The sequence below is a fragment of the Prionailurus viverrinus genome, chromosome B4, assembly GCF_022837055.1.
Source record: "Prionailurus viverrinus isolate Anna chromosome B4, UM_Priviv_1.0, whole genome shotgun sequence".
Lineage (NCBI taxonomy): Eukaryota > Metazoa > Chordata > Mammalia > Carnivora > Felidae > Prionailurus > Prionailurus viverrinus.
In genome coordinates, this window is record NC_062567.1 from 18,864,229 (window position 1) to 19,008,407 (window position 144,179).

The 144,179-nt window shown below is 41.1% G+C and overlaps 1 long non-coding RNA gene across 4 annotated transcripts; it reads left to right on the forward strand.

Annotated features, from left to right (window-relative positions):
- Positions 1-13,971: 13,971 nt before the first annotated feature.
- On the forward strand, positions 13,972-89,853 carry LOC125170779 (uncharacterized). 4 transcript variants are annotated; one of them, XR_007154087.1, is made up of 4 exons: positions 13,972-14,569; positions 16,804-16,915; positions 18,570-18,658; positions 89,499-89,853. It is a non-coding gene; the product is annotated as an uncharacterized LOC125170779 (long non-coding RNA). The 4 variants fall into 4 exon arrangements; XR_007154089.1 differs by having other exon boundaries at positions 13,972-14,139; XR_007154088.1 differs by lacking the exon at positions 89,499-89,853 and adding an exon at positions 66,018-66,497.
- Positions 89,854-144,179: the final 54,326 nt, after the last annotated feature.

The following is a 144,179-nucleotide window of genomic DNA, read 5'->3' on the forward strand; positions in this document are numbered from 1 at the left end:
TTTTTAGAAGCAAAAGCATCTCACCATGTGAATAGCTTAGATGTTGTAGGTCATAATGTACACCTAGTAAGTGCTTGCTCCGTCATCCACTCCTGGACTGGGCCTGACTTGCCAGGAAGAGATGCCATGGGGGGGTTATGAGAAATAAGCCCACTGACCCAATCAAAGAAAGGATGCAGAGACTTGGAGCACAGTGAGGCCAGGCTTTAATCAATGTTCTTGCAAGAGTGGGTGTCTGATGGACAGGCACACTGGGGGCAGTTACAGCAGACAATTTATCTCCTAGTGTGCAAGTCCGTCCCCTGGTCCCTCATTGGCTGGTACAGAGGTAAGTCCCTCCCCTGGTCCCTCATTGGCTGAACGCTACAGAGGTTACATACAGCCTTACCTGGATGTCGCCTGCGCCCATGTAAGGCAAAAAGTAGTCTGATTGGAACAAGTGTACATTTCCGGAGGTGAGGCAGAGACTTTCAGTGTTCTGTGTTCTTTGGTGCCTGCTTATTGCAAAGCCTGCAAAAATAAGGCCACAAATCAGAGAGGGGAAGAAGAAATAGGAAGTGAAGTGTCTAAGGGTTTGGGACTTCATTGTGGTGGTGGGGGGGGGGGAAGGGGGTTCTCACATATTTCCAATAGGTTGTAAACCTGTTAATTAGATAGCACAGCCTTTATTTGGTATTTCTGAAAAAGAATCATCTCCCTTACTTCTCACAGGGTGACAATGGACACTTCCTGTGCTCAGGAAGCACATCAGCTGGGAGACTCGGAGTGGCCATAGCCCTGAATTTCAGCGTGGATTCAGCATGAAACCAAATGTACATTACAGCTGCGGTGATGAGAGCGAAGCTTTTACCATTTGTTTTGGACTCCCGCGCTGGTAAGTAGTAGACGGCCGACAGTCGATTGACAGGAAGGAGGGTAGCTTTAGGATGAAGACGTGGAAAATGGTGGCAAACTCTCAGAGATTCCCAGGACAAAGCGTTCTCCCTCCCCATTCCAACGAACTGACAATTTCCTATAAAAAATTTAGGAAAATTTTAAAATGTTTATTGATTTTTTATTTATTTGGAGAGAAAGAGAGAGTGTGCACGCACAGATGAGCAGGGGAGGGGCAGAGAGGGAGGGAGAGAGAATCCCAAGCAGGCTCCGCGCTCTCATCACAGAGCCCCACACGGAGCTCAATCCCACCAATGGTGAGATCACGACCTGAGCTGAAATCAGGAATCGGACGCTTTACTGACCGGGCCGTCCAGGTGCCCCGGAAATTCTTTATTATTGAAAGGAAATAATGTAATTCAACACAAATTCATTGAGTGCTAGCTTTTGGACAGCTACTGTAATGAGTGGTGGGTTTACAATGGTGGAAAAAGACTTGTTTCTACCTCAAGTTGCTCACAATGTAGACAGACTCTTAGGTGACCATGATGCGATGATAGCATGGATTTGGCTAACTTATGAGAAGATTATATGCCCATGATCTTATTCCCACTGATTCCCCGACCAGACTGATCAAGTGCAGGCCCTGATTTTCTATCTCAGATCTACCCGGAACTGCCTGTCATGCCATGATTTTGCTTGCATTTCCTACCTCCAGATCCCAGTCGTAATTAATATTTTATCGATTTACCTTGCCACGTTCGTGGAATTGCTCAGGTACATGCAACCCCGGTTCTTTAATTTATAGAATCAGGTTCAGTCTCTAAACTACCTCTGTCCCTGAACCCCCACTCCTGCTCAGTATCTCTCCCCCTCCCCATGTTAACCTTGGCCCCTATTTATCCTCAGTCTTTGGTCTTGTCCTCATCTCCTACCACACCCTGCCCATCCAAAATCTCATTTACTCAAATGACTTACATATATCCTGCCATTTTTGAACCCCTGTAGACTTCAGCAAAATGGAACTAAAATTTTAAAAAATGGAAAATCACTCATAAGAGTTGCATCCTGGGGGTTGTAACCCATTGCCTTTTTTTTTTTTTTGATGTTTATTTATTTTTGAGAGAGACAGAGACAGAATGCGAGTGGGTTAGGGGCAGAGAGAGGGGGAGGCACAGAATCCAAAGCAGGCTCCAGGCTCCGAGCTGTGAGCACAGAGCCCGACGCGGGGCTGGAACTCACAAGCTGTGAGATCATGACCTGAGCCAAAGTCGGATGCTCAACCCACTGAGCCACCCAGGCGCCCCACGGTGTAACCCATTAGTGGCCAATTGCAAAAAATCAAGCGAGGACCCTGAAAGAACTGAAGGGGGCAGTAGAGGAACAAGCATCCTTTCTGGTTCTGGTGCTGGAAGAAAAACCAATACAGGAATCCCAGCTTCATCCAATTTTCTCTCACCTTTGTGCTATTTTTCTTCATGTTTTCATTTCTCCCCCTTTTATCCCAAATTCATCTGTTTCTCTCTCCTTCTCATTTCCTTTTTGAGTCTTCCCAATTGCTTCTGAAGGCTTTGTGCAAGCAGAGAGATAATTTCTAGTTGGTTTTTTTTTTTTCCCTATCCATCCCGAAATATTAAATTTGCCATCCTTTGCCTCTTTTTTTTTATCCATTTTAAATCTTACGAAATAAATGGGCTCTAGGGAGTGTTAAAAAGCAAAAACAAAGGGTCCCAAATGGCATCACTCAGGTTAAGGCTTAAGTCAGTAACCCAGGGCTTAAGGCTTAACCTAATTGCAGTTAAAACCCATCCCAGAAATGTAAGTCTTAACGGGTCAGTCAGGAATTTTCTGATACTCACCAGAGAGGTTTCTGTCTGTAGGCCTTCTCTGTCCCCCAGAGGAAGAGGAGATTATTTGCATACTAAGACCCTCTGCCCTTCCTCCTAAGGGAAGTGGTCTTGCCGTAAACAATTCTTTCTTGTCTTTAGCTAATAACTCTCTTGCCTGACCCTCCTTCCTATAGAAACCTTCCATTTTTTTTTAAAGTTTATTTATTTATTTTTGAGAGAGAGCGAGAGAGAGCACAAGCACGTGTGTTTAAGGGGAAGAGAGAGAGGGAGAGAGAGAGAATCCCAAGCAGGCTCTGCACTGTCAGCATGGAACCCAATATGGGGCTTGAACTCACGAACTGTGAGATCATGACCTGAGCTGAAATCAAGAGTCGGTCACTTAACTGATGGAGCCACCCAAACCTTCCATGTTGTACAGCTTCTCAGGGCTCCCCTCTGATTTGATATAAGGGATGCTGCCCTATTCATGAATTATTTAGTAGAACCAATTAGGTCTTCAGACTTACACAGTTGAATTTTGTTTTTCAACAGAACTATTGCAATAAAGTATGTTCTGTATCGTCTTTAATACAAAACTTACAAAAATAATACTGGCTGTGTAAAAGTAACAAATGTGATTTTAAGCAATTGCCTATAGAACTTCTAGCCATTGGTTAAATTACTTAAAGCGCTTTCTCAGGAGTATCCATCCACCTGTCCCTGAGGGTCAAACCTATTCTGCTACTTGTTTTTGTAAAGAAAGTTTTATTGGAACATTGCCATGCTCATTTGTTTACCTAGAATCTATGAACCCTTTTGCATGGCAACGGCAGAGTTTAATGGCCCTGACGGACTGTAGGTCCTGCAGAACCTAAAATATTTACTTTCTGGTTTTTACAGTTTGTAGACCCTACTCTAGGTGTCTGTATTAATTCACTGAGGCTAAATTATGCAGCAGTGGCAGATGGTTGGAAACCTCTATGGCTTACAGGGGCACCTGGGTGGTTCAGCTGGTTAAGCCTCCGATTTCGGTCAGGTCACGATCTCGCAGTCTGTGAGTTCGAGTCCCACATCCGGCTCTGTGCTGACAGCTCAAAGCCTGGAGCCTGCTTCAGATTCTGTGTCTCCCTCTCTGCCTCTCCCTCATTCTCTTTCTCTCTCTCTCTCTCTCTCAAGTAAAATAAACATTTAAAAAAAAACTTAAAAAAAAACAAATTTCAGTGGTTTACAACAAAGGGCTAATTTTTACTCACATGATGCAATCTTTGAAGGTGAGCTTTGATGTTTCGCTCCAGGATTTGGGCTGAAGGAGCAGCTCCCATATGGAATAGTGTTGACTTAGGAGAAAGGGAACAGAAAGAAGGTGTGGAATCATGATAGCTCCTAAAACTGATGCCGTAGCCTGGGTCTGAGGACCCAGAGAGGATCCTATGGGACCAACCAAGAAGGTCCTTGGCTCTACACAGGATAGAGATCAAATGTGAGCCAGCGGGAGGTGAGAGCAGAGCTTATTGAGGATGTATAGAGAGTACAGATACAGATGCACCATCCAGGAGACTCAGAAAGGAAAAGGAGCATGAATCTCATCTTTGCTTGGGGTCTTGGGTTTTTATTGGTGACTGTGGTCTGGTGCACCTGTCCACTCAGGCATCCAAGAACTGATCCGAACATGGACAGGGGCCAGGTGTCGTTCAGAGCTCACTCAACACCCGAAGCCGGGGAGAGGTTTTGATGTCAAGGTGTTTGCCATCAGTGGTCTTGGAGAACATTTATGGAGACCTTGCATAATCACTACCTAGATGTTATCTATCCTGCTGGAAGACTCCAAAGAAATCATTAACTCCTTGGCCTTTTTTTTTTTACAAGGAGGACATACATTAAGGCCCACATGCACAAGCAGGGAAGGGACAGAGAGAGAGGGAGAGAGAGAATCCCAAACAGGCTCCATGCTGTCTGCACAGAGCCAGACTCGGGGCTGGAACTCATGAACTCATGAGATCGTGACCTGAGCTGAAATCAAGAGTTGGAGGCTTAACCGACTGAGCCACCCAGGCCCTCCTACCTCAAGCACCCTCAAAAGGGACATGACTCAGAGTGCCCAGGCTTTCCTCGACGCCTGGGTTCTCTTCTCCATTCAGTTCTGAACATGCCCTCTTTTGTCCCAGCTCTAACGGAACTAAACATGAGTTCACTCCCTGGTGAGTTACAGACAGAGACTGCACCAGGTGGGGTTGTCACACAAAGGAAACTTTATCTGTAGGAGATAAGGAGGTCACGGGGAATAACTTCCAAAGCCATGACTCCTAGAGTGGGTGTGACTGGGTTTCTTTCATTTTGGGTTAGGAGGAATATTCAGAAAGGGGAGTTTTGACATCACATATGAAGGCAGGCATAAGGTTGCACAGGTGTACCTAAAAACATGCCTCTACTCATATCATATGTTATGTCAGAGAAGCTTGTGCTCCTGCGTGGGCGGAGATTGTAACACTATAATGAGGTAGAGGTCGCTGTCCGACAACCTGTGGTCCATCTGGCAGGTATGAGTCAGTGGTTGAGCTCAACCTGGTGTAGCAACTCCAGAGCTCTTCTTGTTTGCATCTAAAAGATAAGGTTCAGGGTACCTGGGTGGCTCAGTCGGTTAAGCGTCCAACTTGGGCTCAGGTCACGATCTTGTAGGTTGTGAGTTCAAGCCCCGCATGGGGCTCTCTACTGTCCTTGCAGGCCTGCTTGGAATTCTCCATCTCCCTTGCTCTCTGCCCCTCCCCCACTCGCTCGCTCACTCTCCCTCAAAAATAAGTAAACATAAAAATTTTTTTTTTTAAAGTTAAGGTTAACATTCCCGTGAAGAAGGCAGGTCAGTGATGGTCTTGCTGGTGGACAGCTTTAACCTCATCAACCCTGTGGGGCACGATTTCACAATCACCTACCTCTCTCCAATCCCTGACACTCCAACTGTGCTCTTCGAAATTCACTCTGTTCACTTCTCTATCTCCGCAAATTCTTCTCTAAACCATCCCCTTCATCTTCTTGCTCTGAATGAAACCTAGCTCTTCCCTGAAGCCACTGCTGCCTCAGCAGATCTTTCAAAGGACGTGCTTTTCTTGCCTACACCCTGGCTCCCCATGGACACAACGGGTGGAAGGATATCCTCCTTTTCCCCACACTGCCACTTCTAGGCCTTTCTCCTCCCTTCCGCCTTAATACTTTCAGCCCCGAATCTCCTATCAAGAGACATTGCCAGGGGGCTTGGGTGGCTCAGTCGGTTAACCATCTGACTTTGGCTCGGGTCATGATCTCGCGGTTGTTGAGTTTGAGCCCCACATAGGGCTCTGTACTGTCAGCACAGAGCCGGCTTCAGATCCTCTATCCCCCTCTCTCTCTCTCTCTCTCAAAAATAAACAAACTTAAAAAAAATTATCCAAAAAAAAAAAAAAAAAACAGACAGACATTGCCACCCACTGCCGCTCCTTGTTGCAGACCGTGGGTCATTCCTGCTCATTCCTTGAGGACATTAGCTCCTGACACACTAACTCCTTTAAGGACAGTCCTGTCATCATTCTTGTGACATAAATGTCTGTGCTTTTAACTCCTTGATCTCCCAGTATGTTACCTCCCCTCGTGGAATGGCCTTGGGTCCTACCCTTCCTCATCACGTTCCCCTTGTTCATTGTCTTGATCTTCTTGTTACCAGTGATAACATTCCAAAGTTCCCATTGTAAGCAGCCCCACTCTCTAACCATCATCTTGTATCTGTCTAACTCATTTCCTCTGGGATTCTTTTTTTTTTTTAATGTTTATTTTTGAGAGACAGAACGTGAGCAGGGGAGGGGCAGAGAGAGAGAATCCAAAGTAGGGCTCCAGTCCTGAGCTGTCAGTCCAGAGCCTGACGTGGGACTTTTGAACCCACAGACCGCAAGGTGATGACCTGAGCTGAAGTCAGACGCTTAACTGAATGAGCCACCCAGGCGCCCCAAGGTTTTGGGATTCTAACTCCAATAATGGTTGGACCCCATTGGGACCTCCAATACCACTTTTGCTCTGTCCCACTCTGCCTGGCTGAGGATCCGTGGTCCATCATGCACACAACATCCATTGCATTGTTCCCCCTGGTGAAAAGTTCAACTCTTCACCCATTGCAGCTGGACAGGGCTTGAGAAAAACATGCTTGTTAAATTCATGGACTGTTTTAGTCCATTCTAGCTGCTAAAACAAAATACCACAGACAGGGTGGCATATAAACAACAGAAATTTATTTTTTACAGTTCCAGAGGCTGGAGGGTCTGAGATCAAGGCACCAACATGGCCATTCTGATGAGAGCCCTCTCCCTGGCTCATACCTGGTGCCTTCTGGCTGTATCCTCACATGGTAGAAGGAGACAAGGAGCTCTCTGGGGTCTCTTTTATAAGACTGCTAAGCCCGTGAGGGCTCCACCCCCATTACCTAAGCACTTCTCCAAAGCCCCACATCCTAATACTATCACATCAGACACTGGGATTTCAACCTATGAATTTTGGGGACATTTATACACGGCATGAATCTTAAGTGAGGTCCTAGAGCTATAGGTCATGACTACCATAATTATGTAGTCTGTTTCCTTTCCAGCTGTTCTAGATAAATCTTCCACACTTCCTCCTTTCCCTTCAAACTCTTAACATCTTCTCCCTCTCAGCTGGATGACATAGTATTTTACTGAGGAAATGGGAGCAAAGAGAAGATTCTTTCCACACGTTCCCCCTTCCATCTGATCCCTTGTAGTCCTCTTGGTCCTGTGGAAGAACTGACTTTGTTTCTATCTCAAGTCATATCTCACCACCCCCTCTGGTGTAGTAGATCCTTTCCTTCCTACCTAATCAAGGACTCTGTTCCAATATCTGTCTGGATTCTTGTTGAATATATTAATACTATCAGCAAACAAACACGTTGTCGTTTTTTCCATCTTAAAGTGCCTCTCTTGACCCCACGTATCCTTCCGGGTACTGCCACATTCCTCTGCACCTCTCAGAAGAGTTGTCTCTAGTCATTCCCTCCTTTTCCTGTCCTTCACCCCTCTGCAATTCGGCTTCCATTCCTCTCCTCCACCAACTCACTAACAAGGCTTTCACATTGTATTCCAATGGCCTGTTGTGTGTCTTCATCTGAATTTACTTCCCAGCAGCATTTGATAAGCCGATCTCTTTCTCCTTAAAGTATATTATTTCACCTTCCAAGACACTGTAGGTTCCTTGTTTTCTTTCTACCTTGCTGGCTGGTGCTTCTCAGTCTCCTTCGCTTGTACCTCCCCTTCCTCCGGGTTGCTATTACAGTACTTCCGCGATTCTCCATCATTCATTTTCTCTTCTCTAACTAACTATGCTTCTTCCTGAGGGAGACTATTCAGTCCCATGAGTTTAAATGCCCCAATTATGTCCACACCCTGGACCTCTGCCTTGTTTTCCAGACTTATAATCCAGTTGTCCACTTGAGGTTTCCATTTGGATGTCTCACAGGCAGCTCAAACTTAGTACGTCCGACATCAGACTCTTGATAATAGCTGGCATGTGGCTGTTTTGAAAATCAAGTGAAACAATACATATACTGCATTTGGGTTTTTACCTATTATTATAATTGCATGGAATAGGTATTCAATAAATATTTGTTAAATAAATAAATATTACAGTAAATCACCAGGGTAATAATATGCTGTCTTAAGGAGTCAGCAATAATAAGTATATGTTGATGATAAAGAGAATGAGTTATACGGTTTATTTTAGTGTCTACTATGTACCAGGCACAGTTATAGGCACTGAGACTATAACAGGGAAAAATACAGACAAAATTATTTTTCTTTCAAAGTTTACAATCTAGAGGGTGAAAGGGGAAGGAGACAAATAGACGAACAAACATACATACTATGTCAGATGGTGATAAATGCAATGGAAAAAAATAAGGTAGAGGAGAGAGATTAAGAGTGCTCAAGTTTGGTAGGGGAGGCTCTTTCAGACAGCACTGTGTATTAGTAAATTATTGCTATTGCCATGCAACAAACCTCTCCTAGACTTGAAACAGTAATATACTCTTCGCTCACACGGTTTCTGTGGGTAAGGAATTTCAGAGCACCTTAGCCTGGTGGTTCTGGCTCAGAGCCTCTTATAAGTGGGCAGTCAAGATGTCGGCTGAGGCTTCAGCCATCTGAAAGTGTGAGTAGGTCCGGAGTTGGTTCCATCACAGGCTGGTAAGCTGATTCTGGCCTTTGGCAGGAGGCCTCAGTTCCTTGCCGTGCAGACCTTTCCATCGGGGTGCTTCATGGCCTCAGCGCATGGCAGTTTGCTTCCCTTGGAGATGATCCCAAACACATCAAAGTATCAGCTCAATGTTTTTTATAAGCTGGTGTCCAAATCATGCATGTAGTTTCCACAATATTCTGTTGGTCACACAGGTCAGTCAGGTTCAGTGTGGGAGGGGACCACACAAGGGTATTAGTACTAGGAGGTGAGGCTCATGGGCAGCCATCTCAGAGGCTGGCTACCACAGGGCTGCATGGTCTCTCACTCTCCTTCATGCTCATTTCATCTCCAGAATTATAAGGGATGATAGTAATGTGTGTAAATCACCAATTTGGGGACAGTTCCCACAGCAGATGATGGGAAGTCAGGGACAGATACTCTGAAAAGATAACATTCCACCAGGGGGTTGGCCATGTGAGGGAAGGGGTGTCCAGGCAACAGAAAAGAAATAATTGAGAGGCCCCGAAATAGGAGCATGCTTGGCGAATTGGAAGAATAGCAAGGTGGGTGGTGATGAATCGAAGGAAGAGAGCCAGGGCAATGTCGGTGATGAAGGCAGAGAGGTGGGGCCGGATAATGTTGGGGTTTAGAAATAATCATAACAACTTCCAATTTGGGGCACCTGGGTGGCTTAGTCGGTCAAGCATCTGACTCTTGATCTCAACTCAGGTCTTGCTCTCAAGGTTGTGAGTTCAAGCCCCACGTTGGGCTCCATGCTGGGCATGAGGCCTACTTCAAACAAACAAACAAACCAACCAACCCAAGAAAGTTTCCACTTTGAGACTTACTTTGAGAAGTCATTGAAAGGACTTATCTAACCATTGGAATGACATAATTTATTAGACTTATATTTGAAATGTCTCAGTCTGGTTGTTCTGTGGAGAAAAAAAAAAAAACTGTAGGGAGGCAAGAGTGGAAGAAAAAGACCAGTGAAGAGATTGCTTTTATATAGTCCAGGGGATACACTGGGGGTGATAGGGACTGATAGAATTCTAGAAATGGATTGAAACTACAGTCACCAAGATCTACTTATAGATTGGATGTGAGCTGCAATGACGGAAAAAAATACACTGAGAACGATTTGTAAGGCTTGGCCCAAACAACGAAATGAGCCAACTTGGTATTTACTAAGATGGGGAGGAGAATGAGGAGGATTCGTGGCTTGTTTTGGGGGGAGGGCTAATGTTCTGTTTGGAAAGCTTAAGTTAATTTCCAAGGGGAAATATAGGTTAGATCGGTATGTCTGGGGTTCAGAGTTTGACTAGATGTATAAATCGATGAGCCATGAACATTTAGATGGTATTTAGAGCCAGCAGGCTGAGATCATCGCAGGAGTGATAGGTAGAGGGGTATCTGGGTGGGTCAGTCAGCTAAACGTGCGACTCTTAATTTCAGCTCAGGTCATGATCTCACCATTTGTGAGACGGAGCCCTGTGTTGGGCTCTGTGCTGACAGCATGAAGCCTGCTTGGGATTTTCTCTCTCCCTCTCTCTCTGCCCCTCCCCTGCCCATGCTCTCTTTCTCTCAAAATAAATAAATACACATTAAAAAAAGAAAAAGGGGTGGGACACCTGGGTGGCTCAGTCATTTGGGCATCCAACTTCGGCTCAGGTCATGATCTCACGGCTCATGGGTTCGAGTCCCGCATCAGGCTCTGTGCTGATGGCTCAGAGCCTGAACCCTGCTTCAGATTATGTGTCTCCTCTCTCTGCCCTTCCCTTGCTCTCTCTTTCTCTCTCTCTCTCCCTCTCTCAAGAATAAATAAACATTAAAAAAAAGCGGTAGGTAGAGAAGAGGTTCAAGAAGAAAGCCCTAGGACATTGTAGCATTTGTAAATTGGCAAGAAGAGGATCCATCAAAGAGGCTGAGACTAAGGGGCCAAGGATGAAGAAGGAGAGCAAGAGTGTGTTGTCCAGAAACCGAGAGAAGAAATATTTCAAGGAGGAAATGAGGTTATATGTGTCAAATCCTGCTGATAATGAAGAGAAAGAATAAAAACTGATGACTGGATTTGATCATTTAGAGGTCATGGGTGACTTTGAGGAAAGCAGAGACGTGGTATAGTACCTAGACAGAAATGTGGGGACCACAGAGACATTTTAAGATGGAAGCATGTGTAAATGCTGATGGAGAAGATTCTGTAGAGAAAGGAAAGTTGATGACACAGGAGAAAGGAGATATTTGCAGGACTGAAATTGTTGAGTAGGAAAGAGGGGGTGAGATCTAATGCACAAGGACCAAGTTCATTGTTTCAAAAGCGAAGACAAGGAATATGGCTACAGCTACAAGAAGTTAGTAGACTTGTGGACAAGGATCGTATTTTGTCTCATTGAAATAAGAAGCACTCAGCTGATCTTGCAGAGGGTAAGGGGTTTGGGAGGTTTGAGAAGACAGAAGGTGTGGAATATTTGTTTAGGAGAGCACACTTGCTAAAAGTGCACAACTGGCAGGCAGTGTTGAGGGTCAACCTGTCGCTTGTGGTTGTGATTTTGCAGAAAGAGCAGTCGGCTTGACTGTGTCTTCCTTAGTTGCACAGGTGCAGGTGAGGAGTGGAGAGAGAGAGAGTCAGATGTGGTCAAGGATGGAGTTTTTCAGGTAGTTATGAGTGAAGGAGTAATGAATATGGTGTTGGGGGTGTTTGGCAAGGGGCGCTTACCATGTCGATAACGGAATTTGAGCCGAGTGTGAAGAAAAGTGAGGCTGTGAGAGGGGGAACGAACAATGGAAATGATGTGCCAATAGAGTCAAACACTGCTGGAGTTGGGGTGTGGGAGAGCGAGCCGGTGGGAGGTAGGTGGGGTGTCTGAAAGTGGGGTTTTACGTTTTTTTTTTTTTTTTTTTTTTTTGGGACAGAGAGAGGCAGAGCATGAACGGGGGAGGGGCAGAGAGAGAGGGAGACACAGAATCGGAAACAGGCTCCAGGCTCCGAGCCATCAGCCCAGAGCCTGACGCGGGGCTCGAACTCCCGGACCGCGAGATCGTGACCTGGCTGAAGTCGGACGCTTAACCGACTGCGCCACCCAGGCGCCCCAGAAAGTGGGGTTTTAGATGAGATGCCCTTGTTGGTAGTGATTGGAACTAGGCGCCGAGCACAGAGAGGGGTGTGGCCGAGGTGAGCTGGAACCAGATCCTTGCTGGTGACGAGTCAAAGCTTGGTAGGCTGACGAGTTAAATGTAACTTCCATATGGAGTATCCCCAAGAATCCCCAAGAATGCTCTTGTTGACGGCTCTAAAACCTTGAGTAACTGGAAGGCAGTGACTGTGAGTTCTGTGACAACAATAATGAAAGGTTGCCAGGTACCTTCTAATGCTAATTTTATGAGCTTGGCTATTTCATTCAATCAGTATAGGTCTCAGTATACTTGTGCAAAAATAGGAAAGTCGGTCTATGTCATCTCCAAATGCCCCCTGTTCTAGGATTCAACAACAGATTTTAAAAACGTATGTAACCATCTTGGAAGACTCTTCTGTTAACTGGAGAACAGCTGACCTGTATTTCCAGCTTTCCGACCATATAAGGAAATCTATTTACTTCAGGTTGTAATGTATGATCTTGCTAATTTGCAAGGGCATTTTCTTATAGCTAGCAAGTTAAACAAGGGTCTTGTTAGGTTGAAAGAGGTAGAAGGTCAGGGAGGGAGGGAGAGACAAAATTCAATTCTACAAGTGTTTATTAAGTACCAACCCGGTGAATTTGGAATTAACGTTATTGGAGGTTTTACCATTAGAGAGAAAATTGCATGACTGTTAGTTTATGAAATGAGTCAACAGGGAGTCCTTGGCCCCAGAAATCTAATTGAGTGAACATCCCCACGTATTATCAGAGAGGATTCCCTCACTCCTCTGTTCTCCCTTGACCTTGCCATCATCCTGCTGTTAAAGCACTTTCTCATCGCAAAGTCGTAATTTGGTTTCTTCTCTATCACCCTGTCTGGAATTGGAAGTCCGGGAGGGAAGGATTGTTTGTTATCTTAAAAGCTTAGAATCGCAGTGCCTGATACACTGATCACTTGATAAATGGCTCATCAATTCAGGATTGAATGATAGATTGAGTGTATGAATGGAAGCAGGAGCCATGCATTTATTTGCTTCAGTGTCTGTTAAAAAATGACCATCTTGACAGGTTGTTGTTCACCGTACAGCTTAGGAGTTTGTTGCGGATATTTAAAGTATGCATCGGGGGGCACCTGGGTGGCTCAGTCGGTTGAGTGTCCAACTCTGGATTGTGGCTCAGGTCATGGTCTCAGAGTTTGTGAGTTCAAGCCCCACGTCACGCTCTGTGCTGACAGCATGGAGCCTGCTTGGGATTCTCTCTCTCTCTCTGCCCCTCCCCTGCTCCTATTCTCTCTCTCTCAGTCAATAAATAAATAAATAAATAAACATTTACAAAAAAGTATACGCTGGAACGAGAATGTGAGGAATCACATGATGAGGCTGACAGGGTGGTTGGCTTTTGCTAAATGGCATCCGTTTTTCACTCTGGGATTTTGATGAATCTCATACACGTGTCTGGCAATATCTTCTTTGCGCGTTCACACGCCTTCTGATTTCAACTTGCGTTACCCCATCAAAGCATTTCTAATAATCTAGGTCTTTTAGAAACTCTGGAGCCCAGAATCCTCAAAAGACCTAAAGGAAGAGTTTTGAGAAACTAGGCTCTCTCTTGGCCTTTTCTTTCTCTGTAGGGGGCTCTGGCCATGATCTCCTGCAATGGACTTTGGTGAGTCAGGGCACAAGGGGAATGGGGGGAGACTCACTGTTTCCTTATTTCTAACGGATAAAGTGTTATTTTTTTTTATTGTATCGTATTTTTTTTTAATGTTTATTTTTGAGAGAGAGAGAGGGAGATTGAGAGTGCATGAGTGGGGGAAATGGAGAGACAGAGTGGGACAGAGGATCCAAATCGGGCTGCATGCTGACAGCAGTGAGCCCGATTCGGGGCTCGAGCGCACGAACCCTGAGATCACACCCTGAGCTGAATGCAGTTGGACGGTCAACCGACGGAGCCACCCAGGGGCCCCAATTTTATTGCATTTCTAACTGGATGCTGAGCCATTTGCCCTAGCCCCGGAAATGATGAGTGAAACTCCGACGTGAACTCTGAGCTGGCGCTTGGTTTTTCAAGAAGCCTCTCTGCTGACAAGCCAGGCCTATCTTCCATGCCCGGGATGGGTGAGGTGGCCTCTGTTACATGGAGTTGGGATTCACCCCGGGATGAAATCATTCATGGTCTCGCCTTTGCCTGTAGTCAGCTAAGAGACTCTGGCAAATGGCTTCCCTCTGGGGACCTCGTTCTCTCTTCTCACCTGTAAGATCAAGGGTTGACTCAAGAGGACCGGGCTGGTCTTTTGCAATTCTCACTTCCCGAATGCTGTGGACTTTTTCTTTTCCCCCCACACCGGTCGTGGTTGTTGGCTCTGAGGGACCTCTGCCTAGACACTCCCTTCTTGAGATAACGTTCCAGTTGTAAATCTTCTCCAGGCTCCACTTCAGTCCTCCCATTTGTATCCCTCACGTCATTGTTTTCTCAGTCACATCTACTCTGGGTTGGTTTGCAAGCCTTCTGGCAAAATTGAACTCCACTCGGCATACGCTTATTGAGGTATTAATCCGAGCCACTCACCGGGGACCCAGAACAGGAAAAGCTCTTCCCCCCCGGGCTCTCACAGCTTGGCAGAAATAATGCCAGTTAGCTTCTGTGCTGTGGGTTCCATTCTAAAGATCTTAGGTGCGCACGAACATTACCTGTCTCCCCTGCCCTGCAAATTTTATTCATGAATTGCCAAAAGGCTATCAAGAAGTTACCCGGAGTATCAGTGAATGCAAATGGCGGTGAACATTTTTCTCTGCTCTTCTGGAGCAAAGGCAATTTGCACCTTCCACCTGGTGTTATTTAGCTGGACTATTCCGCTCCGCAGGACTGTTACCTTACTATGACTCTAGTTTTTAACAAAGCGAAAACATTCAGTAAAGAGTGTTTACAATTCTGAGGACTTGGGGTTGAAAGGAAAGCAGTGGCTGTGAGCTGTGTGAAGTCCTGGGGCCCGCCTGGCCTTGAGGGAGGGAGGTCACCCCCGCGAGCGAGAGGCGCAGTAGCTCCCCCTAAGGGTCATGCTACTGAGTTGCTTTGCTGACGTACTGTTTGCCCATTAAGGGTGTTGAAAAAGCAAACTCTTAGCTCCCAATTTTGCTCCAAGAGAATAAACTCTTAGGACCAAGGGAATCTGTCCATTCCCACCCTCGGCAAGAGCTGGGCCAGACTCGAGGCCCGGAAATGGCAACTTCCTAAGTTTCCACGGCGAGGGTCGTTTTGTGACGTCACAGTCAGAGTCTCCAATTGTCACATAACTTCCTGTAAGCACGATTATACTTCCAAGGAAAGAGTCCAGTGAGTTTTGAACGGTCCTCACCTCTGCTCCTCTCCATTTTCTTTAATATTAGGGAATGGAGAACATTATATTTTATACACTTTATAGCTGAAATTTGGTTACTCCTTGTTGATTTTTGGTAGGTTTATTGTCTGATTATTAATTATTGTTGACATTTCTCATTAATGAATGGCTATCCAGAAAAAAATTATATCAGTTTCGTATAAGATTTGTAAAACACTAAAAAACATGCTTGTACTTAAAGACTATTTAATTAGAAAAAACAGTGCATTATGGGGTGCCTGGGTGGCTCAGTTGGTTAAGCCTCCTCTTGATTTCGGCTCAGGTCACGATCTTAGGGATTTGTGGGTTCAAGCCCCGAATCTGGCTCTGTGCTGACAGTATGGAGCCTGCTTAGGATTCTCTCTCTCTCTCTCTCTCTCTCTGTTCCTCTCCTGCTTGTGCTCTCTCTCTCTCAAAGCAAATAAATAAACTTTAAAAAAATTAAAAAAGAAGAGAAGAATGCATTTTAGGAAACACATCTTTTTAATGTAATTTATTTCTTCTTTTACTACCATTTCTAACCTCTTATTTCCTCTCCTGAGTTGTTAGCTCTTTGGAGTAGAACCTCATTTGGTTCACTTTTGTGTTCTTTCTAATTCTAAATGCCTATCACAAAGGAAGAATATGATGAATCTTGGTGAAATGTCGTAGATTTTATTATTTATTTACTCCTTTTAAAGAGAGAGAGAGAGGGCACAAGTGAGTGAGGGGCAGAGAGAGAGAAGGAGGGAGGGAGAGAGGGAGAGAGAAAGAGAGAGAGAGAAGCAGGGCTCACCCGGGGTTCGTGTTTTTACCCGAAGCTGGGCTGGTGCTCACCCGATGTGGGACTTGAACTCACCACTGTGAGATCATAACTTGAGCCGAAGTCAGATGCTTATCGACTGAGCCACCCGGGCTCCCTAATGTCGTGGATTTTAGAAAAACGCCGATATGAGCAATGAAGCACATCACTGACCCATTTGTTACCTGACAAGAGAAGACAAGTGACTTGCCCACGGTCATGCAGCTAACAAGCAGGAGGGCCTGGATTCAAACTTAAGCAATTTGGTTCCAGAGGTCCCCGTATACAGTCAGGTATACGAAACAGTGTATATCCCTTCCGCCCTCCTGCTGCAGCTGATACTGTCTTCCTTTCCTTCAAGAGCCCTGGGTTTTACACGGGTGTCCGTACCTCCTGCATGCAGCTCATTTACTAGGGGGCAGTTGATTTCACTTCCGGTTACTGAGATGGGGCATGTAGCTTGGGTCTAAAGTGACAATTGGGGTCCCCTTCTGTGGCCTGACTTACTGCATCAGGGGTGGGCAGTAAGCCTGCAGACCATGTCTGCTGAGGCATTTCTGGGAGGGAAGTGTCCTCTGTCTTCTGGAAGAATTTTGGATGACCATTTTCTTTCTCTTTCCTTAGGTATGAGTGGGAGCGGGCAGCTGTGGATGGCCAAAGCAGGGCCACTGGAAGTAAAGCTGGCATTGACAAGGGGAAACAGGTGCAGAAGGAAACCTGGTTTTGGGTGACATTGGTGAGTAACTGAGTCAAACCACCCTTGAAGCCAACCCTACCTCTAAGCAGTCAGTCATGTTAGCCATTCATCTCTTACTGTTTCAGCTACTTTGAGTTTTTTGTTTGTTTGTTCTATTTTTTGTTTGCTTGTTTTTGGGTTTTTTTGACAGAGAGAGAAAGAGAGAGAGAGAGAGAGCGAGCATGGGGGGTGGCAGAGAGAGAGGGAGAGAGAAAGAATCCCAAGCTGACAGCATGGAGCCAGATGTGGGGCTCGAACCCATGAACCGTGAGATCATGACCTGAGCCGAAGTCAAGGGTCTGATGCTCCACTGACTGAGCCACCCAGGCATCCAAACACAATTTTTTTTTTTTTAATCACTCAGTGGAAACTATTCATGGCCATAATTTGGGAAGGTAAGATTTCGTGCCTTTGTCAAGAAGCTAACTGGTCAGAACCTTGACCAAGTAGAGTTGTTAAACTTGGAAAGAAGTAATTAGATCTCAGTATTTAAGAGCTGTGTGATAACTAGTTCATGTTATATTTACAACTCTATATTCGAATACGACCTAAATGTCAGGTGCCTGAGTACGAATATAAAAATATCAGAACCTGCTGTTACTGCAGCTGAACCTAAATTATCTCCTTTAGGGAAAATCAATACTTCTCTTTTAAGCCAAGCTCAGATTCCCACATGTACTTCCAAATGACAAGTAATAAATGGCCAAGGAAAATATTTTTTAAAAATACCTCTACAGAGGTTAAAAATTATGAAAAAATGCGACTTGCCTCTTATGAGAATTAGGAAAATCCTCCCTTCACTCCTCTCATACAGAGGATTTTACTTCTCCCCTAAAGTAGAGTCCACTAAATAACTTCTGGAATGGAAGTTTTGATTGTTGGTGAATATAAGGACGAGTAATTCAAGGAAAAAGACAAATAATCTAAAGATAAAACCAGTATCTTGAAAGAACGTTTCTTTAAGATTTCAGTGGTGCTAAATTTTAAAATATTTTTTTAATGTTTGTTTATTTGTCTGTGTGTGTGTGTGTGTGTGTGTGAGAGAGAGAGAGAGAGAGAGAGAGAGAGAGAGAGGCAGACCATGAGTGGGGTAAGGGCAGAGAGAGAGGGAGACACAGAATCCGAAGCAGGCTCCAGGCTCTGAGCTGTCAGCACGGAGCCTGATGTGGGGCTTGACCTCACGAACCGCGAGATCATGACCTGAGCTGAAGTCAGACACTTAACGGACTGAGCCACCCAGGCACCTCTCAGTGGTTCTAAATTTTAAACTAGAAGGGAAGGGCTTCTGTTGGTACTAAGCTAGCCTAGAGAACTATCTTTAAGAATAAATACCTGTTCTTCTTGGTTAAGAAATTTATAAGGGCCTCCTATTCTAAGGTCCCTGTTCTGTTTTCCCTTCTTTGGCAGAATCTACAGGCTTAATACTTTCCTTTCCAGCTTGGTAGACCACCTCCTCTTTCTTGACCTCCTGGCACTGTATCTTGAACAAACAGAATTATAAGATGTTTATTAAAGTTGGGGAAAAAGTAACCGTTTTCTGCTCTTTTTTGTGTATCAGAAAGAGCAGGGGGTCCCAAGGTATCTGATATAATGGATGCAGTATTTGGAGCCCTGTATTTTAATAACTATTAAGGAAAAATGGTTTGATTTCAAGGTCCCTGGACTGTAGAGAGCTCAAGCCCTGGCTGCAAATCGTTTGCCTTGAAGAGACATAAATGAGAACCACAACTGCCAGAAAATAAGGTAATCTCTAGAAATGCCTTGATAAATTAAAATGAAAGATAGCCCAAGACGTCAGCCCTTCATACCCATTGAATGCTGTGCTCTCAGTCCGCTGATAAGATTTTAATTTATTTTATTATTACATTTTTTGTGACAAAATGTAACACAACTCATTCATTTTGTCCGCGAATCCTCTCTCTCCTTCATATAAATGGCATACATGATGATGACCTATGTTAAAGTTATTGCCCACTGCGTGCAGCGTTACAGAGATAATCTACAAATAGTATAAAAATTGGTAGAAAATTAAACTATAAAGCATATAACTGCAGAAAGAGATATAAATCTTTAAATATTTGGGTTTCTTTCCCCTGCACATCTGTTATTTTAGCCACTTGAGCCACCTAGTGGTAATATCTGTGAAATATGATTTCTTACACTGAAAAGGAATATAAAAGCTTTTAACTTGTTGGGATGAGCACTGGGTGTTATATAACTTACATATGTATACTATATACCTAATATATATACCATATATGCATATATGTATATACATATATACATAATATATACATACTATTATATATACATATATAATATATACATACTATATATGCATATATGTATATATGTATATACGTGTATACATAATATATACACACTATTATGTATACTATATACATAATATATAATATTACATATTATATAACTTACATATAACTGGGTGTTATATGTAAGTAATGAATCACCGGATTCTACTCCTTTAACCAATACTACACTGTATGTTAACTAACTTGAATTTTAAAAAATTAATTAAAAAAAGAAATAAAAGTGGTAGTATGGACTGAAAAAAAAAACTTTTAGCTGTTTCCAACTTAACAGGACTGAAGTAAGGAAAATGAATTGTAACCATTGTATACATTCAGATTTCCAAATTAGTGTTTATTAATAAATAAATTACAATTAACAAAGTAAGCAAAGCATTATGTTTTTATAATTTGTTTTATAATATTCAATCGTCTACCAATTTAACATTAATATTTATTAATGAACTCATTTATTATTAATTTATAAATAAAAAATAAAGTATAAAAATGTAACTCTTTGCTTATCTTGTTTCCTCTAGTAAAGTCCACATAGCCAAGAAAATAAAAATTATAGGAAATAGTAATTGATGGAAGGGAAATTTTCAATATGTATAACAAAGAAATAGCTATCAAATATTTAGTGAACTAAAAATGACTAATACATTTTAGAACTTGTTGTATTCACATGGAACCTTTAATAAATGGTCCTGGGTAGAGCCATATTTTCCAAATCTGTCTTCGACACATCATCAGTCTCATTTCTTCTTACATTCAAAGAACAAAAATTAATTACCAATCTGCTTAGTGGTCCATTAGAAATACTCCACACCCAGATTACAAGGTGACTAATCTGAGATTTCTTTCACTGGGAATTGTAGCTCAAACTAAGTTTCCATGTTGGCTCTGTTCCGGTGTAATAACCTCCAGCAGAGCCAAATCACAAAATACTTACTAACTTCACGTGTTAGAATCCACATTCGTCTTTGCCTTGTTAACTTTTAAGGAGCTTTTTATTTGTTGTTCCAAGAATGTCAGGTTCTTTGGTTTCCTGCTGTCTTAAATTGCCATATGTCTCTAAAGACATTTGTGTGTGTTTATGTGTTTTTAAAAATCAGAATTAGCACAAAGGAGTGATAAATTTGTTTTCTTCGAATTCACCAAGCTTCCTGCTTGGTAGGATTGCAAAGCCATAGTGTGAAACCAGCAGGGCAAATGTTCTCTCTTTTGGCTGATCCAGTGTTACGTAAACTCTGACCTCCCCCCATCTCATCTGGTTTGCATTAGGTGAGCAGAAGACAGGTTGATTTCACGAGGGGTCCTGGAAGCAAAGGTGTCTATGGAAGGGTGGAGGAGTGAAGAGTGTCAGCCTGAGAGCTGATAAGATCTTTAAGGGATGATTGAGCAGAATGAACATGAAATAGGCTCTAAAAGAGGAGAAGCTTCCCTGATGTATAAGGCATCCAGGCAGATCTGGTGGGGGGAACGAGGTAACAAAGGGAGGATTGTGCTCTAAGCGAGGGGGTGAAGGCCTATTCTTTTGCCTTCCCTTCAGGGGATACCATCTTTCTGGGCAGAATGTGTGCTTGGGGAGTAGACGTGTTGCCTAGGCTGGGCCAGCCAGAGAATTTCCTCAGGCACTTTGAACTTGGGACCAGTGAGAATGAGTCTGACTTGTTCTCTGGGGTGAGTCTCGGGAGTTGTGTGGTACTGCTTGCTGCCCTGTGGAGAAAATCAGCCTCAGAGAGCAGAGATAGAAGCCAAGATGCAGACATACAGGACAGGGAGAGAGTCTGAACCAAGCTTCTTGGAATGTACTTCTCCTTTTGCATCAATTAATTTGACCCCCACTCTTACTTAGCTCCTTAGACCCATTCAGATTGGAAGATGTAGTGTTCGTGAAATAACACAAGTCCCAAAATGAACTTTAGAACAGTAAATAAAGCCATCCAGAGAATATGGAGGAAGAAGACTTTCCTTTGTTCTGCATTTTTCATGTAGAAGGGTGGACATTAGCTAAAGCTACGGTCTGCTGGTGTTCAGTCTGGTCTCGATTCCCCGCCCTGTTCTCATTCTTCATAGGCTCCTCGAATGAACTTCTTTTCTCTCATGATTTTAGCTCTCACCAATGTGCTTGCTAATGGCTCCTGAGTTTTTTTTTTTATATTAAATATAATTTATTGTCAAATTGGTTTCCATACAACATCCAGTGCTCATCCCAACAGGCGCCCTCCTCAATGAATGGCTCCTGAATTTGTAACTCTATGAACTCAAGAGCTGTCTATCTAATTGTGTATTGGGCATTTCCTCTTAGTTCTATGGAAACCTCCAAGTCAGTGCATCTAACAAATAAACTCTTCCTGAATTCTTCGTATTCCTTGGGGCAGAGAGTGGTATCACTATCTACCTGGGTGCTTAAGCTGGAAACATATGAATGAATCATTGGTGACTCCTTCATTTTTGACCCCTACATCTTATCGGTCAGTATGATTTTTCCACAAATCTCATTATTATTCCTCAAATGCATCTCTTTCTCCCCACCTTCACCATTAGGTCCTTAGTCAAGAGCCTTAGTATTTCTTGTGTGGCTTATTTTAATAGCCTCTTCCCTTTTGTCCCAGCCTTGAGTTATTTACCACTTGATATCATTCTTCTTTCTGGAGTTAACTTTCTCAACTGAAGATCTCGTAGTGTCATTAAAAAAAAATCTTTCATGACATCCCTCCCCCCACCGCTCCCCCCCACCCCATGCCAGCCAAAGATCTGTAAGTTCTTCCATATGGTTTTTCCTCTTCCTCCAACATGATCTTTAGCCAGTCCCTTCCTGCGATTCTACTTCCCAGCCATGTGCGTTTCTCCCCGAATGGGCTGTGCCCCTGCTTGTCTCAGTGAGTAGACTGCTCCTTCTGTAGAGACTGATTGCACAGCTTCTGTCTGCATGGCTTCCCAGTTCAGCCCAGGCACTCCCCTCTTCAGAAAGGCTTTCTTAACCTTTCTACTCTGTGGAGAGTTCTGCTACACCACTTATCACAGCCTCTTGCTATCATCTGCTTACTCCCTTGTCTTCCCAAATGTGCTGTGAAACTCCTTGAAGCTAAGACAAGCACCTGGATGTCTAATGAGGAAACAAATAGAGTCTTTTATCCAACCGATGAATTCAAAGATGAACACAGCCATGAACCATTTACCAATTACTCTGCTTGGAGTTTACACTCTGGGCAGCATCACTTCTGAAGCAATAAATAAGAAAAATGAAGGTGGCAGTGGTATGTTAGTATTGTTAAAAGGCTGCAAAGGAGGAGCCTCCTGCCATTATCTGCCCACTTCTAGCAGAACAGATTGGTGGGTGAGAATATGAAATATGGTAACTTGAACTGCCATAAGCGAGGGTGGGAGGAAGCCGGTCATTTCATTCTGATAGAGGAAAACCTGCATAGAGACTCTGCTCCACTGTTAACTTTAAAAAAAATTTTTTTTTATGTTTATTTGTTTTTGAGAGAGACAGAGACAGAGGGTAAGTGGGGGAGGGGTAGAGAGAGAGAGAGAAGAATCTAAAGCAGGCTCCGGGCTCCATGCTGTCAGCACAGAGCCTGACACGGGGCTCAAACCCATGAACCATGAGATCATGACCTGGGCCACCCAGGTGCCCCTCCACTGTTAGCTTTTTAAACGGCTCTAATGAACATTGGCAGGTATCTGAATGAACAACCTTGAAAGCTTTTGATTGCCCAACAAGAGCCTGGAAAAGGCCTTTCTAGAAGCAAGAGAGAAGAGGAGCTATGTGGGATCCTATGAAGGCTCAAACAGAAGCGTAGATACCAGCGTCCAACTCAAAGGAGTTAGCCAAGTAGTTGTTTCCAGTCTGTTTCCTGTTGTTGGCTCTGTTTAGGATTTTTCTGTCTCGGTAACATTTCGCAAAAGAGCATTTGCCTTTCTTTGTAGGTCAACTGAAGTGGTTGTGGGAATTTTGCTCCTTTTCTCCTGGGACCCCAAGCCAGCTGCACTACCTGTCGGAGAGCCCATGGTCTTTACCCTCCACAAAGGGGAGCTAGAGTCACACTTGAGGGACATAAACCAAGGGATCTATCAAACCATCAGACAGAAAATTCCAGGAACATTTGTTTAATACCAACTCAGAAGTTGCTTCAGAATCTCCATAAGAAAGGGGATTGGGGGCACAATTTATTAGTAAATGGGAGTGGAAAGGGGTTGAAGGAGACATGGAGATTATGGATTGGTAGGGTCAAGCTAAATCCCTCCAGAGCCCCCTGTTTGTGTTACTATGGTAATGGTTCTCTCACTAAATCGTGCTGGACATTGTGGGAAATTAGAACAACAAACAAAGCAAACGACTTGATTAAAATGAACCCTGCCCTGAAGGAAATTGGAGTCCAGCCGGGAGAGACAGAAAAACTAACAGGTTTAAGAGACTATTAAATCAGGGGTGCCTGGCTGGCTCAATCCAGAGAGCATGTGACTCTGATCTCCGAGTTGTGAGTTCAAGCTCCATGTTGGGTATGGAGCCTACTTAAAAAAAAATAACTAAGAAAAAAAATTAAAAATAAAAAGACACTATTAATCAACCCAAAACAGTTTTCTGGAGACCAGTCTGTGCAACTGATTGACCAGGAGTTCTAGTCTTGCCGACACCATTAATCCTTCCTGGTCCCAGGGGCCATTTGATATCACTTGGTGGTCATTGTGTCTGCTCTGTGGTTAAACATCAGTAGGGATGATTCTGGGTTGTGGGCATGGCTGGGCTTTCAGGGCAGCAGTGGGGATTCCAGAAATCTCTGGGTCACTGAATGCCCCTTTCTTCAGCCCAGTGTGGGGAAACTGGGCTGAGAGATTACTGGGGATATGGACACCCTCCCTTCACATCCCTATTTCCTGAAACAGGGTTGTACAGTCTCTCCAACCAGTCTTACCTCCTCATCTCATGAGTTTTCCTCTCAGAAAATGAGAGCTTTTCTTGTTTTGCTCTGTTTGAGACCTGAGATTGGGCACAGATGAAGATACTTGCCAATTTTCAATTGCATTATATCTGAATTGACATTATCCTGGGGCATGATTATCAAGGGAATTTTCTATAATAATGTTCTCTTTGAGTTGAAAGAAATCAGAGTACTGCCCTGAGGAGAAAGAATTAATATATAATTATTGTCTAAGGTGGGTGTATGAGGATAATAATAACCAAGGATCATTGATTCTTTACTATATGCCAGGCGTCGTTTTCAATTATTTATTTGTGTTATCTCATTTATTCCTCACAGTGGCCCAGGGAAGACTGCCCTGTTATTATCTCCACTTTAGGATGTGGAGATTTGGGTATAGAAAGGTAAAGTAATTTGCCCAAGAGCACGTAGCTACTCAGTGGCAAAGTTGGAGGCGGAAACTCAGCCAGTCTTACTCTGGATACCATGTTTTTAACCACAATGTTATTTTGAAGTGGAGCAGTACAGGTTGTCTTTTGTTTGGTGACGGGGAGGGGGTTGCTGTAAAACTAGCTCAGTTTCACAGCTTAACCCAACTTCAAAGCTGGACGGTAATAACTAAAATCTGAGTAGCTAGCTTTGTTATAAATGAGAAGAGTGCCATTGGGGTAGGAAAACCCTGCAGACACTTGGAATTTTGATTTCTCAATCCCAAAAAAATTCCAATTTGATTTTTAAATATTTATTTTATTTTTGAGACAGAGAGAAACAGAGCATGAGCGGGGGAGGGGCAGAGAGCGAGAGCGAGAGCGAGAGCGAGAAAGAGAGAGAGAGAGAGAGAGAGAGACACACACACACACAGAATCCGAACCAGGCTCCAGGCTCCGAGCCATCAGCACAGAGCCCAATGCGGGGCTAGAACTCGTCAACCGCAAGATCATGATCTGAGGACTGAGCCACCCAGGTGTCCCCCGATTTGATTTTTCAACCTAGCCTCTTCTGTCTTCACAGAAGCATTTTGCAACTTTCCTTGTTTTTTCTTTCCTTAAAAGTTTCAGTTTTTCTCTCTTAATTTTTTCTTCTTTCCAAAATTTGGGTATGCCCATGACTACTGCATCATGGGGGAAAACCAGAGTGAACTACCTTTGGCTGCACCTGCTTCCTCAAGGTTTTTATTTTATTTAAAAAAAATTTTTTTTATTTTTTATTTCCGAGAGAGAGAGAGGGGGGGGGGTGGAGAGCATGTGAGTGGGGGAGAAGAGTAGAAGATGGGAGAGAGAGAATCCCAAGCAGGCTCCATGCTCAGCATGGAGCAGACTAGGGTCTTGACCCCATAACCTTGGGATCATGACCTGAGCCCAAATCAAGAGTTGGTGGCTCAACCGACTGAACCACCAAGCCCCCCTCCAATAGCTTTTTAGAAAGACTTATTTCTTCCTTCAAATTCCACTGCCTCAAGATCTGTCTCCCCAAGCTCCAGGTAATCTCTTTTCGAAGTTCAAAGGCATCTGTCATTTTCATTGCTTCTGGCTCTTTTAGCTTCTGTGTTACCGCGAGATCCCGCTCTTCTGCTTCTCTTTTTCCTTTTTTCGCCTCTCTTCTTCCTCCTACCCACTCACCGTGGGCTTGTCCAGGATGTATTTCTGAGAACATTGCTACTCTTTTGATGCATCCTTCCCTTTGAAAAGGTCATCCATTTTCAAAGTTTCCCCTTTCCCTTTCACACAGGTTACTCTGTATCTATCTTTGCCTTAGTAATTTCCTCTTGCCCAAATGTGCTTACTTCCAAGCACTTCTGGGAAATTTCCACCTAAGGATTCTACCGCCACCATTTGGCTCAAAGTGAACAAGATTTGGTTCATAATCAATATTTCCCACGTGAGTTCTCCTGAGAACAGTAAATAGAACACACTTATGCAGCATGTACAGTAAGTCTGGAACCATTCCAGTTATCCTTTTTATCTCGCGAGATGAAGGAGCTCAGGCCTAGGGATGCAAAGCATTGTGCCCCCAGTTGACATGACGCAGCTACCAAGTGGAGAAGCCAAGGTTCACCCTAGGCAGTTCTGAGAATCTTTACTCCCAGCCAGCCCTTGATATTTCTAGGCCATGTTTTCTGATTTCCCACAGTCAAAATTGTATTCATCAATGTTCCTTTTCTTCCAGTCCAATTCACAGCTCTTTACTTTTCTTTCAAGATGTTTTTGTGGTCTGTATAAGTCAGGCTCTGCAAGGCACAAATGGCCCATTCAAAACCAAACAGACAAAACCCAGTGGTACAGTTAAGGAAACCAGCAAGGGCTGGGAGACCTCCCTGGGGCTAACACATTGGTAAACAATGCTATGGGAGTCCAGAGAAAGCTGGGTTTATGGAAGTAAGACCACCTACCAGTAAGGTATGGGGAGGTGGCAGGGAGGGGAGTGGAGAGAACAAATACCCCAACTCTCTCTCCTCATGGCTTCTACTTGTGCTTCATTACCTCACGCCTGGATCATTGTTGCTCCCTCCTCAGTGATCTAACTTCGTTTCTCTCCACTTTATTGTGCTGCCCTATCGCTAGACCAGTCTCTCTAAGGTGCCACATTCACTGTGTGATTTTTCTTCTCACAACCTTCAAAGGCTTGTCATTGCTTGCCAGTCTATTATGGACAGTGCTCCAAATCCTGAGTCTAATCCCTCTTTCAAATGTTGTGTTCTGTTACTCTCCTAGCACTTTGCTCCAGTTGGCTTCCTCATTGCTGCCCCCCTTTCTATAAACATACCCCTCTTATACCTGCATCCCGTGCTGTGGCTCATATCCTTCCTTAGGCCCGAAATGCCTTCTTCGGTCTTCTATCCAAATGCTATATATCCTTCAAGACTCATCTCTCTGTAAACATTTCTCAGACTGCTCCTATATACATGGGTCCTTCTATCTTTCCAAGTTTCCGCTGAATTGTGGAAAACACCTTACCAATGAAGTCTTTTCTAGATGTTTTGTAAACATGTGCCTTGTCTCTCCTAACTGGTGGATAAAGATCCCCAAATCAAGAATATGGTCAATGGTTCATCAGTGTGACTCTTATTTTCTACGCTATAATAGTTTGAAGGGGTACAGTTAAAACAGCGTGGGGATGGTTAACATGCCAACAAAAAGTGATTTATGCTCTAAGCCCCTTGCTGTACAATCAGGGTGACCCTGGCTTTTAAGTCCCTCCCTCTCCTGGCAGGGTCCCCAGTGATCCCCTTTGCTGCTAGAAGCACTTGAGATTAAGTGCCCGGGGGTATCTCTGCTGTGTCTACTCTTTGCTTTTGGAGGCTGCAGGCCTACAGACCAATAAAATCGATCTGTGCTCTGTATGCATCCTTCAGCTTTCCTTCTGGGGACCGTTCGTTTCACACGGTTGTCATTCTTCTTTATCCTTTTTGGTATAAACCATCCTGTTTGCCAGCAGTTGCCTGTTGGGATAGGATTATTTGGTTCATACACCGAGAGAACTCCAATGTACTGACCCCTAGCTAGTATTTCTGACCAAAATTGGTCCATATCAACCTTTCCATCATGTAGGTCAATGCCTGGAAGATGATCTTCACTTCTGTTCTTTGCTCAGGAAATCTCAGTGCTGGAGTTTTCTGTGAGCTCTTCTCAGACAAGACCCTCCTTGGAACACTGTGACATGCTAGGACATGAGTTCCCTTAATGACCGTTAACAATTTATTCTCAAAGGACCTTAACATCCATCTGTCATCTACTGTGATATCTGTAATATTGATTTTTTTCTCTTTGCTTTTCCAATCTCATACTGTAAGGCTCTAGGATTTCCTTTACCGCTTCTAGGAAAGCTTAAAACTCCACCTTTTAATAGTTAAGTAGAAACAGCGTAAGTTAGTGAATATAAATGGACTTCTTCCATTGGTCATTTGGATGGATTCTCTGACCTTATCTCTAGAAGGCTTTCTTATCTTAAAATTTTTTTCTATCCTGTCTCTTTCAATGAATGTTCCCCAAGATGATAGGTTCTTTGATAGCTTAATCAGAACTAGAGTAATTTAAAAAACCAATCCTAAGAAAGGCCAAAGTATTTCAGAGGGAGGAAGAATTTGTGTAGTGAAATATTTTCACAAGGGATATATTGGGTTCTTCCGAGTGACATACGTACAGTTAAAAAAAAAATTCTTTGTGCCCATTACTTTTGGAGCAAAGAAATGCAACTTTTCTAATCTACTGTGGTTTGTAATTAGGTGATGAAAAGCAGTCTTCTCCAGATTCAGCAGCTGTTAGCTATCTAGATGTTTCTTTCTATCAAGTAAAAGCTATATTGCTTTTTTAGAGATGATCACAGAAATGAAAAACATCACCAGACTAGCTAAATCAAGACAGAGGGAAGGGGTGGGGTGGAGAATCATTTAAAAAGCAATTGTATCCATACAGGACATTCCTTCTGAAGATTTTGACATCCTGAGGAACTTCTCTGTCTACCTCACCTCTTATAAAATCATGCGATGTGAAAGGGAAGCCAGAGCTAGATGGGAACAGAGGAGGAGGTCTGGGCCATTTCCTTTGGTAAACACAAAGACCTCCTTTTGCTAGAAAAAACCCAGAAGCTGAACTTGGTGGGTTTGAGGGCTCGCAAATGCAACCAGCTGAAACTTTGTAAACATTTAGCATAAAACTCATTTTTAATCTCATAAACTTAATTTTTTCCCCTAGCATATGGGATGCATAAAAAGGAAATAAAACTTTAGTAAATTGAGCCTTACTTGTGCTTTATAAAAAAGAAATTGAATTGCTCTAATGGCAGCTGCAGCTGGCATTCAGCTTCCAAAAACCAGTGTAAATCTAGTTTTTAGTGCTTGATTTAGTAAACACTCAGCTGCAAACAGGCTTCAAAAACAACTCTGAATGCAGGGTTTTCCGTAAAGGCAGTTATGTAACCTCTGTGTGTTATGCCTTTAAAATATGTGAAGTCTAGCAGAAACCCTGATTGAGACGTCTTACAATTATCCTTTGCTCTATATTTAAATCTGCATAGAGTTTGCTATCCGTTGCACACAGAGCTCGCACAAATGGATTCTAATAGGCTGCAAATCTAAATGGATGTGTTGCGGTCATTCATGCTATAAAAAAAGTAGAGTCGGCCTCGGATGCCAGAGTTGAGTTTGACCCATTGTTTGGTTATCTTATCTCCAAGTGATAGTCGCAGCCTGTGTTTGATTCTGCCCTGCTCTGGGCCTTGTCAGACTCCCGCACACTGAGGACCCAGAAGAAACCCCGTTTCGCATTCTGTTCAGCAAAGGCTGCACGTGCCCAGCTTGCAATGTTTGCTAAAAATAGAGAGAAAATCTTGTCCCTGACAAACAAGATGAAACGTCCAACTGCTTTAGAATCGACGCACAAATAACTGTTAGGTTTCTAAATGCCAGTTTAGCTTAAATCTTTCTTAGTGAACTGGGTTTAGTGGAGATTTTTGTGTTTCGGTTGTTGGCTTTCCAATCACTATATATTCACCGGTAGACAAAAGGAAGGTGGGCACCTCATGGCGTTTCTGCTCAAGGAATCTTTTCTAATAATTCTGGCTCGGATGGGCAAGGTTAGTCCTGGGAACAATTTGGAATTAGGATAAATTGGTGTCTCTTTCTTCCTCCCTTAACTGCCTTACAGTATCTCAGGCTTATTTTTAGCTGGTTGCCAACCACCCCTGTCTGAGGATTTCTCTACTTCTCCGGGGCATTTCCAATTTTAAAAGAGACCCTCGAATGTGGAAGAATCCCAAGACCCCAAATTTGTGTTGTTTGCAAGCCAGGATCTGGGGTTAATCTTCTGGGCAGAGGGCAGATTGTTCTAAGGCTGGCTCTCGGCAGAGTGGCTGGGCTTTAGAGAAGGAAATTCACATACACCCTCTTTCTTTTTCCTACCATCTGGTCTTTTGGCTGCCAGCGACTGGAGCTATTAAACAAATGGAGACTTTATGAAATTTGAAAACAAGACTACTGCACAGCGTGGTAGGTGGAGAGAGTCACGAGTTGATGGTTCTACTCATGGCTCTGCTGTTACCAGCTGAGTGACCTTAGGGAAGTCACTCAAACTCTCTGAGCTTCTGTCCTTCCTACCTTTCAGGACTGTGGCAGGGCTGAATACAGACATGAGAAAGTAGTTTGAAAAGTCCAGAGTACCACACAATTCTGAGGGACTTTGATTATTCAAGGCAGTGAGGCTTACGTACACAGCGAGGAGTATCTTCTTCTTCCCCAAGGAAGGGTAACCATTGCCTGTACCATCGTGTTTTAGAGAAATTATGTGAGCATGTAGTAGATCCTGTTATGCCTGTGGATGACCTTTCTGGAGAAGATCTGATCCCTGACTACTGAAACAATTAAAAAGGATAAAAGCGCTTCAGAAGTCACATGAAAATATTAAGGTGAAAACAGATGAGCTATCCTGGATGTAATCTATATCATACCTCTCCCCAGCTAGGAGAGATATTCAAATAATATTATAATATATAATATAATATAATATAATATAATATAATATAATATAATATAATATATTTCTTTCTTTCTTTTTCTTTCTTTCTTTTTTTACATACATCTTTTAATGTTTTATTTATTTTTGAGGTGGGGAGAGGGACAGAGAAAAAGGGAGACAGAGGGTCCGAAGTGGGCTCTGTGCTGACAGCAGAGAGACCTGACATGGGGCTGGAACTCACGAACCGCTAGATCATGACCTGAGCTGAAGTCGGACACTCAACCGACTGAGCCACCCAGGCACCCCTTAGTTTCTTTTTAATATTCAAAATTAGTCGCCTGAAAGGCTACCTGTTTATGTTAGAAATCCAGAATTTATTTTTATTTTTGAATTAAAAATCAATAATTTATAGGCATATAGTTTAAACGGTTGAATAGTTTTATGGTTTGCTTCCCTCCCTCTCTGTTTGTAACTTTTTTTTTTTTTTGAGACTCTTAAATACACAGAACAAACTGAGGGTTCATGAGGGGGCGGGGGAGAGGGGAAAATAGGTGATGGATGTTGAGGAAGGCACTTGTTAAGATGAGCACTGGGTGTTGCATGTAAACGATGAGTCACGGGAATCTACCCCCCAAACCAAGAGCACACTGTATACACTGTATGTTAGCCAAATTGACAACAAATTACATTAAAAATAAAATTAAGATTAAAATAAAGTAAAATAAAATAAAAAAGCAAAAAAAAAAAAAAAAACCAAAGTTGAATAGTAATAAAAGAGCCATTACGAAATTTAGTTTCCTGACTTGCCCCTTCTCACTTCCCTTGTCCCCTTCCTCAAAGGCAACAGCTTTCAACCTTTTTAAAAGCTCCTCCTGACCTTTACAACTTTCCCAAGTTCTAAGAATGATGCATATATTGCTATCTCTTTAATTGTCAATTTTAGCATGGAAAATGGAGCTAACTCTTTATTTGGATGTCATTTTGCTTCCTTTCGCATCTTCGCGGTATAATCCTATTACAGTTTGGGTTAAATTAGTATTAGGATTATCCTAATATTCTTTATAACTGAGCATTGTCACATACCATGATTATTCTTCCTTCCTTTGTTTATATTTTTCATAGAGTTAAAAATGCTGGGCTTTTCATTCACTGGGTTTTCTTTGTATGTTTTAAATTATTTCCATTTCTTCTAATGGCCTTTTAGTAAAGCTCTCCACTAAGGTCAATCACGACAGCTAACCTCTCAGTTCCTGTACGTATTTTCTGAGACACTGCTCCTTTGCTCCTGCAATCTGGCTGGACTGTGGTCACCTTTGGATTACTTTTGCTCCCATTCCAGGCCTGGGTGGCCTTTCTGATCTCATATCTTGCTCTTCCTCCTCCCCCTTTTCTTTTTTATTAAAGAACATTCTCCAGGAGTTTCATCTAGTAGATGTTATAGTAGCAAAGGGAATCAGGATAGCAGTCTTGGCCATGCCAGTCTCTGCCTCTCTCTGCTTCATTCATACTTTACACTTGTGCCCAGTTATCATTAGAAATCTCTGTACCATCGGGGCACCTGGGTGGCTTATTTGGTTAAGCATCTGATTCTTGGTTTCGGCTCAGGTCATGATCTCATGGTTCAGGAGTTCGAGCCCTGTGTCGAGCTCCATGCTGACGTTGAGGAGCCTGCTTGGGATTCTGTCTCCCTCTCTCTATGGCCTTCTCAAAAGTAAAGAAACATTAAAAAAGAAAAGAAAAGAAAAAAGAAAAGAAAAGAAAAAAGAAAAGAAAAAAGAGAAAAGAGAAAAGAAATCTCTCTACCATCATCTTGAAATTTGTCCTTTTTCTTTCTCCTGTTTTGTTTTTGTTTTTGAGAGAGAGGGCATAAGTGAGTGAGAGGCAGAGAGGCAGAGAGAGAGAGAGAGAGAGAGAGAGAGAGAGAGAGAAGCAAGGCTCACCTGAAACAGGGCTAGAGCTCACCTGATTTGGGACTTGGACTCATGAACTGTGAGATCATGACCTGAGCCAAAGTTAGATGCTTCCCCGACTGAGCCACCCAGATGTCCTCTCCTGTTTTGAATTGACTCTTTCTCCTATCATATATATTTTTCCTCTGTGTAGTCCTTCACACGGGTGAGGGCATCTTCAATTGTTTCCTGAGCAAGTGTGTATTTCAAATTTTTTGAAATCTTAGATTTCTAAAACTGTTCTCATTTTACCTCATCTATAATTTATGTCTGAGTATGGAATTCTAAGTTGGAAGTTATTTTCCTTCAGAAGTTTGAAGGCCTTGCTCCATGGTCTTCTGGAATTCGATGTTGGTATTGGGAAGAACAGAGTCATGCAGTGGCTTTTCTTAGTCCACTGTGTTCTGAACTGATATGCCTTGCAGTCAGTCTGTTTCTGCCCCTATGCTGGGTACTTAGTGGGCCCCTCAGTCTGGAAACTGATGTCTTTAGTTCTAGGAAATTTTGCTTCTAATTTCCTCTCCTCTGTTTTCTCTGTTCTTTTTGTTCATCTGATCGTTCTGATGTTGGAGTTCCTGGAATTGTTTTCTAATTGTCTTGTGTCTCTAGGTGTCCTCCTCTTTATCTTTCCCCCTGTTTTCTAACTCGTTTAGCTTTTTTTCTTTCTGTTTTTATGTTTTTAGTTCTCAAGAATGCTTGTTGTTCTCCCAATGCCCCTTTCCACAGGATTCTGTTCTTGCTTCAGGAACTCATTATCTTTTCTTGTGTTTCTGAGGATACGAGTTGCACTTTTGGTTCTTGGATGGTTTCAGTTGCTCTTTTCTGTTTGCTCTGATCTTTATCTTCCACATTCAAGGGTTTTCTCATGTGTCTGCCCTTGTTTATGTGCTTGTGATCAAGATGCGGGAACTAAAACTCTGATTGGAATCTCTGCAAATGTGTTTGGGGCTTGTCATCTTTGAGCACCACTGTGGGATCATCTTCCCTTGGGTCATTTGTAGGGGAGCTCTCATTTTAAAGTTTTCTCCTTTTCTTATGTACTATGTTGCTAGTCATAATGATTTTTCTGCTGAAATTTCTAGCTCTACATAGCAGCTTGCACTGCAGTATCTTATTATAATGCTGTGCCTTTGAATAACTTTTGTTCTTAACTAAGACACTGTGAATCTTGGGGCACCTGGGTAGCTCAGTTGGTTAAGTGTTTGACTTCAGGTCAGGTCATGATCTCACAGTTCGTGGGTTCAAGCCCCATGTCAGGTACTATGCTGACAGCTAGGGGCTATGAGGCTGCTTCAGATTCTGTATCTCCCTTTCTCTCTGTCCCCCCCAAGCCTCACGAACTGTGAGATCATGACCTGAGCCAAAATTGAGAGTTGGACTCTTAATTGACTGAGCCACCCAGGTGCCCCGTGTCCATTTTTTTTAAATAAAAATTCTGGAATGGATATCCTTAGGAGGGTGCCATATATATATATATATATATATATATATATATGTATATATATATATGTGTGTATATATATATATATATATATTCATTTTTCTATACAAGGTAAAATGAAAAAGTGAGATGACCAGGATCCTTAAAACACTCTTATTTTAATTAAATCGGTCCACTTTGAAAAAGTTGGTCATCTATACTTGAGACCAATACAAATTGTAGTTTTGACAATTTTCTCAAAATATTTCTCCCTAACATATCAACATTCTTGTTTTCATTTATTTTTAATTATATAAGTAATACATAGTTTTTTTGTAAAAATCTATGCAGATACAGCAAAACTACTGACCACACCAGTCCCCTTAAAAACAAACAAGTACCATTGGTTTTTACAACAGTAAATGAAACTGCTGGATATAGACCTACCACAATTTAACCATCTTTCAAATTATGGACATACAAAACACTTCAAAATTTTTCACTTTGCAAGTAAGATGCTAGTTAAAATCCTTATACATGTTTGTTATGTACATGTATGACTATGTCTCTAAAACAGGTAACAAGAGTGGAGTTTCAGGGCCAAATCGTACGCACAAGTAAAGCTATAATAAAATGCTGCACAGTAACCTTCCAAGGAGTTTTACAAGTCCCTACTCCTACAATAATATACGAAAATAGTCATCTCCTCACACCTTTGCTAATATTGGTATCCGTCTAAAATAATTTTGGCAAATTTGATGGGTGAAAAATGCCATTTTAAATCATATAGATTTAAAACATTTTTTTAAGTTTATTTATTTTTGAGAGAGAAAGCATGAGTCAGGGAGGAGCAGAGAGAGAGAGGGAGACAGAGAATCCCAAGCAGGCTTTGCACAGCACAGAGCCCAACGCAGAGCTCAAACCCATGAACTGTGAGATCATGACCTGAGCTAAAGTCAGATGCTTAACAGACTGAGCCACCCAAGTGCTCCTAAATCATATTTTAAATTAATAATGAAATTGAATGGTTTTCTTTTTTTTTAAATTTTTTTTTCAACGTTTATTTATTTTTTTGGGGACAGAGAGAGACAGAGCATGAACGGGGGAGGGGCAGAGAGAGAGGGAGACACAGAATCGGAAACAGGCTCCAGGCTCTGAGCCATCAGCCCAGAGCCTGACGCGGGGCTCGAGCTCCTGGACCGCGAGATGGTGACCTGGGCTGAAGTCGGACTCTTAACCGACTGCGCCACCCAGGCGCCCCATGATTTTCTAACTTCAACATCCCATCCATAGCTATTACTAATTTTCTATTGGGGTCCTTATAGGCTGTAGCTTATTTTACACGTATTTTTGTATGGGTATGAAGATGCGTTCATCCATATAAGCAATTCCTGTTCTTTTATATCTGTTGCAATTTTTTTTTCTAGTTTATTGTGTGATTTTTAACTTTGTTTATGTGGTCTTCTCTTGCGTGGTTTCAAAAGTTTTATGTAGTACAATTTATTTAAAAATGTGTGAGTGAGTGTGTGTGTGTGTGTGTGTGTGTATGAATGCATTATCTAGTGCAAGATAATAAGCACATTTTCCTTGAATTTTTTAGCTTGATGTATTTTTAATAGCTTTATTGAGATGTAAATCGCATATCGTGCAATTCTCCTATATACAGTATACCATTCACTGGTTCTCAGTATACTCACAGAATGGTGTATCCATTACCATAACCAGTTTTAGAACATTTTCATCAGCCCAAAAAGAAACACTGTAGCCATTTGTAGTCACTCTTCATTTTCCTTCAACACACCATTTCCCCCCCACCCTAGGCAAGCCCTAGTTTGTTTTTTGTTTCTGTAGCGTTACCTATTCTGAGCATATATAAATGCAGTCACGTCATATGTGGTCTTTCGTGACTTGCTTCTTTCATTTAACATAATGTTCTCGAAATCTCTCCACGTTGTAACTTTATGTTTTTAGAAGTAGATCTTAAATCCATCTGGAATGTATTGATTTGTATAAATTGGGTAAATAATCATATATAAGTTATTAATCTTTTTAAAAATCATAACCAGTTGTAATAATATTATTTAAGATTTGGTCCATCTTTTTCTTCTTCTTTTTAAAAAACTTTTTAAAATATTCATTTATTATTTTTGAGAGACAGAAAGAGACAGAGGGCAAGCAGGGGAGGAGCAGGGAAAGAGGGAAACACAGAGCACCTGAAGCAGGCTCCAGGCTGTGGGGTGTCAGCAGAGAGCCCGATGCAGGGCTCGAACCCACGAACCGTGAGATCACGACCTGAGCTCAAGTCGGATGTTTAGTAGAGTGTCTTACTAATTAAAATGCCTTGGGATGCCTGGGTGGCTCAGCTGGTCAAGTGTCTGACCCTTGATTTTGGCTCAGGTCATGATCCCAGGGTCATTGGATCAAGCCTTGTGTGGGGCTCTGTGCTGAGCACAGAACTGGCTTAAGATTCTCTTTCTCTCTCTGCTCCTCCCCCACTCACACTTTCTCAAATAAAATAAAATAAAATAAAATAAGTCTCCCCATCCATAAGTTTGGACCGATTTCTGAACTCTGTTTTAAGGACTTTAAGGCGTTAAGGACTGTAGCTTTACAGTATAGTTTTGCTACCTTGTAAGACAAGTCTTCCCTCATTTTCCTTTTCCTAAAATTTTCTTGGCTATTCTTCCGCACTTTCCCTTCCCTTGAAATTTTGGCATCAGTCTGTTGCATTTCATCAGTCTGCTGAAATTGTGATTAGAATTTCATTGAAATAGTAGACCAAGTTTTGAAGAAAGTTCATCTTTATAAGACTGGGTTTTCCTATATTTTTATCCAGTTCACAGCCATATTTTTTTATTCGCTAGATGGACTGTAGACGTTCCACCTGGAATCAGCATTTTAAATTGATGTATAGGAAGGTCACTTGCTGTGGTAGGAGCTGCAGAGGGAGGCATAGGGTTTGATGAAAAGGTAATGAGATCTGCTTCGATGCATTCTGCCTGGAAACGTTGGTGAGAAATGACGCACATGCCGAATGTTGCGCCGTTCGTTTTGGTGACTTTCTAAGAAAGGCAATAGGAAGGCAGGTGATACATGATGTCTTCTGAAGGAGAATATGGTGTTTGGACCAAAAATGTCTGAAACGATTAGACGTGAAAAGGGCAGAGCTTCTAACCTATAGTGGCGATTTTTTTTCAAATGTTTTTATTTATTTTTGAGACAGAGAGAGACAGAGCATGAGCAGGGGAGGGGCAGAGAGAGAGGGAGACACAGAATCTGAAGCAGGCTCCAGGCTCCCAGCTGTCGCACAGAGCCCGACGTGGGGCTCGAACTCATGGACCGTGAGATCGTGACCTGAGCTGAAGTCGGACGCTTAACCAACTGAGCCACCCAGGCGCCCCACAAATTTTGTTTTTAATAAAGGGGAAACAAAGCACAATTAACTGTTTCATTTGGCTTCGCTCGTGTTGAGAGGCTCCCGGGATAAATAATTCTTGAAGTCATGGCTGGCCATGCTCTCTAGAGCCTTCCTTTCTCCAAAGTCTGATTGCAATTGTATCCTTCCATTATCTCAGGTTTCAGCACGGCCCGTGGTAACCTGAATTTCCTAGGCAGCCTAAGTGGTTAAAATGAAGGGAGGATAACAGGGGCCACTCTCTCTGTATACACAAACTCTTATAAAACACCTACGTTCTCAGTATGAGGTCCCCCAATACTTCAGGAAACCCCCAGGGGCATCGTGGTGTACTTCCAAGGTCGGCATTGCAGAGCCTGACATCTCTCCCTCTCCTGCTGAGTCTCTCCCATGCTGATCTGATGCAGTGTTCTCTGATGCCCACTGGAGATCTTTGACTGGTAACTCATGGCCACTTCCCATTTTGTGACCAGGACAGGGTCACGCTGCCTTTCAGTTGAGCCACACTGACTTTCAACGTGCTGAGTCAAAGATGCTGCAGCATGGGGCGCCTGGGTGGCTCAATCGGTTGAGCGTCGACTGCACCTCAGGTCATGATCTCACGGGTTCATGGGTTCGAGCCCTGCGTGGGGTTCCGTGCTGACAGCTCAGAGCCTGGAGCCTGCTTCAGATTCTGTGTCTCCCTCTCTCTCTCTGCCCTTCCCCTGCTGGCCCCGTCTATCTCTTTCTCTCAAAAATAAACACTGAAAAAATTAAAAAAAAAAAAAAAGATACTGCAGCAGGAGCACAAATGCCCTGCTGGATTCTCTACCAAAGTGGGGAGACTCTTCCTCTTTCTCTACCATCATGTAACGTTGATACCTGGTCAGAGGAGGGCCGTCCGGGGCTCTCAGCAAACACCCGTCTGCGTGGGATTGGGTAGCTGGATGTCCCAAGTGACCGCACTGTGTCCAACATCTCCTTCCTCTCCAGTTGTCCAACTGTGCGTGGGGCCTTGACCTTGAGCCAAGCTTGCTATCAGTGTCTTCAGTCTTGGTCCCGTGCATACACAGAACTCTGGTGTCCCACCACCGGGGCCTTCCAAATACCACCAGAAGGTCTGAATCCTAGGATGACTATGGTTTAGGTTCAAGCTGGAAGCCCTTCTGCTCAACTAAGGAAATGATTCAGAATCATGCATTAAGTTTGAATCATCCCAGTAGGCCTGTGGCCATCTGCTCATACTTGCAAGGAAAGAGACAAATTGTGGTTTTGGCATATGGCTTTTGCTACTAAGCCTTATTGTCTTCTCTTAATGGTGAAAATGACACATTGTTTAAAACTAAGGAATCATTATTGCATGTGACTAAATGTACAATGAAACGTTATAGAAGGTATATTGATAATTTGATGTTCAAACTAATGGAATAAGTTTGAAGGCATGGGGGAAAATTGTGGCCATGGACCAGATTATTTCTTGGCTTTTTGTTGTTGTTGTTGTTGTTTCAGGAGTGGCAGGAAGTTGTTGGAGAGGATGCTTGGATGGTCATTCCTCCTCTCAGCCAGTAGTGAGCCTTTTGGTAACTACCTCCCCTGTATTTTTTAAAAAAAATTATTTATTTATTTTGGGGGAGGAAGGAGCAGAGAGAGAGAGAGAGAGAGAGAGAGAGAGAGAGAGAATCCCAAGCAGGCTCTGTGCTGTCAGTGCAGAGCTCAGCATGGGGCTTGATCTCACGATCCACAAGATCATGACCTGAGCCAAAACCAAGAGTCAGACGCTTAATCAACTGAGCCACCCAAGCATCCCAACCTCCCCTGTATTTGCCTTTCTCTTGACTTCAAAAAGATGAAGAGGTTTGTTGCCTTCAGTTGCCCAACCCCTTAGGACCTATGGTAGATGACACTCATTATGACTTCTCTGGTTTGGATTGATCTGAGCCACTGAGAACGTAAGATGTAATTTTAGAGAGTACCACCTTAATGATTGGGAGTCGCACAGTATCGACTTCCGCTCGGGTCATGATCTCACGGTTTGTGGGTTCAAGCCCCACATCGGGCTCTGGCTGACAGCTCAGAGCCTGGAGCCTGCTTTGGTTTCTGTGTCTCCCTCTTTCTCTGCCCCTCCCCCATTCTCTCTGTGTGTCTCTCTCTCAAAAATGAATAAACATTAACAAAAATTTTTTTTTATTTTATTTTTTTTAAAAATTTTTTTTTCAACGTTTATTTATTTTTGGGACAGAGAGAGACAGAGCATGAACGGGGGGGGGGGGTGGGCAGAGAGAGAGGGAGACACAGAATCGGAAACAGGCTCCAGGCTCTGAGCCATCAGCCCAGAGCCTGATGCGGGGCTCGAACTCCTGGACCCCGAGATCGTGACCTGGCTGAAGTCGGACGCTTAACCGACTGCGCCACCCAGGCGCCCCAACATTAACAAAAATTTTAAAGTCACGCAACAGTAGAAGGAGCTAGAAAGATGAGTCTCAGACATAAGCTTGAGAAGCATGCTGCTCTAATTCAACCCCTGCTTTTTAGCTAGGTCTTCCAGTTGGCCGTTCATTCCAATCTCATGCATGTCTCAAAGAGGTCCTGTGGTCACATATCCCCATGCCTCACAGGCATCTTGTGTAGAAGTTTTCCAACGTTTTAAACCTAAGTCATTTATTCCTGTTCCGTCTGTAGTAAAAATGACAAACAGTCGTTGAGTCCTCCCAGTCCCAAACTGCATGTGGAATGATATGTAAAGGAAAGGGTATAAGCTCTGATGTCAGATAGACCTGAGTTTGAATCCTGGCTTCACCACTTACCAGCTGTGTGACCTAGGGCAAGTCATTTAACCTCTCTGGATCCGGCTCTTCGTAGCTCGAAGTGGAGATCGAATGCCGATCGCAGCGGGTAGTTATATGAGTTAGATGAAATGACAGATGTGACCGTGACTGGCATGCGTTATGCGTTCAACAAATGCCCTCGACCTGTGTGTTATTTTCAGATATGCCCTATGTCCAAGTAATTAATTTGCATTGATTCTGTTGCTTGTGTAGCAGGTGACGTCAGCAAGGAAAGAGTTCATTACAATTAAGGAAGTCTTTGGAAATCGAGTTACAGCCTGAAGATTGGACTCCAGGAGATGGAATTATTTTGCAACCTAAGATTAGTTCAGTGAAAAAGATTAATGAGTCACATTATAGAATCAGCTCAAGCTAATGACAAATGAAAATGTTCTGGTTTTTAGCTAGAGTTGATTTAATAATATTTGTGCAATAACAGCATTATATTCAAAGCCTGTTCTAGCAAATTGGCCTTTACCCAGAGCTTTCCTCTCAGAGGTGAGGTCATTCTTATCATCTGACTGGCCACTTTGGGGACAGAGCCCTCGAGGGTGCAGTTTCAGGGCTGGCGAGAAGCCCTCCAATTCTCAAACACCCTGCTCTGTTTCTTTCCTCTTGGGATGCGACGAGGTGATTGAAGCTTTCACCTACCTATTTGCCATGATTTAAGTCATCTGCGAGAATCACAGATGAAGCCAGACTCAGGCATTAATACCTTAATCGGCAGTGATTCATCTGATTAACCCTGGCAGAAAGTACAGTCCTGGGGTAAGTAGTTTGGGGGAAGAACAAGTCAGAGTAGGAGAGGCAGAACCCTTGGGGAAAGGTGGGTGGGGTACAGGGGCTCAGCAAGTGCTGGTGAGGGGTTATTTATTACCCCAAGCTGCCAGAACACTGTTTGAGTTTCAGCTGGTATTTGGGTCAATTATGCCTCGTTCTGACATTACTGTTTTCATATTTCTGTCATCCCCACTAGGCTATAAAATCTTCAAGGGAAAGGAGCTTCCCTTTCATATCTCTCACTTTCCCTCCGAGTGCCGTCCTTGTGTCTAGGAGGCATTCAATAAATGCCTGTTGAATGAATAAGTAAGTCAGTGGAGGTAAAGGGGATATTCAAAGTGAAATGAGGAGGCATTGAACAGTATCTGGTGTTTTGTTGTTGTGGTTGTTGTTTTAACCTAGGTCTGGATTTCGTAATTCTGTGTTCATTTGTTGCTTCAGGTAAACTACCCTCCTGTGAAGTCTTTTCTGTTTTCTGCCCAGATTTGGGTCTCCCTACCCCTTCCTTTACCATCTTCCTGCACATCACCTCCAGTATGTCTGAGCAGGCTCACCTCCCATGTGAACTCTACGGCTGTCTCTGCTTCTCTGTTTTTATTGAAATCCTGGCATCCACTCTGATGGTGTTCAGAGTGACCAAGAAATCCGCCATCTGACTAGTATCACCTGAGCAAGAAAGAATCGGGGATCATCATGCTTACGGAGCGCTCTAGTCTTAAGTTGAAGTTACAGCGGGAAAATCAAGTCGCTAATAGAGGCAAACAAATGTTGAACACGCCCACTATATGGCAAGACTGGAGATGGAGTTACCCAAGACATGTGCTGCAGGGGACCACTGAAAGCTTTTGGGCGCATGAAAATTTTGTTGCCCTGAACAATCTCTAAAATTTGTTCCGGAATACTGGAATGGTTTTCTATTGCAGAAAAATTCATTTCAGTGTTTCTTTTGTTGAAATGCATTGTGTTGGTTCTTTCCCCCTTGTTTTCCTATGGAGGACACTGTATTCAGATATTTTTTTGTAATCGAAACTTTTGTCTTGAGGTAATGGTATATTCGCATGCAGTTTTTAACAAATGATACAGAGAGATCCACGTACTCTTTATGCAGTTTCCCCCGATGGTAACATTTTTTAAAACCACAATGCAGGGGCACCTGGGTGGCTCAGTCCATTGAGCATCTGACTTTGGCTCAGGTCATGATCTCACTGTTCATGGTTTGAGCCCCGTGTCAGGCTCTGGGCTGACAGCTCAGAGCCTGAAGCCTGCTTCAGAGTCTGTCTGTCTCTCTCTCTCTCTCTCTCTGCCCCTTCCCCATTCTTAAAAAAATAAAAACATTAAAAAAATTAAAACTACACTACAGTATCACAACAGGGTATTGACGTTGATACAGTCAAGATGCAGAACATTTCCATCCCCAACAAGGTCCTTCATATTGCTATAAAAATAGCCACCCCCAGTTTCTCCCCAGTTCACCCTCTTAAAAAAAATTTTTTTTAATGTTTATTTATTTTTGAGAGACAGAGACAGAGCATGAGCAGTGGAGGGGCAGAGAGAGAGAGGGAGACACAGAATCGGAAGCAGGCTCCAAGCTCTGAGCTGTCAGGCAGAGCCCGAACGAAGGACTAGAAAGGCTAGAACTCAGAAGCTGTGAGATCACGACCTGAGCCGAAGTGGGTCGCTAAACTGACTGAGCCACCCAGGCGCCCCACCCCCTTTTTAATCCCTGGCAACAACTAATCTGCTCTCCGGTTCTGTAATTTTGTCCATTTCAAGATGGTTATATACATGGAATCATATAGTCTGTCACCTTTGGGGATTGGCTTTTTTCACTCAACATAAGTCTCCAGAGATTCATCCAGGTTGCTGTGTAGCTCATTCCTTTTTAGTGCTCTGGTATGGACGTATTGCGATTTGTTTCACCATCCATCCATTTCTAATTTCGGGCTACTGGACATAAATCAACTGTAAATATTTCTGTGTAGGCTTTGCTGTGAACCTACGTCTTTATTTCTCTGGGATAAATAACCAGGAATATTGATTGCTGGCCGGTATGGTAGTTACACGTTTAGGATTGTTTTGTTTTGTTTTGTTTTAAAGAAAGTACCAAACCATTGTCCAAAATGGCTGGGCCATATTACGTTCCCACTAACAATGTGTGAATGATCCAGTTTCTTAGCTTTTGTGGCAGCATTGGTGTTGTCATTATTTTTTATTTTGGCCATTTTGATATGTGTGTAGGGCTATCTCATTATGGTTTTAATTTGCGTTTCCCTAATGGCTAATGATGTTGAACATCTTTTTATATGCTTATTTGCCATTTTTATATCTTCTTTGGTGAAGTGTCTCTTTATGTCTTTCGCTCATGATTTAATTGGATTTTTAATTTTTTTTTTAACTGTTGAGTTTTGAGAGTACTTAATATAGTCTAGATATTAGTCCCTTGTCACATGTTATTCGCAAATATTTTTTTTTCCTGGTCTGTAGCTTGCTTTTTATTTTCTTAGCAGAGTCTTTCATTGAGCAGAAGTTTTTAAATTTTATGAAGGCTCATTTATCAATTTTTACCTTGTGGGTTATGCTTTTGGTGTCACATCTAAGAAATCTTTGTCTAGATCCTGAAGATTTTTTCCTACTTTCTTTTCTAAAAATTTTACGGTACTACATTTTACTTTTAATTTTGTGGTACACTTTTAGTTAATTTTTCGGTAAAGTGTGAGACAGATTGAAGTTTATTTTTTTGCCTGTGGATGTCCAATTGCCCCAGCGCCATTGGTTTAAAAGGCTATCTTTTCTCCATTGAATCGCTTTTGCACCTTTGTCAGAAATCAGTTGGGCATGTTTGTGTGGGTCTATTTCTGGGTTCGCTACTCCGTTACATTGATCTCTGTATATATTCCTTCACCAGCAGCATCCTGTTTTGAATACAGTATCTGTACAGTATGTCCTGAAATCAGGTAGATGGATCCCTCTTACTTTCTTCTTTTTCAAAATGATGTTAGCTATTCTAGTTCCTTTGCCTTTACAGATAGCTTTTTGTATAATCTTGTGTAATGTTTGCAAAAAAATCTTGCTGGGATTCGGGTAGAAATTATATTACATCAATTTGGGGAGAATTGGCACCTTTACTCTGTTGAGCCTTTCAATTCATGAACACGGAAGCTCTCTGGTTTCTTTCATCAGTGTTATGTAGTTGCTATCGTACAAGTCCCACACGTGTTTCGTTCGATTTACACTCAATGTTGAATTTTTTGAGAGGTTGTAAACGATATCGCGTTTTTGTATTGGGTATCTATGTGTTCATTGCTGGTATGTACAAATACACCTGATGTTTTCCCACCTCTATTGAGAAATAATTGAGATACATCACTGTTTTAAGGTTAAGGTGTGTGGCATGGTGGTTCAATTTACATATGTTGTGAAATGACTACATAATAGGTTCTGCTAAGGTCCATCTTCTCCTATAGATGCAATTAAAAAAAAGAAAGAAAGAAAAAAGGAAAACATTTCTTCTTGGGATGAGAACTCGTATGATATACCTTCTTAATAACTTTCTTATATATCCTACGGCAGTGTTTGCTGTAGTCTTCATGTTGTAATTACATACTTACTGCTTACTCATCTTATAACTGGCCGTTTGTACTTTTTCATCACCTTCCTCTGATTTCCCCTCTTGCCACTTGCTGCCTCTGCTAAACCGTAAGTCTGATCTCTTTTTCTATAAATTAGATTTGTTGGTTTTTTAAAATGAATTTCTATGTGTTTATCTTGTATCCTGATTAGCTCTGAGAGTCTCTTGTAGATTTTTTTGGACATTTATATGTAAAAATCATGTCATCTGCAAATATGGACAGTTTTATTTCTTCCTTTCTTGTCTGTAATCTCTTTTTTTTTTTCTTCATTTTTCTTGTCTGAATACCCTGGTTAGAACTTCTAGCACTATGTTGAGTAAGACTCGTGAGACTGAATATCCTTCCCTTTTTCCCAATTTTAGGAAAACAGTCTTTTATCATTAAGTACAGGCTGGCTCTGGATTATTTTTAGGTGTATTTTATCAAGTAGAAGAAGTTTCCCTCTATTCCTAGTTTTCTGAGGGCTTTTACTATGAACGTGTCTTAAATTTTATCAATGTCTTTTTCACCAGTTGATATAATCATGTAACTTTTTCTTTAGCCTGCTAATAGACTTATTTTAAAATGTTGAACCAGCCCTACCTTTCTAGAATAAGCCCCACTTGTTTCTGGTGTCTAATTCTTTTTATATATTACTATTTACTAATATTTTGCATCTATATTAATGTACTGTATTCTGTATCTTTATTCGTACTGTCTTTGATTATGGCAGTAAGGTACTACTACCTTCATAAATCAATTGGGAAGTGTTCTCCCCTTTTCTGTTATCTGAAAGAGATTGTGTACAATTGGTGTTAATTCTTCTTTAAAAGTTTGGTAGAATACTTCAGTGAGGTGCCTAGGCCTGGGAATTTCCTTTTTGGAGATTTAAAATTGCGAATTCAATTTCTTTCATTGTTAGAGGGCTGTCCAAATGATCTATATCTTGTTGGATGAGTTCTGATAGTTTGTGTTTTTCAAGGAAGGGATGCAGGTCATCTAAGCTGTCAGATGTATGTGTGTAGAGTTGATGGCATCCACCTGCTGCTACTTTGCTGTCCGCAGGCTCTGTAGTGATGTTCCATGTTCCATTCCTACATATATTGGTATTTTTTGTCTTTTTTTCAGTTTTGCTACAAGTTTGTCGATATTTTTCAATGGGTTTTTGTTTTACTCCCCTCTCTCTTTCTCTCTCTGTTTTCAATTCATTGATTTCTGCTATCCTTATATTCTTTTCCTTCTGCTTGTTTTGGATTTATTTTGCTTTTTATTTTATAAAATATATATAAATATATTTATTTTATAAATCTATTTTATTTATTTTGCTTTTCTTTGTCTACGTTTTTGAGTTGGAAGCTTAGATCATTAATTTGAGACTTCTTTTTTTCTGATCTCTGTGTTTAGTACTATAGATTTCTTCCTTCACATTTTTAGTTTATTTATATTTTCAGAGAGAGAAAGAGAGAGAGAGAGAACAAGGGAGGGGCAGAGAGAGAATCCCAAGCAGGCTCTGCACTGTCAGTGCATAGCCCAACCTGGGGCTCGAACACACAAACCATGAGATGTTGACCTGAGCCGAAAACAAGAGCCGTCCACTTAACTGACTGAGCCACCCAGGCACCCCTAAGTTTTCCCCTTCCCATTGCTTTAGCTATGTCCTACAAATTTTGATACATTGCATTTTCATTTTTATTTAGTGCAATGTATTTTTAAATGTACCTTGAAACTTTCTTTTTGACCCATAGATTACTTAGAAATGCATTGCTCAGTTTTGAAGTGTTAGAGATTTTCCTATTATCTTTCTGCTATTGATTTTTAGTTTCACTTCATTGTGGTTGGAGAAAACACTACAAAACTTCAATTCTTTTAAGTTTTTTTGAGGCTTGTTTTATGACCCAGAATTTGGTCTATTTTCATATCTTTCATAGGCGCTTGAAAAGAATGTACATTTGGCTGTGTTGAATGGAATGTTCTATAAATGCCTATTAGATCCTGTTGATTGATGGTGTTGTTAAGTTCTCCAATATCCTTGCTGATTTTCTGTGTAGTTGTTCTAATGATTGTTGAGAGTGAGGTGTTGACATTTCTGACTATAAATTGAATTTATCTTTCTCCTTTCAGATTTGTCCATTTTTGCTTCACATTTTGCAGCTTTGTTGTTTGATGCATGCATATTTAGGATCACTGTGTCCTTTTGGTGGAATGACCCTTTTATCATTATATAATGTTCCTCTCTGTCTTTGGTAATTTTTTTTGTTGTTAAATCTACTTTGATACTAATGTGTATGTGACATATTTTTTCCATCCTTTTACTTTCAACTTACCTATACTGTTATATTTGAAGTGAGTTTCATATAGCCAGCAAATGTTAATTCACTCTGCTAATCTCTGTCTTTTAATTGCTTTTAAAAGATCATTTACATTTAATATAACGATTTCTATGTTGGGGATTATTACCACTATTTTATTTTTTTGCTTTTCATTTGCTCTCTGTTTTTGATTTCTCAATTTTTCCCTATGTGGGTTACTTGAAAATTTTTTCATTTTGATTTTTCTGTTTAGTGTTTTTGAGTATATCCTCTTAGGTCATTTGTTTGCTTGTTTCTTTAAGTATTGCATTTAATAATGAGGTGTCATTGTCTCACCAGTCCAAGTGAAGTACAGAAACTTCACCTTTCTTTACATTCCTTCCCCTTCCCTTGCTTAAAATGTACAGTTCATTTTCATTAATCACGGTAGTTACATTCTATAAGGTCTCTGTGAACACTGAATTAGCAAATACTAAATTACTGCTCCCAAGGGAAATACAGAATTAAATTCCTTTGAGCCTCAGGTTTCATTTTCATCAATACATAACCTGTTTTATGCATGTTTCTGTTTAAAGATACCTTATTTAATATACATTGTTGATTCAGCAACATTGAACTCATGGCCGACAGCACTATAATTTATGCCTAAATGAAGCTTATCCAACACATGTATTTTCTCCATAAAGCACATCACAACCTTCTCGCACTTTAGAACATGAGACAAAACTTCAGCATTACACTTGGAGGCCATTTTAAACAGCAAATTGATAAATAAAAAGCACAAAAAAATATGTCACACTAGGTAGACAAAGAGCATTTGTTTACAGTATGAGAATTAAGAGGACAGAATGTCACCTTATTTGGCTTCATCATAGAACATGTATGTCAGTGACTCAAATTTTTTGCCAGTCTGCACTTGTAAAAATGGCACGAGTATTAATTTGAGAGTTACAAATACATTTAATGAGCTGATGAATTGGCAAATATAGAATCTGTAAACAATGAGCATAGACTATAAATGCCTTAAATGTTTTTCTACAAACATTTAGAACCATATCAGACAGTGTTATGATTTTTGCTAAAATCATAAAACAATTTGGAAACTCAAGGAGATGAGAAAAACATTGCATTACGTTATGTGTTTGCTTACTTTGTTCCTTTTTTCTTTACTGATGTTCCAGATTTCCTTCTTTTATCATTTCTTTCTTATTTAGAGAATTTTTTTCTCTCCATCCTTCGAGGGTAGTTCAGCTAGTGACAAATTCTTTTTGTTTTCTTTAATCTGAGAATGTCTTGATTTCCTCTTCATGCTTCAGGGATATTTCTGCTGGGTGTTAGATTTGAGGTTGTCAATCTCTTCTCCCACTACCTGAAAATTGTGTCACTTCCTTCAGAGTTCCATGGGGTCTGATAAGAAACTTGCTGTCGTTCAAATAGGTTTCTTTCTTTATAGGCAAAGAATATGCTATTTTTCTTTGGCTCTTTGCAAGATTTTTCTTTGCCTTAGTTTTTGGAAGTGTAATTATGAAATGTCTTGGCACGAATTTCTTTAAGTTTATCTCTTTTGAGGTTGACTCAGCTTCTTGAATTTGTAGCTTTATGTTTCCTGGCAGATTTGGGAAGTTTTCAGCCATTATTTCTGCAAGGACATTTTTAGCCCAAACTTTCTCATTTCCTTCTGAGATTCAATGATATGAATCTTGGATATTTCTTTAAATTTTTTTAAACGTTTATTTAGTTTTGAGACAGAGAGAGACAGAGCATGAATGGGGGAGGGTCAGAGAGAGAGGGAAACACAGAATCCGAAGCAGGCTTCAGGCTCTGAGCCGTCAATACAGAGCCCGATGTGGGGCTTGAACTCATGGACCGTGAGATCATGACCTGAGCCGAAGTCAGTCGCTTAACCGACTGAGCCACCCAGGCGCCCCAAATCTTGGATATTTCTTATAGCCCTACAGGTCTGAGTCTCTCTTCATTTTTTTTCTCTGTTGTTCAGATTGGATAATTTCTACTGTTCCATCTTTCAGTTCACTAATTCTTTCCTCGGTCCTCTCTGTTCTGTTGTGGAGTCCATCCACTGGGCTTACTATTTAATTATTGTATAAATTTCAGTTCTAAAATTTCCATTTGGCTCTTCTTTATTATCTTCTAATTCTTTTCTGAGACTTTCTATTTTTCTCGTTAGAGTTTTCTGTTTTTTCATTTCGGTGTTTTCATTGTTGCTTTTTGAAGCATTTTTATCATGGTTGGTTCAAAATATTTGTTAAATAATTCCAACGTCTCTGTCACTTGGTGGTGGCTATCTTTGATTGTCTCTTTGCACTTGGTTTGCGATCTTGTTTCTTGGTATGATGGGTAATTTTTTTTTTTTATTGAAATGTGGACACTTTCATATAGCGTAAAGAAGTCTCCGGATCTTACTTAAGTCTGGTTTTAATTGGCAGTTCTGACCGTTCTCTGGAAGGAGAAAGGGAGCACTACCATATTACTACTAAGCTGGAGGTAACAGCTCGGATTCCTGTTGGGCCTCTCCAGAACAGGGAGGCTCCTTGTTACACCTGAACAGGGATGGGAGCTCTGGCTCCCCCGTGTGGACTGCAGGGATACTGCAGTGGGGCTGGCTTCAGTACCCTTGGGCCACGGTGATATTTCTGACTGCCCATGAGGCCTCTGATGCCCACCCCAGTGGGGTATATTCGTATGTTTAAAAATATATATTCGTTATCTCTAGAAAAAAGATAAAAGTAAGCTTCCTTAATGAACTTCTGAGCTTTCCATTTCTGTCATCTCCCTGCTGATTAATTTTTTTTTTTCTTTTTCAGTAAGTCTCTTTACCTGTTCGGGTCTGGCAGCTGTCCAGATGCTTTCTTCACTCATGGTGAATTTTCATATATAGCTACTGTTTTCTCCTATCTTTATTCCAGCGTTTTCTGCTTCTCTTGCTCCTCCTTTGTGCCTTGCTTCTCAGTGTTTACTCCTTTTGAATGTCTGTATCATAGGTGCTCTTTTCAGAGCGTTTCACTTTTAAAATAAACAACCACCAAAGAGGCGGTTAAGTTCAAGTGCCGAGAAGTGCAAGTCAGTGCATCCTGCCTGGAGACACCTCCCTCTGGGGGCAGGGGGGCATCTCAAGTTGACTGTGGAAGGGTCAATAGGAAAGACTAGCCGAGGAGCTGATTTTGAAGACTGAAACCCATTTCCTCCGAGGAAAGGAAATAGTGCAAAACTATTTGAGGTCATATTTCCCTGCCTTAGCCACTTGAATGGGGGTAGTGGCAATCAGAAGCTATAAATAGGTAAACTTTGCTAGAAACACCTTGAAGAACGATCAGGAAGTGGCTGGCCTTGTTCATGGTGTTTTAGAAACTAACATGCTAGCGGCCGATGGCATTATCTCTAATTTCACTTTTGCAGGTATCCATGGACGTTGTCATCCTTCTGTCACTCTTTGGCATGCTCAGAAGCATCCTTTTGTTTCATGTCCCATCCCCCACCCCCGCCTCTTCACACTCTTGGGTTTCTGGATGGCCAAATAGGATTTGAGTGATTGATTAGCAAGTTTTACTAATGATTTCGATGAGCTTTATTTGTTTGGTGAGTCATTAGCTTTTCCTGGTAATTAGAATTTAGTCGCAGTATTCATACTTGATGTAATTCTGGATAAAGAGTATCCTCGTTAAGCTCAACTAGATTTATAATTTCCAGGTCATTATAGAACAATGTATCCGAACCTGTAGTACTTCTCTCTTCTGATGGAAGAACTGTTTTCTTTTGTTTTAAAATATCAAGTATTTTTTTGCTTATGAAATGACCTACAACCCTGGCTGTGGTTTTAAAAGTAATGTTGGGGCGCCTGGGTGGCTCCGTGGGTTGAGGGTCTGATGCTTGATTTGGGCTCAGGTCACGATCTCATGCTTCATGAAATCAGGCCGCTTCGTAGGCCCTGCACTGGCAGTGAGGAGCCTGCTTAGAATTCTCTCTCTCCTCTCTCTGCCCCTCCCCCGCTCATGCTCTCTCTTTCTCATTTAAAAGAAACAGACATTTTTTTAAAGATCAAAAGTAATGTTTTCCAACAAAGTGTTTGCTGGATAAAACTGGTATCAGTCTAGGCTCTAGTAACCCTTTCTTTGGGGAGGCATGCGAGTGAGTCGGCCTTTGGGATCCATTTATTAGATTAATCTTTTTTTAGAATCCTAATTATGCCATATCTGGCGTCTGGAGGAAAAAAAAAGAGGATAGTGTCCCTGTCCACCTGTGTTGCAGACCCCAATAAAAGATGCGGCCTTCAGCTGGTACTGAGCAGCCCCCCTTTATCCCCTTAGGGATGGCAGGGAAGATGAAACGGTTATCTGGCTTTATCCAGGTCAACAGAAGAGCGGGGCTGAGCAGGGCTTTAGCTGATCCTTCTTTGCGTGCGTGGGCAGCTGTGTGGCTCCCGGAGCCCTGGCTGAGAGGTGCAGAAGCATCGGGGCGTCTTGCTGGGGTGTGGTGAAGTCGGTTCCTTCCCTCGCCTTCCCGCAAGGCCGAAGGGAGGAAGAGAAGTCGCTGCCTTTCTGCCAGCCGGGTTCTTTTGCAAGTTCGCTCTTGGAGGCACTAATGATGAGTGGGAACCGCTTTCTCTGACTACTTTAAGGTCACCCTAATTGGCTCCTTTGTGTTATAAGGCCTTTCAAAGAGACTAACGACGCATTCTTTGGCTCCCAGCTGCATGTTAATAACACCGTCTTTGGAGTCTGACTTTAAAGCAGCGTCACCTCTGATACTTGAATGATTTGATAGTGGCAACAGAATGATCTAAACTGAAGGTCCTAAGCAGGACACAACTCCTCCAGCCACCCCCGGGGCGGGGGGGGGGGGGGGGGGGGGGACGTGGGCACAGAGTAACTCCCAGGCATGGGCTTTATCGGCCACCTGGCTGTCGTGAATGGCAGCTCCTCAGCAGGTGAAGGAGCCATGCCCGGGGAACTGTCACCGTCAGCATAATGCCGCTGCCTAAACAGTTTCCCTCCCTTCGGCTTGGTTTTCCCACAGACGCTGCTGACTGCGACTGCTGATAAGCTGCATAAGGCAGGAGGTCAACAGTCCGGAGACTGCTCTTAATTATTAAAGGATCAACACGTCTTAATGCACGCATCCACCGGGGAGGCCAGAGAACTGGGGCTCGGGGAGAGAAGTCTTCTCCTTCTCTTTACATTGGCAAAAACAAACACACGAAGCAGTTGTGGGGCGGGGGGAGCTAAAGGGTTGCCCCTCTCTCCTAACTCTAAATTTGGAACCGAGAATATTGGCACCTCTTCCTCTCCAGACTCAAGCTGCCCTGTCATCGAGGAGTGGGTTTGCAGACGTGATCTCCACTTAACGAACTGAACCTTGACTCGGCCCCACGGCAAGGAGCGCTGGGACCCAACAGCCCAGGGCCCCAGGGGAGCTTTGCGCGACTACTCTGCGTTAGTGCCTTCTCTTGTCCTAAATTAAGCTCCTTGACATATAATTATCCATCCCACACACTGAACCTATCTCCAAGGTAAATGTTTCTGCTCGGCGAACAGTGGTTCACAGGATAAAAACAATCCTCCTCTGTCTCCTCCCTGTCACCACCGCCAGCCCCATGGATGAATCCTTGCTGGGTGCCCTGGGCTCAGGGCTGGGCTGCCTGCTGTGGCGATCACACGAAGCTACAGGTGAGCCCGAGGAAGTGGTGGTTGTGCCTTTTCTCCCTCCTTTTTTCTTTCTTTCCACAATTGGAGGGAAAGGTGTCAGGACCGGTCAAGAGCGATGCAGTACAAAAAGAATCAGGACACCATTCCGTTGCAATACTTGACAACGTTGCAGAGGAAAAGGGCTTCATAAAAGCAGCGGCCGGGTGGGTTATCTCCAAATGCGTGTGGCTCCCGAGATGAGGACACCATCCCGAAAATTTGACCGCAATGCCTATAAGCTGAAGTACCTGTTCCAGATCTGTGCCAGATGAGGTTTCGGGGGGGGGGGGTCTGCATGAGTACCAGGGAGTTCATGGCAGCTCCCGGGCTTAATTATCATGGTGTTGCTCTCAGTAGTAGAGCAAGTGAGGAACAGAGACAATTCACTTGGGAAGAACACGGCAATGTTAAGCAAATGGCTAAGAAACATGGAAAAATGGGCTCAAACGAATTCATCAGCCTGAAATTCAAATGACAGCCCTCTATGTTTATCTATCAGGTTTGCAAAGAGAAAAGAAACAACCATACCCTGTGTTGGCAAAGGGTACCGGGGAGTTACTAGAATCAGACTGGTTTATGCTTCTAGGCCCTTCCTCTTACTAGCAAAGGGAACCTGGGCATGTCATTTATGTTCTCTAAGACTATTCTCCTCATCTGTAAGATGCAGATAATATTAGTAACCACCTCCAAGGGGGTTTGGGAGATTTATGTAAAATCATGCTTATAAAGTGCTTAGTGCGTCATCTGACACATAGTAAATGCCCAGTTAATATTCAAATTATAATCATTATTGGAAGCTAGAAACCCAACACACTGATAGGGGAGTATAAACTGGTAAAACCCTATGTAATAAAAACTTGACATGTATGTTAAAGCCTTAACGGTGTGTATACACCTGACTTAAGCACTTCACTTCTAGAAATCTATTTTGAGGAAACAGGACACAATCATATGTTTACGAGGATATCCTTCATGGTATTTATGATAAAAATGGAAGCAATTTAAATACCCAACGGTAGTTAAAAATGAGTAGTAGTTAGAAAGTAGTAATTAAGAAGTAGTTAAAAATTAAGTTTCAGTCGCTATCTCCAAGAGATGCAGAGCATATTTTTGAGAAATACTTGATGGTGGAGAGAAATGATACGCTGTGAAAATAATGGTTTTCAATTAATGGATTCCCTATTATTTGTATTTTTTATTAATACTTGCTTGTCATTTTAAATTTGTCTGTAATCAGTCAACAAATACTTTTTGGGCATCTGCTGCATATTGGGCACTACGGTGGGCACCATGGATTCGGTAGTGAATAAAGCAGACAGGGTGTGCCCTCACGGAACTTCTGGTCCACTGAATATGTGTCACTTTTATAACAAAGAGGACTAACAATAAGACAAAAGGGGAAACTATATTTGTTTGTTAGGGTTGCCATAGCTTAGGTGGCTTAGACACAGAAATTAATTAAAAAAATTTTTTTAATGTTTATTTATTTTTGAGAGAAATAGAATGAGCATGAGTGGGGGAGGGGCAGAGAGGGAGACGGAGACACGGAATCCGAAGTAGGCTCCAGACTCTGAGTTGTCAGCACAGAGCCCAACGTGGGGCTTGAACCCGTGAACCCTGAGATCATGACCTGAGCTGAAGTCAGACGCTCAACTGACGAAGCCACCCAGGTGCCCCAGAAGTTACTTTTTTTGCAGTCCTGCAGTCTTAAAGTCTGAGATCAAGGTGTTAGCAGGGTGGGTTTTAACCTGAGATCTCTTTCCTGGACTTGCAGGTGGCCATCTTCTCCCTGTGTCTTCACCTGGTCTTTCCCTCTGTAATTGGATCCAAACTTCCTCTTCTTATAAGGACACCGCCAGTCAGATTGGATTAGGATCTGCTCTAGTGACCTCATTTAACTTAATTACCTCTTTAAAGATCTTATCTCCAAAGACGGTCATATTCTGTGGTACTTGTGGTTAGCATTTCAACATATGAACCTGGTTGGGGGAGACAATTCAGCTCATAATAGAAACCATTTGATAATATTTCTTGTTTGACAATTACTCTTTTGAGCTATATGATAAAGACACCATGTGTCTCTTCCTTTTCCTTCCAATGGGGCATTTTTTAAAAAGTTTTTCCCAGATCTTTAATTCTTTTTTTTTAAATTTTATTGTTTTAAATTTACATCCAAATTAGTTAGCATATAGTGCAACAATGATTTCAGGAGTAGATTCCTTAATGCCCCTTACCCATTTAGCCCATCCCCCCTCCCACACCCCCTCCAGTAACCCTCTGTTTGTTCTCCATATTTAGGAGTCTCTTATGCTTTGTCCCCTCCCTGTTTTTATATTATTTTTGTTTCCCTTCCTTTTTGTTCGTCTGTTTTGTCTCTTAAAGTCCTCAGGTGTGGTATATATATTACTCGGCAATCAAGAAGAATGAAATCTTGCCATTTGCAACTATGTGGATGGAACTGGAGGGTATTATGCTAAATGAAATTAGTCAGAGAAGACAAAAATCATATGACTTCAATGGGGCATTTTTAGTCCCTTTGGAGACCCCATTCAGGAAGACTCTTTGAAAAAAATTTTTAATGTTTATTTATTTTTGAGAGATAGAGCATGATTTGGGGAAAGGGCAGAGAGAGAGAGACATGGAATACGAAGCAGGCTCCAAGCTCTGAGCTGTCAGCACGGAGCGCGACGTGGGCCTCAAACCCATGAACTGTGAGATCATGACCTGAGCTGAAGTCGGATGCTTAACTGACTGAGCCACCCAGGCGGCCCCATGTACCTTTCTTTGAAAGCTTGTTCACTGGCCACAGCACAGGCATGTGTGGAGATTTCAGTTTAGGGAAAGGTGACCTTAGATAAGAAGTCCTAAATCACCTGTAGAGAATGGTGACATTCAAGGGTTTCCCTGGCATTTCAAGTCTAAGTGAACTTCAAGTATGAACTTGAGGCTTGAGTCCAGGGTCCCTACCTCAGCCCAGAACTAAGCATTCCAAGTAGACCTCCTAGAGAGGACTTCCCGAGGGTGGTGTCCCAAGGTCTAATCAGATTCAGATGCATAGTCTGAAAATGAAATCTTCTTCAAGGTGTGGCAAGGGCCATCCAAAGAGAATGAGTCATTGATGAAGAACAATAAAACCATTAGCTTCTTTTATTATACATATCCAATTTTACTTTCATTAAAAGAGAGATAAACAAAAGAGGGAATAGATGATTGTTTTCAGCTGGAAAATTACTACAGGGTAAGATTAATATAGACGTGGAAGTGAACCTAGAGACCTCACGTTCATCCCGTTTTAAAGGTTTGGAAATTGGCCCACCAAAGCCACCTAGATTTGCCTCAAATCACACATGTGGTGAACAGCAAAGGCCGATCTAAAACCCAGGGATCTTGACCTTGACCCAGTATCATTTCTGTGATCCATCATGAGGAATGGAGGAAACACTGGATCTGAAATTTCACCCCAGCTGGAGGCCAATGGGCACCCTCTGAGTGCTCTCTCTGGTCTCCTATTTTTTTTATAATACAGCCCCTTCTAACATTGACATCCTCCAAGTCTTCCATGGGGGTCACTCATTCTACATTCAGGCCAACAAAGTTGGCAGGTGGATGCAGATGTATTTGTCAGAGAACGGTTCCAGCCCGCTAACAAAAGGAGCTGTGGTCTCGGGTTTCACCTAAGGAAGCCCGAGAATCAGGAGGTTAAAAAACACGACAACAACTTAATAAATGTGGAACACGAACGGTAAGAGTTGGCAATCTTGTGTTTTCCACCTCTTACATTAAAGAATGAGCTTCTATGTCACCTAATGATTAACTGCTGATACATTTTATTTGCCTTTTCAGATTCTTGTAATGCAGGAATCTGTTTTCATTAGCAAGTGAAATATCTTCATCCCATTTTCTCCTCCTCTTGAAATGCTAAGCTATAATTTTCAGGGTGCCAAATGTCAAGGGATTGATGAAAGTTAGTTTAGCTTTTCTTTTTGATTAGTTTTAATTTTTTTTCTTCTTTTTTTCTTTCTTCTCTCTCTCTTTCCTGTGTTCTCTTCGGTGTGTGATTAGGTTTGTTTTCAAAAGGTGTTGGAACCTTAGCAAAATTTTCATTAGCATTCCCTGTGCGCGCTTTAATTAAAGGAAACTCATGTTTTTGCTCAAGTCATTGGAGAAATTAAAAGTATAGTCTGATGCTAAACATGTTTGTACTTTGCATTAATTTAACTGGACCCCCTTCTCTGATATAAGAACAGAAACAAGGCCATAGACCAACAGCCACTCACAGCCAAATTCATAAGTAGCATGGTTCCAAGACGGTTTCCAATGATCTCATGTCCTTTTTGGTTTTAAAGGACAAAGATCTAAATGAGGAGTTGTACCTTTCTGGGTGAAACAGAGCATTAATTGCTGACATTTTTACATGCTGCTGAAGAGTGTACGTGAGGTGTAATGCATACATTTCTATGAGGTTTCTCTGTGAATTGTACAATTTTTACGTGGGTGACTTGCATTCGTCCTTTTACTAAACTGATGCTGCTAATTTCATTTATTTTACAAAAATTGAAATTTAAACCATTGGGCTTTCCCTCAAATATACAGAAACCTAATAAACTGTATTTTACTTGTCAAACTATCTTTTATTATGCATCATGATGGTGGGAATCAGGGTTCGTAGAATTTTCTGCTTCTTTTTTTTATTTCAGCAACAAGGGAAGACCATCTATTTTATTTTGATACGAAGTCTCATTTTCTGTGATTTTAAATGAATCTAAAACGTTGTTCTGGAGTATCAGATCCAAAAACCTGTATTTCCAGTGACTTTCACATGGTCACTTTAAAAAAAAAATTGTTTTTAAAAAATCTTTCACTTTTGTGTTCTTTTGGTCCGTGCGACTTAGAAATCACTCAGGTTGGTCAGTAAATTTTATGACAGCTCTCTCCATGTGCCAGAGAACAAAATGTTACAAAAACTGCCTGTTGATTTGCCATGGTTCCTTGACAAAGAAATCTTGAACTAGCTAGGAGTCCCCCGAGGGCTGGAAAGAATTGACAGTTACAGGGCATGACCCCTGCCCCGATCGTAACTGCTTTCACTTCGTGTTGCGGGCCTCCAGGACCTCGTTTCTAGAAGTGTTGGCCACCAAATCCTGAGAAGTGAAGAAAGGGGAGTTGAAATGTCCACTGAGAAAAGAGGGGATGGGACCCCGTCTAACTCAGTTCACAATCAGATCACACCATGACCTGAAGGCACTTCATGAATTCACGATGAGAAATCACCGTCACGGAGATCTGAAATTCTCGGAAACGACATGTCCTTCTCCTAGTGGACAGACTGACGTGGGAAGTCAAATGATAATTACAAAATTGCTACATGAGTATGAAGCTAGAAAATGGGGAGTTAATAGCATCCGGCTAAAAGAGTCGAATGTATCCATTTCATAAAAGGGATGTTCTTACTAATGGGACCACAATATTTGAAGTCCATTAGCTTACTCTCCTTCATCTCTGGATATGCTTGGATAGGCATTCTAGCACTTACCTCAGTGACTCACCTTATTCTATGTTTCCTAACTGACCCGCTCCTTTAATGATTTATACATTCTTTATTTAGACATATCGATACATTTAATCATATCATGGTGAAATTAACCCTGCCTGGGAGCCATGCTGTCTTTTTTAAATGATGGTCATTCATCTATCAATTATTTATGAAGTGTCTCCTATGTGCCAGGCCTTGTATTTTGCATTAGGCATACGGCAGTAAGCGAAGACAAACAAGTTATACAGTCTGGTGGGGGAAATAGCTAAACAAGCGATTATAGTCATGTGTGACATGTGTTACAGAAGGAAAAGAGCAGGGAGTTATGGATCACGTCGTCCCTAGTCTAGGGACTCCAGAGGGTTTCTGGGAGAAAGAGATGCCAAACTTGAGAACTGAAGGATGGGGCTGGGAAGGGCAGAGACGAGAAAGTACTCTTGGTAAAGGAAACTTCCTGTGTGAAGGCCCACAGGGTAGAGAATACTAGAGACCTTCAAGTCACTGAAAGAATTTCATTAGGGCCATAATATCACATGAAGATGATAATGGCTGGTGAGCTCAGCAGGGACCAGATCAGGAAGGATCTTATTAGACCTACTGAGAAGACTGGACTCTATCCATGCTTGCTATGTTTCCTAGGAAGTCCACACAGACTTCCCTGGATGGGCTGTAGCAAAGCACTATGCCTTGGAGTATTCTGCGGGAAAAGTGGAAGCAAGTGGAGGAAATCATTTGCCTGCTTTCCCCCCATCACCTGTTTTCCATTACTGAGGGTTACCCCGGGTATATCAGTTACAGTTAACCAGAGAAGGCACAACCCATAGGAGACTTTACATATGGATTTGTCACAGGAATTGGCTTATGCCATTGTAGGGGCTGGTTCGACAGTCCCATAAAGCCATCTCCGTATCTGATGCTGGAGCTTGAAGTCCATGGGGCAGGTGGTCTGGAAGAGACGATCGTGAGCAGGTTGAAAGTCCATGAGGATGGACGGAAGCCTCCATCTGTTCTTGTTTCCTTTGACCTTTGTGAAGCTCTTTGTCATCGAGCTCAACACATACGCATGGACCAGGATTCACAAAAACTGAAGGTGAATTGAGAAAGTAGGGACAATCACAGGCCCGGATGCTGCAGTAAGTCACCCAACCAGCAACACGTGTCACCTACAAAATGACATCTTCCTTTCTTTCACTTGGCGGATCTCCCTAGAATCTCCCTGTGGCCCATCATGGGCCATAGCTCTCAGACCAGACTGTCACCGACTTCTCCTCCAAACCTCTTTCTGGGGCCAGTTCTTGAAAGCACAGGACGTGGTGGGAAATTAATTCTGGGGAGCATCCTCTGGCCTCTGCAGCGTGTGGAGCTTCGTCCAAGTGCAGAGGTTCTAGGAGGAGCCAGAAACTTGGAGCGGCCGTTGCCCAGACCTGGCATGTGTGGAATGAGGGTTGGTTGGTCATCGCAGTAGCAGAATGGGCTGGGAGGTGGTATATCTGGGGCAGTGGGAGGTGCCTCGTAGACTGTAGCTATCTGTTGGGAAATTTCGATAAAATTACACATAATAGGACCTTTAAGTCTGAATGGAAAATGTTTTTTTTTTTTTTAATTTTTTTTTCAACGTTTTATTTTATTTTGGGGACAGAGAGAGACAGAGCATGAACGGGGGAGGGGCAGAGAGAGAGGGAGACACAGAATCGGAAACAGGCTCCAGGCTCTGACCCATCAGCCCAGAGCCCGACGCGGGGCTCGAACTCACGGACCACGAGATCACGACCTGGCTGAAGTCGGACGCTTAACCGACTGCGCCACCCAGGCGCCCCAATGGAAAATGTTTTAACACGGAGTCAGAAGACTTTGAAAGTTTCTTTTTGTTGGGCAAAGAAGCATAACGTTTCAGAAGCCTGTCAACGGAAGCTTAGAGCTTTGACGTATTAACTCTGAAACCTTTTGCATGATAATGTTCATGCAAAACCACGGCGGGTTTCGCTCATACACTGTGCTGCTTTCGGTAAGAATAATTGAATGTTAGGCAATTATAAAACTTGTTAGATTTTATTCATTCCATTTAAGAAATCTAACCATCCCAGATAGAAAGATTTAGCTGTAGAGAAATTTCATGTATGGTTCAGTGACAATAACGATGCATGTGTGGCTCAGAAGTAATGAAAAATATGAGGATCATCAGATTATTGAAGAACACATTTTAAATCTTTCCCTCTGCTTCCACGCTTCGTGTGCTTGTCTCAAATCCCATCTTTGCAGAAACACAGTAAGAACAAATAGAAGGAGAGATAGTTTCTGCCATTCTGGCATTTACAAAGAAGACTTCATGTCAAGACTATGAGTGTATTCAGATTTGTTTTCCCTACATAACTGGTTCCTGATGGTTCTTGTTCTGAGTTACTACCTGTGACAGAAGATGTTTATATAAAGAAAATACCCCGTGGGCTGAGGCACTGGTTAAGACCGACTGTGGCTTGTACTTAATCCCAGCTCCCCGCCTGTGATAACATGCACTTCTCTCTCACTTGAGAAATCTGACCAGAATGCATGTGAGTCTGAGTGTGTGATGATAAAGAAAATAGGAAATGGTAATAATTTATTTAAAAATTAAATACTTTGTAATCTGGGTACTTTACCACTAAAGTTTTTAATATCCATATATATCCTCATGCATCACCCACATTTATAACACGGGGTGGTGCCTTACTAAGATTTAGAACTACAATTCTAAAAGCTGGTTCTAAATGAGAATAGCCTTTCATTCAGCTTCTTAAATGTTCTTATCAATAAAACTTAGTGATAGGATTATTCCTGTTGATTATAGTGAGTGGTTGCAGGGAGTGGGAGGGATTAAACTTGATCACAATATTCCTTTGTGGTTAGAGATAGTACTTTGTATTATTTTAAAAATAATTGAATTGTCCATCAGTCAATTGTCATAACTTTTTTGTGGGGTATAGATCAATTTGAATTCCTTGGTTAACTTCAAGTGAAAACAAGCCATGTGGCACTTGTAGAAAATTAGACGATAAGAATAATCATGGGCTGCTTCACAAAAGAGATACAGGTGGTCTGTGTCCATTCTTTGTCTCCATTTCAGCACTCACAAAAATCCTTCAGGAATTAGGCAAGACTCTTTCGACTGTAAATGACAGAAACCTGACTTGAAGTAGCTTAAGCCAATACGTACATATATATATATATACACATACATACATAAATAAAATAAAAAGAAAAAATCTATCAGCTCTTGTAACTGAAGTCTAGAAGATTTCCCATGTGGCAAAATTCAGAGACTCAAGTGATATTGTCAGGTCACTGTCTGTCTGTCTCTACCTCTCATACACACATACGCAATTTCTAACAAATCCAGCCTGAGGTGTGCTCCACCCTGAACCAATCACTGAGTGTTGTCAGAGGATGGGATGTTCTAGTTGACCAATGTGAGTCAGGTGGTTGGCTATCCCACTGTAGAATAATGAGCTAATTTTACCCAAAGAGAGATCTGGCCTTTGTTGTGGCCCTTGCGATGTGATCTCTAAACCCTTAGAATTTCCAAAGTGATGGGAATGTCTTTGTTACCCATGGTGGACTCCTTGGACCACATCCGATGGTTTATAGAAATGAGGTGATTCAAGGCAAGGGCATGGCCAAGCCAGGAAGATCAACCATTTGATGATAAAGTTGTGGCTTTAAATCATGAGATATCAGCTTAAAATCAGGGGATGTGTGGGGGTTGGAAATCAAATTCAACCATGTGAGCAATGATTCAATCAGTCATGCCTAAGTAATGAAATCCCATTGTAAATCCTGGAGACCAAAGTGAGGGTGAGTTTCCCTGGTTGACAATATTCTTTATCCGCTGTAACATTTTGATGCTGGAGTGTAATGCATCCCTGAATATGATAGAAGTTTCATATTTAGAACCCTCCCACACTTCACCTTCTGCATCTCTGGTTCTAATTTGTATCATTTTGCTATAATAAAACCATACTGCTAGTAAACTGAAGGTGGTCATGAGAGACCCTACATTTGTAGCCAGCTGGTCTGAAGTGAGAGTGGCCTTCCCTTCTTTGTGGGAACTGTTCCCTCAGACTTTGAAGTTTGGCATCCTCATTGCAGTTGGTGTCAGAAGTCTTGAGTAGACTTGGCATTCTAGATGACTGTGCCCTTAACCTTGAATTTGTCTACCTCTGGTACCCACAATGGAGAAATGAAAGGAAAAATGCTGGGCAAACAAAATAAAACCAAAGGGAATAAGACAAAAAACAAAACAAAACAAATGCCCAGCTAACTCCCTTTTTAATGTGCCCCATCACTCTCAAAAATATGGTACTGGGGAGCCTTGGTGGTTTAGTTGGTTGAGTGTCCAACTCTTGATTTCAGCTCAGGTCATGATCCCAGAGTTGTGGGACAGAGCCCCGTGTCTGCTCTGTGATGAATGTGGAGCCTGTTTGAGATATCCTCTCTCTCTCTCTCTCTCTCTCTCTCTCTCTCTCTCTCTCTCTGTCCCTCCCACTGGCACATGCACTCTTTCTCTCTCTAAAATAATAACAACAAAATATGGTACCTATAACAATGTCCCATGGTTACTGAACAGACTCAATGCTTGTATTACCCCCAAATCCATATGTTGAAGCCCTAAACTTCAGTGTGATGGTATTTTGAGGCTGGCTTTTGGGAGCCAATTTGGTTTAGATAAGGGCATGAAGGTGGGACTCTCATGAAGGCAGTAATGTCCTTATAAGAAGAGAAAGAGAGACCAGAGCTCTGTCTCCCTGTCATGTGAAGTCACATAAAGAAGGCGGCTATCTACAATCCAGGAAGCAGGTCCTTATCAGGAATTCAATTTGTTGGCACCTCGACCTTGGACTTCCAGCCTCCGGAGCTGTGAGAAATAAATGTCTGTTGTTTAAGCCACCCAGCCTGTGGTATTTTGTTACAATGGACCAAAGCAACTAAGACAGCTATCAAGACTTTTCAGGTCATGCTTACCCAAACCTATAACCTTGGGCAGCATTTTATGTCTTGTACCTTCCCTAACAACTAGTCTTAAAGTAAAAATTTGAGTTAAGTTGTTAATTATTGAAAATGAATTAATGTGCTGCTTTTCTTCCAACATTTACCTTTGAAAGTCACTGAGTTTTTGTTTGTTTATTTATTTATTTGTGTAATCTCTACACCCACCGTGGGGCTTGAACCCACAACCCAGAGATCAAGGGTCACCTGCTCCTCTGACTGAGTCAGCCAGGCATCCCAAAAGCCATTGAGTTTTTAACCCAAATCAGAGAGTAATCTAGAATGTAAGCTTTGGGGCGCCTGGGTGGCGCAGTCGGTTGAGCGTCCGACTTCAGCCAGGTCACGATCTCGCGGTCCGTGGGTTCGAGCCCCGCATCAGGCTCTGGGCTGATGACTCGGAGCCTGGAGCCTGTTTCCGATTCTGTGTCTCCCTCTCTCTCTGCCCCTCCCCCGTTCATGCTCTGTCTCTCTCTGTCCCAAAAATAAATAAAAAACGTTGGAAAAAAAATTTTTTAGAATGTAAGCTTTATGAGTGCAAGGACTAGGTAGAAGGCTGCCCAGTGTCAAAATGGCCAATGAAGACAATAAGCCAAACGCTTAAGCCTTTAGTCACTTACTGCAATACCGTCAGGAAAATGCCACAAAGAGCAAACAGGTGCTGGCCTCCCCACTATCCCATTTATTCATAAATAGAGCTGGGTTGGATCAGGTGGATCAGCACACTGCTGAGGCAGCATGGAGCCCTATGGACTCGCACCATTTTGTGGAAGGGGAAATGGGAGTAGGAGAAGGAGCAGCTCCGGGAGGAGAAAAGTACCGAGTACGAGTCAGAATGGAGGAAGAGCTCTTCCAGTACCCTCCCCGCCATACGGGGGTCTCGGCAGAGGTGCCTGGACAGCGTCTCCAACTGGAGGCACCGAGGCCCAGAACACAGAGGCATGTGTAAGAGCGTGACCAGCTGGGGAGGTGAGTCCTGGAGTGAAGCTTCCTCCAGAAATCCGCTCGTGGGCTGTGGACCAACGCTGGTGTGGGGAGGGCAGCTTTTCCCCTGGGAAGACCGCCGGGCTAAAGCCTTATAATTAGCTATCGTCAGGCCTGAAGGATCACACGTAGGGTTTTGGCCCAGGGTGCGACTTGTCAGGACCCTTGTCTGTTCCCTAATCCGTCATAAGTGCCTAACGCAGTGCTAGGCACAGAACAGGCACTCAGTAAACTGTTATTTTTATAGCCAGCCACACAGAGCCCCTGGAGATACTCCAGGAGCTATTCCATTGGCCCTAATGTCACTGAATGTTAGAGCACCCGTCTCTCCACAATTGATGAGTTCCAGCGACACATCCGATGCCCAGTCCAACAGGTCTCCAACAGAGCAGGGAACGCTGCAGTTGGGAAGTCGATGAAAGGAAGAGCTGAAGGGGAAAAAAAAGTGAAGAAATGAATGAGTGGTTTCTGGAGGTCTGGGGAAGTGCCTTTTCGTGCTAATCGCATGAAAAGGGAGCTTTAGAACTCTAAACTCTCATGTGTGGGAAGCGGAGCAGATCAGGTTGTAAAATTTATAGCAACTCCCTGCCTTCTGCCATTTGGCCTTTGGGCTCCTTCACAATGTAATGGTCACGATGTGCTTGGTAACCATAGGTCAGCGGAAGAATGATCTCCCCGTCTCTGATTCTAGCCTATTCTCACTTAGGAGGGGGCTCTCCTGGTTTTTGCATGCTGCTCCCCCATCTGTCCTTCCAGTTTGTGCGTTTGCCTGCATCCAGAGCTGTAACTCGCAGAGCGCTCCGCAACACGGGATGTCTGCGGTGCTCAGCGTTGACGCCCTGAATTGAGAGGATGAAAGAAAGTAAACTTTTCTAAGTAGGAAAAGCCTGCTCTGTTGAATGCTTCTTGGAAATTTGCATATTTTCATTTCACTGCCTTATAAATTATTACCGGGAAGTTAAATCTCTGTAGTCTATAAACAATATGATGAAGTGCATTTTTTTCCCCCTCTAATGGGTTTGTTTTTAAAGACACAAAGCGTGGATTCAAATATTTCAAAGATGTTTTCTATGATCCCGTGTTATTTAAAACTTATTCATTAAACAGCTGATGAATAGGTCTGTTATGTGTTTTTAAAGTTGATTGAATGCTCATTTTGGAAGGATGGAATGAATGATCACACAATGATTTCATTTCAATACATCTTTGTAGGTGTCCGGTGTTATATGGAATTGAATCACGATTTGCTCTACAAATTGACAGGCTAGTAATCATTATTTTTCATGTACAAGCAGGAGTCTGTCTTTAATCTCATCATACTTTCAGTGGCACAGGAGATGGAGGTGGTGAAGCATTATTATTTTTCCCGCACAGAAAATTATGCCGCAAAATAAATCGTGTGCAGGGCTGTCATAATGGCCGCAACGGTTATGACAAGAAAAAAGAATAGTGACAGCTACCCTTCAGTGCCCAGTGAAATAGTGAACAATTTGTTGGGTATCCCTGGAGTCCATTAAACTGCCGTATGATCAGTTTCGTGGCTGCCAGACCTCAGTGGGAACCAATTAGAATGCACCAACAATGAAAATGGATGTATGTGGAAAAACAGGGTTAGATTTATGGGGGGAAAGCAAACAAGCCATTGAGCCAAGAATAAGGTTGGTGGGCATTCTCTAAAGGAGACTGGTAAGTTGTTCAGAACGTTTTGAGTGTTTTGACTGTGTCTCCTGCAATATTTTAAACCATTACTGCAAAGGAATTGAATTAGTTGGATTTAGCCTCCACAACATGAGCGATCCATTCTGCAAATTGCAGCCATTATTAATTTTGTTCCAGAAGCAGCCTTGCATGAAACATTAGAGTGGTTTTTCTTTTCTTTTTGCATTTAAACTACAGATAAACACTACAGATTGCTCCGGATGAATGCTATGGAGATGCCGAAGACTGTCCGACAATTTCTTTTAAAGTCGGATATTCAATTGCGAAAGATGTTCGAACAATCTAATGATGGATGTTCATTAGTTCACTGCTGTCAAGATGAGTTGCTACTCTGCATCTCTGATACTGATTGTGTTTCTGCAGTCATGATTGAGCTGTTGAAGAAAAAACACTCCAAAGAACTCTCTCGACTGTGTCCAAGCCAGCACCAACTTGAAATATCATTGGCTTACGCAGCAGCATCAAAACCCACAAAGCGAATAGATTAGATCCATCCCAGAGACTTTTCTCCAGCTGTAAATGGATTTGCCCTCTTTAGAGCAGGGAACAGAGTTCCAACACAATTTTTCTTATTGGAACAGACTAAGGAATTTACTTCAAATGGGGCTGCTGGTTGTCCTGTGGAAGCTGTGTCAGAATAAATATTCAGCTACTCTTCAGAGGCATAATTTGTTCATTCTCCCATGAAACATTTGTGCCACATGAGCTGTGTATAGCCGACTTTGTTTAGCTGGCGGAAAAAGTCTTTCACTCTAGCAAAACTTGTATTTAGCTCAGGTAGGGTCTCATTTTAATGAAAACAGTTTAACATTCAGGGCTTCGCAAGGGGCCATTTCCATATGCCAGATGTCCTGAAGCAATAACCCTTTGTTACTTGTGCACAATCAATTTTATTAAGGGAAAAATTCCAAGTGACAGATGTCACCAGTGACTGTCCACATCAGTTTAATGAAGACGTGGCTTTGGAATGTATCATTGTAGGGTGACTATTTAAATGCAAAGCCTATACTGTTACAATGTGATAAGATATGATGCTTTGCAGATTCATGGGGACAGGAACTGACGATTTCTCACGTGGCACAGCATTTACTGCATCCTTCTTCGAGTCCTAAACCTCCCTAAACTGAAGATCATGCTTGAATATAGTAAATACTCAGGAGATGCTTCATAACAAGAGATGATGACTGTGGCCCAGTGCTTTCTATGGGGTCGTTTGGCAACAGAAGGCAAAAACTGGGGTGACTGGCATATGCCATAAGAAGTAAGGACAGGTTGCTATCAAGAGCAAGCAAGACTTTTTCTTTTTCTTTTTTTTTTTTTTAATTTTTTTTTTCAACGTTTATTTATTTTTGGGACAGAGAGAGACAGAGCATGAACGGGGGAGGGGCAGAGAGAGACAGACACAGAATCGGAAACAGGCTCCAGGCTCTGGGCCATCAGCCCAGAGCCTGACGCGGGGCTCGAACTGACGGACCGCGAGATCGTGACCTGGCTGAAGTCGGACGCTCAACCGACTGCGCCACCCAGGCGCCCCAAGACTTTTTCTTTAAAAAATTTTTTTTCTAATGTTTATTTTTGAGAGAGAGAAAGAGACAGGGCATGAGCAGGGGAGGGGCAGAGAGAGAGGGAGACACAGAATCTGAAACAGGCTCCAGGCTCTGAGCTGTCAGCACAGAGCCCGACACGGGGCTCGAACTCAAGAACCGTGAGATCATGACCTTGGCTGAAGTCAGACGCTTAACTGACTGAGCCCCCCGGGCACCCCCTAACTTGGATTTCTTGCTGTGGCTTGGGCTGTAGATGGTGGCTTCTCCTTTCTTCATACTGAAATTTAAGGTCTACCAACTGTGAGCTTCCAGTTAATAGAAGGTCTTCATATTGCCTTATAATAAGCCGGAAATGAGGTCATTAGTACCGTCCCTAAGTAGAGCCCTTTGGTAGGGCTTCTTCCACTGGACTGAGAGTCAGGCAACAGGAGACCTAAGGTTACTAAAAATGACCTTGGGAGCATGTACATTCATTGCTCCTAACAGCGACACCACTGCGTGTATTCACAGCAGCTAGAGGGCATGAATGCTTATTTCTTATCCCTTGTCCATTGACTCTGTTTGGAAATGTCAACGCCATCTTGCATTTGTCTGAGATAGCCTCCATTTGTATATGTCAAGCTGGGACGCGCTTTTTAGTTGACCTCATAAAGTGATTCTCCTTGTCAGAGACATGCCTCCTAACATCCTCTTAAAATCCTGGACTTGACTGTTTCATGTCCTCACTGTAAAGTGGTCATTTAGAAACATGTCTAATCTTTTTTTTTTCTCTTCCTGTGCCTTACCCAGCCAACCCAGGTATTCCTATCTTTTGGTAGAGACTGTTCATTGTCCTTAGACTTCCTAATCCTTTAACCATTTAACATATTAAGCTGAAGGCTACAGCTGAGCCTGAATTTTCATTGGTAGCCAGGGATAATAGTGGGACAGAGAGTGTTGGAAATATCTCCTTTTCAAAGGTATAGTGCTTTTATCTCCCCCCCCCCCCCCGCCCCATTCAGTATTTGATTAAATCAGTGCTTCCAATTTATCAGCATGTTGGTAACAAAACCCGTCAATTTTTGCCAGGGCCACTCCATCTTCTAGTAAAGTCTCTAGGACACAAAGAGTACATTTATCATGAGGAGATTATAAAGGTTCACTTTGACATTTCAAGGGAGACTGATTATGTGTATTCTTTTCATGAGATGCTGAAAATCTATTCGAATATCAGTTATGCCCAAGAAACTTACCAGATCTTGATGACTTTCCTAGCTCCAAAGTTAGACTATTGGATCCCACAATTAGGGGAAATTTCTACTCTTCAGCTTGCTCTGTACTGAATATTTGCCTACCCCCCTTCACTCATATGTTGAAACCTACCCCCAAGGTGCAAGAGAGCCAGCTTGTCCCTTCCACTGTGTGAGGTTACAGTGAAAAGGTGTCATCAGTGAACCAGGAAGCAGGCTCTCTCCAGACACCAAATCTGCCAACACTGTGATCTTGGACTTCCCACCCTCTAGAACTGTGAGAATTGAATGTTTGTTCCAAAGCCCCCCAGTTTATAGCGTCCTTATGATAGCAGTGCAAACTGACTGAGACACTTGAATATGATTCCTAGTCCGTTGTAAACAAACAGAATTTTAAAAGCTGTAAGTACATTTATAATATACAGATAATTGGGAAAGTAAACAGTTTTTACGGTTTTTATTACAGAAATTTTCAAACAAAGGTGGAGAGTTTAATATAATAAACAAATCTGTACCTAACTTCGGCTATTATCAACATTTTGCTAATTAAGCTTCAATCCTTCCACCACCCCCCCCCCCTTATTTTGTTTTTGCTGCAGTAGGTTAAAGCAAACCCCAGATATTGTGTTATTGTATATCTAACGCTTTAGTGTGTATTTCTAACTATCAAGGTTTCCCCTTCCGTTTTTAAGAAAGAAAAATAACTACTTTGTCATTATCACAGATAATAACATTAACAATAATTTCCTTAACTGCATTTAAACCCAGACGGTATGTGAACTTCTGAATTCACTATTCGAACTCAAAAATGTCTTCTTACAGTCGGCTTATTATTATTTTTTTAAATCGGGCTCTACACAAGGTCCACACACAGCATTTCATTAATATGTCGGTCTTTTCAGTCTTACAACCACCCCTCTCCTCCCTCCCCTTATTTATGCCATTTGTTTGTTAGAGAAGCTGTCATTTATTCTCAGAGTGTCATACATTCTGAACTTGGCCAATTTTCTCCTCATCATGTCAATGAACTCGTTCTTCTCTCCTCTGCATTTCCTGCAGCCGAACTCTAGGTCTAGAAAATTGATCCGATTCCTCAGGTTGCATTTTGCGGACGGGATTCCTTCTCAGGTGGTGCAGAGTCCTTCCATCACCTCGTATCAGGGGTGTGTAGTAACTGGTTCTACTGGTTATTTTAGTGATGCTGAGACTGGGCAGTGTGTCCAGGTGGTATGAACTTAATATCTCCTTTATAAAGTTTGCCATCAACTTTCCTCCAGATGAGCGCCTTTTATTGCATGTGTACTGACAAGAGATTTCTTGCCAATGAGTGATGTACTCAAGACTCCTTGACCCATGCTCATTTGAAACGCTTCCCTGGTTGCCTCGCCACTCCTTGCGTCTCGTTTGGCACCAATTATATGCTTCAGAAAAAGGCACTTTCTTTCACAGCATTCTTCATTCTCCATTTCCCCCAATGCGCTTACACAACCCTTTTTTTGTTGTTGTTGTTGTTAATGACAGGTAGTTTTCTTCACTTTCCCTACCAAATGCAGATTTGTCAGTGTTTTGAAACAAATCTCTTAGTAAGGCCCCGGATGCTCTTGAACTTGCTCTCTGCTGCCAGATGGCACAAATGGCAACCTCCCTTTGATTGGCCTGCTGGGCTTTCATCAGTAAGGTGCTGTGGATTCATACAGCCTACTTGGAGGAACTGAGGTGATTTGTCAGTGACCTGGCAACACAGAACCACCTAGAACCTTCCAGGTGATGAGTTCTACTGAATACATACTTGCTAATTAATTATGTGTGAATTTGCATATGCCTGTTGTTCATATGGTAAACAGATAGTAAATAACATATATTCTTAAAAAAAGTTTTTTTTTTAATGTTTACTTATTTTTGTGAGAGTGAGAGAGACAGAGTGTGAGCGGGGGAGGGGCAGAGAGAGAGAGACACAGAATCCGAAGCAGGTGCTCCGGGCTCTGAGCTGTCAGCATGGAGCCCGACACGGGGCCCGAACCCACAAACCGGGAGATCATGACCTGAGCTGAAATCGGACGCTCAACCGACTGAGCCACCCAGGTGCCCCAATAACATATATTCTTATATAACCCATGGAGCCCCAGTCTTGAAAGCAAATCATTTCTTTGCACAGGAAGATATTTAGGGTGATTCAGAAAACCATTAAGAAAAAGGGTTTAGGGTAATAGGAAATATTTATTCTGCAGGCAGGAATTTATCTGGGCAATATTTATTTTTTAACTAAGCCCTTAGATTTCCATGAACTTATTCCCACTTCTCCATGAGAGGACTTTCTGCTGAAACAATAGTAACAGCTATGATTCCATGGGTGCTTATTGGGTGCCAGTCACAGTCACGGACCCCACATTCCCGAGACTCTGAGAGATTATATAATTTATCTGAGACCAGAGTCTCCTAAGCGTGACACTGCACTTCTCCTCTGTCGGAAAGTCCTAAGAAAAGCCACAGCCTCTGCAATTGGTACATTGCACAGGTTTGTGCAACAGCCATTAGTGATATCAAGAATCTCAAGACAAAACATGGTGGTCTAAGAGCAAACTTGGAGCAGTTGCTGATAATGAGACGGCACTCTTTGCAATGACATATCAAGGGCAGTGTCAGAAAGCCACCGGACCAGTATTCCCCAGTGAGGAGCACGTGATTAAAGAATGTGAGTCGAAGATACACCAGCAGGGAGAGACAACGAGATGGGGTAGGGAGGACACCATTCTGGCTGCATTGTTCTTGGCCGAGGTCTTCACCTAGCGAGAACAGATGGGGAGCTAATCCCACAACCAGGCTGGACTTTCACTTAAATTATTTGTGATTTGCTGCCTATATCTGAGGCGATATAATTAGGTTTAATGATTTTCAACCAGAAGTTATTTGCTTTTACATATTTTTAAATTGGAAGACTCTCTCCAGTTTTATTAAGGGCAGTACCTGGGCCAGGTGGAGTTGACCCATGGGTGCAGTCACCTTCCAAAATAGCTCCCAAATAGGGACGATGTTTCAAAGAACCAACTGTTACATCCACATTAGAGCAACATACACAGATTTACCAGACTGCTTCTTCTTATCATCAATAATCAGTATAACCATCCCCAAGTGGGCGATTCATATAGAATTCCTTACTCGACTACTGCACAGACAATCCAAACTATGTAACTCTTACCGTTTAAAAACCAATGTTTAATTACACTTGTGATACATGAGTATATTCTCCCTCCAAAAATCCAGAACCCTACTACTGGCAGAGCACAAATTCAATATTTATCCTGGAGTCACAAAATAATTTTTCCTGAATAGATCTCCACAAGTAAAGGAAAGCAATTAATTCAAATGAGCTTACTCTTTGCAGCCATTGAAAGGGAAATGTTGAGGATGGAATCTGCCCAATTTTCTGTTTGCTTCTGTGGGGGAGCTTGGCCATGTGTTGCATTAGTTAACAACTCGTGTCTGAGGCTCACTGAAAGGAATTTTAGGGGTCACGTAGTTTATCGCCTATCTGGAAGCAAAGCCAGCAGGGATCCCATTTCTCAGGAGGTCTGGAAGTGGCATGTACTTAAAAAAACCAAGGAGATATTTTTCTGTTTTGTTTTTCTAAGATTATTTCTTTCTGAAGACTCTATACTCGGAATAGTATCCATTTTCCCACTTAAAAAAAAAACAGTAACATTTTCTGTATCATGATTCTAAAACATATTTTTAGCTTTGTTTTTGTTGTCTTTTCCTGTAGGGCTCCCATTAAAGTATGCCAACGAGAAGAAAAACAAAATTAAAAGCCATTCTGAGAAATGAGAAATTAAGATTCTTAGAGGAGTTTTGTGGTTTTTTTTCCTTTTCATGTAGAAGAAAAATTGGGGATTTCAGGTTACTTTCATTACTGCTCTTCAAAAATCCCAAATAGCTTTTTACCTTTTTCCACTTTGTTCTTTTTAAGCAGTTCGGACAGTTTTATTTTAAAATAACCTTCAGTTTAGAAAAACGGCTACGTAAAACTTCAGTATGGTGGAGGAATCCGGATAAATGTTTAGGGCACGTATTCCCTGGGGTGTTGGAGGAGTAAGGTTAGCTCTTATATCCGTATTACCAGTTTCTTTTTTTTTTTTTTTTTCTTCAAATTGGGTTTGCTTAGTAAGGGGGAGACAGAATTTGAGGAGGTTGAAGGTGATATTGTGAGGACAGTGGCTCCTTTTCTACAGCAAGGGGTTTAGAAGGCACCTGGGGTGGCTCATTTGGTTGAGTGTCTGACTATTGATTTCTGCTCAGGTCGTGATCTCGGGGTTTGTGGGTTCGAGCCCTCCATGGGGCTCTGCACTGACAGGACCCAGCCTGCTTGGGATTCTCTGTCTCCCTCTCTCTGCCCCTCCCCTGCTTGCCTTCTGTCTGTCTTAAAAAATTAATAAACATTAAAAAAAATAGAAAGTGGTTTAGGCTGCATTTTGTCAGAAATGTTGAGAGGTTCTCAAATGAGTAAACATTTGCCTTGATCCCTCCTCCTCCTTTTCCTTTCCTTTCATTTTTGGAAAGAATCCGCCGAACATCTGAACTCACTTGCCCACTTACTTCGCACCAAAGAAGCTGAAAAGAGCCAGGTACGTGTCCCCATCCCACCCGCACCGGCAAAATGTGAGAACATGATTCGGCTTGACCGATTATGTGCTCTCCTTGGAACTTTGAATTCAGAGCCAAGCAGCATACCTGCGTCTACGGGAGCTGGTGCCCGTGGCCATGCTCAGTGTCCAGAGCTGGGAAGAGGGGACCAGCAGCAGCGAGGGACCCACATGCATTTCTGGTCCTGGTTCCCTGGCCTTGCTGGCCGATTTTGGGAGCTACTCAATGTGCTTCCGGCACGTTCTTTTTCTGCTTCAATCATTCAGAGTGGGTTTTCAGTGCTAAGAAAACAATCCTCCCTGACACAGGCTTTTTCTGAGATTTGGACCTCAAGATCTGGAGGTGAAAGAAAGCATGGAAACATTCATTGAGGGGAGGTGGGCCCCCTTTCTGAGGTCTGACCTGCTTCCTCAGACCACATGTGTCTCAGGACACTTTCCTCACCTAAGTACCCCAAGGGAGAATGAGGTAACACTTCACAGAGAACACAAAGAGGCATCATTTCAAGGAAGAGATTAACGCCACCTTTTCAACCTTTCAACATCGGGTGAATTCCTATCCTTTAAAAAAAATATTTTTTTTAATGTTTGTTTATTTTTGAAAGAGAGAGAGAGAGACGGAGTGCAAGCAGAGAAGAGGCAGAGAGAGAGAGAGGGAGACACAGAATCTGAAGCGGGATCCAGGCCCTGAGCTCTCAGCCCAACACAGGGCTTGAACCCACGAGCCGCAAGATCATGGCCGAAGCGAAGGCTGCTGCTTAACCGACTGAGCCACCCAGGCACCCCGAATTCCTATCCTTTCTTGGAGAGCGAGAGTTCTGGAAAAGGGACGTGTCTTGCAGTATGATGTTGGGGTTCACTTAACTAAGACTTATAGGAGACAAACTTGTCAGGAGCCGATAGTTACCTTTTCCTGATTCCTTCCCACCCGCCCGCTGAATTCACTTATGGGCGGTGAGAAGTAGAAAACCCAGAGCTAAGGACAGCTATTACCTGCTAAGGCATTCTGAGACGGAGCCTCTGAAAATGAGAATATAATTTATCAAGCAGTGTGTGTTCAATGATTCAGAAAGATCCATATGTGCTTTTGTTTCAGCCACTCTAATGAGAATATGTCAACTTCAGTTATACTCTTCTATTATCAGGCTCACTCCCGACTAAACCAGAGTGGCTGCTTTCCAGAGAGGCATGTTCTCGTTGCAAGGATATGCTAGCTTTGCAGAGAGGCTTTCTTCATCGCATAGGATCTTCAGGTTAGGACTGAGGCCCCTTCAACTGTCAAAAATCAGTATTTTATTTCTAGAAGGGATTTGACAACCTTCCAGCATCATTATCCACCACTGACTTTTAGAAAGAAAAGAAAAAAGGGTAAGGCAATATCTTCAAGAGTGAGTGATTTTGAGGGTGTGGGATGGGCTGAAGCCAGAGGCCGATGCAAAACAAGATGTCACATTGTTTAACAGACCAAAAGAAAATGACATTTCTTCCAGCTCCCTGCTGAAATGAAGGTCAAGTCTTCCAGTTTGGAGACAACGGGTGTCCCAAGGGGACAGAATATTGTACAGTTACAGGCATGTGTTGTCCAACAAGTAGATGGTGAAATACACAAACGGCCAAGGATTCGTATAAATGTTCTACCGAAGGGAAAATGATCCTCACCCGAATTCAGCAAAAAACTCTTTGCTTTTGTATAGCAAGAGAAACCCTGAGGATAAAAATGGGAATTTAGTGTGAAACAAATAATCTTTTTTTTTTTTTTTCAACTCAAAACCCCATCTGCCTTAAGGGTGAAAAACACATAAGAATCTCCATGGGAGCGGGAACCAAGCAGGGTTTTGTCCTTACGTGGCCGAATATGCTCTATGTGGGGGCAGAGTCTAATGCCTTATTTGTGATGATGGTCATTCAAGGGCGGGACAAGATAACCAGGAAGAGCTCCTCAGAATTTATTTCCTGCGTCCTCTGTTGGGGCGTCTGAAACCGAGAGTCTTTACCTGATGCTCTGGGTTGAGATGTTCATGCTGATCCCTTCGCAGGCAATTTGCAAGAGACAGTCTGCAATGCCAAAACATATCTTCACAAGTTTGCTTTGTTCTTACTGTTCGGTGGATATCTCCATACGAATCGTCTCCCTTAGGAAACTTCAACCGCTGGCAGCCCTTATGAGGACAGCGCAGTAGACAGCAAAAACCGAGTCCTCCTTGGAAACAAGCAGTCGCACGGATTCTTGGATGGAAATTCGATCTGCAATTTACTTCCTCCGTCCCGCTCTTTTGAAAGAAGCCTGCGTTTTCGTGGACAAGTTTCTGGTGTTTATTGTTTCGTAACAGGCTGAGGAAGTCTTGAGACGGTTGGCAGTTTTAGCAAATTGCTAGAATTTTGGCACCATGCTGCCATTTACCTTTTTATGCTCCAAAAATGGTAAACAGTACTATTTATCGAGTGTCTACTGTGTGCCCATCTCTGTGCTATGATATGCTTTATGTACATTACCTTTAATTTTTATAACAAGCCTGCTCTCATTTGAAGGATTATGGAACGATGGCCTGGAGATTAGCTGAGTAATTTTTGCACACTAGCTGCTCTGTTGTTTGCAATGATATTTAGGTGGTTTTTTTTTTTGCCCGTGTTCAGGGGGAGTCTTGCTGGCTTCGTGGGTTGATTCATGCACATTCCCGGTATTTCACTTCTTCATGCACATTTTCCTGCACATGTCAGTTAACGCCTCATTCGATTTTGTAATTGTTTCTGATCCTTTCAAGTTAAAGCTGCTTCCCTCTCCCTTCAGCAGGGTATCAAAGTTGGCTGCTGGCAGTTGATAGGCATTATCAGAGGCTGCAGATCAAAGATGCTTCATCAAATAGAGGGTGCTTTGGCTCCCAGAGAGCAAGCGACTTGGGCATTCCTTTCCATCACGGTGATGAGACGTTAGTAAGAATTAACTAATTTGCTGTCTATAAATGGGTGTCTTTGACTCAAAGCCTTGAAACTATGCTAATACTGCCTAGCGTCTATTTGAAAGCTTCTCCTGAAATTTCCAGAAGACTTAAAAATGTATTGCCTTGGAGCACACAAAATTGTTCTTTCTCTAAATGCTAGGTTAGTTCAGAATGCATGTATGTTAATTAGAGTTTTTTTTAGTGTTTATCAACACGCTGTCAAACAAAAGAATACACCTATGCCGTGTATGAACTAAGAATTCTTAAATATGGATACAAAATGAGCATCTTAGGAAGGAACTATAAGGTTTTTAAAGAAGATTTCCCAAAATGCTTATAAAACTTCTCAAAACGTATTCTTCGGGACGCTAACCCCACCAGTTGTTCTTTGGAGACAAGAAGGTGAATAAATGGTCGTATAAATCTGGGGCACAGTGAATGCTTTATTTCTCCCTTGGAGAGTTACAGTGCATGTTAGCATATTGTAGAATCTGCAGTAGGAAATCTGTGCTTTCCTTAAACCCATGTTTTCTCATATGAACTTGATCATGGAAGATTTTATTGGGTCATACCTCTTACCATCACATAGACCATGCTTTGGGGAATGCTGGAAGGTGAAAATGGAAAGAAAGAGACAAGTTTCAGTTTTTCAAATGTAGAGTCTTCCACCAGAGAGATATTGACAACGCTAATCCCCGCAGTCAGGTTTATTGCGGGTTTGAGCCTGTGAGAGGAATTTTTGGGTTCTTCAGCACACACAGATTTGTACTGATATGCACACGGTCAGCCCGAGGCCACCTTCCAACAGCGTGCTGTGTAATTTGGACCAGCTCTGCAGCCCACCCCACCCCCAACCCTGGATGACACTCTGTGTGATGGGAGGGGGATCCTGTGTCCACTCCCCTCCCTGCGCCGCAGGCCAGAGAGGGGAAGAGGCCTGTGAAAACGGGATAATCCGCCCCCTGTGTTTTTTTTTTTTTAAATAGGAACGTTGGTGCATTAGAGTTTTTTTTCCAAATTATGTCACATATATACTTTATTTTAATGGAAAAATAGTGCTTTTGAGTAGCCTATGATCAGTCTTTAAAAATTTGTCTTAATGTTTATTTTTATTTTTGAGAGAGAGAGATTGAGAGAGAGAGAGAGAGAGAGAGAGAGAGAGAGATACAGAGCGCAAGCAGGGGAGGGGCAGAGAGTGAGGGAGACACAGGGTCTGAAGCAGGCTCCGGGCTCTGAGCTGTCAGCACAGAGCTCGACGTGGGCCTCAAACTCATGAACTGTGAGATCATGACCTGAGCTGAAGTCCGACGCTTAACGGACTAAGCCACCGGGGACCCCAGCCTATGATTAGTCTTAAGGTCGGTTTCTATGCACTGATTTCCTTAGAGCTATTAAACGAGAAATGAATTCGTATCTGTCACAATTTATTGCCTTATAGTTGTCCTGAATGTGAATATTGCATTTCACATCCATATGCTTCTCCACACCCTATTATTTTGTTCTTAGGAGCCATTTCAGGTAGACCGTGGCCCTCTCATGCTGGTCAAACCTGCTCCCAGAAAGGGAGCAGTTTTCATTAGTGCTTGGTTTATTTAACAAGCCTCCAAATGGAAAAGGTGACAGGGCAGACAGAGTATAGGAAGGATAGGAGGGCTCTACTGTCAATAGACCAACAACTTGGATTTTGAAAGAGATTTTGTGTCTTTTGGCTGTCCTTAGAGGAAGCAGATCAGATCAGGGTTTATATGCTTGAATTCTTGGGCCATGGTCTCTCGCCAGCTTCCTGGCAAGACCTCAACCAGCTTGCCAGCAGGTTTGTGACATGTGATTTCTGAAGAGGGCTTTCTAATCTAGATGACTACACTGTCCCCCTTGTTGAGACGGAATCTGGAAGGATATTCATGGGCCTGGTGGAATCTCAGTCAGCCTAATGTACTTGAAAATGAATTCGCTTGTCAGAGAACAATTGACAAAAGAAAGAAAAAAAATGTCGGTTAAATTTTGGGTCTAAAAAAAGCTGCTCTTAATCACATCTTAAAATAGCAGCCCTCCATTTGATCATTGAGCCCACAAAAATGTGCAGGCCTGAAATTTGGTCAGCTTTTGTTTCAAAGGTATCTTGTAAAGTCTGTGCAGCCCTTTGCTACCTGAGACAAAACAAAATAACAACAGAAACCAAATCAAATGCACAAATACACACCTCCCAATTAAGTAGAAAAAAGAGTATTACTTCCTAAGTCCATTCCTACAATTCTTAGTATCATGCCGGAACAAAACTAGCTTTCTTCCCAGTGAAAATATTTCATTAAGAATATTTTAGCATTCAGGGAAAACTCCGGCCCAGAGGTTGTCATGTCTATGGTATCATGTCTGTGTCTTCGACGGCACAGTCCTCTGAGATACCCCGAGTACCTCTATCAGTGAGGATTGCAAAGCGTGACCCAAGCCTGAGGCAGCATCCACTGTCATTTCTATATGGCCAAGTTAATCAGCTCCCTCAAGGGCATCCCGCTTGTGCAGAAGGAAGAGACTGGAAATCTGCCAAAGCTAAGATTACTGGAACTTGGAGTTACCAGGCAAGTAGATAGATAGATGGATAGATAGATAGATAAATAGGGATAGATAGAGATACATACCAAAGTGCAGAAAGAGAATCGCATTGCAAGTTGAGTTTCTTGGGGAGCAGACTTCACAGGAAGAGTGGTCTACAGGACGGTATAGCGCACGTGGGACCCATCCTTATGGAAAAGAAGGGACAGCAGCAGGGTTGGGCAAAGGAAGCTGGGCTGAGGTGAGGTCTCAACAAAGGCATCAGCCAGCCCCACGGGAAGCTTTGATGCTGGGATGGTCTTTCAGTGTTGACGAAATTGGAACCAGGCCACTGCCTCTTCGCACTCTCTTAGTCGGTCATTGGATTGGTCTGTCCTGAAGGGTAAGGTGGCTGGGTAGCTGCAGCCGTTCCCAGAAGGGCGTCGTCTGCCAGCCGAATGCCCAGTCCTTCATCTGGGAGGCAGCATTCGCCACGACACCCGGCAGCTTTCCTTTCCTAACGTAAGAAGTGGCTCAATTAGTGACCCTACAGAATCAGAGCTCTGTTAGGATAGAATGTTTTATGTTGTTTTTAAAAACTTTTTACTTATTTTTTTTTTCAACATTTATTTATTTTTGGGACAGAGAGAGACAGAGCATGAACGGGGGGAGGGGCAGAGAGAGAGGGAGACACAGAATCGGAAACAGGCTCCAGGCTCTGAGCCATCAGCCCAGAGCCCGACGCGGGGCTCGAACTCACGGACCGCGAGATCGTGACCTGGCCGAAGTCGGACGCTTAACGGACTGCGCCACCCAGGCGCCCCAACTTTTTACTTATTGTTGAGAGCGAGCACAAGCACAGGAGTGGCAGAGAGAGGGGACAGAGGATGTGAAGCGGGCTCTGCACTGACAGCAGCTAGCCTGATGGGGGGCTCAAACTCCTGAACCGTGAGACCGTGACCTGAGCTTACAGTCGGATGCTTATCTCACTGAGGCACCCAGGTGCCCCTAGAATGTTTTATTTTAAAGAAATATTCATGACTCAGGAGAAGCAGTGGCTCCCAGGGACAATGGTGCTGTTTTCTACAAGTTGGGGACAAGCTCTGCTATAAGCCACAACTTCTGCGCATCTGAAAGGTGGGAAAGAACTGCTTTAAAAAAAAATTTTTTTTAATGTTTATTTATTTTTTTAGACCCATTTTTTAAATGTTTATTTATTTTTGAGACAGAGTGAGACAGAGCGTGAGTAGGAGAGGAGCAGAGAGAGAGGGAGACAGAATCCGAAGCAGGCTCCAGGCTCTGAGCTGTCAGCACAGAGCCCGACACGGGGCTCAAACTCACAAACAGTGGGATCATGACCTGAGCCAAAGTCAGATCTCAATGGATTGAGCCACCCAGGCGCCCCTCAAAAAGGTTTTATCAAAGCAGGGAGACAGGATCCGTGGCAGTAAGACCTGCCCTGGGGTTGTGACGAGTGACTGAGTGACTGATTATATATACTTGGGAGTTGGGGGAGATAAGGAAAAAAGGAGGCCTCCAGAAGGACTTTCATATGCTAAAGAGGAGTCAGAAGATACTGGAGGCCTTGTTATTGTCAAGGTAAGGTGGTTTTCCCTCTAGGAAGGCATTAACATTAAGACAAGACAGTTGGGAGTTTTACTCTGCCTACCTCAAATATTGGTCAGTGGGCTGCAGATTATAAAGAAATTTAATTAAAATTTTTTTTAATGTTTATTATTTATTTTTGAGAGAAAGAGAGAGACAGAGTACAAGCACGGGAGGGACAGAGAGAGAGAGGGAGACACAGAGTCTGAAGCAGAATCCAGGCTGGGAGCTGTCAGCACAGAGCCCGATGTGGGGCTCGAACTCACCAACTGCAAGATCATGACCTGAGCTGAAGTCGGACCTTAACCGACTGAGCCACCCAGGTGCCTCTGGAAAGCACTGTTTTGGTTGTGAGGAGTTTGGTAAATGATGTCCCAACCTTGGCCTTAGCGTTCTTTCTCTCCTGCCCCCCTACCCCATGCCTCCACCATGACACTCTCTCTTCTCCGCCTACTTCACCTTCTTCCTTTGCCTCATAGACCCCCTAAGGCCTGTTATTTTTTGCATAAAAAATTCTTGATAAATTTTTATTTATATTCTTAATAATTTTTTTTTTTTTTTTTGGTACATGAGCATCCCTTTGATATTTTTTATATTAGATTTCACCCTTGGTAATGAAAGTCTGACAATGAAGAATGCATTGAACCTTTTCTTTTGTTACTATGAAAAACGGCAGGTGTAGGATTTAAGTGCAAACCAGATGGCCAGGCTTTGAACCTGGCCCCACCACTCACCTGCTGTGTCAGCTGGGCAAGTTGTTAACTCTCTCTGCCTCAGTTTCTTCACCTGTACAAGAGAGATAACAACAACGCTTTTCAGAAATAATAATAGTGTTTTCACAAAACAGGTTGTTATGAGAATTAAGTGAGTTATTTGTGAAGTGTTTAGGATAGTACATATGTATCACATACGTAGTAAACATTATGGAAATATGTTCTTATTCAAAAATAAATTGGGGCCCCTGGGTGACTCAGTTGGTTAAGTGCCTGACTCTTGATTTCAACTCAGGTCATGATCTCAAGGTTTGCGGGATCAAGCCCTGCGTCGGGCTCTGTGCTGACAGTGTGGAGCCTGCTTGGGATTTTCTCTCTCCCTCCCTCTCTCTCTGCCCCTCCTCTGCTCATGCTCACTTCTGCAGGCACTTGTGCTCTGTCTCTCTGTCCCCTACCCCCCTCTCTCAAAATAAACATTTCTTTAAAAAGTAAAAGAAAGTACTCTAGGCATGTAATGTGTATTTCTTTATCTGGAAAGGGCGGGGGTTTGGAAGTAGGAGGAAGGAATAAACATTGTTAAGTACCTTCTATGTGCCAGAAACCACTAAGGCACACAGGTTGCTTCACTTAATTCTCATGATAGCCTTGGGATGTCGATATTATTCCCCTTTTACAGATGAAGAAATTACGATTTGCAGAGTTTAAATTGCCCGCTGTCACGGAAGTGGTGAGGGGTGAGCTGGAATTCAAACCCAAGACGACCTGGCGTTCATGGTTTGCTTTGTTCTATTTTTGCTGGGTCCTTCTCATCCCAACCCGCTCCATGTTTATGATACCCCCTCACACCAGCTTTCCATTTTCCAGTGAGCAAAAACTGATGTACTCCGAAGTGATACAAACCAGAACTTCTCACTCCCAGGAGAACTCCCCCTAAAACTGTGAGTTTCATTTTGTTTCCCCTGCAACATGAAACAAAGAGTAATGGCATGAAAAATACGACCTGACAACATCATTTATATTATAATTTCTCCTAAAAGATGAACTTTATCCTTAAAACAATGCCCTTTATGGCAAAAAGGTTAGCTTACTTCTGTTCTATTGTTAACTGCGAAAATTACCCTTTAGTTTTTAGGGTTTGTTTGTGTTCAAAGAATTCATGAGCAAATATTTCTACAGAGAAGCAAACTCAAAGCTGAGAAGATTAATTCATAATAAGTCAAATTTTGATGCTAAAATAGTTTGATCTGAGATTACCATTGACTACAAATTGCCATCTGTGCTTACTTGTTAAAGATGTCAAGTGTAATTAATTCAGTGGACCCACTATTTGACAACCTCTGCTAAAGGGATCTGTGGAATACATACTGGATGCTAATTTTCAAATTAAACCTGCCCAGTGGTTGTTGGTTTTGTGAAAGTAACTTCTTTCCTCATTTGACCAAACCTCGAAAATCCCATAAGGGGGAAAGAAATGATCGTTCATTAAAAAAACCTACTGTGTGCCAAGCACCGTGTTATGGTAATATACCCACTTTAACCTTATTCATCCTCCAGGCAGTCCTATAAGGGGCAGCTATTAGCTCCTTTAGTTGGGGCGGGGGTGGGGGGTGGGGGGTGGGGGGGAGGCACAGAAAGCGTTTTTTTTCTCAGACCCTATGAGATGTGAGAATTCCTACTCTAGCCCTTTATGTGCAAGACTCATTGTTAACATATATGTGAACATGTATGTGCAGACTGGATTTTCCCTCCTGTGTTTGAGCGGGAAGCAAAGGACAAAGAAAAAAAGGGGAATCAATTTACCACCCATGTGTTTCTTAATCACTACTAGCGGTGGAAACTCTGAAAATCCCTCGAGGGGCTTGTGTCCTTGCTTAAGGGCAAAAGGAGAGAGGCTGGTAGATTGATCTTGTTCACGTTTCGTTAGGGAGGAGCAGCGTCTTGGGTAGAAGCAGCAGGTAGTGGTAAGGAGAAGAGATTTTGGGCCGGGAGGCTGCTGCTTGTGAACAGTATCGGGAACAAGACATTGAAAAGAAGGTAAACCTGATCAAAGTCATTAATACTGAAGAAAAGACTTGACCTAGAAAATTGACCCTGAAACTCTGTATCTCTTTCCCCAAACTTGTACCCAAGGCATTGCCCTGTTTGCCCATTTCTTGCCAGTCTTGTCAGGAGTCCTGCCCGTTGGAGCCCCTACACTAGCCTACAGAAGCCTCCTTAAGTGACCTGGGTTGGAGAAGTTCTCACCAAGGGCTGACCTCAGATGGGAGAAGGGACAGATGAAGAGAATGTCCGCGTGCCAATGCAGTGTGGGGATAAAACACATTTCAGACAACTGAACTTGAAACGGAATTTATTTCCCTTAATATAACTGTAAGTGATGATGTATAGACGGCAATCTTATGGGAACTAAATTCCAGCAGGAGTTTGTGAGAAATAGGTTGTTTGTTTGTTTGTTTGTTTTTGAGAGAGAGAGAGTGCAAGTGAGCAAGGGGCAGAGAGAGTGAGAGAGAGAGACGGAGAGGGAGACAGAGGTGGGGGTGGGGAGAGAGAGACAGAGAGAGAGAGAGAGAAAATCCCATAAGGGGTGGCGGGGGGTGGGGGCTGAGGTGGAGAGAGAAAGACAGAAGCAGGGCTCAACTCAGGCTCCTGTTTCGTTTGTTTGTTTTACCTGAAGCAGGGCTGGTGCTCCCTGGATGTGGGACTTGAACTCACAAACTGTGAGATCATGACCTGAGCCAAAGTCAAATGCTTAACGACTGAGCCACACAGGAGCCCTGGTTGTTGCTTTTTTAATGAACAGTCTTGAAGACCTAACAACCATGAACAACAAAACGTCTCTTAAAAAAGTATCTTCCAAATTTCCTAAAAATTTACTTTTCACACAACATATCATAAGATATGGAGCTAGCTTAAAGTTGAAGAGCTAAGAGAAAGACAATCAAAAGAAGCTAACAATCTCCCCAAATAAGAATTCAACAACTGATAAATGAGATTAGAAATGGCTCACAAAAGGAGCTACTAAAATTGACCAAAATGGAGCAAAAAGCTGGCTTTACTTTGAAACAATTAAGTAATTTACAAAATATGTTAATGCTCACATTTGCTACATTGTTTACTAGCCTTTATCTCAGATAACATGCATTAACCACGAGGGAAAATGCACATTGAATCTATGAATTTGTTTTGCTGATTTATTTTCATTTAAAATTTTATGTATTTGCAGTAGACACAGATATACAAATGTGTACTACAACGTTTTTCTGAAACTAATGTATACCGTGCTAAATATCATGCCCAATTTTTTTAAATTAATAAAACAAATCAAGCCTCCTACTTTTTATAGTCTAGCAATATCTCGCTGTACTTTAACTTTTGTCATTTGTAGGACTGTCTGCACCTGTACTAAGTGGGGTGTTCTTCTGTATTTTTATATCTGGACTTCACTTTTTATTGGACGTTTAATTTTCGTATAGTCACATACTAAAAGGAAAAAAAAACCCTTTGCTTACCTTCTAGGCAAGGTATGGTAGCTATGGAAATGCTTGTTGTTTCTTTAATATTTTTCTACATAATTGGATCTATTTTAGCAGTCTGAGTTATTGCAGCTATTATAAACCGAACAATGGAGGAAGGCCAATTATTCCAAAGCTGCACTTAATGACCGCTCGCCTAGCACAGATATCTCTCTTCAAAATCAACTGCAGTGCAACATGCATTTTCTGAGGAATTTAAGAGGCAGGCTCATCAACACTGTTTTTTTATCTTTTTATTTTTTAATGTTTATTTATTTTTGACACAGAGAGAGAGAGACACAGCATGAGCAAGGGACGGGGAGAGAGAGAGGGAGACACAGAATCCAAAGCAGGCTCCAGGCTCCGAGCTGTCAGCACAGAGCCTGACGTGGGGCTCGAACCCACAGACCGTGAGATCAAGACCTGAGCCGAAGTCAGACACTCAACCCACTGAGCCACCCAGGCACCCCCACCAACACTGTTAAAGAGCATCATTTTGAAGTCTAGTGGCAGACGTTAAGAATCTTGGACCATCTGTAGCGTTACCTGCTTCTTAGAGTTCTTGGCCAGTTGTACTCTTAACTATTAAAAATTTTTTTTTCAACGTTTTATTTATTTTTGGGACAGAGAGAGACAGAGCATGAACGGGGGAGGGGCAGAGAGAGAGGGAGACACAGAATCGGAAACAGGCTCCAGGCTCCGAGCCGTCAGCCCAGAGCCCGACGCGGGGCTCGAACTCACGAACCGCGAGATCATGACCTGGCTGAAGTCGGACGCTTAACCGACTGTGCCACCCAGGCGCCCCTGTACTCTTAACTATTAAAAAAAATGCGGATTGGTGGTTAGGAACTATATCAAATAATTTTGTTCATAAAATCTTCTATATGAGCAAGACATATTTCTCCTATGTCCAGTGTACTCAATACAGACGTGTTTTCCCAAATTAGCTTCAATACTGGCTTGAGCAAACAGCCGCAAGCATTCGGGGAAAGATGTCAAGGTGAAAATCCAGGTGAAAGGTACCAGTTGAAAGAGACTGGGAAATTGGGTAAGAAACTCAGTTTGGAAATGGCAAGTGAAGACCGTAAACTCCTAATATGGCCTCTGTGGGTCCAAGAGTGATGTCACTAAAGCAAACCTGGCCCCTAAGAGCCCCCAGGCTCCTCTTTGCCTTAAGAAAAATAGTGACTGCAGGGATGTTTGTTTTTAGCACCTTTCCAGTTTATGTGATTCCCTCATTAGTGCTCACCTCAACGACTTGCTTCAGTTTCCCGAGTGCTTGGGATCCCTCCCTCCTCACACCCTCCCAGGCCAGTGCCCCACATCACCAATCTTTCCTGACTCATCCCCCCCAAAGTATATCTGCTTGCATTCAGTTCCCTCAGGGGCGTGTCTCCCACAGAGGTCGCACAGCATGATTTGGGAATCATATAGGCCTGGGATCAAATTCTGGCTTGGATACTTATTAACTGTAAGAACTTGGGTGAAGTATTTAACTCTTTTGAGCATCAGTGTGTTCATAAGTAAAATGGGTATAACCATAGGAGCTCCTAAAAAGGCTGTTGTGAGGAGTAAAACACATAGTGTATTTGAAGGGGCTAATATGATAACCTGAAAAACAGCAGGGCCCAATAAATGGAAGACAGCGTAACTGATTTGGTAATTGACAGTAAAAAGGAAAAAAAGAGTTTCACATTAATGAAAAATCTAAGAAAGGACGTACAAATACTCTATAAAGATTGTTAAAACCTTATTGGGAGAAATTAAGGAAGATCTAAATAAATGGGGTGATATGCCATGTACATGGATTGAAAGAGTCAATATACTAAAGATTTAAACTTTTCCCAAATCAAACTACATATTCAATGCAATCCTGATAAAAATCTCAATAGAATGGTTGCCGTATTGACCAGCTGATACTGAAGTTTATAAAGAAATTTTTTAAAATCCCAAGAATATTCAAGACACTCTTGCAGTAGAGTAACAAGGAGAGAGGATTTATTCCGCCAAATATTAAAACTTGTGAAGCTACAGCAATCATGACTTTGTGGTATTGTTACAGATAAATAGCCCCAAGGAAGAGAATAGGGATAGCTAAAACAGGCTCATGTAAGTTTTGATATGATATATGACAAAGGACATGTTCCAGGATAGTTGGGGAAATGATTGTCTTCTCATTAAGTGATGCCAAGATTACTAGGCATCTAAGTGGGAAAAGAATGAACCCGGACCCCTTCCTCACACCATATACAGAAATCAACTCCAAGTGGGTTATAAACTTAAATGTGAAAGAAAAAATGTAAAGTGTTTATATATTTATAAACATCTCCAGGGCATTGGGCAACTTTTTAAAATGAGATAGACAGAGATGAGATTAGGGCACCTGGGTGACTCAGTCGGTTAATCATCTGACTCTTGATTTCAGTTCAGGTCATGATTTCATGGTTTGTGAGATTGAGCCCCACAGTGGGCTCTGTGCTGACAGTGCAGAGCCTGCTTGGGATTCTCTCTCTCTGCCCCTCCCCTGCTCACTTGTGTGCTCTGTCTCTCTTTCTCAGAATAAATACATAAACTTAAAAAAGAGAATATTAAAATGACATTAAAGTAATTAAACTCATGAAAAGACACCTCTTTGAAGAGTGTGGAAATACAAGCCACAGAATGAGATGACATTTGCGGCACATAATCCACAAAGAACTTATATCCACAAGTCGGTTAGAAAAAGACCAACAACCCAATTAAAAAATGAGCCAAAAGGAAATCCAGATGACTGATAAGAATAAGATGCTTAAGCTCACTAATTATCAGGAAGCACAAGCTAAGTCGTACTGAGAACAGAAAGCCAATGTCACACACACCAAGAGTGGCAAAATAAAAAATGTGATACAAACAAGTGTTGGCTAGGATGTGGAGGAATGAGAGCTTTCGCGCACCGTTAGTGGGAGTAGAAATTAGTGCGATTGCTTTGGAATACAGTTTGCATTTTCCAATGAAATGGGAGCTCCACAGAACTCAGGACACAGCAGTCCTATTCCTGGGTATATCCCTAGCGAAATGCATGCATTTGCATATTAGGAGACATGTGTAAGAATGTTCTAACCAGAATTTTGATAATAGTCTGAAGCTGTAAGTGAACCAAATGTCCATTAACAGTAAAGTGGCCATAACCATGAAGCGGATGAACAAATTGTGGTATGTACATGAGTATGCTGAAATTCTTTCAACGATGTAAAAAAAATTAGAGCTTTTCTGGGGGGAAGGATCTTACAAACACAATACTGAGCACAAGAAGTGGAGCACATAAGAATGTCCACAGTATATTTTTAATATATGTAAAATTGAAAAATAGGAGAAACCATACTTCCTAAGGGATAAAATTATAAAGGAAAACTATGACAGCTGGGACAGAACCACCATAAGAATCATGGCAGTGGTTACCTCTAAAAAGAGACAGAGGGTCTCAATGAGGAGGGTACAGACTGGGGGCTCAGAGGAGCAACCAATATTTCATTTTATATGTTGGACTTTGATGCCCAGCACATATACCACATAATCATACATTACACTGTATATGTGAATTCTTTTTCCATCCTTCTGTATGTGAACCATATGCCAAAATTATATATATATATGTATATATATACACACACACATATACACCCACACCAGAAAGAGAATCATGTTGGTATTATTTTAGATTCCAAAATAAAGCAGTTACTATTCAGCCTCTGTGCTTTGAAACACAAAACCTGTGTCACGCTGACATCTTGAGCAGCCTTCCAAGTGTCATTGACGGGCTGTATTTAATGTTAATAAGATAACGTAAATGAAAAACTTGCTATGTCCCAGGCAAGGTGCTAAGGGTCTAGCACACGTTAGCTAGTCCTCAGTCAATACTGAGACACCGTCATTTAGCGCAAAATCTTTTTTTTTTTTTTAATGTTTATTTTTGAGACGATGCAAGAGACAGAATGCAAGCAGCAGGGGGGCAGACAGAGGGAGACACAGAATCTGAAGCAGGCTCCAGGCTCTGAGCTGTCAGCACAGAGCCCGACGCGGGGCTCAAACTCATTGACTGTGAGATCATGACCTGAGCCAAAGTCGGACACTCAACCGACTGAGTCACTCAGGCACCCCTCGGTGCAAAATCTTGAACAGAACTAGACCGCTACTTCACTGCCATGGTTCCTAAGGTGTGGCATTCACTCATCCCACAGACATCTGGGTGCCTAGCTCCACCCTGGGCAGTGGTCACACAGAGGAAAAGGACACCAGCCCTGCCCTCAGGGAGCTCCTGGTTCAGGAAGAGAGTCACATAAGGAAACAAGTAAACAAAGTCAGTAGTTTATGGGAGCTCTAAAATGGGGTGGGGACAAATAAAGCTGGAGGAAGAAAATAGGCAAAGGTAAGAGAAACTGTTTTAACCAGAGCCTTTTAGCCAACCAACCTATCCTTCTTTACGACCTGTTCCTTTACTCGTCTCTGACTACTTTAAAGTTAACTCTGTCCTATCACTTGTTTTCTCACTGGACTCCAAGTTTGTCTATTCTTTCTCTTAAAAAGTACGATTCTCTTGGATTCCCCTCTCCCCACCCTCCTGCCTCTCTTCCCAGCTCCCTTCCTCTCCTCCCCACCTCTTTCCCTCTCCTCTCCCTCTTCCTCCTCTCACCCTCTTTTGGCTTCCTAAATCAGAACTCTCCTTTAATGTCTCGATCAAATGTGCCTTTCTCTGTAAACCTCCTGATACCCCCACTTCCAACCCCGGCATTAGAAGTGAGCATTCCCTTTCTGATAGCCTTCCACATTTTATTTATGCGATTTTTGCAGTCTATAGTATATGTGATTTTGTATTATCATTATTTGTACACATATTTTGTCTTCCCTGCCAGAGTGCAAGCTCCTTCAGCCCCGAGACCATGATTAATTTTGCTTTGTGATTGTCCACAGCCTTGCCGAATAGAAACGGGCACTTAACCAGACCTTGGAGGTGTTTGAAAGCAACCTGACCAGGTTTTTGGAGGTTGGATGGATCTTTTGGAACAACGGTGTCATGAATTATATAATAACAGCAACTTCTAGTACTTTAACATGGTAAGACATTTTAAGCTGGGTTGAATGGAATCAACAAAGAGAGATGCCAGCTACAAGCCAAATACTACTGTTGTATTTTCTCCTTTTGCAAGAACAATCATTTATGAGGAAACATAGCTAAGTTCTCAGATGTATAGAATATGGAAAGGATGGCTTATCACCCATAGATCAATTCCACCACGTTCATGAATTCTACCATCAGGAATTCAGAGCATAAAATGTATAAAATGCCATGTTACCACATATTGACAATTGTTTCATTTTTGCTTAATGATGTTGAATAAAATCATTAAAATCTTTTCAATGTTTTGGTTTGGAAATTTCTTCTACTTTTGTTTCTTAGTGCAGCATCTCTTGTCATTTCTTTATTGCAGCTTTCACTGTGATCTTCTCTCTTGGAAAACATTTTCAGCTACCAGACCAATAGAGCAGGTAGGACATTTGATGAAAATCTATGAAAGTTTGGTTATTCTCAGAGAACTTTCCTTGAAATTTCTTTGTGTTTTGAAATGTTGAATGTTACGTGATCCCTAGGGAACCCCACTGCATAGCTACCTAGAAGTTCAGTTTAAAATACTCAAGTTGGGGCGCCTGGGTGGCTCAGTCGGTTGGGCGTCTGACTTCAGGTCAGGTCACGATCTCGCGGTCCATGAGTTCGAGACCCGCGTCAGGTTCTGTGCTGACAGCTCAGAGCCTGGAGCCTGTTTCAGATTCTGTGTCTCCCTTTCTCTCTGCCCCTCCCCTGTTCATGCTCTGTCTCAAGAATAAATAAACTTTAAAAAAATTTAAAAAATAAAATAAAATAAAATAAAATAACATACTCAAGTTAAGCACACTGGACGCTACATCCAAAAGAGAATGAATCACAGAAAAAATATAGTTTTGAGTGCAGGACAATGAGACGCTAGCCTCAATTCCAAATTCCTCCTTTCCCTGACAGTGTCTGGGTACAGTTCGCACACTCTCTCTGTGACCACTTGAGTTACCGCTGAAGCTTGTCTGATCTTCCCTTCCCCCGTCTCTTGACAGGTACGGCTGTTGTCCTCGGGACAACATAGACCAAAATTGGCTTCTGTCTGTTGGTTGTGCTATTGCCAGGGACACACTTGGGGTGCCTAGTCATTGGGGATTTAATGCAAGGAAGTACAAAGAGAGAAGAAGGACAGACAGCAGCCACAGTTCTTTTGCCTCACGGAGAAAAGGAACATTTTTAAGATGCAACATCAGTCTACAGTGGCCGTCCCTGCAGCAGCGGGTGTTGAGTGCTTTGTACATTTTCTGCAGTGGCCTCCAGTGTTTTTAATCATTCAGCAGGGGAAAAAATTGAACACGCTCTTCCCGATATATGTATTTTTAAAATGCACACAAATAATAACAATGAAGAAACAATGAGATAAAGAAATGTGAATAGGTGTTCCGATATTTTCTTGTGATGCCACAGCGGATCCTCTCGTAAACTTCATCTTGGACATTCTTGCTTGGTTTGGGTGAACGCCACGGTTAGGGCGTCTTTGCTATGATCTGCCTCTTTTGCGGCCCCTGCAGCTAATAAGGAGCTTCCTTCTGTGTTAGGACTTCTCCTTACTGTGGTCTCTGTGTCTCTCCACTTTTGCCCTGCCCCCTTTGGCGCTGATTCCGTCTGTACGTGTCACGTACAAACTTCATAAGGAACAGACCCAGTGAGGCCCGTCAATCACCGTTCTGTGTGGAGCTGTCTTGGCAGGGCTTTCTTGCCAGGCTCCAGGAGAACTGCTGACCGGCCTAGAAAACTCTGTGGGTTGTGTGTTTGGCCCTGGTCCAGCCATCTACCAGCATCAGTGTTATATTTTAGTATGACTGGCATAGGTGTGGAGGGGGCCATGGGTGTGACGGTGGCTGATGGGGACCAGGCACGGTTCCGCACGTGGTGGTGACACCCCTCCCCTCAGAGCCAGTCTTCTGTGGGTCGCTGCTAGGGTTGTTGGTTACAGATCCTGATTTAATTCTTCTTTTCTTATACAGTCTTCCTCTCCAAACACCCCCAAGCCCCTCCATTTCAGAGCCACAATTTATTTACTAAGCCCACAGTGGGAAGACCCTACTACTTTTGTTTTCTAATGTCCTCAGTAAAGAAACCCTTTTTTTTTAAGTTTTTATTTTTATTTTTATTCATTTTTTGAGAGAGATAGAGAGAGAGTGAGCAAGCGGAGGAGAGACAGAGAGAGAGAGGGAGACAGAGAAACCTGAGCAGGCTCCGTGCTATCAGTGCAAAGCCTGATGCGGGGCTCAGCTCACGAACTGAAAGATCATGACCTGAGCCGAAACCAGGATTCGGATGCTTAACTGACCGAGCTACCCAGGAGCCCCAAGAAACAGTTTTATTTTTAAGTTTATTTTATTTGGGGGGGGGGAGGGGCAGAGAGAGAGGGAGAGAGAGAGAATCTCAAGCAGGATCCATGCTCTCAGCGTGGAGCCCAACACGGGGGCGTAAGGGGTGGGGGGGACTCAGACTCATGAACCGTAAGATCACAATCTGAGCCCAAATCAAGAGTCAGGTGCTTAAGTGACTAAGTCCCAAGAAAGATCCATTTAACCCACTCTTTGTTAGTAAAAGTCCCCGTACTGAAGGAGATAATGAGTTTTCAGGACAGTCTGGCACATCTCAGGGTGAGTCCTGTTTGTACATTGAATCCTTCCCAGGAAGCATAGGGGTGATTTTTTTTTTTTTGCCCACCTCTTCCACCATGTTGGAGAATTTTAAATCTAGAACCAGCCGATAGCAATCATTCATCTGGGTTCTCTTCTGTCCTGTGGCCTATGGACGTTTGTCCAACCTATATCCATGACACTGGGCACAACATGCTTATGTGTCCTATGTGCTCTGGGAGCCAAGAAAATGATGCTACTTTGGGGCCCCACTCCACCTGTGTGAAGCAGCATAGAATGAAGGCAAGAGCAAGGGCTTTGCAGCCAGACCACCTGGGTCCACAATCCAAGGTTGGCCACATATTCATGCTATAACATGAACAAATAACTTCATCTCTTTGTATCTTGGTCTTCTTCTCTGTAAAACAACAGTAATAATGGTACTTGCCTCAGGGTTATTGTGAGGGCTAGTTGAGTTAGTATATAAATTCTTATTATAGTTAGCATTCAGTAAATTCAGGTTCTTATTATCTAAAAGGAATAATATACAGTTAACCCTTGAACAACCCACGGGTTAGGGGCATAGATCCCCTGTGCTGTCAGAAATCCACATATCATTTCTGGTTCCCCTCAAACTTAACTACTTGTAGCCTACCACTGACCGGAAGCCTTAGTGAGAGCATAAACGGTTGATTAACAAATGTTTTGTACATTACATGTATTATATGCTGCATTCTTACAATAAATTAAGCTAAAGTAAAGAAAAAGTTATTATGAAAATTATCAGGAGGAGAAAATACGTTTACAGGACTGTTGTGTATTTATTGAAAAAAAGATCCATGTATCTAAGCGGGCCCACGGAGTTCAAGCGCATGTTGTTCAAAGGTCAACGGTACTTTTCTGTGATTTTTCAGACTAGTGGGGGCTTATTACACTTCTTGCTGGAACAACTGAAGATACACAAAGTGGAAGGATGGGTTTCATTACCTGTGAAATGCAGGCACAGCCAGCCTGTGTCCGTCTCGTTCACCGCTCTGTCCTCAGTGCCGAGCCCCAACCCTGATGCAATGTAGACGCTCAATACATATTGGCTACTGGGTTAGAAAATGTCAGAAAATATAATTACATAAAAGTGAGTGTTCTTAAAGGGATTTTAATGCGTTTTTATTTGTTAAAAGAGAATGAGGTGATGTTCATGGCCTCTAGGGCCACGCAGCAATGATCATTTCTGCTTATGGAAGGACCTCGCCCTCCCCCAGCCAGTTACCTTATGTATTTTTCATAAAATCCTCAGAGGTGGGTATCAGTGATCACGTTGTCCGTGGAAAACGGATCCTCCCAGGATTTATGACCTTCACCGAGGTCACGGGGCATTCAGTGGCAGAAAGAGGACTCGAAGCAGGGCCACATGGAGATTTCTGAAGTCCGTCCTCTTTCTGCTGCTCTCTTTTCACAGCGGCGAGGACGGCTCAGACGACCCCTGTCCAGTACCTCAAGTGTCTAGAAACTTGAGAGTGAAGAACCAGTGAGGGATGTAGAGATCCCAGGCTCCCTAGAGGGTCACTTAAACCACCTGCTATCACTCAGTTCCTAAACTGGTCATGGGAAACTGCTGTTTACCTGATTGGAATTAAAAGACAGACAAATAACTGTACTAAATGCAAGTGCCTGATGAACTTTCTTTTTGGATATTTCTCATTTAAAATTCAGAATATACTTGATGTATTATGCAAGAAGGATCAGGAACTCAGAGATATATATATTTGGGAGCCAGGGGGAAACTTGCAGAGAGTGTGGAATGGGGCAATTAATTTCAACCTTTTGCTATCATCTGCAAAAGGAGTTAAGGCCTACTTACCTTCTAAACCAAAGGGGAATTCTCAGGAAGCATTATTTAATGCGCAAAAATAAGTTTTTAAATAATTAAGATAAATGCTAAAAATAGCGAAGCAATAAACCTCTTTTAAATATTTTACCATAGTATATTGCGAACATGACTTACATTCAGACTGTGTCCTGATTTGGATATTTTGTGTTTCTACAGTTTGCTCTGTAGATCACTAATCAAAATTAAATAGTGACTGTGCCTAATTATGATGATAAGTTTTCACAGGCTGCAAGGAGAATGACAATTTTAGAAATAAATGCTTTTGTTCTGAATGAATTCACTCTGAAATAATTTGTTGCTTAGATGAGTAATTTGTTGAGATAGTTATGATAGAAGGGGTTCCAAATGGAAGTAATGAGATGAAATGGAACAGCAAAAAACTCGGGAAAATATCAAGAAAACATAAGGTTTTAAACACATAAAGTGGGTGAAAACCTTCTTGGCGAACAGGTAAAAGTCCTGGGTATTTATATTAGCTAAACCCCCACATGATTATGAGGCTGTTTGTTCAGCAGTAAATATCCCTAAATACCATTTAAGAGTATTATCAAGCACACTTTTAATGTTATCTCTTAGATCTTGAGCACGTTAGACTTCGGTGTCTGGGAGTAAACAGGTAATTATTCCGCACAGTAATTTTCTTTACAAGTATAAATTGTCTTATTCTATCTTCTGGAAGGGGTGGGGATTTTTATCTTGAACTATCACCTGATCTGTTGTGGGACTGTAGAACCGAAGGCAGGAAACTTGACCCTTCTGGGTGACCCTGCTCAACGTTCTCTCGTTGGGAATCTTTAAGCGACGGAAACACAAATACTTCCAACCCAGATAACAATGCAGTCGTATTCGACCTACCTGGGTGTTTTTCTGGGTATCAGAAATTTTGCTACATTCCCCAGAAGTTCTGCAGAGCAGCCAAGATGGAAAACCACTTCCAGAACAGCTGAGATCTACATCCCATTTCTTTTTTTTAAATTTTTTTTCAACATTTATTTATTTTTGGGACAGAGAGAGACAGAGCATGAACGGGGGAGGGGCAGAGAGAGAGGGAGACACAGAATCGGAAACAGGCTCCAGGCTCTGAGCCATCAGCCCAGAGCCTGACGCGGGGCTCGAACTCACAGACTGCGAGATCGTGACCTGAGCTGAAGTCGGACGCTTAACTGACTGCGCCACCCAGGCGCCCCTACATCCCATTTCTTACCTGCGGTACAAATCTGTCTCTACTCTTCTGACTCTAGTGAGTGTCTGATGACTGCCTTTGTGATTTTGCCTGAACTCGAGGAAAATGGCCTATAAAACCTCTACCAAGGTTCTTCACTGTGATGGTTATTATTTTTTTGTTTATTTATTTTGAGAGAGAGAGAGAAAGCACAAGCAGGGAGGGGTAGAGAGAGAGAGAGAGGGAGAGAATCCCAAGCAGGCTCTGCACTGTCAGAGCAGAGCCTGGTTTGGGTCTTGAACTCACGAACCTCGAGATCATGACCTGAGCTGAAATCACGAGTTGGTTATAACCCTTAACCGACTGAGCCACCCAGGAGCCCCTGTGATGGTTGATTTTATGTGTTAACTTGAGTGGGCCATGGCTGGCCAAATTAGACGTTATTCCTAGGTGTGTCTGTGAGGGTGCTTTTAAACCAGTGGATTCAGTAAAGTAGATTGTCCTTCTTAAGTGGTTGGGCCTTATCCAGTCTGTTGAGGAACTGAAAAGAACAGAAGGCAGAGGAAGGAGGAATGTGTCCCCTTTTTTCCCAGCCTCACAGATTGAGCTGGGGCACCTCGTCTCATATTCTCCTGCTTTCCGAGTAGGATTTATCTCTTTGGCTCTCCTGATTCTAAGACTTTGGACTGGGCTGAATTACACCACTAGCTTTCCTGAGTCTCTGGCTTACAGGTTCCATGTCGTGGAACTTACTAGCCTTAATAATTACATAAGCCAATTCTTCCTTCAATTTATCTTCTATTGCTTCTACATCTCTGGAGAACCCTGGCTAATTCAGTAACACTTTTCAATTCATTGACGCCTTGGAGAATCTGATAACAGCAACAAACCCTCTTCCAGAAAAATGCACATTATCATGGATATAATTCGAGCATGCTTTAGAACCCCAAAATTCCATCCCTAAACACCAAAATTAAAGTCCCTATCTTACTTAGATAATGCCTGAAACCAGATGCCCCATTCTTATCTAACTGGAGCTGTAGCCTCTGAAGCCTGTACTTGAGCCCAGGAGGCTGGAAAATTGTCATGTCCTTTCCCAAAGAAGCAAGAAGGACCACTTCTGAAGCCTGAGGCTCAACTTTACTGATGTGGCTGTTTAGATATTATCTGAAACCCTAGCTAGAGGTACAAACATAAAAATATAATTCAATGCCAGCACAGAATGCTGAACATGCAGCCTCCTAAGTGTTATATAAAAATGCAATGGGGTGAATTGCTTTGGTCTGGCTATCAGAACCAATCTTAGCAGCAGAGCAGATGGAATGAACTTGATCGGGTTATTGGGTCTCACCCCTGCAGCTGGGAGAGAGTGGATGGAGACTGCGGGGGCCACTGTGGAAACAGCCACAAAGCCAACACGTGTTCTCTGTGGTTATCCTGCCACAGCTCGAGAGCATGCCAGATTCGCTGTAGAACCTCCCACCACATGCTCTGGGAGCTCGTGACTCCCCTGAGATGGCCACATCTCTAAAGTGTTCGTCATCTGTCAGGAATCTCAATGTCTGCATCTACTTTCAAGCACTTTTTAAAATTGTTTCTCTATTATCGAAGGGCTTAGCTTTTCCCCTAAAATTTAAGAAACCGTATGATCAGTACATACAGGTTTGTCATATGCTGATCTGGATGCAGTTTATTATTGAGCAAGAAACATTTGAAACTGGATTGTTTTATTTTATAATTCGCTTAATCAAGAGATGTGGTTTGACTCACAGCTCCTCTAAGTATTCGTCTGAACTGAGACTTTTTTCTCCCATTGTAAAGAAGAAAGAAACAATGTCATCTTTAATCCAAACCAAAAAAAAAAAAAAAAAAAAAAGCTCATCAGTCCGTTTATTTCAAGCATTTAGTTTTTAGTTTTTTGTCTACCTTTCTGGTTGGCCGTGCTCAAAGTCAGAAAATCCAGCTGAAATGAACGATAACCTAAAAGACATTGGCTCCAAAAGAGAAACTCTGTTTAGATCATTAACTTTAGTAGATACTGAAAAGTAGGCAAATATCAACACCTGTCAAAGGCAATACATCCAGTTTATGGATGAATTCTGCAAAACTGTCAAGTAATGGGTAATTAATACTTTAAACTATTGAAGAGTATTAAAAAAGAAAAGGAAAGACTTCCTTATTTACTCTGTATAGCTAGCATAAACCTGATTTCAAAATTGGACAGGCATGGCACTCAAATAAAGGGAATTACAATCCAATTTGAAAATATAGGTGCAAATACAGAGATAAAACCTTAAGAAATCAAATCCAGTGGGATCTGGGAGCTAGGGGGAAAATTGCAGAGAGTGTGGAGCGGGGCAATTAATTTCAACCTTTTGTCATCATCTGCAAAAGGAGTGAATGCCTGCTTACCTTCTACCAAAGGGCAATTCTCAGGACGCATTATTTACTGCGTCAAACTAGGTTTTTAAATAATGAAAATAAATGCTAAAAGTAGCTAGGCAATAAACCTCTTTTAAATATTTTACCATAGTATATTGCAAACATGGGTATGCATTTGGGAAAATTGCATGATGACCAGGTAGGTTTCATCTCCTGCATACAAAGGTGGTTCAATACCAGGATACCCATTAACCTAATTGACTACATAACACATGAAAAGAGAGACCAAATTCCTAGATGGGAATATCCACTGTTATAAAGATATCACATCTACCTCAAATCTGTTGATTAATAAATATAACACTAATCAAATTCCGTCAGAATTTTTGTTAGAAATCAGAATTTTATTCTAAATATCACATGATAGAGAAAAATGCCTAACAGTCACAGAGACATTAGTGAAAAAGAACAGAGAAAAGGGTGGATCTTCCCTGCTGTCAGGAGGACATAGTTAATGAAGGTACTAAGTAAAACAGCGAGGCAGTGCATGGAAGCACGGGGGTCCTAAGCCAGAATCCTGCCATAAACACGGGGATTTTGCTTTGGTATAGGTAGCATTTCGAGCATGAAATAAAGGGTAAGCAATTTAATAAATGGCTACTGGATAATCTCTCACACATTAGAAACAATACAGAGCTACAGCCACCATAAAGTTCATACATTTACAAGTGAGGTATTTAAGAATGGAAACAAAATCCCTGTTGCAAGGCAACTTGTCACTCTCCATAAAAATGAGAAAATAAAATTACAAAGCAAAATTCTAAAATCATTAGAAGGAAATATAGGAACATGTGTTGATGATATTGAGTTGAGGGAGGCCTTCCTAGACAAGACAACATTTGAGAAGCACAACGTTAAATCAGTCTCTTTTTTAAAGTTTTAAAATTTATTTTGGGGGGGGGTGCGGAGAGAGAGGGAAAGAGAGAATCTCAAGCAAGTTCTACATAGTCAGTGCAGAGTCCAGTGGGGGGCTTGATCTAATGAGACCATGAGATCATGACCTGAGCCAAAATCAAGAGTCAGATGCTTAACCAACTGAGTCACCCAGGCACCCCTCTTTTAAAAAAATGATATAAAAAAGACAGTCTAAGCGGAATTAAAATAGAAGCAATAAGACTGAGAAATTTTTTACACCATATTTAATAGGTAATGATTACTCTCCAGAAAACGTAAAGAGAATATATAAATCAATTTTAAAAAGTCAAAATAGTTGAAAGATATGAATAAACAATTCATGGAAGTGGAAATCAAAAGGGACACATGAGAAGATTCTTAATGTCAAAGGTAATTAAGGAAATACAGATAAAACTTTAAAATATATTTTAACTGTCCAACTGTCAAGATCAGAGAAAATGTTTATCTGCATTATTCGGTAAGCATGCAGGAAAATATATATTTCTATAAACTTTAGGTGAAAGTATAACTTGAGATAGCCTTTCTGGAAATCAATTTGCCACTTATATAAATGATAGAAAGTTCCTATGATTTGGCCGATCCATTCTATTTCTGGGATTCAAGTCTTTGGAAAAATTTACACTTAAATCTAGAAATATATGGACAAAGATTTTCCAGCATTGCTTTTCAACATAACGAATTGGAAATAATCTAAATCTTCATCAAAACGTGGTATTTCTGCTAGTGAATACTACACAACCTTTAAAAATGATACTGGAAAATCATAACGTCACAAAATATATAGCCAGTAGATCCCATTTATAAATCTTCCATCAACTAATTGACTGTGTGTGTGTGTGTGTGTGTGTGTGTGTGTATGTGTATATCTGGATGGGTCAGTGTCTGTGTACAAATTCATAGGAAAAGTTTAGGAAGGATCTACCAAGTGTTGACGACCAACGTTATGCCATTTATTTCTATTTCACTTCAGTGTTTTACAACAAGAGTATATCATATATTGAGTAATAAAAACATAAAAATAAAATAACATGATATGAAGAATTTTAATCACATCACATAGCATGATGACCATGAATTCCCACTGCCCACCCTTCTCTACTTGAACAAGTAGATACTCTTGACTACCTGTCAGGAAAACAAGAGTGATTAATCTTCCTCTACATGACAAAATCTTTCCATTGAGCACCACAGTGCAAGATGAGATTTTTTTCACAGAGTGAAAGGTAAGACATGAACTAGGAGAAAATATTCACAATGCATATATTTGACTAAGGACTTGCATCCAGAATCAATTAAAAAGTTAAATGGAAAACTCCTACTAATCAATAAGGTAGAATACCAAATTAGAAATAAATGACAGAAGCACACCTGGAATGATAGATTAAAGATCTCAAAAAACCCACTCCTCCATAGAAGCAGGCAAAACACTGATAAAAATGGCTAAAAGTACACTTCTTTCAGAACTCAGGAAAGTAATCAAAGGCTTACAACAATCCAAGGAGCTTCCAAAGACATCACAAAAAAGAAAACTACAGACCAATATACCTTATAATATTGACATAAAATCCTCAAGAAAATATAAACAAACATATAAAATTAAACATAAAATCGTAAAATAAAAGCAAGACATAAAAAGAATTGTAGAGGCACCTGGGTGCCCTGTAGTTGACAGTCCATTTGGTTGAGTGTCAACTCTTGATTTTGCCTCAGGTCATGATCTCATGGTTGTGAGATTGAGTCCTGCGCTGGGTTCCATGCTGAGGGTGGAGCCTGCTTAAGATATTCTCTCTCTCTCTCTCTCTCTCTCTCTCTCTCTCTCTCTCTCCCTCCCTCTCTCTCTCTCTCTCTCTCTCTCTCCATTTGTCCCTCTCTCTCACTCATGTGCTCTCTTTCTCTCTCTCTAAAAAAAAAAAAAAAATTGCAGACAATGACTAAGTGGGTTGATCCCTGGAGTATAAGGTTGATTTAACCAACAAAACTCAACCAGTATAACACATCAAATTAATACAATAAAAGACCAAGAATCACATGATCTTAATAGAAGCAAAAAAAATTTTTTTTGACAAAGTGCAATGACTTTTCATGATAGAAACACTCAAACACTCAACAAACTAGGAGTAGAAGGAAATTTCCTGAAATTGATAAAGGTCTTCTATGAAAAACCCACAGCTTAACGCTTAATGGTGAAAAATTGATTTTTTTCTCCTTCAAATCGGGAACAAGACAAGAACATCCACATTCATCACTTCCACCTAACACTGTATTAAAGGTTCTAGCCTGCATTTAGGTAAGAAATGAGATAAAAGACATCAAGATCAGAATGGAAAAATTAAACCATCTCTGCACACAGATGACACAAGCCTACATAGGGAAAATCCTAAGGAGTTGCACACACACAAAATGTTAGTATTAGTAAACAGATCAGCCCAGTTGCAAGATACAAGATATAGAATCAATATGCAAAAGTCGACTGTATTTCTATTTGTTAACAATGAGGAGTCTGTCAATGAAATTAAGACAATTCCCTTTACAAAAGAATAAAATACTTAGGAATAAACTTAACAGAAGAAATGCAATATTTGCACAGTCAAAACTCAAAATCTTGTTGAAAGAAATTGAGGAAGACTTAAATAAGTAGAAAGACACCCTATGTTTATGGGTTAGAAGTTTTAATATTAAGATGGCAATACTCCCCAAACTAATCTACAGATTCAACACAATTCCTATCAAAATCCCAGCTGAATGTTTCCAGGAATTACCAAACTAATCCTAAAAGTCAGATGGAAATGCCAGGGATCTACAATAGCCAAAACAATCTTTAAAAAGTTGGAGGACTCGTACTTCCTGATTTCAAAACTGACTACACTACTACTATAATCAAGAAAATGGGGCTATAGCCTAAGGATAGGCATATGGATTAACAGAATAAATTGACAGCACAGAAATAAACCCTTATGTTTATGGTCAATCAATTTTCAATAAGGATACTAAGAAAATTCAACAGAGAAAGAACAGTTTTTTCAACAATTGGTGTTGTAGCAACTGTATATCCATAAACAAAATAATGAACTTTGGATCCCTACTCTGCCATATACAAAAATTAATTCACAACGGATCATAGGCATACATGTAAGAACTAAAACTTCAAGACTTACAAGAAAACTTGAGAGTAAATTAAAAAAATTTTTTTGTTAACGTTTATTCATTTCTGAGGGACAGAGAGAGAGCACAAGTGGGGGAAGGGCAGAGAGAGAAGGAGACACAGAATCTGAAGTAGGCTCCAGGCTCTGAGCTGTCAGCACGGAGCCCAACGCAGGGCTTGAACCCACAAACTGTGAGATCATGACATGAGCTGAAGTCGGACGCTTAACTGACTGAGCCACCAGGAGTCTTACAATCTTTTTTTTTTTTTTTTCAACGTTTATTTATTTTTGGGACAGAGAGAGACAGAGCATGAACGGGGGAGGGGCAGAGAGAGAGGGAGACACAGAATCGGAAGCAGGCTCCAGGCTCTGAGCCATCAGCCCAGAGCCCGACGCGGGGCTCGAACTCACGGACCGCAAGATCGTGACCTGGCTGAAGTCGGACGCTTAACCGACTGCGCCACCCAGGCGCCCCGGGAGTCTTACAATATTAAGTCATGCAGTGGTTTCTTAGGTATGATACCCACAGCACAGATGACAAAAGGAAGACTAAATAAACTGAGCTACACAAAAATGAAGAACTTGCGTGTGTCAAAGGACACTATCAAAAAGTGAAAAGGCAACCCACAGAACAGGGGAAAAAGATTTGCCAATCATTTATCTGTCAAGGGTAATGTATTGAGAATACACAGACATCTTTTGTAACTCAACAATGAAAAGAAAAATGGCCCCAGTTAAACATTAAAGAATTTGAATAGACATTTCTCTCAAGAAGGTATACAAATGATCTGTAAGCACATGAGAAGATGCTCAAATCATTAGTCATTGAGGCAAGAAAAATGAAAATCACAATGAGATACAGTTCACACTCTCGAGGATGGCAAACCTTTTTTGAAAAGACAGGCAAGGGGCATCTGGGTGGCTCAGCTGGTTGAGCGGCTGACTTTGGCTCAGGTCATGATCTCACGGTTTGTGAATTCGAGCCCTGCATCTGGCTGGCTGCTGTCGGTACAGAGCCCACTTCGGATCCTATGTTCCCCCTTCTCTCTGGCTTTCTCCCACTCATGCGCTTTCTCTCTCAAAAATAAATAAAACATTAAAAAAAAAAAGACAGGCAATAACAAGTACTAACGAGCATGTGGGAAAAATGGAAACTCCATTCATTGCTTGTGGTATTTTATTTTATTTTTTATTTTTTTAAAATTTTTTTTCAACGTTTTTTATTTATTTTTGGGACAGAGAGAGACAGAGCATGAACGGGAGAGGGGCAGAGAGAGAGGGAGACACAGAATCAGAAACAGGCTCCAGGCTCTGAGCCATCAGCCCAGAGCCTGATGCGGGGCTCGAACTCAGGGACCGCGAGATTGTGACCTGGCTGAAGTCGGACGCTTAACCGACTGCGCCACCCAGGCGCCCTGCTTGTGGTATTTTAAAATAGTGCGGTAGCTTTGGAAGTTTGGCAGTTCCTCAAAATGGTGAAAATAGAGTTACCATATGACCAGCAATGTTCCTTCCAGGTATATATCTGAGAGAATTGAAAACATACGTTTCTTTAAAAACTTGTATACAAATGTCTATAGTAGCGTTATTAACAACAGCCTCAGACAGGAAACAATACAACTGTCCCTCAAGTAATGAACAGACAAAGAAGAACGTGGCATGCTCTTTCTCTTCAACAAGGCGGCTGAGCAGATGAAGAGATGCAGATCTTTGGGAAGACCCGGACAGGCAAGACCATCATCCTCAAGGTCGAGCCCAGAGACACTACTGAGAATGTCGAAGCCAAACTCCAAGGCAAGGAGGGCATCTCCCCTGCTCAGCAGCATCTGATTTTTGTGGGCAAATGGCCGGAGGATGGCTGCATGCTCAGGCGACAATACCCAGAAAAAGTCCACTTGGTACTTCGCCTGTGGTGTAGCATCATCCAACCTTCCCTCTGCCGGGTGACCCAGAAACACAACTGCGACAGGATGATCTGCCCCAAGCGTTATGGTCGCCTGCACCCTGTGCTGTCAACTGCCAGAAGAAGTGCGGCCACACCACCCATACCTGTGCTCCAAGAAGATCAAATAAGGTCCCTCTACTCACTATTCCATTGCCTGCAGGAGGCCCAAGGCCCTCGGGCTTCAGCAAAGTTCCCTTTTCATTGAAAAAAAAAATACATAACCGTATAAGGGAATATTGCTCAACATTAAAAAGGCATGAAATACAGATGCTTGCTACAACATGGTTGAGCTTTGAAGACATGTTCAGTAAACACACACACACACACACACACACACACACACACGCACACAAAAAAGTGATAAAATGTTACACAATGAATGATCTTTTTAATTATTATTATGAAATGTCTAGAGTAGGGATATAGACTAAAAGTAGATTACTGGTTGCCAGGGGTTGGGGGCGGAGGTGGGGCAGATGCAGAGTGACTACTAATGGGAATATGGTTTCTTTTTAGGGTGATAAAAATGTCCTGAAGTTAGATGATGCTGATCTGATAATGGTACAACCCTGTAATACACTAATACCTGATGCATTTGTACTTTAATACCATGAAATTTATAGTATGTGACTTATATCTCAATAAGGCTATTGTTAAAAAAAATGGGCAAAAGACTTTCACAGGCAGTTTCTAAAAGAGCATATCTAACTGACAGTAAGCATGGGAGATGATACTCAATCTCATTAGTCATGAGAAAATTAAAATTAAAACCACAACAAGATACCGCCACACACCCACTAGAATGGCTAAAATTAAAAAGATTGACAACACCCAGTTTGGCAACAACACGGACCAACTGGGACTCTCATACGTTGCTGGTGGGAGTTTAAATTGGTACAAACACTTTGGAAGACAGAATTATATACTAAAACTAAATAGATGCCTACTTTAAGATTCCCAGTAATTCTACTCCCAAGTCTATGTCCAACAGACATGAATAGAAATCTCCACAAAAAGATTCAGAGGAGGTATTTTGGGGGCTCCCATTTACCGTCCTCTCCCTATTTCTCTCACTCCCCAGGCCCTGTCAACCACTTTCCTACTTGGTTTATAGGAGTTTGACATTTTTTTTTCTTTTTTAGATTCCACACGTAAGTGATGCCATATCTGGTTTATTTCAGTTCGTATAATTGCCCTCCAGTTTTATCCATGTTGTCACAAATGACAGGATTTCTTTCTTTTTAAAAACTGAGTAATATTCCATATATATTTCAGTATCACATTTTTTCTTTCTTTCTTTCTTTTTTTTAGTTTCTTTTTATTTATTTTGAGAGAGATAGAGAACAAGCAAGGGAGGGATAGGGGGTGGGGGGATAGAATCCCAAGAAGGCTCCACATCATCAGCACAGAGCCAGATGCAGGGCTCGAACTCACGAACCATGAGATCATGATCTGAGCCGAAAGCAAGAGTCAGACACTTAACCAACTGAGCCACCCAGGCGCCCCTCAGTATCACATTTTCTTTAACCATTCATAGGTCAATGGACACTTGGGTCGTTTCCATACTTGGGCTATGTGAATAATGTCGCAGTGAACATCAGAGTGCAGATAGCTTCCCAAGATAGTGATTTTATTTCCTTTGGATATATATTCAGGAGTGGAAGTGCTGGATCATATGGTGGTTCTGTTTTTAGTATTTTCAGGAAAGTCCACACTGTTTACCATCATGGCTGTACCAGTTTACATTCCTACCAACCACGTAGAGGGTTCCCTTTCTCCACCTCTTGCCAGCATTTATTATCTCTTGTCTTCTTGATAATAGACATTCTAACTGCTATGAGGTGATGATATCTCATTGTGGCTTTGATTTGCATTTCCCTGATTAGTGATGTCAAGCACCTTTTCATGTGTCTGTTGATATTTTGTATGTCTTCTTTGAAAGAATATCTATTCGGGTGCTTTGCCATTTCTTCATTGGGTTGTTTGTTTTTGTTTTCTTTAAACTGTTTTTTTTTATTAACCTTTTATCAGATACGTGGTTTGCAAATATGTCCTCCCATTCCAGAGGTTACAGAAGGTTTTTAGTTTGAAGTAGTCCCGCTTGTTTATTTTACTTTTAGTTACCTTTGTTTTGGTGTCTAATCCAAAAAATGATGCTAAGACCAATGTCCAACAGCTTACCACTTATGTTTTCTTTCATAGGTTTTATAGTTTCAGGTCTTCCATTCAAGTCTTGATTCCATGTTGAGTTGATTTGTGTGTATGGGGTAAGAGAGGGGCACAGTTTCATTCTTTTGATTGTCTGGTTTTCCCCAACACTGTTTATTGCCAAGACTGTCCAGAACAGCTAGATATTCTTTTCTGACTTTCTTTCCCAAAAGACAGAAATAAGAATTTATTTTGGTAAGGTCTCCTAATTTTTAAATGTTGAAACTATTTCATATGGGGCTTTAAAACCACTCTGCATGCCTAACAAAGCACATTGGCATCTTCCATTCAGATCATGGACTGCCATTTTACAGCATTTGCGTGATACTACTCTTGTCCTCCTTTCCAGGGTTAAGTAATTATAATAGATTTCTTATTTAAAATGCCTTTATAAGTAGCTACTTTACAGTAATATATAATTAGTAAAATTCAATTGTGAGAGTTTTAGTTCAGTTAAGGATGACATAAAATTAACAGATAATCCATTTGTCTGGGAGTTAATCTATTGTGGAGCAAAGTAATATTCTCTCTTTTGTGAAAAATTGTAGTAAAATATGATATATTCTTAGAAGCATTACTGGCAAGTAAAATAGGGAATAAGAAGGAATAATACGATAGGAGTGCATCTAAAATAATAGCACCCAGAGAATTAGAGAAAAGATAGACCTAATGACAGAATGTCAGCCTTGTAAAAAGCGTATAAATATATAATCTCCCGAACACGATAAAATACTAATTCTTTCCTGTTTTTACTGATTTTATCTAAAAATATGGCAGTTTTCTCTAAAGTAGCTTATGGCTTCCACGGGTGTGTGTTAATACAGCAAACGTTGGCCATTACAATATATCACACAGGTAGAATTTGCCACCGGGCAAAGTGAAAAGGTTTCTTCAGGGTCATGTTTCAGGGAGGTGATTGAGCCCGGGGAAAACAGAAGTCCTCTGGGATGAGTCTGGGCTGGACTTTGACTGAGTTGGAGATTGACCAAATCTTGTAGATGCCGAGGAAGCTGCTTTCTGACAGATGAAGAAACCATCGAAAAATAGTGAGGCTGCAAGACTGATGAATCTTATTTCTAATTAAAAGAAAGAGAGCCAATCCTTTTTGAATTTGTGCAGCAGAGGGAACACAATTGAGTGTTCCATCACTCCAACACCAATGGGTGAATATAAGTGCTCTAATTTACAGTGCTCTGTATGATTACCTATAAAAACAAAATCGCCCATTTAAATGACTGTATTAATTTCCCCGGGCTGCCTTAACAAAGTGTCACCAACTGTGGGGCTTAAAACAACAAAAATGATCATTCCATGGTTCTAGAGGCTAGAAGTCTGAACCGAAAAATGTCACCAGGGCTGTGCTGTCTCGGAAGGCTTTGGAAAAGGCGTCTTCCTTGCTTTTTCCTAGCTTTCTGGTGGCTCCTGGCAGTCCTTACTCGGTAGCTTCATCACTCCCATTTCTGTCTCCGTCTTTAGATCGACTTCTTCCCTGGGAGTGTGTCTGCAAATCTCTCTCTCTCTCTTTTAGGGACTCCACTCATTGGATTTAGGGCCCACCCTAATTCAATATGACCTCATCTTGGCTTGATTGCATCTGCAAAGACCCCATTTCCAAATAAGATCACAGTCACAGGTGCCCAGGGTTGGGACTTCACCATAATCCTTTGTTGGGGACACAATTCAGCTCACGGCAATGACCACAGCTTGTGTAACTGTGGAGAAGGCACACAAAAGTAAAATATAAATCTTGCCTTCAAGGAGTTTCTATTATATGAAAGATGCAACATAGACATGGCACAATTTACGTATAATCATATGCATAAAATATGGAGAGTCATCATTTCAGAGCTTGAAGAGATATTCAAGATAATCTATTCAAAGCCCTCATTTCCATGTGATGTGAAGTAGATTGGAGCTACCTTTGTTTTGTTATGATATAGGACATTTTAATTTATAAATAGGCTAAGTTTTTGATCTTTTTTTTCCTTTGATATACCCAGCAAAGTAATTCCCCAGCACAGAATTATAATATTATGAATTGATATGACTTTATGATTTTTTATTTTTTTACACTTCTATTTTTGTGTAAATCATAATACAGAATGCTCATTAATGCTCTTCTCCAAATCACCATGGTTCATCTAACTTACTATAACTATATGGGCGATAAATACTACAATATTCTTCAATCTGTTCCTTTAATCCTTATTTTTCTTCCATCAATTTGTCTATTCCTGAGTCAGAATCTGATTGTTTGAATTTCTGTGGTTTTATAATATATGACAAAGTAAGCCTTTTTGGTCTTTTGCCCCCAAATATATCTTGGCTCATTTCAAATTGTTCTCCAAGTCAAGTACAATTGTAGTATCGTTTTTGAAAGTTCTAAATAGATTTTGTTTGGAATTACACATGAGATTGCATTGCATTTATAGAGTCCTGCCAAGGGATGGCAGAGCCAGAGTGAGATACAGAGGATGTTCATATGGGGGAGGGGTGTCGCGGAGTCTGGAGTGGGCTGTCAGGGCCCAAGTAGGGTAAAGATGGAAACCATGTAGAACTGTCACTTGGCATTAGGTGTCAAAGCCTGAGTAGGACCTGTGGTACAACCACAAAGGTGGGGACAGCCTAGTGGGGGGAATCAGAAGGCCATGGCTCATGTCTACGGCATTCCTGCTAAGGATGCCTAACTTGAATTCAATCACAAAGAAACTTCAGGCAAGGCCAAGTTGAGGTACATTCTACAAAACTGGCCTATAGTCTTCTAAATAATCAAGGTCATGAAAGTCAAGGCAATACTAAGGAGCTGTTAAGACTGAAGGAGACTAAAGAGAGATAACTAAATGCCAAGCATGGTTCTGCACTGGATATTTTTGTGGTAAAAGATTATTGAGATAATTGATGAAAATTGATTATGGGGTTTAATAATTAGATGGCAGTAATATATCAGTAATAATTTTCTTATTTGAATGGTTGTATTGCCATTATGTAGAACACCCTTGTTTGTAGGAAACACACACTAGAGTTTTAGGTGATAGGGAAACAGGGAAAGCAATTTACTTCAAGTAATTTGGAAAAAATCAGGTTTTTATATCGTACTTCAACATTTTGTACCTACGTGATTACTTCAAAAATAATTTTTCAAATAGAAAACAATTTTGTTCTGAAAATAAATTTAGACTAAATTGAAAGAGAATTGAATGTTTTCAAGATTGAATCTTCCCATATAGAACATCTAATGTATCTCCATTAATTCATTTTTTTTTTGTTTTTTGTTTTTACATTATTGAGGAAATTATTGCGTCTTCTGTATAGGCTTTGATTATTTCATTCTTAGGCATTTAATAATGGTTTTTGCTATTGTGGATTTGTGAATGGGATCTTTCTTCCATCCTTCACCTTTTTTTATGCTGACATGTAAGAAATCTGTTGAGATTTAGATGTTTGTTTTTTTATCTTGGGCACTCCGCTGAGTTTTGACCTTTTATTTCTATTTTCAATTGATTCTTTTGTAATTTCTTAGTAATAAATCATATACTGCAAACAATTTTGGTTTTGTCTCTTTATTGTATGAATTTTTACCTTACCTATCTTATTGCTAGTAATTCCAGAATAAGGCAGCATATGGTCTTAAAGGCAGGTATCTTTGTCCTCATCTTGGCTTTAGTGGGAGTGCTACTAATGTTTTCCTCTGAGCTGCGGTTTACTGCTTGTTTATGATCTTAGCCAAAAGGCCGAGAAGCGATACTGCTTGTTTATGATAGATATTCCTTATTGCACTAAGGGAACATCTTCTTATCCCTAATTTTCTAAGGTTTTTCCCTCTACAGATTGAATACTGAATTCTACCAAGTGTTTTTGTGGTGATATTCATATGATTGTTCTCACTTAACCCATTTGAGTACTGAGTTGCCTGAGAAGATTTCCTAAAGCTGACTTACTGATAAATTCTTAGGAAAAAATTCAACTTTGAAATTAATGTAATGTGGGATTTAATGTGATAATGTTCTATATGAGATTTTACAACTATATTTATAAACAATATTAGTGCTCATTTGTTCGTGTCTGTTATGTTCTTGTTCACCTTTTAACTTTAGAGCAAGGTAAACATCATAAAATTAACTGGGGAACATATTCTACAATTTCACAGATAACATAGAAATATGATCAAACCAACCTTCAAGGAATAGAGAGACCTTGTCTATAAAACATGTAGGTCTATTGTCTTTCCTTTCCTTTCCTTTCCTTTCCTTTCCTTTCCTTTTCTTCTTTTCTCTTCTGTTTTCCTTATTACTATTATTTTCTACCTTTTTAAAACCTTTTTTCTTAGTTATTATGCTATCTAAATTTGCTATGCTTTTGAGTCAATTTTGGTGTTTTACATTTTCCTGTAAAATCGTCTCTTTACTACGTGTGTCCTTTTCTCTGGTGATTTGAAATTTATATGTCTATTTTTTTTCTATTCGTGGTTATCTTTATGTTAAAAATATATTTGATATTAAATTCCTGTCATTCCCAAGAACAAAATGATGTGTATGTACTTTGCTCACTCTATCTTTCCCTCCTCCCTCCAAAAGCTGATAAGTTAGCATGTTATATGTTGCTCCTTCTCTAGTAGTCTCTTTAATTTTTTTTAAGCAGCTATAGATTATTTTAAAATATTATGCATTTTTCCATTAAAAATGCTTGTAATTGCTTTGTCTTTCACAACCATAATTAGTTATTATTCTTCAAAAATTTTATTTCTTTCCAATCATCAATAAGGGAATGTATTCTAATTATAAAAATTCATTACATAAAACTAAATTCTCCTTTCATAACCATTGGCAAATGCCAGTTCCTTCCAAAGAACTTATTGCTGTTATGAATTTGGGTTTATATCCTTTCAAGTATATGGTGATGCATGCCATATACACCCAAACCATGTATTGAATGTGCAATATTTAGAGTAAATCGTTTAATATGGCACAAATTATTACATAGCTTCCTTTTTTAAAAAAACTGATTGACACAGCTTGGAGCTTTTTTCATGTTAGTATGTATAGATTTACTTTGTTGTTTTTACCTGCTTCATCCCATAATGTAAATGTACCACAATTTTTTCACCCACTTGCCTACTATTAGACATGTAGATAATTGTTTTGGAGCTATTGCAAACAATGTTGAAGTCAGCATCCATTTACATGCCTCATTTTTTTTTTAATTAAAAAAAAATTTTTTTAACGTTTATTTATTTTTGAGACAGAGAGAGACATAGCATGAATGGGGGGAGGGTCAGAGAGAGAGGGAGACACAGAATCGGAAGCAGGCTCCAGGCTCCGAACTGCCAGCACTGAGCCTGACGCGGGGCTCGAACTAGTGAACCACAAGATCATGACCTGAGCCGAAGTCGGACACTTAACCGACTGAGCCACCCAGGCGCCCCTACATGCCTCATTTTGAACATGTACAGGTGTATCTCTAGAGTTATGTATCAATTGCTTTAATTCAGGAAATAGCAAACACTTTAGGTTTTCCAAACATAAAAGGATTTAATGCAGAAATAAGTTGTTGATAAAATCATTATAAGTGCTGGGGGTGTGGCCATCAGGATATTCCCCTGGAACTTCGACTTCCATTTTGACCAGTGCCAATGCGATCCCAGCCTTGGGTGACTGCTGCTGTCACTGCTGTCATCACCACCATCCACAGTGACTAGACATGCATGATGAAGCTTGTGCACTGCAAACCCCCTCACTCTTTGGAGCTTCCTTGTCTGTCCACACGGGTGCAGAAAGATCGTGTAACTCCTTCTGCGTTTAAAAAAGCTCATGAACATCCATCTAATTGCCAGAACCAAATTTACATCCAGAATCCTAGCAGCAAGAGAATCAGAGGAATGTAGTTAGCTTTCTAATATCGCCAAATAAGAAGGCAGGATGAACTAGGAATCGAAACAGTCAAACCAGTCCATCACAGTCTAAATCGTTACCTACTCTATATCCATAAGCAAGTTTTTATGCACATGGAGTCTTCCAGACAGTCACAATAGCAACAACTTACTCCCACCTATCATTATGCAACTATGCTCCATATAAATAAAACGCTCTGTTACCAAAGAAAAGGCACAAATCCTATTAAATGCTCTATCCACCCCTGAAGACGTTCAGTCCTTTTCCAGTTCAGTCACAGGCCCATCTTGGTATCCAATAACCTCAAAACTAAATGACAGATAACCATCACCTCATTGATACAGAAGTGAAAAGGAGGGGCGCCTGAGTGGCTCAGTCGGTTAAGCATCCAACTCTTGATTTCTGCTCAGGTTATGACCTCATGGTTGTGAGATCAAGCCCGTGTCAGGCTCAGAACTGGGCGTGAGGTCCGCTTAAGATTCTCTCTCCCTCTCACTCTGCCCTTCCCTCATTCATGCTCTCTTTCTCTCAAAAAAAAAAAAAAAAAAGAGAAGATTGGTTAATACACACAAATATATACATAATAAAGCAAGCAAGAAAAATATGTACAGCTATGATAATCTATCCTGCAACAGGTCAGAAAAACATTGTTGGTATTTACAACTTCTTCGTCCACTACCAATTTTATGGGTCAATTTGCTCTCAGTCACCACCAGTTAAGTGTTTTATATCTAGTGAGGTGACCCACACCTTCCTTCCATAAATGCCTGAGATTTTCTTCATTTTGTCTGTATTGTGTTGCCGTGGGCTTCCATTAATCTTTAGTATTGGATATGAAGTATTAGGAGACACCCAAGGGGATTCTCTGGGTTATAAATACGCCTTCCTGCCCTTGATATGTACCAGTAACTCTATTGCTGCTTGATAATCAAGGCCCATCACGCAAGCCAGAACAGCAAATCCTTTCTTTGTGTTTGTTCTTTGTTCAGTAGCAAGAGACCCCAAAGGTGGCCAGCTGGCTAACTCATCTTTTAGTTCAGTGAAATCATTGTTGTGTCATAGGTGGAAGCAGCCATCTACTGAGAAATAAGGAATTTAAGCTGGCAGGTTCAAAATCATGGCAAAGAGAAGTCAATATTGTGTACGTGAGTATGATAACAGCAAGAGGAACCGCTCACACTTAATTCGCCCTCTTGATTCCCAGACCCTCATATTTTGTTGACAGGGGAATCAATACCATAAGACTGTCCCCAATATCACAGAGAGGTATCTTTCAATTGATGCATAAATGAGTTTTGAACAGACCATCCCACCATTGTATAGGGTATTGGGATGCAGAGTTAAGATCCACAAATCTTGTAAAAATAAGTCCATTGTCTCATTTAAAAAATAAATAAAATGAATTCCTTGGTCAGAAGGAATGTCATGTGAAATACTATGGCAACAAAAATGACATCCAGTAAGATCATGGATGATGATTTGTGACAAAGTGCTTTGACAGAGAAGGCAGATCCATATCCAGAATTAGATTATTTTCTGGGTTATATATACGAGGCTAGATAGACCCAAGTAAGTCATGAGAAAAATTTCATGACCTCCACGGGGTGAGGGCCCCCTCACAGATCAAAGTCAGTCAGTTGGCACACAGAGATATGGCTACACCAGATGTAAGAATATTTAAATACCTCTCTATGGTGAGTAAATAGTACTTCCCCAGCTCCTAAAGCTTCCTTTTCTGAACTCCCTGGCTGCCCCAGTCCCTCCTTTCAGATCTAGGCAGTAGGATGAGAAAGGTATAAATGGTCTGCTTTTGATTTTGGTATTGTTGTCTTAGGGACAAAAAAAGATGCAGGCAAGGACCTTCACTTCTGTTCACCTACTATCCTTGGCATTCCAAGTTCAACTTGGACAGAAGCCCTCTCCATAATGAGTAATAACTGCTATAGCTCTTTCTGCTTTACATCTGTATCTTGCGACTACACGGTACACCCTCATCATATTTAGTTTGATAAATTAAAATGTCTTAAATTAACCTTTCATTTGAAACTTCCCCCGGAGTTCCAACTGGAGATTAGAGTTCAGGACTTGACTTTGCCTCGCCTTGGGTTTGTCCTATCCCATGTTAATGAACTTGTGGGAGAAAAGGGCAGCACCCCTTACTCACGTGACAGACTACAGGGCAAGAGGCAGAGGCAGGCTGGTGATGGCGAGACAAAACCATCAGGTCCCTCTCTGCTTTTGCAGGCCAATCTCCTTGAGAAGTCCCAGGCCTTGCATAGATGCTGGCATCGTGCTCTGGTTTACATCAGAGCCCTAGCATTTACCCTTCTAGATAGCTGCCTCTCCCCCATGGACTAGAAAGAGAGGGAAGGAATGAGATGGAAAGCCTCAGGCTGCCATGTTTGCCTCAAAAATTTTCTTTACTATTTTTAATATTTATTTCTTTTTAAATATTTTTAGTATTCATTCTGATCATGAAAGTAATACATGGTCATTTACTTTTTTTTTTTAAGTTTATTTATTTATTTTGAGAGAGAGAGAGACAGACAGAGTACAAGTGGGGGAAGGGCAGAGAAAGAGGGAGAGAGAGAATCCCAAACAGGCTCAGCACTGTCAGTGTAGAACCAAATGTCAGGCTTGAACTCATGAGCCGTGAGATCTTGATCTGAAAGGAAAGCAAGAGTTGGATGCTCAACTGACCGAGCCACCCAGGCACCCCAAGACATGGTCATTTAACAATGATATCATACAAAAATATATAGGAAGTGAGATAGTCTCTTTTATTCTCATTCCCCTCTCCCAGTGATAACCACTGGTATCAGCTTTGTATTTCACACACACACACACACACACGCGCGCGCGCGCGCGCGTGTATAGACACTATACCATAACATTTTCCTAGTCTTTGTACTAAAAGGAGTATTAGGATGCATTTTAACAAATTTAATAATATCTTTATTTATTTATCCTTGACAGATCCTCTTTTTCATCTTATTCATTTCAACAGTGAGTGGTGCAGTATTTCACGTTGGGTCTGTATCATGATTTCTTTAATCAACGCAGGATGAATGAATATCTAGTAGTTTATATGTTGTGCTTTTTTTTTTTTATATCCAAGCACTTATGGTGATGATAGAGGTAGAAATTTCACCAACTGGTCCTTGGATCTTGGACTCTTTACAAAAGTTTGCAAAATAGAGAGGCCATCTAAACTTATGGACTCACCAATTAGTTTGGAAAGCTAGACTTGCTCTTGAATGCTAATTCAGAATCATTTCAGAGCAAAGCAGGCTTCTCTGTTTTTGTTTGGAGGGGAGGGGACTGGAACACGTAGTGTTGGTAAATGCAGTTTGTGTACAATTGTTCCTTAGATAAATGTATGACATAAAATGCTTTCTAAGGAATTTATGTATCTGTAAGGTCCATTAAAAATAGCCTTTATTTTTGTCTCTAAAGAAAATAAAAGTAAGCTGCATAATGATATTTTAACCAACCCCCCCCCCAACACAGACACATACCCTTCCCACTGACCCCAGAAATTGCAACTGTGTGGATTAGAGAGGTTTTTATACTCTATTTGTAATAACTTTAAGATTTTTAGTCACTGAACCATTCTGTCATCAATTTTCATTGCTTTTTATTTTACTTTGAGGTGGACTGGTTCCAAGCTGACTAAGTCACACATTTAAAATAATTAAAAGTTTTATGTTGCAGAAGAAAAATACACTCTTTCTTCCACCTTGGTGTGTGTCCTTTTCCCCATTCATTTATCACAGTAATGCAGAAAAATAGTAAACCAAAGCAGCATTTCATGTCTAACCTTGTCGCCTCAAACATTCAAGATGAAACCTGTGAAGCTCTACAAGCTTCTGCGTGTGGGGCTTACAGTCTTTGCAAAGACAATGGAAACCACTAAATGCTTTTGAAATTATATTTACAAATAACATTTATATATCTGTGATATTTTTTAAGTTAACTTATTTTGAGAAAGAGAGAGAGAGAGAGGGAGAGAAAGAGAGAGAGAGCAGGGGAGGGGCTGAGAGAGAGAGAGAGAGAAAGAATCCCAAGCAGTCTCCACACTGTCAGTGTAGAGCCCGATGTGGGGCTCAAACTCATGAACCATGAGATCATGACGTGAGTTGAAATCGAGAGTTGGATGCTTAACTGACTGAGCCACCCAGGTGTCTCTCTGTAATGTTTTTAACAGAGTACTTCATGGTAGAAACGTGGTTCTATACAAACAGTAAACCAAGGTGAACGAGAGAAGTGCTGTGTGCTGCTGAAGGCCAATGAATCTTACTTTTTAAAATTTTTTAAATGTTTATTTATTTTCGAGGGGCAGAGAGAGAGAGAGTGAGACCCAGAACCCAAAGCAGGCTCCAGGCTCTGAGCTGTCAGCACAGAGCCGGACATAGGGCTCAAACTCAGGGACCACAAGATCAGGACCTGAGCCGAGTTCAGACGCTTAGCCAACTGAGCCACCCAGGTGCCCCCCCAGTTCATCTTATTTGAAGACAGACGCAGTGCGCGCTGGTATTAATCAGGTCACGGTAGCCTGTGAATTCTCTTCTCTTGAAATCTCTTCCTCCTACTCCCTTCTACTTCCCACCTCCACAAACTGCTCTTGTAGATGCATTGCACCCCTATTTATTAGTCTAGTTTTAGGTGACGGAGACTCCAGAATTTCTTGCCCATCATGTAAGGAGAAGAGCTAGAAGCTGGATTTACACTTGTTCCTTACAAAAGTTTGAGAAATTATTAATTATATTAAAGAATGTCCTACCCTCACCTACAACTCAGCAATACCATTGTTTTTAGAGTAGAAAGGAAACGTAGAGGGAATCCTCTCTGATTCTCTTACTTCATATATGATACTAAGGCCCAAGAGCTGAAGCTAATTGCCCAGTGTCACAGCTAGATAATGGCACAGCCGGCTAATGGCACGGCCAGTTTCCCACTTCTCACTCCAGTTTGGTATTTATGAAGCATGTTCAAAGTGATAAGTAATTACCACAAACTTGACATTTGATTTTGGAATTGGCTTCATACTTATGTTTAAATGTTGCTGCTCCTGGACTTTATATATTGACGAATTTAGGAATCCACTTTAAATGAAATAATCAAGTCCGACAGCAAAGACCTGACTTAGGGGGATAAGTAGAATTGAAAAAAAAAAATTCACTTGTTTCCTCCTTCTCACTGCGGCTTCCCTTGAGATTTTCCTAAAATAGTGTTGCGGTCGGATGTCCAAGTGTTCTTTCGGCGGCATGACAATTTAATCGTTTGGTTGTGCAAAAAACAAAGTCTCAACAAAGATAATTAGGTAGTTTATTGTGGGTTCTCTTTTAAAAACATTGAAAACGATTTTCTAAGGAGAAGCTCTAATAAGCTTGAAGGTAAGATGATCGCTTTATCTCCAGTGACAGTTTAATTTGTGATTATGTGGAGATTTGGAAAGACTGGCACAATAGGATCTAAAAGCCCTTCTTGAAGGGCTCATCTCCCCGTTAGTACATCTTCCTAGAGAAGAGAGAAAACACAAGGGTGCCTTAAAGGTACAATAATCTCCACAGAAAGACTTGTCTTAAAAATTTCTGGGCTTGTTTCCAACAACACCAAAAGTGGCTTCTGGAGGTAGATGTCCACATACCTATATGTGTAGGATGCCAAAGTGAGTGCTGTGACATAGAAATGGTTGTTGCTTTTTTTTTTTTTTGTATACAAAGGTCCAGAGATATGAGAAACTTGGTCCTTTCAAAAAAAGTGCAGAATTCTCCATAAAAGTGAGCAGTGGCGTCCAAGAGAACTTTCTTCCAAGATGGAAATGTTTAACATCTGTGCTGTCCAGTACAGTCAGCACTTGCCCCAAGTGGCCAGTGGGCACTTGAAAAATGACGGGTATAACTGAGTAACTGACTTCTAATTAAATTAATTTTAATTCATTTACACTTATGTAACTACCTGTGGCTCGTGGACACCACGTTGGTCAGAGCAGTTCTGGTGCATAAAGGAATGGATGACAGTGAAAAGAGATGAGGGGGGCCTAAGCCATTCTAGGAAGTGTGGCCTTTGTCCTGTAGGTAACAAAGAAGAACTGAATGGCTGATGGCTTAGGGCCCTGACATCGGCATAGAAAAATAAACTCAAGGGCACAGGTAGAGAGGCTGGCTATAGACTGTAACAGCTCACTGCCTGGGATGAGAGGAAATGAGGCAAGGATGTGTGTGAGAGAAGCTACAGTTTATAAAGCCAATGGGAAGGGAAGAAAAATTTAAGGAAAGTCACATCAGATTCACTTTTCTGCCAAGTAGCAAGAGACCAGTTTGTCTACTGAAATTGAGGGAATGAAAGATGAGTCCTTGGAAGTTGTGAAGAGGAGGGTAGGGTTGGTCTGAAATATCATTTGGGGACCGACTAATGATAAATGATGGGATTTCCTGGTGGTGGGACTGAAGGCACAGCTGAAGTTGAAGATTGGCTTTCAATGGCTCCAGTCTGCGGTTCCAGAAGGGTTTATTCATCTGGGTATGAAACTGGAGAAAGTATTGTAATGGGAATCGAGGGTCATAACCGCAAGCAATTGCTGCAAAAGGCCTGGGGTGCAAGGAAATTGAGTAAGCTGATGAAGGAGTGCTTCAGATAATAATTTGAGGTCCTGAAGACCTAGAAGAGTAAGTTAAAATTTTTTTTAATGTTTATTTTTGAGACACACACACACACACACACACACGCAGATTGCACAAGCAGGGGAGGGTCAGAGAGCAAGGGAGACACAGAATCTGAAGCAGGCTCCAGGCTCTGAGCTGTCAGCACAGGGCCCAAAACAGGGCTCAAGCTCATGAACTGTGAAATCATGCCTGAGCCAAAGTGGAAAGTTAACCAACTGAGCCACGCAGGTGTCCCTAGAAGAGTAAGTTAGATCAAAGAGTAGAAGATCGGAGTTGAAGACTTCAGAGGCATGTTTATAGATGACCACAAGATCCATGGTGTGGCCATGGTGATATACGACTGAAGATTAGTGAAGGTCATTGGAATTGAGATGTTGAGAAGTATCTATACTAACAATGACCAATATATCAGGACTTGGGATAAGGAGTAATGATGTGAGCCAGAAGTCAATAATAAGTGAGAGAAGTTATCAAAATCTCAGAAATAAACGTGCAGAGGAGGGAGAAGGAGGTGGCATTGTAAGGTGGCATACAGGAAGGAGCCATAAAGGAAGACAAGTTTATGCGAAGGCAGAAAAATCACGTCAACTCAAAAATCCTATCTCCTGATCCTGGAGCAACACTGTTGGAAGATGTGAGGTCTCCAGTGGCTAGGGCTGCTGGGAAGCAGTGAACATTAGAACAGCAACAGATTTCAGTTAAGGAGGGAGACAGAGGAAGTGTTCACCATTTGTCAGGGAGCATTGTTTACTGGGTACGGAGATTCAAGAGGGCCCATGGGCTATATAGCAGTGAAGGGACCAGTGAGAAGTGAAAGAAATTACAGCAGAAGGATGTGAGCATGGTCTTTATCTGTTGTGACAGATTTGCTAGTATGATATATAGTCGTTTTTGCTGACTTTGGAAATACTTTAGGACAAGACCAAAATTTAGACCCTATCACCAGTTAGATACGGGGCAAACAGCCTTCACTACAGGGATGAACAAGTCTAGAATTTTACTTTTTCTCTCATCCAGAAACGGCCTATGCATTAAGAGAGGGAGGGTGTCTGACCATCTTTAGAAACAGGATACATTCTCGTTAGCCTCGGATGGTTGAGGTGTGACTGCCTACTTGCAAAAGAAGGATAAATTACCTTACCTTACAAGTGCTTTTACATTCCAACGATTTTGTGAATCTAAGATAAATTAACTTAAGTTCTTAAATATTAGAAACATAGCAGAATACCACTACAACATTTTTTGAGGATTCCCGGTGACCTTATTTTATAAATTTAAAATCAGAACACGTGGTCCGGCAATGGATGTTTTCTAATCTCTAAATTGAATGATATGAAACCACACTTGGATAAACATTGAATGCACTGCCTTTGTAGAAAAGAATAAAATAAATTTATACTGGAATTGTCTCAGAAAAATCTAAGATATATGACTACTATACTTGTAAGTGAGAATAATTTATCAGGTGGATATTTCAGTGACTATACCTTTTTGGCTACAGTTTAACAAATTCTGATCTAGGGCACAGAATGTGCCAGTGAAGTTCCAGTGAAGCTGTCCAAATCCAGAAATGAAAGATATAACGTTGATTGAATAATTTAGATTTTTCTTCTCTACTTTCAGGCACTCTGGTCTTACCCTTCTCCTGTTTTTCTAAGTATTCATGCCTTATACAGGTTCCTTGTTTTATTTTATTGCTCAGAAACACATTATCTCACTTAAAATGAGGAAGCCAGTGAGAACAAGTTGGCTCTATTCACAGCACTGTAACTCGAGGAAAATTCCTTCTGCAAATGATGAAGAATTCTGAGCATGTTTAGCCACAGCTAATCCTATTCCTTTGGGTATAGTGTGGTGCCGTACATTGGAACGTTTTAAGAGCATTACCCAGCTAAGCAATAAACATGCTTTTAAGGGCTTATGGGTAGTATGCTGACTCAAAGCAGAAATAATATCATTTTAAGTTGCCACATCCAGATTCATTCTTTCTAAGACCCGTGTTGGCTTTTCAAGGTCCTTTGCCCCCTCTGTGACAGTTGGCTTTTATAAGAGGTGTCTTGGAATCCAGTTTGTTCTATGATCTTAAAACAGAGCAAACCCAAAACAAACAAACAAGAAAATCTCAATATTTATTTGGAATTTCATGAGGTGAAGACTTCTCAGGCAAGAGATCAAACCCAGCCTCTTCTTACTGGTGACATACCTGGAGTCACCTATGAGGTGTGGCTGGGATCTGTCTTCACTGTGGAAACCACTTTTTTGGTGAAAAGAACTTTGGTTGGGCTTATGGGAACTGGAAAAGAAGACAAATAAAGAAGTGATGGGAGAATGAGAGGAAAGATACCCCATTAGAGCCAAAGTGGGCAAAGGAAGGCAAGGTCAGAGCTACACTAGGGGTTACTGAGAATAAGACCATGGGAACAGAAAGAAATTTTCCATAACTTCTAGAATCTAAGGGAAAAGGATGCTTAAAATACATTTTCTTGAAGACTTGGGAGCTTTTCCTGAAGTTCCCAGATATTAAGAATGAGAGTTAGGAGCAGTAGTCTACGAGGACCTTGTAAGATTCTCTGAACCTCATGTAATGACCCCAAGTTATTGTTATTACAGTAATAGGGTAGTCTAGGTATGTTAAAATCTTGCAACAACAAATCCCTTAAAAATACCATGAGATTTTTTTATTTTTTAAAACATCACATAGGGGCGCCTGGGTGGCTCAGTCAGTTGAGCTTCAGCTCAACTTCAGCTGAAGTTCAGCTGACTTCAGCTCAGGTCACGATCTCGCGGTCTGTGAGTTCCAGCCCCGCGTCGGGCTCTGGGCTGATGGCTTGGAGCCTGGAGCCTGCTTCCGATTCTGTGTCTCCCTCTCTCTCTGCCCCTCCCCCGTTCATGCTCTGTCTCTCTCTGTCTCAAAAATAAATAAACGTAAAAAAAAAAATTTAAAACATCACATCAATGGAAAGTCAAGAAAATCACCATGGTCAGAGACAAAGCAAGAAAGCCAGTCCTAGGAGAACAGGAATTGCTGAAACTGTTACAATCCCTGAGAACATCTAGAAAGTCTTGTGCTTAGCACTTTCCCAAAGGGAATTTTAGGAACGGTTACTACCTTAGAAAAACAAAAAGAAAACAAGTCTAGAAGGCTCAGACAGCAAGGAAAATGGTCTCAGCCTCAATTCTGAGTGGGGATGAAAAAGAATCTCTCTCAAGATTTCAAGGTCCCCAGTCAAGACAAGGGTTTCAGTTTTGAACGTACACTATTTGTGTGATATATAAAATCCCAATATAAAGGGGATCCTGATGAGACATTACGTTAGAGGACCTCAGAAATAAAGTCAAATTCTTCCTCCAAGGAACGTACCCTCCACCTAGGACTTTCACTCCCCAAAAGGAAACTTCCTACAACTATGAGCCCTTAAACACACACACACACACACACACACACACACACACACACATGCAAGCATGGATGTGCACATGCACACACATGCAAAACCAAGCCAATGTGAATGAGTAAGCAGAAATAACACACACAAAATTGCACTCATGAAGAACTATCAGAGGCAATAAAACAGCTAGGTTTAATGCATTTAAAGAAAGAAAAGAGTACCTTTTTAAAAGGAGAAAGGAAAGAGAGGTTATATAATGATCAGTCAGATGAGGAAAAGAACCAGACTATAATTCTAGAAATGAGAAAAGTAATGATTTAAATGAGGCACTTAATGGAATGGCTAAATCACCAAATACACACAGCTGAAGAGAGAACTATGAAGAATATATATTATTAAAATGGCAGAAAATATGAAAGGGAGGTCAAAATGTCTGATAATTTCCCAGGATTGTTGCAAAACACATCTCTAACTCAGAAGACCAGCACATCTCTACTAGATAAGTAGAAAGAAATTCACACCTAGATTCATCTTAGTGAAGCTGCCGAACACAGAAAATAAAGAGAAGCAGTTAAGAGTTGCCAGAGGGAAAAAAGGCAATTTACCCAAGAAGGAATAATAATCAGATGGAAGTCTGAGTCCTCAAGAGCAGCGATAGGGACTACAGACAGTAGAATATTAAAATTTCAAAGTACTGATGGTAAACAACTGTAAGACAAGAATTGTGTTTCTTAAAAAATTATCTTTCACAAACAAGAGGGAAATTTTTTCTGTATAATAAAACTGGGAGGGATTACCCCTAACAAATTTTCACTTATGGAATTTGCCAAGGGTGTTTTTCAAATACAAGGAAGAAATCTCTAGAAGAGCATCTGAGCTATAGGAAAGATAGCACACGAATAAAATCATAAATATATCACTAAATCTACTTAGTATTAAGAACACAAAACAGGAATGCTTAATTTAAGGGGTTCACAATAAACACATAGAGCTAAAAGACTGGACAAAAATTGAATTTAAGCTGTGGGATGGGTTGGTAGCGGTTGGAAATAAAATAAACGTCTGTGTATTATTTAGAGATGAGTAAATATATCCACCAGGAAGTTACAACAGCCCTCTATGTACACCTAATACAATACTAACACAAGACTAAAACTATGAAGGAAAAATGAACAGAACTATAAGAATAAATTGACATTTACAACTGCAGGGTGGGAAATTTCAACATACCTCTCTCATTATTTATAGATCAAGAATAACAGCAAAACAATAAAACTTGAACACCACAATTAGCAAGATTGATTCAATGGATGATATGAAATTCAGTTAAAGAGTATGGATATTCTCTAACAACATGGACATTTAGAAGTTGGTCACATACTAGGGCATAAAACAAATCTCCATGAATTCTGAGAAACAGTTATCATATAGACCACATTCTCTGACCGCACTTAAATAAGTAAACAGTTAAAAACAACAACAAAAGGATTAAAAAATGTCAGTGTGTTTGGAAATTTTAAATAACTCAATAACTCATGGATCAAAGATGGGTCAAAATGGAAATTAAAAAATACTAAAAACTAAATGATATGGAAACACCATATACTGAAATGTGGACAATGCAACCAAAGAGATGCTTCAAAGGACATCTATAGCCAAAAAAAGGATATTAGAAAAGGAAAGAGTCGAAAACTAACACAATTTCCAATTTCAAAAGTTAGAAAATGCAGTAATGGATGATAGCAGTAAAGATAAGAGCAGGAATCGGTGAAAAAGAAAACAAAGATATACTAGAGAGCATCACAAAAACCAAATGCTGGTTGTCTGAAAAAGAAAAACAGAGAACTCTTATTAAAGAAAAGGAGAGAAGACCCAAAGAAATAATATTCTGAATGCAAAAAGCGACACAACCAGACATACAGCAAAGAGAGAGAAAATGTGACAATAACATTTTCACAATAATTTTGTTTTGACGTTTATTTATTTTGAGAGGGGGAGGGGCAAAGGGAGAAGGAGACAGAATGCCAAGCAGGCTCTGCACTCAGCGCAGAGCCCAATTCGGGGCTTGAATTCATGAACCGTGAGATCATGACCTCAGCCAAAACCAAAAGTTAGATGCTTAACCGACTAAGCCACCCAGCTGCCCCCATTTTTCCAATAAATTTTGAAGACAGATGAAATGGACAAGTTCCTAGAAAAATATAACTTACTATCAGTGAGTACTAAAGAAATTACAGAAAGAGCTAAAAACCTTCTCAGAACCAGAAAGTTTTTTTTAGATGAGCTCTACCAAACTTTTAAAGAACATATCATTCCAATCTTTTGTTAACTCTCCCAGATACCAGGGGAAGAAAAGACAATACTCCCAAATCCATTCTGTGAGGCCATTCATAGCCAAACCAGATATGAACAATAAAGAAGCATAGTTATAAAAATAAAGCACATAAAACACAACAGAATTAAAAAGCCGGAAGACAATGGTATGTAAGCTTTGAGATTGGACCCTGGACTAAAGCATCCTAAACTGTTTTATTATTCAGTAGGCAGGTGAAGATATTGATTGCTGTTTGAGTTTTAAGATGTAAGCATGTTGGGGCACCTGGGTGGCTCAGTAGGTTAAGCGTCTGGCTTGGGCTCAGGTCATGATCTCACAGTTCATGGTTTTGAGACCCGCGTCAGGTTCTGAGCTGGCAGCTCAGAGCCTGGAGCCTGCTTGGGATTCTGTGTCTCCCTCTTTCTCTGCCCCTCCCCTGCTATCACTCTGTGTCTGCATCTGTGTCTGTCTGTCTTTGTCTCTGTCTCTCTCTATCAAAAATAAATACACATTGGGGCGCCTGGGTGGCTCAGTCGGTTGAGCGCCTGACTTCAGCCCAGGTCATGATCTCGCGTTCCGTGAGTTCCAGGCCCGCGTCGGGCTCTGTGCTGACAGCTCGGAGCCCGGAGCCTGTTTCAGATTCTGTGTCTCCCTCTCTCTTTGTCCCTCCCCTGTTCATGCTCTGTCTCTCTCTGTCTCAAAAATAAATAAACGTTAAAAAAAAAATTAAAAAAAAATTTAAATGTTAGCATGTTAAAATTTCAAGGACAACCACTTGAAGACTAGAAATAAATATCTATCTCCCAAATTGTCACAGGGGAGAAAAAAAATTAAATGTAAAGAGAAAATCAAGTCAGAAGACTAGAAAGAAAAAGGTGACTTCAGGAAAAAACTGGACAAAATAAGATGGAAGAAATAAAGTAAAATATATGAAGAACCACAATGAATGTTAAAAGCATAGGTTGATAGTCTAATTTTCAAAAAGCCCACCTACATATTGTTTACAAAAAAAGTTGATGGAAAATTTCTTCACCTGGCTTACCTGTGCGAAACTATCCTAAATATATCCACTCTGTGTATGTTAGGTGTCTAACATAATAGAAATTCACAGATGTCTGAGCCAACAAATGTCACATGAGTCAGAATTAATTTGCCTCCAAGTTTCTCGGAGACTTTCAGAGGCATGTTTTTATTTCATCAGTCACTGTCCTGAAAGTGTAAGATATTTTAGGCCAACCCCACAGTCTTTGTGAAGTCTCTGTGGATCTCAAAAAACTGACCACTTGACCAAATACTTGTACAAAGATCTTTGCTCTTAGAACACCATGGATGTTGGCATAGGACTTCAGCCTCAAGATGTTATTCTGGGACCTTTTCTGAGGGCTGAATTCCTTCTTGGAGAGCTTCAGGGATGACTTTACTAAAATCTGATCCCACATTTCCTGTCTGTAGTGACATTTAGTTATGTCAATTTCATAATGTCAGGACCAATCTTATTATATAGGCTGGTCATCAACTGTCTAGGGTAGCAAAATATTACTGGCATTAAAGTGCTGGGTGACTATTTATGCCAGCAGAAAAAAAAATCTATTTGAAAGACCACAAAAAAGAAGATAGAGTTAAAAAGAAAACTTTAAAATGTAGGAGTTCTTATGCCTTTGCTTCCTTTAAAGAAAAAAAAATGCCGTAAGAAGAAGCAGGTCTGAAACTTAAGAATCATGCGGTGCTTCTTTTCCTTCCCCAGAAGGAAAACTCACAGGGCCAGCTCTAGGCAGATTCGAAAAACAGAAAACAGCTTCCCTTTTCTCCAAAAATATTATCCTGCAGACTTCCACTCTGACATTCTCAAGATAGGCAATGGCTGTTAAAAATGTTTAATTCTATTTTTTTTTTTAGTAAAACACACATGGAGTTTTAAAAAATTAACACATTTAATTGAAGCGCATGGTCTCTTGCCCCAGGACCTGAGCTGGCTTTTCAAAATCACCCTCTTCATTCTGTTCAGCTATTTCTTCTGACAATTACCTATATGCCTCTAAATACTACTCTCATTTTGATTTTTCAGTTTTACACATTGTCTATTGACTTCTGTGTATGAAAGATGAGTATTTGGAACTCTTAGAGACAACCCCCCCCAAACTTCCTCCTTCCACTATTGTCCCAATATGCCTATATAACACTTTTTAATACATCGGTAATCAATGGTGCATTTTGATGGCTATGAAAGTTTTATTCACTGCTGAACAAAATCTCGTTCTGTGACTGGATTTTCTTTTTTATGAAACTTTCCATTTTCCTGGGAATTGATACAGCTTCATTTTTATTTGCTAGGTTATTTTTTAATGTTCCTATCACAAGTTCTTTTCAAACTCTTCACAGGATCTATAAAACCTGTGGTACTATTTTAAATACTTTCCTACATGGTAAAACATTGCAGGTAATCTATCAATTCCAGTTTGCTTCCTCCTAGAGACATATTTCTTGAATCCATCTATACTCCCCTTCTTTTTTTTTATTAAATTTTTTTTCAACGTTTATTTATTTTTGGGGCAGAGAGAGACAGAGCATGAATGGGCGAGGGGCAGAGAGAGAGGGAGACACAGAATCGGAAACAGGCTCCAGGCTCCAAGCCATCAGCCCAGAGCCCAACGCGGGGCTCGAACTCACGGACCGCGAGATCGTGACCTGGCTGAAGTCGGACGCTTAACCGACTGCGCCACCCAGGCGCCCCTCTATACTCCCCTTCTAATCTGGGTGGTATGATGTGGCTTATTGCAGAGATGGCGTCCTGGGACTCCCCTTTTCTCCACTTTGTATTAGAGCTCTTGTACCTTAGATTTGCTCTCTTTGTTTTTCTTATTTACTCTCTGATTTTGCTGTGTAGCATCATCCTTTAGTTTCCTGAGATCTAGCGCATGGGAATTGGAAAGTAATATTTCTAAGGCCTCAGATGTCTAAAAATGTGTTTATATTACCTCTGTACTTTTGATAGGTTGGCCGGATACGGATCCTAATTTTTTTTCTCATAATTCTGAAGATTGCTCCATTGTCTGCTAGCTTCTAATGTCTCTAATAAGAAGTCTAACGTCATTATGATTGTTTACCTTTGAAGGTAACTTAGTCTTTTTCCCTGGAAGTTGCCTGGAACTTTTAAGGAAATTTCTGGTGTTTTAAAAATTTGTAATGACTTGCTTTGTGTAGGTCCTCTGTTACTTTGCTGGGCTGGTCATTTCAATTCTAGGAAATCATCTTGAATTGTTTATTGACCTAATCTCTTCTCTGTCGTTTGTTTGTTTGTTTTTGTTGTGGTTGTTCTTCTCTTCTGTATTACCTCTTATTTAGATGTGGAATTTTGAATTCATCATGCCATTTTCCCAAATTCTCTTTCATGGTTTGTATCTCTTCATCTTAGCTTCTGTCTTCTGGGAGGTACTCCTCAATTTATCTTCTAGCCCTTTTGGTATTTTTTATTCTATTGACCCTGCTTTGAATTTCCAAGAATTCTGTACTTTTCTCTGATTGTGTCTTTTACTATTATTATAACTTTTATCAAGTCAATAGCTTCTTTTACCTATTTGTGGATATTAAGCGCAGGTCAAAAAATCCTATTTCAACTTTCTACATTGTTTCATTTCCCCCAAATGCTATGGATTCTTGGAGGTCTCTTGATATTAAGAAGCTGTTTGGAAAATGTGTGTGCGCAGACAGGACATCTCTACCAGGGTTTCATGCGAGCTCCATAGCAGAGGCCCAGCTGTTTCAGTGAGTAGTATAAAATGTCAGTATATGCAAATCTTTCCCTCATCCTCCACTCAGTCTTTTTATATCTCAAGAGAAGAGAATTATCTAGTCGCCAGCCTTGGGGAAAAAGCCTTGTTGCCTGCGTTCTTGGGGTTGAGTCATGGAAAAGTGGTGGGTGTCTCAATGTTCAGTATATAGGTTTTTAAGTTTTATTTTTAAATTTGCATACAGTAGCATTCACTTTTTTTGGTTTATAGTTTCATGAGTTTGGACAAATGCAAAGAGTCACAAACCACCACCACAATAGAAATAGAACCGTTTCATCCTCCTCCAAAATACTCTCATGCTTGCCCTTTGCATTCTCTCTCTCCTCTAAGTCCTAACCATGAGCAACCTCTGATCTCTTCAATATTCCTAAGGTTTTGCTTTGCTATCATATCATATTCATGGAATCATTCGTTTGTGACCTTTCCTTGCCCAGTTAATTTCATTTGGCATAATGCATTTGAGATTTACCCATCCTGTTATATATATCAATAATTCATTTTTTCTTGCTGATTAGTATTCCATTATACAGATTATCACTGATTGTTCATCCAATCCTTCATTGAAGGACATTTAGATTGGTTCTAGTGTTTGGTGGTTATAAATAAAGCTTCTATAAACCTCTGCATACAGGCCTATTTATGAAAATAAATTTTCATTTAAATCCCACCCCCTAGAAATGCGATTGGTAGGTCAAATGATAAATGTATACTTAACCTTGTAAAAAACGGACAACTGTTTTTCCGAGTGCCTATACCATTTTGCATTTTCATCAGCAACGTATGAGAGTCCCATTTGTTCTGGAGCCTTACCAGGATTGGCACTGTTAAGATTTGTCTGTTTTTTTAAGTCATTCTAATAGGTGAATAGTGATATCACATGGTGCTTTTAATTTGCATTTCCCTAATGACTAACCACGATGATCATCATTTCACATGCCTATTTGCAATCTATATATCTTATTTGGAGGAGTAGGTTTTGAAATATTTTGCCCATGTTTTCTATAGGATATTTGTTTCCTTATGGTTGAATTTCAAAACTTTTTTTTTATATATCCTGGGTGTAGTGCTGCTTTTTCAGATGTCTGGTTTGCAAATATTTTCTCTTAGTCTGTGGCTTGTCGTTTCACTCTTTTGTTTTATTTATTTATTTTTGAGAGAGAGAGAGCAAGCACACGTGCAAGAGTGAGCAAGGGGCTCAGAGAGAGGGAGAGAGAAAATCCCAAGCAGGCTCCACCCTGACAGCACAGAGACCACGAGATCCTGACCTGAGCTGAAATCAAGAGTCAGATGCTTAACTGACGGAGCCACCCAGGTGCCCCTTTTCACTCTTTTAATAGTGACTTTCACAGAGTATAAATTCCTCATTTTAGTGAGACGCAATGGTCAATTTTTTCTTGTATGAAATGTGCTTTTAGTGTCATATCTAAGAATCCTTCACCTAATCCACGTCATAATATTTTCTCCTGTGTTTTCTCATAAAAGTTTTATTGTTTTAGATATATTTCAATCTATAACCTACTTTGAGTTAATTTCTATAAAGATGTGAGGTATAGAACAATGTTTCTTTTTTTATTTATGTATCTCCAGTTTTTCCAGCAACATTTGTTAAAAGATGATTCTTTCCACCATTGGATTTCCTTGTCCCTTTGTCAAAAATAAACAGACTATATTTGTATGAGTCTATTTCTGGGCTTTATGTCTTATTCCATTCATCTATCCTTGAACCAATATCTCATTGTTTTGTTGGTTTATAGTGAAATTTAAGGTAAGATAGTATGTGGCCTCCAACTTTGTTCTGCTGTTTCAAAATTGTTTTGGTATTTCTCTTTCCTTTTTCCCACATACATTTTTTTTTTTCTGAGAGAGAGAGAGAGCATGAGAGGTAGAGGGAAAGAGAGAGAATTTTAAACAGGCTCCACGTTCAGTGTGGAGCTTGATGTGGGGCTCGATCCCACAGCTATGAGATCATGAACAGAGCCAAAATTAAAAGTCGCATGCTTAACCAACTGAGCCATCCAGGCATTCCAATCCACTTACATTTTACTTTATTTTATATTATTATTTGTTTATATATTAAAAAAATTTTTAATGTTTACTTTTGAGACACACACACACAGCACCAGCAGGGAGGGGCAAAAAAGAGGAGAGAGACATAGAATCCAAATCAGGCTCCAAGTTCTGAGCTGTCAGCACAGAGCCCGATGCAAGGCTTGAACTCACAGACCGCAAGATCATGACCTGAGCTGAAGTCCGACACTTAACCAACTGAGTCACCCAGGTGCCCCTCCACCTACATTTTAGATCAAATTGTTGACATCTATGAAAATTCCTCTGGGATTGCAGTACAAATAATACATTTAACTTATATACATGTAAGTTATCTCTCAGAGACTCTTAGAAATAGTCAAGAAAATTTTGCAGGAAAGTCTTAAATCAGCAAGCATAACCAACAAACTTTGACTTGGGACTCCTGCTTCTGTCAAGATGGAGTAACAGGAATTGTTTCCTGGCAGAAACAACAGCAAAAACAACAACAAAAACCTAGGAAAGTATATTAAACAATGAGTTCCAAGTCATTGTTCATTAACCAAAAACAGCATTTTCCCCTGAAAAATGGGAAACAAATGACATGAGCATTATGCAAGATGGAGTTGGGAATCTGGGGGTATGGAGTCTGCTAAAGTTTTCAAGATAGATTACTAGAGAGGAGAATGGTACATTGAGAGGGTAGTTCAGAGATCTCCAGATACTACCTTTTCAGTATTCTTCTGGGTACAAATATACACATGCATGTGAAAAAACTACTCTAGGCAGGGGAAAAGACCACTTACAAAAAGTTAAAGTGAATATATTAAGGGGCCCTGAAATAGTGCCTTTTGCCACCAGCTGAAATGGAAAAACTGAATTTTGGGTGCAATGGTAGAATGCTCAGAAACCTCTTGTAAGAAGTTGGGTAGGGGCACCTGGGTGGCTCAGTCAGTTAAGTGCCAACTTCGGCTCAGGTCATGATCTCGCGGTATGTGAGTTCGAGCCCCTCATCGGGCTCTGTGCTGATGGCTCGGAGCCTGGAGCCTGCTTCGGATTCTGTGTCTCCCTCTCTCTCTGCCCCTCCCCTGCTCATGCTCTGTCTGTCTCAAAAATAAAAAAAATTAAAAAATAAAAAAAAAAAGAAGGTGGGTAAATAATTAGCCATAGACTGGCACAACTCTGAACCTGCCTAACAAACCAGGAAAGCCAGATCCAAACAAATCTAACAGTTTTGCAATAAATTAACTGTATCCAAGAACAAAGCTTAAGAAGATTTATAGGAATACAAAAATATCCAGTACCCAGCAAGATAAAATTCTTAACTCCTGGCATCAAATCAAAAATTACCAGGCATGCAAAGAAGCAAGAAAATATGATTCATAATGAGGATAAAAACCTGGACCAATCAAAGTGGACCCAGAACTGAAACAGATGCTAGAATTAGCAGACAAAGATGTTAAAACAGTTATTAAAACTGTATGCCAGATGTTCAAAAAGCTGGAGGAAAGACTGAGCAAGTAGAAAAATGATATAAATAAAAAGCCTAAATCATACTTCTGAGATGATAACTAAAATCTCAGAGATGAAAAAAAGTCACTGGTAAAATAATTGTCAGATTAGACATTGCAAAAGTAATAATTATTAAACTTGAGACACAGCAATAGAAAATAGGCAAAATGAAAAACAGGAAAACAAAAAACAAAAAACAAGAATAAGAGAATCACTAAGATGTAGAATCACTTCAATGGTTCAATATGTGAACTTGAAGTCTATAGAAGAAAGGACAATGAGGTTGAAATTTTTTCAGAAAATATTTGAAAAAATGACTGAAAAAGTTTCAAATTTGATGAAAACTAAAACCCCATATACCCAAGATGACTAATGAGCTCCAAACAAACAAAAGCAAACCAAAACAAAATACAAAAGCAAAAACTACATCAAAACACATACAATCATATTCTGCAAACCATAAGGAGAAAATCTCAAAAGGAGCCAGAGGGGAAAAAAAAAGACATATTAAATAGAGAGAAACAAAGATGAGGATTATAGAAGATTTTGCCACAAAAACTATACAAGAGAAAAGCAATGGAGTAACATCTGGAAAGTTTAGTGGAAGAAAAATGGTCAACTGAGAATTCTATACTCGGTAAAACTAACTTTTAAATTCACACAAGAAGTAAGGACTTTTTCAGATATACAAAAGCTGAAAGAATTCATCACCAACAGAGGCATAATACAAGAAATATTGGAGAAAGTCCATCAGACAGAATGAAAATACCAGAGGAAATATGGATATACACAATGGAATGAAGAACGTTAGAAAAAGTAACTCTGTGTGTAAATGTAAAAGGACTTTTCCCTGCTTACTTAAATGTCTGTAAAGGATAATTGACTATGTACACACACAAAAATAATAATGTATTGTGGCATGGAAAACATGTAGAAACAAAATATATGACTACAACAGCACACATGATAGGGTGGTTGAAATGGAAGTATACTGTCAAAGTTCTTTTATGAGATGTAATGTGGTATGACATCACTTGATGTTAAAGATAAGTTAAAGATGCATACTAAAGATAAATTAAATATAAGTACTAAAGCCCTTAAAGCAACTGCTAAAATAACAAAGTGAAGAGTAATATCTAATAAGCCAACAAAGGAGATAAAATAGAACTACAAAAATATTTTATTAATTAAAAAAATGTGAGAAATGAAGAAAAAGGGAACAAATAGATGGGACAAATAACAAGGTGGTAGATTTATTTTTATTTTTTAAAAAAATATTTATCTATTTTTGAGAGAAAGAGAGAAAGTGAGTGCAGAAGTTGGGGAGAGGCAGAGAGAGAGAGGGAGGGAGAGAATCCCAAGCAGGCTCCACACTGTCAGTGCAGAGCCTGATGTTAGGATTCAGTCTCATGAACTATGAGGTCATGACCTGAGCCAAAATCAAAGATCAGCTGCTTAACCAAATGAGCCACCCAGATGCCACCAAGATAGTAGATTTAAATTTAACTATGTAATTAATCACATAAAATTAAAGCATTTAAAAACCTTAGTTAAAAGGCAGAGACTTCTTCCAGATTGGCCAAAAAGCATGACCTAACAATTGGCGGCTCTAAGAAACCCACTTTAAATATGTTAGACACAAATAAGAGTAAAGTAATGGAGGGGCGCCTGGGTGGCTCAGTCGGTTCAGCGTCCAACTTACGCTCAAGTTGTGATCTCATGGTTCCCAGGTTTGGGCCCAGCATTGGGCTCTGTGCAGATAGCTCCAAGCCTGGGGCCTACATCAGATTCTGTGTTTCCTTCTCTCTCTGCCCTCCCCTGCTTGTGCCCTGTCTCTCTCTCTCTCTCAAAAATAAACATAAAAAAAAATTTTTTTAAAAGAGTAAATAATGGAAAAGGATATACCATGCCAATGCTAATGTAAAAATAGCTGGAATAATTCATTAACATCAGACAAAGTAGACTTCAGAACAAAGTATATTATGTTGTATAAATGATGATTTCATAAGAACAAAGACTTCAACTCATCAGGAGGACATGACAATCCTACAATTTTATGCACCTAGTAAAAAAGCTCCAAAATACATGAAGTTGATCAAAAAACTGATAGAACTGCATGGAGAAATAGACAAATACACAAATGTAATAAAAGAATCAAATCTAACTGATAGAATAAACAAGAGACAAAATGTCAATAAGGATGTAGAGCATTTGAAAGACACTATAAATCCTGACCTAATTGATATTTATAGAAAATTTTAACAGCAACAAAAACACAATTTCCTTTCAAATTCGTATTGAACATTTGCCAAGATAGATTGAGTTTTGGAGCATAAAAAAAGTCTCAACAAGTTCTCTGACCACAGTGGTATTCAGTTAGAAATCAATAACAGGAAGTGTCTGGAAAATTTCTGAATATTTGGCAACTAAATAACATACTTCTAAATAACTCAGGGGTTAATTAAAAGCTCAAAAAGAAATCAGAAAGTATTCTGTACTGAATGACAGTGAAAACAGAAAATATCAAAATATGAGGGATGCTACTCAAGCAGTAATTAGAGGGTGATTTACAGCACTAAATGCCTATATTGTTGGATAATAAGAAAGTTCTCAAATCTTTGACTTCAGTTTCCACTATAAGAAAATTAAAAAAGGAGCAAATTAAACCCAAAGTAAACAGAAGACAGGACATAATTAAAGATTAGAATGGAAAACAAAGAAACGATAGAAAAAAATCAGTGAAACTTAAAGCTGGTTCTTTGAAAAAATAAAGTTGATAACCAGATTTATTACAAAGAAAAAAGATAAGACCCACATTATCACACAATATCAGAAATAAAAGAGGAGACATAAGTACAGATTTTACAAATAATAGATGGGCAATAAAGACATATCATGAAGGACTTCATGCCAATAAATTTGACAACTTTGAGGAAATGAACAAATGCCTTGAAATACACAAAGCACTAAAGTTCACTCAAGAAGAAATCAGATAACCTGAATGGCCTATATCTATCAGATATCATATGGAGTTTCTAGCCAGTGCAACCAGGCAAGGAAAAGAAATAAAAGGCAGCAAGATCAGAAAGGAAGAACTAAACTGTTTTTATTCACACATGACATGATTGTCTACAGGGGAAAATTTGATGGAAACGTACAAAATGTTACTAGAACTAATAACAATTTAGAAAAGTTGCAGGATACAACATCAATGTACGAAAGTCAATGTGTTTCTGTGTATGAGCTATAATAACTTAAAAATTAAAAAAATATCATGACAGCAGTACCAAAATTATGAAATATTTGGGATGAGTACAACAAGCAATGTGCGAAACTCGTACATGGAAAACTACAAACCACGCTGAGAGGAATTTTAGGAGACTTAAGTAAAAAGGAAAATATATTGTGCTCATCAGTTGAAAGAACTGATCAGATATCAATTCTCTCCAAACTGATCTACAGATTCAACATAATCCAAGTGTATACCACCAACCTCAGGACTAACATTTTGCTAACACTTTGAAGCCACACGATAGAATCTGCTAGAGGAGTAATAGCACCATTGTTGCCATTGCACTAGAAAGTTGGCTTCATAAGGCTGCCCACAACCCAACATGGCTTCAGCTGCTCCCGCTGCCAGCCCTGACTCCAGTCAAAAAGACTTTGCAAACATAGCTTCTGCTAAAAGCTGAGTGTCTTCACCATCATTCTCTCTGCTATATTGATTATCTGCACAGAGGCTGTCTCTCATGTGGCTCACTTCTGGACTGAAGTCTCCTGGGGGTGTAACAGACTACAGGTGCCGTTACCTGCCTGTGCTCTAGCTGCAAAGGAGGTTGAACAAGTGAGCCATCCACGTGTTTAATCTTGAAAAGGTGAAACTCACAAAGTAGAACATTTCCCCAAATTAGAAAGGTGCTAGAAAGTGTTGGGAAGCCAGAAACATGACATATGCCCTGTATATAGGCCAAATACTAAAAATAATCAACATAAAATAATTGGACGTTAGCTGTATTTTAAAAGAAACTGCCCAAATTAGAAGTATGTGAATCTTTTGTTAGTCCTCAAGAAAGAAAAGCCTGTATTTTATTCCAGGGTGTACGTCTGTCTGTCTCCATTTCCCTCAGATTCACTTGAAGAGTTCCAAAAATGTGTGTGCAGGTGGCAGTCAGAAAGAATACAAAAACAAAGCATAGCCTAAGGGATGTCGAAAGTCTTCACCAAAAATCTAAGAAGGAATGACCTATTTCCCTTTGCCCAATCTGTACTGCTTTCCAGGGAGTCCTAGAAAAATGGAGAAAGGCAACCATATGCAATTAGCCCATGCACAGACATGGAAATCTTGTGTGAGTGTATCTATCAGTGAGCCCTAACTTGAATCCTGAACCTTAGGTAAAGGAACAGTGAGAAATGAAGTTTGTAGCTTTTTTGGCCTCTCCAACTCCAGGTGTGGGATGACAACTGAGTGAGTCCATGAACTGTACCAACTACCAGTGGCCAAGAACGACTCCTACAACTGCTCGCCTCATTCTCAGAGAAAGGAGGGGTCTAAAAGATCTGGGGTGTAGCGAGAAAGGGGTCATTTTGAGAATGTCTGTCACTCAGATAATCCTCTCTCTCCATCACCTTGTGTCAGCGACTTGGAGGGAATTCTAACAAAAATGAATGACCCATTTCATGGAACCCTTTCCAAGTCCCTAAGCAAATTAAACCTCAGATATATATATATATATATACATATATATATACATATATATATGTATATATATATGTATATATATAATTCCATATATATAACTATGGAATTTTATAAATTTTTTAAAATTCCATAATTTTTTAAATTCTATAATTTTTGAAATCCCATATATATAAATACGGAATATATAAAATTATATATATATATATATATATATATGGAATATATATGGGATTTTCCTTCAAAGGAAATAACAACAGAAGTAGAAATAGGAAGGACTGTGAAGTCCATTGGCAAGAGAGAGTACCAGCAATACCCATAGTGCAGCATGAAGATCTGACACAAGTCAGCTACATGGAGGAGTGTCATACCACAGCGAGACGGCACCAGTGCCACCAATGACAATTCAGAGGGCACTTCCCGGTCCCCCGGACTAGCCAGGAACTAGAGAAGAGGGAAACCGCAGGCTCCCCAAGGTAGCTGGGAGTCCCTTTCGTGAAGGAACCCTGCAAGGGCTCCGAAACAATTGGGGCATATGGGGTCAGGAGCTGCTGAACAACCAGATGCTGAGGTGATCAATTGGGACAACAGCCAAACTGAAAGTAACAATCAAGCTCCTCTACTGTGACAACGCAAGCAAGAGGCAAAAAGTGGCGCCGGCTGCCCAGTGTTCCATTTTCTCCATGGAATGGCACCGGGCAAAGGTCGGGTAGATCCGCAAAGATCGGGGGTGGTCGCAAGATAGGCTCACTGCCGTGGACCCCTGAACAAAGCCTTCTGCGTTTTTACGCACTCATGGGTGAAGAGGAGGAAGGGGATGAAGGCCGAGGAATGGAAAAGCACTGACTCAGAGTTGAGAAAAGTGCCTCAGTCAAGGTCTCCATAAGGAGGTTTCTAAATGGAGGTGCCTATGCTCGGAATACAGATCTGAGGGTGAGCATGGCTGGCCTTGGGAGCCCAGAGCCCCTTGACTGCAACTCCCTCTGGAAAATGGCAATGCAGTGGCTGTGCACCAACTCTGGTGTGGAGAGGGCAGCTTCCCCCGCTTCCCCTGCCCATGGGGGCTGCCAGGCAAAGCCTTTGTAATTTCCTCTGGTTGGTCCTAAAAGATCCCACATAGGATTTCTGGCCTAGAGCTGGACTCCTCAGGACAATGCAAGGGATTCTCTTTGGGTGGAGGATTAAAGTCCTGTAATAGAGTGTGGGGTGGAATTGTAGAAATGCTGTGTGTGTGTGTGTGTGTGTGTGTGTGTGTGTGTGTGTGCGCGCGCGCGCGGGTGTGCGCACCGTGCCTATTAAGTGTCTGCTGTTATGGGGGCCTGGACAAACAGATCACGTATTTTTAGACTACATCCACTTAAAGCTACATACAAATTTTATTTTAAAGGCCAAGAGGCTTTTTTTTAAAGCTAAGAAACCTATAAAGAAATGTACTATTCTTTCAAAGCTTACTTGCTTATTTGTTCCCCAAGACTGTCTGTAATGCCTTAAATTATAACAGCGATGTTAACAGTGACTCTGGTGTCTGAATTCTTTTTTCTTGGCCCTTCTAAAATATTTTATAAACAATAATAACAAGAAACCAGGTGAGGGAAAAGTCCCAAGAACCAAGCACTAACTCTTCTTGAAACATGTCCAAAGAGATGGCCAACGAGGCACAAGCCACCTTCCTCCCAGCTTTGGGTATTTCTGCTGGCAGAGAAAGTCACAGAAATTACCATTTCCCTGCATTGGCGGTCTCCTGCCTTCTGAATGTCCAGAAACAGCTGCAGCAGTACAGCGGAGGTGGAACAGATCTATGCACCTAGAGGCTTCAGTGGCAGCCTCAGAAGTCATGGCTGCCCCACAAGTTCAGTTCTGTATTTTTTTGCATGTCATTTCTGGAACCTCAGATCTCCAGTCAGAACTTTTCCCTCTAGATCTTCCAACGGTTCTGTGAGCCCCTAATTCTGGACACTGAGTCACCGCTTTCTCAAAATATCCAGAGCAATTTCTGTTTCTACTCCTCTCTTGTAAGAAGACCTCTGGGATGCAAGTTTAAACTCAAGCTGGGCCAACATGTTTCACCTTAAACCCACCTCTCCTTTGCCACTATAAATATTTCTCCTTGGATATATATTTTTTTCCCTGCCCAGTACCGAGTGGTGTATATATCTTCTGATGGTGCTTTCACTAAGAATACGTATAGTTTCAAACTTCAGAAGCTGTTGCTAGGGGACAGGTACAGTCACCGTACATCTCCCCTTTAATCATTTTAATGGGAATGTTCCGGAGGGCATTTTGACTTGAATTTCTCATTTGCCATGGTCTTTCACGCACACGTTTGAGGATTAGGTCAATTTTTTTTTATTATTAAAAAAAAATTTTTTAAGCAGCTGAAAGTGAAGACATACATACCTAGTGAGTATTTTGGCAGATCGCATAATGTTTCAAATGATAGCATCTTCCAAAGTCAGCTCCATGTACTGTAAAAATCAATGGGTTTTGCTTTGCTGGAAAGAACCTGGAAGAGCCAGGACTGTTGGGTACAGATTCAGCACCTTTGCCAGAGCGGCTCAGCTCTGTGGCCGGCTGGCAGTTCTTTCTGGGAACCATGCCTTAGGTATTTCTGAAGCAGTGTCAAAGGGATTTTTACTATAGGGTGCTATATCCAATTAATTCAGAGGACTAAAAATACAGCCTGAGACAGTGGAATTTTTGACTGCAGAAGTCTCTGGCCGGGGTTTCCATTCTGGCACATTAAAATAACATTACTGCATTAGAAGAAAACCCCTGGGCAAAAAAAGCAAAGGAAGGCAGGGAGCTCCCTCTTCTTGGTAGTAAAATGGTGTGAGGTTTTCAATTTTATGTAGTGCTGCTCTTTCAACACTATATATTTTCAAATGCCATGGGTGTTCTGGGCATGTGACCTGTCTGCCTAATGATTTAAGCTGCAGTACTAACTTAATTACCTCAACCTGGCAAGTTTGTTGCAGGAAGAGACCAGCAGTGCTGCTTACTGCGAACCAAGAGGTATTTATCCACTGTGTTTTCCACACTTTCTTTGCTCTTTCCTCTGAGGTTGAAAATGAGAGGCAGTTCTCTGTTTTTACCCCAAAGTCCGACTAATTTTCTGGTTGCTGTTTAATCAGACAATGAAGGCTCAAGCAGGTTACAGCAACGGCCGTTGGTAGTCACCAGTGGTTGAACCTTACATAAAGGCCGCGAGGCTTTACATTTCCTGCAATAAGAGTGTGGCAATCCACAATTCTCATGCTGCCCTTTATGTGGGGAAAATTACAGCTTCCCATCTTCTTGTTCGAGTTACTTAGGACACATATATCTCTTAACCATACTTAATGCTGCCTGGCTTTTAGGGAGGAAAAGGCTGAAAAGGAGATGACTTTGAATAGTTTGCAACATGAATACAACTTAAGTATCACCCTGCCATTTCTGTATCTTAGAGGTGGGTGGAGGAAAACACAGGTGCATCTCTCTGCCGGAATATATAGGAATATATTTTTGGAAGATTGTATAATGTAGTGCCCATTATACCATTGGTTTCATGAGATAATTATGAAGCACTAAAGCAAATCAGCATACCAGACTAGTTGAATATGCTAACATTCTAATTTTGTATAGAAGGTGATTACTGTTATTATTATTTATAAAGTACAGTAAGTGTACATAATGCTTTATAAACACATAGGCAGACAAGGGCTCTGCCCAGAGGTACCTAAGTTCTAATTGCTTGAATTAGACAATCTAAATGAAAAAGAAAAAAAAAACACACCAAAACCCCAAAACTACTCTGTGCTAAAGTGGAAGGAGACCAGGCAGAAAATGGGGTTAAAGAAATAAGTGTTCTGGAAGGACTGAAGGATAAAAGCAAGTGTGCTTTTTAGTCTTAGATTGAAGCTTCTTCGCTCAATTCAGAGAAAATCAAAGCACTGTAACTACATCCACTTAAAAAGACTTCCTGATGCCTCTTAAGAAATTCTAATTGGCTCTTATAAATTCAGTCCTCCCCTACTTGCCCAGACGTAAGTGTCTGGATCCCAAAATCCCAAAGCAGAACTCACAGGGAGTCACATGGAAAGCAGAAAAGGGTACCAGATCGTAGGCTCTTTGGGGCAGGAAACAAGTCTGATAGGTACTTGATCTTCTAAATCTATTCTCTTGGCCAAGACTTTCCCTGACTTGATACCACTGATGGGAAGAATGAAAACTGTAGCAGCACCATTGTTCGCACATAAGCAAATCTACCTATAAAAGCATCCCTTATAAAAACCCTTAAAACCCACCCTTTGAGGAAGCCTTCCCCCAAATCGGAATTGAAAACAACAAACTGACTCTTTACTATTCCTCATTAGGTTTCATAATGTGACAAAAATGTTCTTTGGTCTCAATATAGTCCATTTAGGATGAGTAGTCTGTGACTCATGGAAAAGCAGATCCAGGGAATGTTCGAACTCCTATCGGAAAAGCTACGGAGCAGTAGCATTTCAACATATGGACACATGTGTAAGTTAAATGTTATCATATTTTAAATATAAATAACCCCAGCCAAATCCAGTTTTTTAATTGCAAAATTATTGTTCATCTGCAATGGTACTTTAGGTGTACTATTTATAAATATGTCATGCCAACTGCTTGTTTCGGTTATGACATTTTTAAAATTTGAATGTATCAGTTTAGGACTTTAACTTCTTAAGAGAAATCAGCCACTTAGATTTTGTCTTTGAGGTTAACTCTACCAGGATTAGAAGGTACTATACAAAGCTATACTGTTCAAATACAGAGCTATTAATATATCATGAGGCATAAAATATTAAGAGCAAATCCAAGTCTTGAGAGAAGTTACAGGAAAATTCCAGTGTTTTATACCAAATTTACTATGTCCTAAAAACAAATGTTTACAATTTTTGATGTTTTCTTTATCATGAGCTTAAATGACTCTTTTCGTGTCTTTTTGAAAATGCGTCCACACACAATTGGACCGATTTGTTAAAATTATTTTGACCATAGTCTCTCTTTATAAACACATATAATAAACATATAAAGATATATGTGCCAAATGGTTTTTAGGTAAGCCCTATGTGAACTAATTTTTCTCATTTTTGATTTTTTAAAGTTTGAATCTTACTCCCAATTAGTTAACATACAGTGTTACATTAGTTTCAGGTGTACAATATAGTGATTCAATGCTTCCACCCATCACTCTGTGCTCATCACAACAAGTGCATACCTTGATTAATCTCCTTGACCTATTTCTCCCCACCCCCCTCCTCCCCTCTGGCAACCAGTTTGTTCTCTATAGTTAAGAGTCTGTTTCTTGGTTTCTCTCCCCTCTCTTTCTCTTGTTTTTTTCCCTTTGCTTGTTTGTTTTGTTTCTTAAATTCCACATATGAGTGAAATCATAGGGTTATTTGTCTTTCTCGGACTTATTTTGCTTAGCATTATACGCTCTAGCTCCATCCACGTCATTGCAAATGGCAAGGTTTCGTTCTTATTTATTTATTTATTTATTTTTCAAAAAAAATTTTTTAACGTTTATTCATTTTTGAGAGATAGAGAGAGACAGAGCATGAGCGGGGAAGGGGCAGAGAGAGGGAGACACAGAATCTGATGGAGGTTCCAGGCTCTGAGCTGTCAGCACAGAGCCTGACGTGGGGCTCGAACTCATGAACTGCGAGAGCATGACCTGAGCCGAAGTCGGACGCTCAACTGACTGAGTCACCCAGGCGCCCCTCATTCTTTTTTTTTTTTTAATTAATGTTTATTTATTATTGAGAGAGAGAGAGAGAGACAAAGAGAGACTGGGTACAAGTAGGGGAGGGGCAGAGAGCGAGGGAGATACAGAATTTTAAGCAGACTCCAGGCTCTGAGCTGTCAGTACAGCTGAGCTCTAGTTGGATGCTTAACTGACTGAGCTACCCAGGTGCCCCCATTCTTTGTTATAGCTAAGTAATATTCCATTCATATATATACATCTTCTTTCTCTCTTCATCTATCGACGGACACTTGGCCTGCTCCCATATCTTGGCTATTGTGAATAATGCTTCCATAAACATAAGGGTACAGGTATCCCTTTGAATTCATTTTCTTTGATTCTTTGGGTAAATACACAGTAGTGCGATTGCTGGATCATAAGGTAGTTCTATTTTTAATTTTTTGAGGAACCTCCATATTGTTTTCCTACGTGAAATCATTTTAATCTTCATTCCTGCCCTTCCCCTCCTTCCTTCCCTTTCCCCTTCCCCCTTCCTTCCCTTCTCCCTTCCCCTTCCCCCTTCCCCCTTTTCCCTTTCTTCTTCTCTTCCTTCTTTTGTTGCAGAAAATGAGGAGTTGAATCAGAGCTTGTTTTGCTCTGGAGAAAGCTTCCGGTAAACCAGAATTATGATTCTCCATGATTTTGCCAACATGTATTTGCTAAAGGGTTTGGTTTAGAGGCTTGAATAGCTACAGAGTATATGATAAAAAGCCTCTCTTATATTAAAATATTGCCCTCTTCAAAAACAAAAACAAAAGCAAAAAACTACCCTGACTCCCAACAGAGCTATTCCTTCTTTGTAAACACGATGTTCGGACTATATGGTAGCTATGGATTGGTGTGTAAGTATAGAAAATTTTCCATCTGGTCCCTGGAAGGTGCCTGACAACTGAACTGCCTGGCCATAGGTGAACTGCAGGGTCACACAAGCATTGTCCTGAAGCCTGTTGGGCCATATTGGCAGTGTCTGGAGCAGTGAGAGCGGTCCTCACAGTGATTAGGGCAAAGTCCAGGGCAAGTTGAGCTAACAGTGTTTCTTAACTTATCAGAAGTGCACACACCCAACTTAAATGATTTTATGCATTCTGACCAATGGGAAAATATTTGCAATGCACTCTGGGCAGTGTTCTGCGTTCCAAACACCAAATGTTTAAAATATATACGTGCCAATTAACAAACATGAAAGGATTCTCATAGGATAAGATCAGAAAGTGATGTTTCTCTGGACAACTTAACCTCCCACTCAGTCATTGACAGTTATCCTTTTGAGAAATGATTTTTCCTCTCCTCTCCTTTTCATTTCATATATAAATATAAATATAAATATAATATATATACTGTATATATTTTGTTGTTCACATAGATGGCATGAGACAGTTTAAAACATGTAGATTTTAACAGGTACTTATTTTAAACTCTTTAAAAAACAATTAATCCGGTCTACATGTATGTATTAAATGCCATTTTCCCAGGCACCATGCTGGGTCCTGTAGAAAGAAAGACAAAATTCCTGCTCCCCAAGGAGATTTTTGAATTTAGAAAGGAGACAGAACTGCAAACCCACCAATGCCATTAGAATGTGAAGGAAAGTTACCCTGGAGCTGTGGACAGAATATAATAGGAAATCAAGGAAGAAGTACTTAGGCCTGCTACATCCAATAGCCATTACTTACTTTGGCTATGTCAGCCAACTGTCATACCTGCTAAGACAGCATTACTAACTGGCTGTTGACACTGAACACTTGGAAGCAAAATTGTGCCCCAACTTGGAGGTTCGTATGTACTAGCATATACCTGCCACTTTACAATCTTGTTTTCAAACCATTCCTTCCTAAATGACTTGCTTATTCCCACACGACTAATCTGAACTTAACAGTTTCAGGAACAGTCATTCCTACTGAGGAATCACTGTTTCTGAAACATGCATAATTAGGATCCAGTTATGTAATTCCTTTGTGATGACAGGGTGTTTTCAAACTTCTCTGTTAAAAAAAGGGCCTTTGCAAGAGGTGCTGGAAGCTGATACCCTATGTCCTTCCCTGAAAATTTCCTGTTCTATCTTCTAATTAGCAACATGCTGCATCTTTACTTATTTTAATTATTCTACTTGTTTGTTAAATCCATCTCCTAGTTAAGAATACCTATATATTATTGTCTGATTAGCTAGAATTCTAAGT